At 35.3% G+C, this 125552-nt stretch overlaps 2 protein-coding genes across 3 annotated transcripts; one reads left to right on the top strand and one right to left on the bottom strand.

Moving 5' to 3' along the window:
* Positions 1-9509: 9509 nt before the first annotated feature.
* On the top strand, positions 9510-53189 carry LAMTOR3 (late endosomal/lysosomal adaptor, MAPK and MTOR activator 3). Of its 2 annotated transcripts, none has more exons than XM_051965242.1 (7): positions 9510-14499; positions 14646-14691; positions 16667-16701; positions 22850-22908; positions 24339-24472; positions 25300-25363; positions 52058-53189. In XM_051965242.1, the coding sequence occupies exons 2-7, from the start codon at positions 14683-14685 to the stop codon at positions 52153-52155; spliced, it is 399 nt and encodes a 132-aa protein (XP_051821202.1). In that variant the 5' UTR covers positions 9510-14499; positions 14646-14682; the 3' UTR covers positions 52156-53189. The 2 variants fall into 2 exon arrangements, with proteins under 2 accessions (XP_051821202.1, XP_051821203.1); XM_051965243.1 differs by lacking the exon at positions 52058-53189 and adding an exon at positions 27317-29602 and having other exon boundaries at positions 10354-14499.
* DAPP1 (dual adaptor of phosphotyrosine and 3-phosphoinositides 1) lies at positions 30046-88842 on the bottom strand. The gene is made up of 9 exons (XM_051965241.1): positions 88212-88842; positions 61004-61117; positions 58373-58506; positions 40469-40599; positions 38066-38113; positions 36121-36183; positions 34601-34686; positions 33144-33231; positions 30046-31913 (listed from the first exon to the last, which is right to left on the bottom strand). Exons 1-9 carry the CDS (start codon positions 88292-88294, stop codon positions 31830-31832), a joined length of 831 nt encoding a protein of 276 aa, XP_051821201.1. The 5' UTR covers positions 88295-88842; the 3' UTR covers positions 30046-31829.
* Between the last annotated feature and the right edge of the window lie 36710 nt (positions 88843-125552).

Raw genomic sequence — 125552 nt, 5'->3', positions numbered from 1 at the left:
AAATCAGACCAAAAGGAAAAATTGAACTCCCTCCTTATCATTAGCTTTTAGTATCATTATTCTTGAAGCCTTAGCTTATGGATTACTTCTTTCAGGAACTATTTCCTGATCCTCTTCAATTCTCATGTTCTAGTTATCTGGTATTAATTGTTTGGACAGCAAGCTCCTTGAGAACAGATGTTTTTGTTTTTTTACTTATATCCCCAGTAGTCCAGGGTTTAGCACTTAAATGCTTGTTGACTTGGCTTGTTTATGTATTTTGTCCACCAGTATGGATAAGTCTATAAGCATTTATTCAGTGCCTGCTGTTTGCTTGTCATTGGTCATAGAATAGGAAAGCTGTCCCGACCTCCTGGACATTCTTTTGTAAAAGCATCATTTGCATATATATGTGTATCATGTACCTGGAGGAAAGGGGAGAGGAGGTAGCACTTGAGCTTTAAAGAAAACTAGAGTAAGGAAGGAATGCATCCCAGACAGACAAGGCATCCTATGCAGAGGCATAGAGATTGGGGATAGTCTGTCATGGGAAAAGGGCAACAAAACCCATTTGGCTCCATCTCTGATTGCATGAAGGGGAAGACTATACCACAAAGTAGATTAAGAACACAATGCAGGGATGCCAGCAGCGTCAGTAACAGCCACTGGAGCTTCCTTGGCATAGGTTGACATATCTTTCCTATGATGTAGGAATGTTTGGGCAAATGTATGGAAGCTAGCTTGGAAAAGGGAGAAATTGAAACAAGGAGATCAATATTGCTGTTAAAACATTCAAATGAGAGGTGGTAAGGTTCCAAACTAAAGGGGTAAGTCATGAGAAAAGGACTGATGTGACTGATGGGGACTTGGAACTAACAACGCTTGAAAACTGATGGGGTGAAGGAGAAAGAAGAGGCATTGATGACTCACATGTTGTGGACCTGAGGGACTAGAAAAGATACTGGTGGGCCCTGAAAGAAGTAGATTTGGTATACTTGATGGAATGGAAACCACCATATTTCAAGTTTAAACAGATCAGAGCCTGCTTGAGAACCTCATTTCTCAAACGGTCAAAAGAAATGACTCTCTCCTAAATATAATGGATTGTCAAGGAGAGCTCAGCTATTTTCTTTCTCCAATTACATACCTTTCATAAAGGTCTATTGCAGGGGTCCTCAAACTATGGCCTATGGACCAGATTCGGCAGCTGATGACGTTTAACCCCATCACCCAGGGCTATGAAGTTTATTTAAAGGTCCACAAAACAAAGTTTTTGTTTTTACTATAGTCCAGCCCTCCAACAGTCTTGAGGGACAGTGAACTGGCCCCCTATTTAAAAAGTTTGAGGACCCCTGGTATTGTATACAATACCTTTACATGTCAATGATGGGATGCTTGAAAAAACTTGATCAAGAGTGACAATGAAACAATTTCTATGATCTCACTTCTCTATTACTATATGAGATGATCTCAGGACTTCTCTATATGACTAATAGAAAAACATTCATTTGTACCCATGAATTATTGAATAAAAATATTTCCCATAAACAGTAGTAATGGTCTTGCTGAAAAAAGAAAGATTTGAGGTTTCAGAAGCTCCCACTCCTCCCTTATAATCATTGCTTTTGCCTCAAGAGAGGCAAAAGCAATCATCAGCAAGAATATCCCAGCCCACAACATGAAAAAGATAAATTCATCAGATTTCAGGGAGCTTCTGACAGCTTGACAATTTGAATATCATTAGTACTTTGGCTCATTCTTTAAAAACATCAAAACTTTTATTTGCTACAGATTTTCTTTTGTTTGATCCAGTATGAGTGCTATTTGTTTCATGTTTTGTTCTACAAAAGTATTTACTGAGCAAAATTTAGGAAAGCTGGCCTCTTGGAGCTTACAATTTAATTGAGACACATATATGTGTGTGTATATATTCATAGCACACGTAAGTGCTATGCGAATGGTTTAAATGTAATAAGAGTTCAAATTATATAGCCATTTTAATTCAGCTAATATTTAAGAATCCATATGTGGAGCATTATATTAGAAACTGTGGAAATTAAAAGTTTAACAGAGAATCCCTGCTGTCTTTGAGTTTCCAGTTCAGTAGAGGGATATCATAAAAACAGTTATATTGGAAAATAGTGCAAGAAAAATGTCCTAAGTGTGGAACAAACTATAAAATCCATTGGAAGAATGATGGGAATGTCAGCAAGACTTCTCTATAGAAAGCAGTCTTTGAGTTGGGCTTTAAAGAATAAGGAAGAGAGGACTGCAGCAGGCAATCATAGGAATAGATCTCGGCATGAGCAGAAATAGCAAATCTTATTTTAGCTGCAGTGTAAAGTAATGCAATAGATAAATCATACTGTATTTAATGGGGACTATAATGATTCAACATATACTAAGTTCTAGATAATGTTGGGGCATCAGTATAGTCATTACTTAGAGAATGTGGGTCAGCAACTTATGAGACGCCAGGACTGGAGCTGTACATTTTGGTGTCTTCTATAAAAGTGGTAGCTACATTAAGAAACTGAATGAGATTGCCTAGGGAGACAGTATAGAGAAGAGGTCCAAGATGAAACACTTGGGAAACAGTCCCACTAGTGATCAAAGAAGGTTTTATAAAGCAGCTAAGATGTGTACTGGACCTTGACAAATAGCCAGGGGACCTTCATTTCAGAACCATTCAAAATAGATGTGTTGTGATGATATATTGACTGGAAACAGAAAAGATTCAAAATTGGACCAGTTAACAACCTATAATGAAATGCTAGTGACTCTCATGTTCATTTCATTTCTTTCCATAGCCTTTCATCAAACTTGTTAAGCCTATTAGATTTGCTTATTGGACGTAAGTATACAAAGAGAATACCAGATTGTTCCTATACCCTAGGATTCAGATTCCACTATAAGGAATATTTAAATGCAATAGGAATTTATTAAACATCCACTACATGCTAGGTACTGTCAAGCATGTGGAGTTTAGTTGGTTTCATTGGTAAGGAATTACTTACCTCTGGTAAGGAAGCTAACTCCCATTCATCAGCAACTGTTCCTTCAACTTTATAGCCTTTCAAGAGTTGTTCAGACAAATATTTGAAAGGTGAGACAAGATCATGTGGCTCTGTATCCTAAGCAGGACTTGAACCTAGGTCTTCCTGATTCTTGATGCCTATTAGTAGCTAGAGATAAAAAGGGAAAAAAAAGTTTCTGCCTTCAAGTATAACTCATACCCTAAAAGGAATTTCCATTCTCATATACTCAATAAATAGTCATTCAGCTTCTTTTTGAAGATTTCCAATGATAAGAACCTTCATTCAGCCCTGTGCTTCTAGTTCCACCCTTTGGAGTGGAATAGAAAAAATTTATTAGTGAATAATAAAAATGTTACAGGTAAATACAAAGCCAATGACCTTCAGCCAGTAAACGGGACAAATGGGCAGTCAAGGCCTCTGTAGAAGGTAACATTTGAGCTCAGCAGTGAAACAGACTGCATAATTAGCCACTGCATAATTTGCCTTTGTATTTAAAGATATTATATATAATTGTCTTAGGAATCAGGAAAGTTGCACAGTGGATAGAATATCAGGCCAGGAGTCAAGAAGACTCATCTTCTGAGCACGGCTCTGGCCTCACACATTGATTAGCTGTGTGATTTTGAACAAGTTACTTAACTGTAGTTGCTTCAGTTTCCTTCATCAGTAAAATGAACTAGAGAGAAATGCACTCCAGCATCTTTGCCAAGAAAACCCCTCATGGGATTACAAAAAGCTGGACGCTAAGATTGAAGGGGAGGGAACTGTTCCCTTTATTGAAACTGTGTTCCCTTTAAGATTATCACTCTGAAACTGTTCTTTTTTGATCTGCTATCCTTTTTGGAGTCTTCCCCCATCCCCCTCCCCAGATAAGTTATCTTTCGAGGCATGCCAGACCCTTTGATTCAATTAGAAATTTTGGTCAAAAAGCACCCCTTTGAAGTGTTCATTCCAATAGATCTGGGCTGGATACCTACCAATAAGCATCTAGGCCTGGGAACTTTGGCTTTCTGAAATCTGAAGTTTCAAGACTCCTTTTAAAGGAGAGTTTCTGAACTCACTTTTTACAGAAGATCCAGAGCAGCTATCTAGCATCCTGCCTGCTGAGAAGGCATTTTCTTCTCAGTGTCAGCCTCTATTTCCCTAATAAAACTTTCCTACTAAGGAAGCCAGTCTCTTAGCAAAACTGACTTCCTATCCAACAATAAACTTTCATTTTTGCCAATTAATATTTCAGGTTTCATGAATTCTTTCATGAAGAACCTACACTAACCATAAGGAAATTTTAACAACTGTCATTGCCACGAACCTCATCAAAGTGACTGCACAACATAGCTATTATAGCAAAAATAAATCCAGAAAAGGCCATGGACACCTAAACCATGGAAAAAGTCTTTGTCTAAAAAAATAGAAGTTAGGAGTTTCTGCTTTATGCTGTGTAACACTAGTTGGTGTTATTATGGAGAAGATCTGGTATTTATGTGAAAGTGGAGCTGGAGGAGAATGGACACAGAGAAATTAGGAAGCTGAAAGATCTGGAAAGTCAAAACCTAAATTATGTTCTATAACATGGTACTAACTGAGGAATTAACTGAGTGAAGATATTCTCATGGGAATATAGCCTTAAACTCTAATTGTGAGAAGACTATAACAAAAAATAGAGCTATAGCTCTATTTTAAAAGTTGCAGGTGTTGTCCTCTCCTATTTCCCACCACTTCTTAATTAGCATTAGAGTACTTTTAAAGGTGAGGATGGCTTTGAATTCTCTGTCTGCTTATATGTCAATTCTTTAGGGAAACTTAAATTAAGAGTTTATCATTATTGACTTGCACTCTTTTGTTTTGGGGGGGGGATGATTAGGAGGATTAGGATGGAGGCAAGTAGGGCAAGGACTCTGCCTAGTTTATTGGGAATTGAGCTGAGGATGGCATATGCGAATAGGAAATATTCTGGTTTGATGTGGGGGAGATTTCCAAGATTAGAATGTAAGCCTGGACTCCCTCAAACAATGGTAGAAAGGCCAGCCAGGAAGGTCTGGAGGGGAAGCTTCTTCATTTAGGGTATTTAATTTTGTGTTTCATAGTTATGCTCTGCACTCTTCTTTTACTGACAAACACTTTGTCCGATAAACCACTTTTGCTTTTTCTTACTCTGAGTCTCTATTTTTGTAATTGATACTGTCCCACACGTAACCTCTAAAAAGGGCTGTTACTGATCCTTTTCCTTGAGGAAATGATAAATCATGGTTCTCAGTTCCACAGGTTCCACTGTGCTATTTTTCTGATTCTTAAAACAATTATATATAATATCTTTAAATGCAAAGGCAAATTATGCGGTGGCTAATTTTGACTTTACTATTCTCAAATTTGTTTCACTGATGAGCTCAAAGTGCTACCTCCTCCAGAGGCCTTAAATTGCCCACTTGTCAAGTTGTGTGGGACAGTAGCATCCACAAAAAACAGACTTTCAGAGTAAGAAAAAGCAAAAAGATCTCATAAAGACATTTCCCATCTGACAAGGTGTTTGTCAGGAGTGCAAAGCATAACTTCAAAACACAAGATTAAATAGCCTAAATCCATAAGTCCTTTACCCCTTCTCCCAGCCACTGGCCTTTTCTCCCATCATTTGGAGGAGTCTAAACTTACATTCTAATCACGGAAATCTAATCTGAAGAGCTGTTCTTTTTATTTATCCTTTGAAGACTTTTCACACTATTCTTGATACATTTCCTCCACCAGCTTGTTTTCAGTCTCCAATCCCTCTGGACTTGGCTTGTCCTTTTTCTGTACTGGACATCCTGTACCCCCAACATCTATTGGGGCCATCTAACACCCCAACCATTTGTGCTCCCAATAATTAAGAGTAAAAATGTCTGTCACTAAAACTAGCAACAGAAATGCTAAAAGAAACAGACATCACAAACTTCCTTCACATATTCTCAAGGCTCATGTATGCATTTAGAGGAGGTCCCTGGGATGGTTTGAATCCACAGTCCACTCCGGGGCAATAGTAATTGGTCCCTTAGTCTGAGTGTGGTGAGTCCAGCCTTTCTCCTTGGTTCTTCCAGTGATGTCTGGCATCAACAAAACTTGGAAAGGTCCCTTTGTAATGCCGGAGAAATTGAGGCAGGATAGAGATTAGAGTTACATTTTATTTGAAAGGGAGAGATTTACTGGCACTAAATGGATCCATGGTTTGGTCCCAGGGCTGAATGAGACTTATCATATCCAAAAATCCAGCAAACAATGTGAGTTTTTAATGACTTATATACACATGCTCAGATACAGGGGGTAGACCAAAGCAGGGCAAAATCAGGGAGCTAAGAGTAGGAACAGGACTCTAACAGGGTCGGGGGAAGGCACCAGAGATGACATAATGGGAGGAGGTACTAGAGAGGCATCTTGATAAGATGGTATCTGATATTCTGAGGCACTGATACTCTAAAATATAAGATCTTTTATCCTTATCAAATTATTCTGATGATTAAGAGGAAGGGGTGCTTTTGCAGGACTGAGGCAGAACAATTCAGGGACAATTTGGGGAAACTGAGCCAGGACAAGAAAGGAGAACTGTGGCACAACACCTCCCAGGAGAGATTGATTTTTTTCCTTTTTCCATGTCGCTCAAAACCCAGTCTTCAGGCTGAAATTTGTGTACAAGAAACCCTAGTGGTGGAATTTGAGCAATCAGCCCTTTATTCTGCAACAGAGTCAAATATTTTATCAGACAATCCACATAATTCCTGAGGAATTTGTTTCTACTGTCAAGTATGGGGTTCCAGTTTCCTTCTCCTCTTCCCAGATAAGGATGTCCAAAGAGGAGTTCATAAAGAGATGATCCAATATCCCTCCACGATTTGGTCTTAATTCTGAAGAGGGCCAGAGGGAGGCATTCTAATACTAATTTAGTGAGCTGCCTCTTGATCTGGTTCATTCTTTCCACCTTACCCAAGGAAGGAGGGTTAAGGAGTATGAACCTCCTAGGTAATATCCTTTGCCAGGGACTGGAGAATCTTAGAGGTAAAATAAATCCCCTGGTCTGAGTCTGTCCTCTCCATTATCCCATATTTGGGAATGATGTGTTCCAACAAGATCTAACAGCCCGCTCAGTAATTTGGGTCATTGGGAAGATCTCTACTCCTGAAGTCAGATGGTCTATTATGACAAGCAGGTATCTGGGGCAACCTACCAAAGGCAGCTCAATAAAGTCTACCTGCATCCTCCGAAAAGATCTAATTCCCAGAAGGCCTTCCTCCTGAAGGGGCCTGGATCTTAGACAAATAAGACAACCATCCACTAGGTAGTATGCAAGATATACAGACCAGGAGATATGAACTGGGTTAAGACAGCTTTGCACAGGTTTTGGACATCCCAATGGCTGCCTTGGTCTGCCTCATATTTGCCTTATTCAGTACTTCTTGGCCATCAGGTAAGTACCATTTACCATTACAGTCCTCCTGGGCTCCCAATTCTTGGGGGCTCATCGGTTCTCCTCTTCTGTCAAAAGCTAGCTAGCTAGAGGGGCTAGACTTATGGGAAAGGAGGCAGTGGGGTTCAGCCCATTGCGGTTCTTCATTCCCTGACCATCTTACTTGCTTATCTGCAAGATGGTTTTCTCTAGCTTCAAAGGACTGATCAGGTTGATGCCCATTCACATGTACAATGGCATTGGTCTGGATACTTGGGGGAGCTCTAAATTCCCCCAAATAGTTTCTAGTACTTGCCCAAATAGATGAGAAGATTCTGTATATCCATGGTGTAGAACACACCATCTATACTACTGTTTTCTTCCAGGATCCGCATCTTGTCATTCAAAGGCAAAGATCTTGTGGACATGCCCCAGAGGGCATCTTTTAAATCTAAAGCTTAAATCACTTAGTGGTTTCAAAAGTCTGTATCTGGACTATTACTGTATGAGAAGGGAGGACTATTTTATTAATTTCCCTCAAATCCTGCACCAACCTATCTAGTAATCCGTTACTAATCCTTGGATTACTGTTGTTCCTTTCCCCCCCCCAAAGGAATGGGGTATTGTCTGACCCTAACCACTGTATTTGGGTCCATCACTCTAATTCTTATGGAGGTTATATTTACTTGGCCTCTTATAGGGCTGAGCCCAAACCTCAGGATTGATTCCATTTTCTTCCTCCTTTCTCAATAACATTTTTCTGATTGGTATAATCTGAGTTGTCCCCTGTAGTATCAATTGGATAAACAATTTGGTTACACCCATCTCTATGATTAGCAGGAATTACCCCCAAATCAGCACCCGACCATATTCTTATTCCAAAACTTACATAAGTGGTACAATAAAATTCTCTCCTTTTACAATCAAAATTAAGAGTTTCTCTGGACAATTTGACCCTCAAAGCAAGTGAGTTACAGAGGATCTGGTAGCCCCAGTACCTATTAAGAAAACCAATTTCTCTTTGTCTGGGCCCACCCTTAAAATTTATCAAGGGCTCTGGGTGAGTTCTTTCAATGAGCCCCTGACACTCCTTTTTTTGTGAGGAAGTAGATCTTTTGTTCTCTTTTCTTCTGTGGGCATTCTTTCTTCATATGCCTCTCTAGTCCACAATTGAAACTAGTGGAGTCCTACTGGGCAGCCATCTCCCTTTCCTTTTTCTGATCTACTGTTGGCTGAGATTCAGGGCAAAAATTCTTCCTTCCTCTACCTCTACTAGATTGCCCTTGATTTTTCATTATTGACTTAGCAACTGTTTCACTATCTGAAATATAACTTTAGTTTGCTCTTCCTGTTGTGAGGGACTGTGACATGATTTTTCTTTCTTCTCCTCAGTCTCTTTGGCTACATATACCTTCTGAGCCATTTCTAATAATTCATCCAAGGGCCTGGTCTGCTACCCATCTTGTTTCTGTCACTTTTTGTTTATATCTGGGCTTGAATTGGTGACAAAGTATGCCTGAAGCAGTCTTTTCTCCATGATATCATTTTCCCCTAATCCTGAATACTTTCCTCATATGTTCCTTGAGTTTATTTAAAAAGAATGAGGGGGTGTCTTCCTTTTCTTGCTTAATTTCTGTTACTTTATTTATATTTTGATTTCAAGGGACTGCATTACCAATACCCTGAACAATCATCTGTCTTAAGTCCTTCATATTTTTTCTAAGAGCTGGATTGTTATGATCCCAATTGGATCCTTGAAGGGAGAATTTTGGTTCTCTCCTCCTTATGCAACCAGACAGGCATTATTCTGGGTCCTCATTGCAGCTCTCCTAATTTGTCCCGGCTCTGATCTTCAGTGAAGAGGATTCCTAAAATTGACATCAATTGGTCAAACTGTTCCACTAATCCAGATGCATCTTCTGAACAGGCTTTCATTTCTTTTTTTAAAGTTTCTCACCTCCATACTACTCAGGGGAGTATTTACAAACCCCATTCCTCCCTGGGAGAGTGGGACCTCTCTAAGTTGGAACAAGTTAGTCTTTGTAGGGGGGTGGAAATTTTTCTTAATCCTTTAATATCTGCTTAAGTTTCCTCTGAAGAGGGCCAAGAGAGAAAATAGTTAAAGGTTTTAAATCAATTGAATTCCCTTCCTCAACTCCTCTCTGGGGTGGAATGCAGGAGGGGAGCTCTGGAGCCAAAGCCTTAGGACAATGGCTGGCTCGGGGCATAATGAGAAGGCAGTGCTGAGAGGGGTCCCAAGGAGAGAATTTCTCCAGCTCTTCTCCTTCCTTTCTCAAAATAAGATTGACCCACAGTCAGCAAATACAAGGCTGCTTTACTCTTCTTAGAATTAACAGGCTCCTTTGAATTTACATACTGATTCAATTTTTGGCACACCCAGATCTCAAAATACTGTATCTTGGCCAGAAGACATTTCTTCTGAGTGGGGTGCTTGTCCAAACAAAACAATGATATTTAATAATTTTCTTTTTGTCTTTCCCTGTACATTTTGGTATTTTCTCCCAGTTTTTAAGCCTGTCTTCTAGAGGACTGCCTTCTAGTATACTATACAGGTTTTTAGAAGCAACTACTTTAGATTGTTCCTTTCCTGTAGAAATGGAGAACTTACCTGATCTTACCAAAGGAAATCCTTTATGGAACCGCCTAGGATTTCCTCAATATCAAAGAGAAATGGGAGCTTTCTAACTGCCTAGATTCTCTGAAATCCAAATCCAATCACCCAGATACCTCATCAGTTCTTGACAAAGTCTTCTCCTTGCACCACTTTTTGGTTTTCTCTGGGTTATATTACTGATTGTAAACTTTTCTTGGCTAGTTTATCTCCTGGACCAAATTAATCCTTTGCTAGTCCACTTCCCCACTTCTGTTTTTATTTTCTTTGAGTGTCCCTCTTTAGGAGTTCCTGATTGGATGGGGAGTTCCTCAGCTGAGTCCAAGGACCACCAGAGAACTCTCTGGAGGATGCCTGCCCAGGGATTCTGTACTGGAGAGATTCCTCAAGAACAGGAAATATCCTGGACAAGCTCTCAAACTAAGGGACAGCAGTACCCACAAAAACAATCAGAGACTCTCAGAGTAAGAAAAAGGAAAAAAAGGTTTATTTTGCTTTTACAAGAAAGGGCATCTCCCATCTGACAAAGTGTCAGTAAGGAGTGCAAAGCATAACTTTGAAACACAAAATTAAATAACCTATATGCAGAAGACCCCCCCAAACCCTCAGACTGGCTTTTTCTCCCATTGTTTGGGGGAGTCCAGGCTTACATTCCAATCATGGAAATCTAACCCCAAAACAAAAGAATACAAGTCAATAATAATACTTTTAATTTGTTTACCTAGAGAACTGAGATTCAAGCAATAGAGAATTCAAAGCCATCATCATCTTTAAAGGTATTTAAATGCTAATTAAGAAGTGATGGAAAATAGGAGGACAAACACCTGCAACTTTTTAGCTCCAGTTCTATTTGTTATTATAAAGTCTCAAGTCACAATTAAAATACAGTTTTTAAGTTTATATTCCCTTGACAGCATCTTCACTCAGTTAATTCCACACAAAGTGATTTCCTTGCTGAAGGTCATTGCTTTCTATTTACCTGTAATATTTTTGTTATTACTTTTTGCAACTATTTATCTGTTCGCTTTGATTCCAGAGGGTGGAACCAGAAGCACTGGGTTAAATGAAAGTTCTTCCCTTTCTTTAAAAAACAAAAACAAAAACAAAATTTGTGAACCAATAAAAGCCAATTCAATTTACTTTAATAATTGAGGAGTAGAAGTACATAATGTACGAATCAGAAAGGATATAAGTGATAACTCCTCTTCTAAATCAGAAGGTGAAGAAAGTCACCTACAAGCAGCAAAACCTCTAGAAAAGCAGTGTGTGAAACATTGGAAAGGTGGAGCAGGGAAGAGGATCAGCTATGGCCACAATAGGAACCCACCCAAGTTCTTCCTCCATACGTTCAAAATTAACTTTAAAAAAATAATTTTTTACCCAAAGACCCTAACTTCTGGGATAAGAATTCATTATTTGATAAAAACTGCTGGGATAATTGGAAATTCGTATGGCAGAAATTAGGCATGGACCCACACTTAACACCATATACCAAGATAAGATCAAAATAGGTCCATGACCTAGGCATAAAGAACGAGATTATAAATAAATTAGAGGAACATAGGATAGTTTATCTCTCAGACTTGTGGAGGAGAAAGAAATTTGTGACCAAAGATGAACTAGAGATCATTACTGATCACAAAATTGGAAATTTTGATTACATCAAATTAAAAAGCCTTTGTACAAACAAAACTAATGCAAACAAGATTAGAAGGGAAGCAACAAACTGGGAAAACATCTTCACAGTTAAAGGTTCTGATAAAGGCCTTATTTCCAAAATATATAGAGAACTGACTCAAATTTATAAGAAATCAAGCCATTCTCCAATTGATAAATGGTCAAAGGATATGAACAGACAATTTTCAGAGGATGAAATTGAAACTATTACCACTCATATGAAAGAGTGTTCCAAATCATTATTGATCAGAGAAATGCAAATGAAGACAACTCTGAGATACCACTACACACCTGTCAGATTGGCTAAGATGACAGGAAAAAATAATGATGAATGTTGGAGGGGATGCGGGAAAACTGGTTCACTGATGGTGAACCACTGGTTGGTGGAGTTGTGAACGAATCCAACCATTCTGGAGAGCAATCTGGAATTATGTCCAAAATGTTATCAAATTGTGCATACCCTTTGATCCAGCAGTGTTTCTATTGGGCTTATACCCCAAAGAAATACTAAAGAAGGGAAAGGGACCTGTATGTGCCAAAATGTTTGTGGCAGCCCTGTTTGTAGTGGCTAGAAACTGGAAAATGAATGGATGCCCATCAGGGAGAATAGTTGGGTAAATTGTGGTATATGAATGTTATGGAATATTATTGTTCTGTAAGAAATGACCAACAGGATGAATACAGAGAGGACTGGCGAGACTTACATGAACTGATGCTAAGTGAAATGAGCAGAACCAGGAGATCATTATACACTTCGACAACGATATTATATGAGGACATATTTTGATGGAAGTGGATTTCTTTGACAAAGAGACCTAACGGAGTTTCAATTGATAAATGACGGACAGAAGCAGCTACACCCAAAGAAAGAACACTGGGAAACGAATGTGAACTATCTGCATTTTTGTTTTTCTTCCCGGGTTATTTATACCTTCTGAATCCAATTCTCCCTGTGCAACAAGAGAACTGTTCGGTTCTGCAAACATATATTGTATCTAGGATATTTAACATATATAGGACTGCTTGCCATCTAGGGGAGGGGGTAGAGGGAGGGAGGGGAAAAATCGGAACAGAAACGAGTGCAAGGGATAATGTTGTAAAAAAATTACCCTGGCATGGGTTCTGTCAATATAAAGTAATTATTAAATAAAATTTTTTTTTTTAAAAAAGGGAAAAATAATACTAATTTTTTTTTAATTAACTTTAATTTTATTTTCATGTGTACCTTTTGTCACCTCCATAGAACAAAAAGTCCTTGAGGTCAGGCAGTTCCTTTTAAACATGTGAAGTCCAAACATCTACTTAAAAGTACCAAAAAGAAAGTCAATATATTGGCTGATTGCTTATACCAAGCGGTGTGGTGTTGGACAACTACTGAAATCTTTCCAGGCCGTCTATAAAATAAGAAATCTGGGTTCCATGGCCCTATGGGTTCCTTTCTAGTCTATCATTCCTTACCTGAAGTCCCAGAATTTTTTAAAAAAAGTTTTGATAACTGACTTTTTAAAATAGCTTTTTATTTACAAAACATATGCATGAGTAATTTTTTCAACATTGACCCTTGCAAAACCTTGTTCCAAATTTTCCCCTCCTTCCCCCCACCTCCTCCCCTAGATGGCAGGTAAAGTAAGGGTTTAGTGTGAGGAAGACTCAACTTCCCTGAGTTCATGTCTGCCCTCAGACTTTCCATCTATATGACTCTGGCCAAGTTACTTAATCCTGTTTACTTCAGTATGAGGCTGTGAGCTGGAAAAAGATATGGCAAGCCAATTCAGTACCTTTGTCAAGAAAACCCAAATGAGGTCATGAATACATGTTAAATGTTAAAAATATATGTTAAATCTAATATGATAACTGACTTTCAACATATAATTAAACAAACATTTATCAAGCACTTACTATGTACCAAGCACTGGAGAAACAAAAGGAAGCCAAAGGTAGTCCTTACCCTCCATTACAAACTAATGGGGGAGCCAGCATGCAAACAAATATAAAGCAACCTATATAATTCAAGAAACATTATTCAATCACCTGTTTTTTAAGCACTGGGGATAAAAAAAGGGGGAGGCAAAAGACAGCTGTCCTCAAGAAATTTACATCAAATGGAGATGACACCAAGAAAACATACATGTTAAACTCTCTAAAGGATAGGAAATTATGAAGAGGAAATACACTCCCTGGTTATCTCATGAATATTTTATGTATTAAAAACGGGTCCAAGGCTTCCCTAGGTGATCCATGACGCAAAAAAAAAAAAAAAAAAAAAAAGTGAAGAATGCAGATTTTTCCATTTCTACATTGAAGGCATGGTTTTCCTCACGTGTCCAGCAGCCCAGAGATTCGACCATCCTCGCAAATCCCTCTGTCATAACGTCTGGATGAGTAGAGCGAGGCAGGCGCATGCGTAGCATCCTGCGCAGAGGTCGGAAAGTGGGGAAAAGATTAGTCTTGACACATGCGCAGGAGGAGTGAAAGGGGCCAGTCTGGTACATGCGCATGCAGAGGGGTGGTAGAGTGAAGTGGAAGGAGAAGGGGTCTGGTCTTTTTTCGAAGTCAGTTCTTGGAGAGTCAGGCCAAGGAAGCCGCTTCCGTTGTCTTTAAATTTTTCCCGGAAGTAGTGTGTCACGGGACAGGGTTCCATCGGGGCTTCCTGAGAGAGCGGGAGGGATCAGCAATCATGTGACCGCGGGTTCTAGAGGAAGCGGCAGTAGCAGTCGGAGCTACCTGCGCCCGAGGACTGCTGCGGTCTCGGTAGCCTGAGCTAGGTAGTTTTCGTGGCTTTTTTGGTGCGGGGAGTGGGGAGGGGGGCGTCCGAGGCACCAGCTCTGAGGTGAGGGCAGGAGGTGACCCTGTCTCTCCCACCCCAGTCCTCATCTCGGGATCCGGGCTTCACCGGGTGTTTCTCTTACAGGTGTGGGGACCGTCCCCGCGGGAGGAAGGGGTTCATCATGGCGGATGTGAGTGAGATACCACCCCACCCCCACCCCCAACTGGGAGAGGGCCACGAAGGGGACGGGGAGGAGGAGGGAAGAGGGCGAGAGGGCTGTGAGGCCGGAATGGAGTTAGGGGTCGGGGGGAGGGGAATCTTCCAGTCACCTGAGGTGGTCACAGCTGGTAAGGAGCAGAGTCAGTATTAGACGCCGCCTCCTTCCAAAATTTCCCTTTTATTTGCACACTTTGAGCGGATTTGACAGAACAGTTCTGACCCGTTGGAGACCAGATCCAGTTTCCCTTGATATCCCAAAACTTTGTCGTGCTCACCGCCTCCCTCCCCAATTCAGTGACATAACAGCATGCTGTGGTGGGCTTCTAAAGTCCCTCATAATCAGGTCCCTTCCAGTCTTAGGTTTTCCCCACTTCCCCAACTTTCTGATGCATCCCACTCCGACCTAGGGCATTTTCAGTGACTGGCATCTCCCCCCCTCCCCCAGCTCTTTCCCGGAATGATCTCTTGTTTTCCCCCACCCCCTGGCTTCCTTCCTCAAAATCCTATTTTCTACAAGACTTTCCCAATGCCCTTAATATCATCCTTCTTAAATCATTTTCTTAGTTTGTCCCATCTGTAACTTGTTTGTATGGAGCTGTTTGCATATTGTCTCCCTCTTTAGAGTGTACTTAGTTGAGGGCCTAGTACTGATTAATAAATCTTAGTTAATGTGTTTTGGTATTTTTGTATCCCATCTGTCTAGCACAATACTTTGTGCATAGTGAGTGCTTTAAAAGTGTATGTTGGTTGATTAACTGCAGAAAGCTCTACCTCTAAATCCAGTGGTCTTTACATTGCAACACTGTTCTTTCTTCCATTCTTTGTTATTCTTCAGTGTCCACCACTTCACTAAGGAACTTAGCATATGTTGGTTATTAGAACTATTGTTAGGAAACAGGTCTCCAAAAAGCCATACCTTTTCCTCTTAAAAGAAAAAAATCAGTGGACATTTATTTATTTACCATCTAGTTATTTGCCAGAAAGGAATTGGGGATAGAAAAGCAAACAGAGCTTTGTGCTCTGGCACCACAGAGATTATTCTGTTGGAATTAGAATTTGAGTTTTTGCCATATGATTCATACCTTTGAGCTAGGTCAAATTCAAAGTAATTATTGTAAAAGTGTGCTGGACTTAGAGTCAAGATACCTTAGACCTAGGGCAGCCAGTGGCAAAGTAAGTGGAGTGCTGGGCTTAGAGTCAGGAATTCTCAACTTCCCTGAGTTCATATCTGCCTTCAGACTTTCCATCTATATGACCCTGGGCAAGTCACTTGATCCTGTTTACTTCAGGATGAGGCCATGAGCTGGAAAAAGATATGGCAAGCCATTTCAGTACCTTTGTCAGGAAAAATTGAGGTCATAAAGAATTGGATACTACTGGAACAACTAAATATCAGCATACCTTAGGGCCTGGCTTTGACTGGCTGTCTGACTCAGCAAGTTCTTAACTTCTATGTAGTTTAGTTTTATTTTTTTAAAAAATGGCAATAATAATTTCCAGCACATAGGTTGGTTGTAAGGAGAGCTTTCTTGATATTTGACCTGAAAATTCCCTTCAGCCCCAAATCCATGATTCTATGAATGGTGTATAAATGTAAGCTATTGGAGTCTTTAGTTCTTAATTCTAGGGGGATGTGATTGTAAACTGAAGGTAGGGATTTTGTATTTTCCCACAGTACTCTGCATTTATGAGGTATTTTATGATGGTGTATAGTAGAGTTTCACTTAAGATGTGTTGTATTAGCATAAAGTTCCTATGAACTGAGTTCAGGACTTGTTCAGTCCTGTGGGAGGCATAAGAATGGGGTTTGAATTGGAACTAGCTTTGGGAGATTCTTTAAGGACTGGTGAGGGAAGCCTATGAGATGCTATTCAACTCAGATTTGAGGAACTTCCTGTTTGAAACTTTATTTCCCCCTTGTGACATCTTTATATTTCCTTTTCTAGGATTTGAAGAGATTCCTCTACAAAAAGTTACCAAGGTAAAGGATCAGTAATAATGTCACCCAGAATTCTGAATCATAAAGTCTCCCTTTATTGCTACTTTAAAAATAACACATTTGTTTCACTTTTAAACTCACCTATACCAGGTTATTTTCCTTGTGGTATTATATACACTATTAACCCAGCCTTTCTGCTTTTACAGTACACTACATTTGAGTTTTTCTATTAATGAAAAGAATTTGAATGTCTAGCTTTTGAGAAATATACTTTCTTTTCAAATACATTTTATCTATGCACACGTTTTTAAAAACAGAATATAGAGAACATATCTGGGAATTCTGAGGCAAGGAAGCTTCTTTTATCAGTGTATATTGGTACCTCCTCTGTAACCTAAAGCCTTAAAGCATTGCCTGAGAGGTTTAAATAACTTATTCAGTGTCATATAGCTAGTACGTGTGACAGATGGGACTTGAAGCCAGGTCTTCTGAGCTCTGAAACCAGCTCCCTATATAAAGCCACCATCCCTTTATTAAAAATAATTTCAGAAAGTTTTTGAGAATTAAAACAACTATGTGGTAGCTAGATCTGTCTGGCTATCTGTAATATCTACTGGTTCTTGGGAGGTAGGGAGAAAATGTTAAAAGACAACATCTCGTTGGGGAGAGGGGGAAGAATATATATGTATGTAGTACATACATATATAAATACATACAATATAATCTATAATAAATGTATAGCGATGACAGAATGTATAATGATAATTCTGATTTCATTCTCATACCAGATCAAAAAAGTAGTTTCTATCTGGTTTTAATTTGTTAATATACATATACACGTGTGTGTGTGTGTGTGTGTGTGTGTGTGTGTATTTTTTTTTTTCTAAGTCACTTTAGGCGTTTGGGGATCTTGATCTTGGTGGTTTCTGTTTCTATTTGAGTTTGACACCACCATTTTTTCTGTGTCCCTTAACATTGCATAGAAGGGTGTCCAAGTTGTCAACTTTCATCACTTAATCTTCATCTGGCTCATTTTTTTCCCAGATGTGTGTGTGTATCTGGCATTCTTCAATGAGTTTTATTTGTCCAAATCTTCCTTGGTAATGGATTACAGTTTACTCAGTCCACCATGCACTTTTACAGTGCTTTTTGGATGATTCTAATGGTCTGTAACTTGTAGGTTTAATATTTATATTAGGGTAAAAGGACGTCTAGATGGTATCATGGATTAAACTTGGAGTCAGGAGATGTGAATTCAAGTCCTGTTTCTTACACTAGCAATATGTAACCTTTGTTCAGTTTTCTCATGTAAGAATAAGGACATTAAAGGTGCCTTTCTCTCAGAGTTTGTAAAAGGATCAAATGAGGTAGGTAATATTTGTAAAGTGCTTTATGAACCTTAAAATGCTATATGAATGCTAGCTATTATTACTACATTAAATTGAGTTCTTTGGCAGGGATAAAGCCTCCCTTTATTCTTTATTCAAAGCCATCTCTGGTATATTACTAAAAGTCAAGAAAAATGTATCCTTTTCTTGCCTCATGGCTCAGCTACAATTTGGAATCTTGGACAGTCATTCATGTATTAATTTGATTTTTTTTTTTTAAAGAATCTGCTTCCAGTGATATAGAAACTTAAAAACTTGGCATTTTTAAAAAAATAATTTTAAAAATAAATCTAGACAGATCATTCTTCCATTTGATTAGCTAACCACTAACCTCTTCATAAGGGAATATTAGAGGACAGCTAGTTGGTGCAGTGGCCTGGGGTCAGGAAGACCCATCTTCCTGAGTTCAAATTCAGCTTCAGATACTTATTAGTTGTATGACCTTGAGCAAGTAACTTAACCCTGTTTGCTTCAGTTTTCTTATCTGTAATATGAACTGAAGAAGGAATTGGCAAACCATTCCTTTAACTCTGCCAAGAAATTAGGCAGTGACATATCTGTAACAACTGAACAAAAAAAACGAGTATTTTTGTATGGTTCTAGGAAACTGAGTCATCATTAAGGAGACTGAGTTTTTGTTCAGTCAGCCCTGCGTGATTTTGTCTAGGCCTCTTTCTCATGGAGAAAACTAAATAGAGTTTGATCATTGGAATGTTTTTGGACCCGAAAACCCCATAGGCTGGTCTGGGTCCTAAAGGGAGGTTAAAAAAAACTTTGAAGCAAAATAGGAGAAATAATGTGTGTTTTTAATAGAAAAATAGCCACATGCATGTTTTTCTACATAGTTTTAATGCTATTCCTTTCATATTTAATATGATTTTTGAACCAAATTTTGCGAGGAAATAATGTCTTAACTTTTTTTCTCATGGAGTGGATATTTTGGCATTTTGTGCAACATTAGGGTTGCATGGAATATGCTCAAGCAAAGTTCTAAACGACATCTTATGTCTCTTAACATTCACTGATCTCTTATCTCAGCCAGTGGTGCCCATTGTGTGTGTCCTTTAAGGCCATAGAGTTACAGCAAAGTTCACAAATTCATGGTATCTATTATTTATGGCTATAAAAGAATAAGCTAACTCCTTCCTGATTTTTGCTGGACTTCTTAAGGTTTTTCTGTTGGGACATCTTTAATTAAAATTCATAAATAAATTTTTTCTAAAAACCTGATCTTTCCCTTAGCTCCTACCCCCCAGTCCCATATATATTTTGAAAGGCAGCTAAGGAATACTAGAGTTCTGGGTCTGAGATCAGGAAGAAATGAATTCAGAAGTGGCCTCAGACACCTATGACCCTGGGAAAATCATCAAACCTATCTCAGCTTCAGTTTCTTCAGCTGTTAAAAAAAAAAGGTCAGGGAGAGGGATAATAATAGCACTCAACATTCTTCTAGTACCAACCTAGAAGGTACTTCTCTCTACCTCCCCTCCCCTCAAGATAATTGCAAAGCACTTAGCACAATACCTGGCACATAGTAGATCAGTTAAATAAAGAAAATGTTTGGTGCCATATGTTTTGAATTGTACCAGTAATACTGATGAGTTTATGCTATCCAATCAGTGTGCTTCTCGCCTTCTCTTCCTTATGAGTGGTCTAATTTAAGACAATTTTAATGCAACAGAACATAGTTGAAAGCTAAACTCTAGGACATGATGATATTGAGTTAGATATCAGAAAAATTGCTGGGATAATGAATTTTGAATTCTTTATACAATTTGAAAATAAAAAACTGGTAGTGTCTATATTTTAAAATTCTCTTATCACCAACTCAGGCTTAATTATAACTGTCAAATGTTCCCCTTCTCTAGTTTGGGGATGGGTAGGGATGGATACCTTCACTGCTTAAAATGTAATAAATGAGTAAAAAAAAATAGACTTGAGCTCCAGTTTTATCTTTTAAAAAACATTTAGGAAATGGAGAACAAGGGCTTCTTAGGACACTTTAAATATCCACATAAAGCACATCTAACTGGAATATATCAACCATTTCTAAAAATCTTATACTCCTATATTCAGGTCTTAGTGAAATCTATTTCATTTTCCTGTGACAGTCCCCAGTGAGGTTCATTTATCTTGAAAGTCAATACAAGGCCTATTATATTTGTAAACTGATTTCCTTCAGATTCTACTTAAAATATTCTAAGTTTTTGTTTCCATTCTCTAAGACTTTGTTCTGTTTGATATCCTTTAAGAAGGAAAAAGTTTTTATTCTTACTTCCTCTTTGTAATATTAGTTGGCCTTTTAATTTGAATATCTGAGAAGTTGAAAAGAAACTTATAACTGAACTTTTTTTCTAATAATTTTAAAATACTTTTATTTCAAATTTCTGGCAAAAAATTATATATTTTTAAGTTATTGATTTTAGGGTTAAAAGATATTCAATGGGAAGTAGCATCACATTTACTATACAAAATGATTTCATGTGTTTTGTAAGAGAAATGGAAGAGATTTCTAATATGATATAGATTGTAATTTTTCCTGAAAGTGAGGATCACTCTTAAATGACTTAGCAAGGGCAATTCTAAAGACATAATTTCTTTTCTCCCTCATTTTCAACAGATAAAATAGTTAAAATTTAGGCTACTAATATCTAAATTAATAAGTACATATCAGTGGGAGTGAAAATTCTGATTTCTGATATAATGAATTCTAATAGGTTTTGGTATAGTGATCTTATATAATTAGCAGTTATAGATTATATATGTAAATATTGAATTTTAACAATCTTATTCTTTATAATGTGTAATGCCACATAAGTTTTTAAAGGTTGTTTCTTCCTTGATGATTTTTCAAGGATTCTTTCTGCCTAAAGTATAGGTCATTGTTATCCCTTATGTTCCTACATGACATGACTGATGGTTTTGATAAACCCAAACATAGGTACAAAATTTCCTGTTTGACCAGTGTCTTTCTTCCACAAATAGCCTTTTGCTTATGATCACTTCCAATATTTTAAAACTGGCAGTATTATGAAATATATGATGAAGACTTTTTGAATTTTCTTTGGACTGTAATTGTGATTTTGTTGATTTAGGGAACTTGCACTCTAGAAGAAATAGAGGTGCCCCATCTTCCCTTCCCTTTCTCCTGTTCCCCTGTCTTAGCTCCCAGTGTATCTTGGGGTTCCAGATTCTGCTTTCTGCTGCATTATTATTATTTCCATATCTTTCCATCACCCCTACAATTGAACTCATGTTATCTCCCCAGTTAGAGTTTAAGCTTCTTGAGAACAGATTGTCTCTGTTTATATCTCCAGCACATAGCAAAGTGCTTGACATACATTGAGCACTTAATAAATGCTTTTGCATTCAGTAAATCAGTGACATTCATCTCTAATTTATAATGTGCCTGGGGGCACTGAGAGGAAATTTGATCTCAGGGATTCAGACATTGCTTTCAACCATGTAGATGCTGGCCCAGACTTTCCTATACCATACCTATCCTGAGCCTCCCTCAAGTTCACATTAGTATGGTTACTTTCTACAACTGACCAGGTTATCTTCACTTTTGAGCATGTATTTTTCTGACAAACTTCACTCTCTCTCATACTTCCCTATTATGTGTTGCTGCCTTTCAACACCCATCTTGCAGCCACCCAGTACCTGATATTATAGCCTGTGGTCATATAGTTTGAATCAGAGGCAGGACTTGACTCCAGAGCTTTGATCTAGCCCACCATGCTGCCTCTCCCATTATATAGTGTTACTTTATTTTTTTAAATGGTCCTTATACTGGCAATTAGGAGTCTTTGGAGGAGTGAAACAATTATATCTAAGGCATCTTTTAGATGACATCCTTGGTTCTGTCTGAATTTGGTTGAGACTTTGGGTTCCTAGAGAAGGAGATAGTACTAAAACAAGTCAAAGAGGAAGAGGCTTGAAAATATAATGCATGTCTGCGTAATGTTTTGTTTTGTTTTGGTCCATAGTTAGCTCTACTGACCCAGAGTGAAGAATTCTTAAGCAAGGGGCCATAAAAAGAGTGATAGCTTTGGATTTTGAGAATTTGGGTATGATTCCAGCTCCACACCTTTATACCCATGTTGTCCATCTCTGCCTTTATATTATTTTGTTAATATAGTTTTTAGTTATCTACACAAGCATATCTGTTCATCTCTTACCTCCTATAACTGTAACGGAGAATTGAATATGTAATAGGAGTTTTATGACTTCACTGATTGACCTATTTAATCATTTAAAATTAAATATTAGCTTATAGCCAACACTTGGATTTGGCCAATTTTAAGAATCTAATTGTATTTGCCATAATTGTTAGATTTAGGTGCCCAGAGTTTTGTTAAATATTTTGAGAACAGAATATACTGGTAGTGTGTGATTTTAATTTATGGAATGCTACAATATCTGATACTGGGTGGCTGCAAGATGGGTGTTGAAAGGCAGCAACACATAACAGGGAAATATGTGAGAGAGTGAGAGTGAAGTTTGTCAGAAAAATGCATGCTCAGAAGTGAAGGTAACCTGGTCAGTTGTAGAAAGTAACCATACCTAATGTGAACTTGGGGGAGGCTCAGGATAGGTATGGTATAGGCAAGTCTGGGCCAGCATCTACATGGTTGAAAGCAATATCTGAATCCGTGAGATCTTAAGTTTAATGTATAAGGATGGGGGGGGAGGGGAGAGGTTGAAAAGGGAAGAAGGGGGAGGGGTGTGTGTGTGTGTGTGTTGACTGTAACCTCACATTTTGAGAAAATTTAATATAATGTGTTATTTTATCTCTCTAGTGTTGAAGGTCTGCATGCCATTGTAGTCTCAGACAGGGATGGAGTACCTGTTATCAAAGGTAACAATGAATTATGGAAGTGGACATTTTATTTTCAACTTTGTCCAAAAAATTAACAGGTTTTATCCATTGTGGGTGATGAAGGGAAAATCAAGAAGCTATTTCAGTAAATGAAAGAACTTTGCTCTTGGACTTTAAGAAGACATTTGTTTTTGAGATATTGTCAAGGCAATCTGTTTAAAACAGCTGTTCAGGCCTGTAGTTTATCATGTGAGGTATTTCATGTAACCAGATTTTTTCCCCTAAAGGTCAGGTTCCTCATTAAAGGCAGTTATTGATGTATAATATGATGTCAGTAAATCTAAATTATAAGAGCCATGTATATAATTCACTATTTAAACTTTTAATAAGATGGAAAAAAGACAGCCTTCAAAGACAAAGTACTTGCTTTTGTTTCACAGTTCCCTTTAATATAGACATTTAATAAATGTTGCATCAAAATCTAGTGGGTTTATATTCCCAATTCATGCCCAAAAAGAAAAGTTAATTTTAAAAATTCTTTTCTTCCTCCTTTCTGAAAATTACATATACTTAGAATTTTTTAAATATAGTGAAACTTGAGTTAACCAGAACCCAAGCAACAATAATTCTTAATGAAAATTTTATTTTTGTATTCCACTTTCAGGAGAAAAGGCAAATTACAGGAAAACAAGCTTATAATAGAGATTTATATAAAAAGAAACTTTTAAGATCACTATTCAGCCCAATTACCTAGTTACTTATGCTGTTTATATCTTGTAATATTGTGTGATGAAAAGATAAAAATTGATAGTAATTGATGATTCAGGGGGCACTTAGATGGCACAGTGGATATAGCACCAGTCCTGAAATCAGGAGGACCTGAGTTCAAATGTGGCCTCGGATAATTAACACTTCTTAGCTGTGTGGCTTTAGGCAAGTCGCTTAACCCCAATTGCCGGGATGGGGGGAGTGATGACCCAGAGACACTACACAATCCTTAGTCATCAGGGTCAACTTAATTTGTTTTCATTATATTTCTACATAGATCTTTTATACAAGTGGAAATAAAGCCTTTTTATTCTTAACTACAACATATTCCTTGAGCATTTTAATTTATTTAAATCTTATTGTGTATACTTAGAATATGCAGATATTCTTTATAAATGTTTTGCTGTGAAATCCCAGGAAAGATTTCAGCAGTTTTTTTCAGTTATTTATGGGCTCTGAGCATGTGATTAACTAGGACTCTCTTTCCTCTCTACCTGATAAAACCACTGAAATTCTTTTAAATATATGCAAAATTCTCTTTGCACTTAAAACATGCATACCCCAATGCATTTGAGAGAGCGATTATTATTTATGGGCATATGAGGTAGAAGGTGTTGTTTGTTTTGCTCCATTTGCTATTAACCTGATTTCTCCTATCGGCTCTTCACAGCCTTTATTAAAAGCATGCTGTCTTTTTCCAGTGGCAAATGATAATGCTCCAGAGCATGCTTTGAGACCTGGTTTCCTATCTACATTTGCACTTGCAACAGATCAGGGCAGCAAACTTGGACTTTCAAAAAACAAAAGTATCATTTGCTACTACAACACATACCAAGTAAGTACCTAAATATTGAAACTTATTTGTTTGGAACTATCATTACAAATCTTTTTTCTTAATTAATTAGAGTCACTTTATTATAGTGAGTAATAATTCTTTACATAGCCTTTAACTCAATTACAGATAAATCATTTTATAGTGAAAATTGATTGGTAAGGAAAACCATTTAAAAAGATTTGATAGTCTACCTAATAAGAAATGTAAGGTCAATTCAGGTTACTTACTTCCAACAGATGGTCCCCATAGTTAATCAGCTGTGAGTCACTGAAATGATCTTTTCATTCAATGTCTTTATTTTTTACAGTTAAAAACTTTATCTTGAAAATCTAATGGTAACTGTTATACAAATTTGAATTGGCAGTTTTTGCATTATTTTAATTTTGTTAATAAAATAACATGCTAAAAAAATAAAATAATATGCTATTTCAGTTACAGAAGCAATACTTTTTGGGTTTTTTTTAAAGTCGGACATGAACACATATTTGTAAAGAAATAAAGCATAGTATCATCAGAGTTAGAAAATCTCCATCAAATAGTACATTGAAAAGGGAGGTGTTTCCCCAGAAGTGGGTAAATACTCGAAAATATACATATTTTTGTGGTTACAAAGAGTAACCCATTGCAAATTGTTTAATTAGGGAAACAAATTTACAGTTACGGTTATTCATAGAATCATATCATGTTAGACATGTTGCTCATTTTAAAATTAAAGGGTAAGTAAAACATATGTAAAGGCATTTCATTTTCATTTTGGAATATAAGATGCTATACTCTTTATTTCTCTAAAACAATAACTTCTCTCCCTCTTCCCCCCCTTTTTTAAGGTAGTCCAATTCAATCGGTTACCATTGGTGGTGAGTTTCATAGCAAGCAGCAGTGCTAATACTGGTATGTTTTCATTATTTTAAATATATTTTTATATTATTGAAAGATTGTACTTGTACTTGACATTCCATTTCTATCCAGAATTTGACGTAGTCTTTATGTACTAGGTATGCTACATCCTTGTCTTTATGTTTTGTTTGCCTTTCATTTGTTAAAAAATAATTTATTGAATTTTACAAAATTTATTTTGTTTAAATAAATTTTGTACAGAGCACTTTGATGTGTGTGTGTGTGTGTGTGTGTGTGTGTGTGTGTGTGTACACATATACATACATATTTCTAGAGAGAGGATTTTTTTTTTTCCCAGTTTTACATGTGGTTCAAAACATGTTACATCTTCCAACTTTTACTCTGGTGTTTTTACCACTTTTTTTTTTTTTTTTTAATCAATCAACAGTTATTAAGTATATTCTAAAAATTTTTACAATTTATTTACAGTTATGGGCTACTATTATCCAAGATCAGCCTAACTAAGTTTGAAGAAGATTATTTATTACCAAGATGGCCACATGAATTTTTCAGCCACAACAATTCTTAAAGCCATCTATTGAAATTATAGGGGAGTTGTGTTTATAATAATTATAGATATCATATTTAGTCAACATTTTTATAGTGCTTTAAAGTTTATAGAGCACTTTGATTCCCACAATTATTCAGTAACTCGACGTTTCTCAGATGAGGAAATGAAGACTGATGGAGGTTAAATGGCTTGCCTAACTTCACACAGCAATAAGGGTGTGAAGCAGGATTTAAACTTGGCTCTGACTGATTTTCTAAGTGCATGCGTAGCATGTGCAGGATGTCCCTGTCTACCTTGATGAAAGTTACAGGTTTTTTAATTTGCTTCTATTACTAATCCAACTTGATTGAAGCTTCTTTTAGGAGGTCTTGGACAATCTGAAATGTTTCTTTTCCTTGGCTTATCACCCCTAAGCATTCCATGTTTTTTGATGAATGTAAAAGAATCTGGAGGAAAATTTTATGGATACCAGGGAGATATAGTTAATATAGGGAAGTCATTAGATACTTATTGTAAAAACAAAACAGCTAACAGCCTTCAGATTCTGAATCCATCCAACACTGGTGGTGGTTTTAGTTATTCTTAGGAAAATTTAGAATCCTTATATATACATATATTCTCTAAAATAGGAAAACTTTTAACCTATCCTTGGGTAACATAATGTGACCTAGTTAATTTAGAGTAATGACAAAAGTGTGCCAACTATTTTTTCATATAATTAAAAAATTAAATCTTTATCTTCAAACTTTTTTTAAATATATAAATATAATATGAAGTAGATATTAGCAAAAAGGTAACTTAATGAGAAAACTTAAAATTAAGAGACTTCATTGGTGGTAGGTATTCTCTCTGACTAAATTTTAATCCTCCTACATCATAGGTAATTATCCTGAATTTCTCTTATCTCTCTCTTCCTCCCTTCCCCCAACAAAATTGACTTGACAACTAGCTTTTCCAGACTCTTCTGAATTGAGCTCAGCACAATCTGTCAAATTCTTAACGGTTTCATTTTAACTTATAAGAGCTGTGACTCACTGGTATAAATTTAGGGAATCCAAGTTCATCCAGGTACAATGACTACAATGGTGCATTGGAAATTTAGATCCTTAAATGGAAGTATCTTTAAATTTGATGTTTTTTATTTGGGAAAAAAAAAAAAAAGCTTTTGATTTGATCTTTAAACTGTAACAATATAAAATAGAAATGTATTTCAGAAGGGGTAGGATTATTTCATGCTGTTATTAATTAAGAGAAATATTTGTTCCTCTCAACAGTGACAGTCTAAAGTCTAAAACATTTAAATTCGTATCTTGGAACATACTCTTAAGTAATTCAAGTTTTTTCTTTGTTTTCATACAAATTGCCTTATAGCTTTTTGAAAATCATCTTTTTTTTCTTTTCTTTTCTTTTTTTTTTTTTTTTTTTTTTTGATGTAGGACTGATTGTCAGCCTAGAAAAGGAACTTGCCCCATTATTTGAAGAGTTGAGACAGGTCGTGGAAGGTTCTTAATCTGACTGTGGCTGACCCTGGCCATGTTGTTGTGATCCCAGTGAGTTCAGTCCAGCAACCTTGACTTCATCAAGTAATGTGACTCCACACACTCAGAAAAGACAACTTCCCCCAAGTTAGACTGAAGAAGAAGATCATATTTATTATTTCTAAATTGATGGACTGTTGTGTTGGGTTTTAGGCTCAATTCTTCCATAGTATGATTTCTGGGGAGACCACTAAAATGGTTCAGTTTCTATCACAGCTCCCATGGAGTTTAGCTCAGCTACCATTAAGGGATGAGATTCTTATCCAGTGGATCAGAATCAAAATGTTCCCGTGATTCACATGAGCCACCTAAAGCTCCCATTGTGTATAATACATACAGGCCTGCAGTAGGTAGGCCCTATTCTGTATATGCTATTGCTTTATTGTGAATAATAGAGAACTTATTTTTGTGTGCCATGTTGTATGTCTGCACTGAGAGGAAAATAGCCTCTAACAGCAGTAATAAACCGGTACAATCACTAACTATCCCTGTTTATATTATTGTGAGGTAGAAATTCAAGAAAGCATTACTAATTGGTATTTCTCTTTAAAGTGTATCTCTAAAAAGAAATCTGTTGCTTTGGATTTACTTTTATATTCAGTTATCAATAACCAATCAGTATTTTGATGTTTTTCTCTTTGTGCAATTTAAGTGTGAAAATCAATATCAAAGCTTTGGTTTGTGACATATGAATACCATAATACAACAGTTCATTTTACTTTTCCTAAATAAGGGTCTAAATAAAGTAGTATTTTGTAAAAGTATAGCTTGACTACTTAGTCATGTAGTATTGGGGGGGAGGGGCGGGAAGGAGCTGAATGAGGCCCACACATAAGAATAAGAAGATCCTCCAAAGGATAAGGAGTTTATGAAATAGTGGCAGAACCATGAGTCCAATCGGTCTAGCAAGAGGTGATGAGGACTTGAACTAGGGTGGTTGTGGTGTGCCTAGAGAAAAGGGAGTTCCTGATAGCTAGATCCATGGGATCTGATAAGATTACAAGTGGCTCTGGAGTACATCCAGCTATAGAGGATCAGACCAGAATAAGGAGACTTGAGAGGGATTGTTCATATGTAGGAAAAGAGCAGTGTCCAAAAAAAAAAACAAACCTGAGGTAGGCCAAGTATCTAAAAGATACTTAGACTAAGGGGCATCTCAGAGGCTGAGAGAGGTGGTTCATTACTCATTCTACCTTCAGAGATGGAGAGGAGGGTTGATCCTTACTGGCCAGCACATTAATTCACAAGACTCCCCACATATGAGGCTACGATGCAAAAAAGTCAGTGAAGAATAAGGAACCAAACAATACATTCTTAAGTTTGGGAAGGCTTCACATAAACTTAGTTGAAGAAAGGGAAGGTTATCAAAATAGAAACTAGGGGTGGAAAGAAGGGAAGTTCATTCTAAATGTGAGGGGAGAGTATGAGAGGCATGGAGACAGGAAAAGAACAAAAATGGGAGACAGAAGAGTGCGCCTCTTGTTCTCACTTTAAAGAGCTGGGGTCACTATGCTACCATGAGATGTTGGAACTGGACTTTATAAACTACTTAAGAGTTAACAGTGTTCATTTAGGGGAGTTGGTTTGCACTATCTGAATTACTATAACAGTCTGCGGTGATACACCTGTTTTTTGGATACTTTAAGAAAAGTATATAGAATGTTTTATCTTTGCTATCTTTGATTCTATATAATGGGAAAATATTCTCTTTCATGTTTTTAAATAAGATGCATGTAATAGTATACCTATATATGTGTGTATATATACATATATATGCATAATTTATATATACATATAGTCAAAGTAATTTAAGCTTTAGTAAGTTTAAATTGCTCTTAAGATTTTTGAGGTGTCCTGTAAATAGACCTTAGATATTTACAAATAACAAGTACTACATTTAATGAATGCCACTTATTTTGTAGGGGCTTTGATGGTATATTGTAACTCTTAGAGTTAAAATCAGGAAGACCTAGGTTCAAATCCTGCCTCTGACACTTAAGTTTATCTTCCTGGGCAAATCATTTAACTTCTGTAAGACTCAGTTTCCAATAAAATGAGGGTAGTATTTAATATAAATGCCAATAGTGTTTCCCAGGTTGTGACAATCAAATTGGACAATGTATATGAAGTGCTTTGCAAACTTTCAAGCGCAAAATAAATACCAGTTATTGTTATTTTATGGCATAGTTTGAGTATTTATGCATATTAATATCTGGGAATTGCTATCCATATATAAATTTGTAGATTTAAAAAAAAATTAATATCTTCATTAAAAGGTGTTATAAGAAATGCCATGAAAAGCAAAATATAATATACACCTATATACACACACACTCTCTCATTCTGGTTCTATTTTTCTTGGTTGTTGATAATAAGAAGTGTTCTGGATTTTGGCGTCAGGAGACTTGGGTTCAGACCTTACTTAGCCTTATAACATAAGCAAGTCACTCACCCTTTGAGACGTGTTTCCCCATTTTGAATGGGGAGAGTAGCTTTTAGGTTCCCTACTTCATGAGGTTAATGTTAGAAAAGTGATTTATGACTTTTGTGACTATGAAGACCCATAGGATGTAAATTGTTATCAGTTGTATTTTTAATCACTAAATATTAAAAAATCAACACACATGTTGGAAAATTATGCAATTTTTAATAAAGCTGAGCAAAAGTACATTAAATAAATACATAATATCTTATAAAAATAGCAAACAGCAGTCCAATACCTTTGCTTTACACAGAAAGACAAGGAGGACCCTCATTTTACAAAGGGTGAGGTGAATGCCACGGACTAGAAATCCAGCATTTCTTCTATATTCCCTCCCTCCCCAGTTCATCCTGCCTTTTTTTTCTTAACTATGAAGCATTTTGTATGCCTTTATTATTATTATTATTATTATTATTATAAATCTCTTGATAATTGAATGTACCTTAAATGGTACAGCAAGTCTGGCTTAAGTTCCTTGTAGGCGGATGCTTTGGAGACGTTTTTGTGCTACAGGATTGTAAGTGCTTAGGAATCCTATTCTATAGTCTTTGGGTAAATAACAAAACTAAAGTTATAGGAAACAAGCCCAGAGAATACCCAAGATTATTTAGACAACAAGCAGAATTTGAATCCAGGTCTTCTGAACCAATGCACTTTTTGTCATGCTACACTGAGGGAGAGAGCTATAAATAATAAGTCTTTGATATTTCTGTTGATCTGAATCAAGGAGTATCTGTCATGATTTATTTAATTCTTGCAATGGACCTTTTGTTTTTGACAGTCAAGTTCCTGCAATATGCTACTTAATTTGTTGGTTTCTTGACATGATACTTTCCCACTATATAGACAACCACCCATAGAAAAACAAAAAATTTTTCTATTGCTTTGTTTTGTTTTATCATACTTAAAAAAACAAACAATGCAGTAGATTTCAAAACTTTCAAAGAAAGTTATCTTTCAGGTTTTAATTTTTGAAAAAAAATTTTTTATCAAAATATTTGTAATCTATTAGTTCTAATTCCCATTACTGTTCTCACAACATAATGGATACTCAATAAATGCTTACTGAAAGGAAATGGCAAATCAATCCAGTCCAAGTAGCTTTGCCAAGAAAACCCTAAATAGGGCCACAAGGAGTCGGACAAAATGAACGTCATTTTAAAAAAGGGGGGGGGGGGCGGGGGAATGGGGCAGCTAGGTGGTGCGGTAATTAAAGCACCAGCCCTGAAGTCAGGAGGATCTAAGTTCAAATGTGGTCTTGACACTAAATTCTTCCTAGCTATGTGACCATGGGCAAGTCATTTAACCCCAATTGCCTCAGCCAAAAAAAAAAAAAAAAGAGTTATACTATTCCCAGATAGGTAAAATAGAGGAACTGCCTGCAAAACACGTTGACTCTAATTCATCTAAGTTTGGCAGTCACAACCAGAAAGAAGAACATTGAACTCTGGAGAAGTGTTTTCCAAAGTTTTAAGGTGATATTATGCAGCAGAAAAGGTATAGTCTAGAAGTTCAAATTCTACTTTGGAGAATTTACTAATTGCATGAATCTGGGCAGGTCATATGACTTCTCAGAGCTTCAGTTTTCTCATCTGAAAATTGGGAAATAGTAGCACCTCCTCCATGGGAATATTACAAGAATGAAAGAAGAGAACATGTTCAGTGCTTTGCAAAACTTAAAGCACTGTGTAAAAGTGAGTTATTTTTATTGTCAAATGCCTGTTTCCACCAAATCAATAATTGAGTGTGCCAATTCCAGGAGATAGCAGTATCTGGACAAGGCAGCCATTTCCATGCCTCAGCCAGTGTGTTGTATTCTCAGAGAATCTAACCAGGCATCCATTCTTTGTTCCTGGAGTTAGATTTCCTTGTAAGTCCACCAGCATTTACAACATTGTGGAGCAGCTTGCCTCTGGGGAAGAACAATCATCACTTGCCAGAAAGGGATTGTTTTAAAAAGGACTGAGACCTCATGGTGCTACCATCCTGTGCGAGCTGCTTCCTTATTTGTGACTGAAAAACAAAACCAGAAACAAAAAAACTTGTGCACAGTTGTAAAATTTGTTTTTCCTTGCATAACTCTATATAATATTGATACATAACATAGTTTGGAGGTTTTCCAAATGTGAAATAATAGATGATAAATACTAAAGTCATCTGGGCAATTATAGATTTATATATACATACACACCAATCCTATTTATCTAGTTACTTGTATATCTAAGAAAATTTTTAGCTATTCCTACCCCATACACAGACACACACGCTCATACCTTTCCAAACATATTCCCTGTTATTCCTGTGTATATTCCTTCAGAGAAATGGGATATCTTTCCCAAACATGGCCTGAAATTCATCTTTAGGAAAAGCATTTTCAATGACAAGGTATCTATTTGGCCACTAAATCTCAAATGTATTGAAGAAACAAGCATGAATGCTATAGGCATTTAGGTCATGTATTAAAGAAAAAAAAATTCTTGTTTATAATAATATTGAATAAGGCTGAGGGTAATGTTCTTTTGCAGGTATTAGGATTCTTGATGAGGATGATAGATATTTGAACTGAATAATAATAGACAATCCATTAAAAGTAAATGTATCTACATATATACATATGTGATATTTACAGGAATTGGATCTAGAAGTTGACTAACAACTTGGAAAAAATGCAAATAAAATGTAAAAACAGCACAGACTTGCAAAAGTTGCTAGAAATCACTCTATCTTCCTTCTGGGAAACATCTACAAAGTACAATATTTGAAAAAAGGCTTTTTTCCTTAACCAGCACAACAGGTTGTTAGTCGTGAGCAACTAGTCATTTTTCAATGTCCCTACAAGTATATATCATTAAAAAATTGCATCCTTACAGGGAGAAATATGCCAAATTCCCATCATTGGATTGCCCAATTCCCACTGTTTTCTTCCTGCAGACTGGGATTGACCACCTTTATAAATCAGGCTGGTCTGGTTTTGAGACAGGAGATCAGCATTATCCAGTCTTCTCTCAGAAGAGTGGATAAATTACAAAGTTTTTCCACAAACCTACCTATATCAGAAGGACTGTCATTGCCCCTGAGTTCCCTGAAATGAATTAAATCACATGCCCAAATTTCTATCCCTTATCCCATAGGCCACACTGCAGATGATCCATTTCCTTCTTAGTTTGAAAAAAACGCAGATGGAATTTCAAAGAATAAAACATAAAAGATCTTATCACAATAGTATAGATCTTGATAAATTACCATTTTCCATCGGAGTATCTTAATCCACTCATCTGCTTCTACTCCTGTTTTTGCACATAAATAAAAAGTCCTGTATGGAAATACTAAGCTGTGGGGAAAAGGAAAAAAAGGAACAATTTAGATAATAGCATTTTTCCTCTCCTGTCTCCATTTCCTCCATTTTTCTTGAGAAAAAAACTTGGTAAAAGATTCAGTTAAGGTTTTAAAAAGACTGGCATCTGAAAAATTCTTTGAGGTATATTTGAAGTTTCCTTTAATTGTGACAGGCCATGTTCTTGTCTAATAAGAATTCAAAGATAAGAAAGACAAGGTCTAGGCTGCTTTCAAAAACCTTTTCATGAATGCTCTCACAACTTCCATGGGATGAGATTAGGTCATAATGTCCTGTTCATCCATCTTCTCTATCAGAAGATCTCTAACCTGAACTGATTTGAATTGAAGACTAAACCAAAACGGAAAGACATTGTCTGTTGCTTGCCAAGACCAGTAAGGTCAATGTTTCCCCACAGAAGCCTTTAGACTCTTATTTGTGTTCATCTGGTATGATAAAATGTTGTCCTTCATATATGAAGGCTGCAAATCCCCTTTCAACATTTCATTTCAGCTCGGGGAGAAAATCAACCAGCTCACTTGATCTATTTAAAGAACAGGCAATTCACTTGTCTATCTCCTTGGTTACAAAGTCAAAGTAATTTGATTTTACAAACCTGGCTCTGCCTTTTATCTCCTCCCTTGCTACTGTCTCAGTAACTGTTGTGAAGCAAGGAAGCAATCAACAAACGGTTATTAAAAGCCTACTCTTTGCCACACACATGGGATTGCAAAGATAAAAATGAGTTTTTGATTTCTCTTGGGGGCAGGGATAACATCCATGTATAAATAAATGTATAATATATAGAAAGTTAATACAAAATAATTGGGTGGAGATTTTTTCTGGAAAGTAGAAAAGACTTCATAGTTGAACTAAACTTTGAAGATCCTAAAGGTGAAGGTGAGGAAATCATATATCAAATGCCCAGAGAGATAGAGTTGGGATTGCTGTGTATCAGAAAGAGCAAGAAGGTCAATTTCACTGTATAGGTGAATGAATGTGTAATAAGTCTGGAAAAGCAGACTGGAGCCTGAATGGGAAAGGTTTTGAATGTTCAACACAAGAGATTAAATGTGTTTAGCAGCAAGTATGTTTAGCATACTTGCTATGTTTAGTGTTAGGAGGGAAAATGATAGGTGTGTAGTTAAAAATGAGAAAACCAGGATTCCCTTCTTGGATATTTTCATAGGTCTTCTGGTTTTCTAAACATTACAGATTAGGAGCTTTTCATAAGGCCACTGAGTTTAAGACCCTCAGGTCATAAAATCTTTTAACACATTGAGATGGCAATGCATATTGTGTGGTCTTTTATTCTTTTTCAGGAAAAAGGAATGGGCAAGGATTTTCTCTTTTTATCACAACTTACCAGAAACAGTTGACTTTTTCCTGTGTGTAATCAAACTGCACAGCTGAACATTCTGTTAGATCTAGTGTTCGAATTGGCTCTGGTGTCTGGAAAATGAGATACAATATCATGTTTGGATGTGAAGACTCTTGGAGCCTATCCATTACTCGTATTCCTCAGTAAGCCCTTCCCAAGATGACCATGACAGCTTTTACTTCCACCAATGAGGACTGAAATAAGGAAGTACATTTTATTTGGAGGAATTCCATGCTAAAGGTTTTTAAATCCTCAAGATTCTGAGCATCAAAGAAAGATGAATTTGTATTTCCCACTTCAATTTCATATGGAAGGGATTTTTGTTTTTTGTTTTTTACATGTTAGAGACAGCCACATTTTCCCCACAGCTTTTGACTCAGACATTGTATGTCTCATGGAAGAAGAATGAGAATCATGAGAGGGTTCTACCTACTAACTGTAACCTAGAGTGTTTGAATGTTTATGGGTCTCAGTTTCCTCATCCAACCTGTCCCAACCCAAACCTGTGAACCTAGGCACTAAGCATACAAAGACAAAAGGACGAAAAACAGTCCCTGCCTTCAAAGAAACTTCTAAATATCTTTTAAAAATATAAATATATGGAAGTGGTAAGAATACAACATATAATCAGATTAATATATACATGATAATTGAGGAGGGAGACAAAACTGTTAGGGGTATCAGAAAAGATTTGCTATAGAAAATGTCTTATCAGTAAAATGAACAGGATGGACTCTGCTATTTCTTTCAGCTGTAATCTTTTAGGGTTCTATCTCCTGGGGGAAGAGAGGAGACATGAAATAGCTGTAGATGTATGAGCTGGACAAATGATAACACAAATCTTTGATGCTTTGTAATGTAGCATCTTAGTTTCCGTCTCTGTTGGTTTTCATTTGCTCTTCCCAACAATCCTGTGGAGTAAATATAGGAGCTTTTATCCTTAAGTTATGATGAAGAAATGGGAGTGTAGACATTATAAGATCTAGGACATGAGGGCCATCTAGCCCAACTCCTTCATTTTACAGATGAAGAAATTGAAAACCAGAGATGTGAAACTTCTTGTCCCCCAAAACCCTACAACTATTTAGTGACAGGACTGGAGAGTGCACCCAGGTCTTTGGACACTCAGAAAACAATAACAAAAAGGAGGAAGAAAATGAGAAGAATGTATATATTAAGTACCTACTATGTTTCGGGCACTCATCTAAGTGCTTTACAATATTATCTCACAATATCATACTTGTTACCTGTAAAATGAGGGAGTTAGATTTAATGTCAGATTAGACCAAGCTGTTCTGTATAATTCCCATATTGCTTCATTCTGTGTAATCCCCAAACAATAGGCTAAAAAAAACCTGACCAGCTCTGCTCAGTAGAATCATAGTATCAGTTATGCCTTGGGCATTTCAGGTAGAATAATAAAAATTTAAGGGATTTCAGAGGTCTTGTTTTCTTCTGGGCTCTGTTTTTTTTCAAATGATACTACATTGCAATCTACTACTCACCATTTGGTCTTTGAAGTATTTCAGTTCATTCCTTTGCAAAGTGAACCACCTGGTTTTCCAAGTCTAGAATGAGGGAGAAGATGGAGGAACAAGAAAGAAAATATGTAGATTTTTGAATAAAAAATATTTGAACTAAAGTATTTTCTTTGTTTAAAAAAATCTAGCAGAGGACTAAAAAAGAATTGCTTCAGAGAAAAATTATTGAGAGGGTTTTCAAATGGGAACTAGTTCATAGAACTGAGGGTCCTGTCTCATGTGCATACCGGATTTTCATATACAAGGTCACCCTGAGTTCAAAGAACTCAAAACCATAGCTCATGAGCTCTCAGTTATATACTTGCTTTTAGGAGGACACACTATATATCAAAGGCATTTCATGAAATACCATATTAAAAAAAAAAAAAAAAGAGGAGGAAGAAGAAAAGGAAAAGGAAAAGGAGATTTCCTTTCATAAACTCTGGATATATCCCACAATATACATGCCATCAGTGGGATGAGTAGATACTACATAATGAATGTTTTTCAGCCTTAGTAACCTATGGTAGAAACTATTAGTTACTTATAGATAGAAAACCCACACAACTGAATTACTAATTCTCTCAGTATGTAATTAACATCCAACCATATAATAAATCTATAATGGTCAACATGCCAAAAAAAAACCTATCTGCAAATTTATACATATCTTTTCCAGATCAAATGCAGTGTTGAATAAACATTGAAATTACTTTTCAAAAATAAATTGTTGAACTTAAAAGCACAAACTAAAAATACACTTTTAAAATGTTATTGTCAATAGTTTAAAGTATATCAAGCTACCTTGACTCTCAAAGTAGCTTAAGTCATGGTGGCATTTTTCTGCTGTATTAAGTAGAAAGTGGTATTGAAATGTATAAAAATTAGATACATTATTCCCACCCATCTCTTTTCTAAGAAAAATCACAGAAAGAAGAGCAAATTGTGTGAGGTGGGATAAAATCTAGGCCTGATTCTACCTTCTACTTTGTACTGATTCCTTATTGTGTGAGATATTCTTGGCTACAAAGCCCCATAGAAGAAAAATTTTTTTTCAATTTCACACAGAACAATTCCCAGACAATAATTCATGTCTCAACTTAAAATCGGACAAAATGAGTTAATTACTTGTCCATAGACATTTTCTTGGAACATGAAGGTGAAAACTGAAAAGGACAAGCCCATTAAATGAGGACAGTCAATCTAATCCAATATTATATTCCATTTTCCAGTATTTCTTAGACAAGCTGTCATTGCTAAATAAACCTACTAGAATTTTAAACCTCTTTTTAAAAAAACTGAATTTGTACAAGCTGAAATTTTATAACAAGATGTTGAAAATTAGGCAAAGGGAACTTTCTAGAAATTTTTCTAGAATAAATTTGCTACCCTCCCTCTCAATGAGCCTGTTATAAAGCACCTTGGTAGCAAATCATAAACTTCTTTGTAGGTATTTCCCTTGAAACTCTAAAGTTATTTTCCTACTTTTGAATAATTAGCTGTCAAAAGGCACTGATGCGATGGCTTTGTTAATTAATCAATTAATTAATTTTAGGCCTGACCTGTGATTTCTCTGATATAGGGAACTTCTAATTGAGAAACTCACTCTAGCAATACTATTCCCCACCTGATCTGAAACATTAAGTGACATACATCTATGGGTGTTTAAATATAAATAACTATATATAACATTATATCATGCACATAATGTGATATGATATATAACAATGTGATGTTAGCTGTTATGATGTAATATAATATATAATGTAGTGTATTATATGTAACATGTATGCATAATAATGAAAGCAGAATGGTCCATTGAATATACAGGAACAGAGTCACAAATGTCAAATTTAGAAATCTTGTTGAACTCTATGTCATCTGCTTAATTACTGTCTCTTTGGGTATCACTTATAAAACCAGCTCTTACCTTCACTAGACCTCCTTGTTTCGTTAGGTATCCTTCTTTAGTGCCCAGCTAGGAAAGAAGCAAGAAGTTATTGAAACCAGAGGCATAAAATCTACCCTTATATCTCCTTTCTATTCTAGAGGAGTATTGGATTTTTCGTTTAAGTCTTGAAACTCATCTCTTCTCAAGGCCTCAGAAGTTACCTGTGCATCATGAAGTGCCATAATTGCTTTGGATCACAGTCTCTTGGTCTTAAAATGTGCCTCAGGCACATTTTTAAAAAATCTTTTTGAATCTTGCTTTTTCCTTTAGGGGATTCTAAGACTAAGCTCTGTATTACCTCTTAGGCACTCCACATTTTTTTTTTTAAGAGAACCCAGTGCTTCAGCAATCACATGTACCAGTTGTTTCTTTTCTTTCTTTTTCTTTTTTGATTAAAGCTTTTTCTTTTTAAAATAGATAATTTTCAACATTCACTTTTATAAAACCTTGTGTTCCAAATTTTTTTTTCTTTCTCTTCCCTCCACTCCCTCTCCTAGATGGCAAGTAATCTAATATGTTAAACATGTACAGTTCTTCTATACATAGTTCCACAATTATCATGCTGCACAAGAAAAATCAGATCAAAAAGGAAAATGAAAGAGAAAACAAAAAGTAAGCAAACAATTTAAAAAAGTAAAAATGCTATGTTGAGATCCACACTCAGTTCCCACAGTCCTCTCTCTAGGTGCAAATGGCTCTTTTTATCACAAGATGATTGGAACTAGCATCAATCATCTCACTGTTGGAAAGAGCCATGTCTATCAAAATTGATCATCGTATGCTCTTCTTGTTGCCGTGTATAATGATCTTCTGGTTCTGCTCATTTCACTCAGCATCAGTCCATGTACATCTCCCCAGGCCTCTCTGTATTCATCCTGCTGGTCATTTCTTACAGAACAATAATATTCCATAACATTCATATACCATAAATTATTCAGTCATTCTCCAACTGATGGGCATCCACTCAGTTTCCAGTTTCTAGCCACTACAAAAAGGACTGCCACAAACAAACATTTTTGCACATGTGGGTCTCTTTCTCTCCTTTATGATCTCTTTGGGATATAAGTCCAGTAGAGACACTGGCACCAGTTGTTTCAATATTCTTCACAGTAAGACTGGAATCCTCGAGTGAGTAAGAGAGTGGGGGATTGCCAGTGTGGATGGGACAGAAGGCCAGGCATCCTGGTGGTCACTAGCTCCTGTTTCACACTGAATAGAAATTTAAAGGATATTCCCTGGATGGGCTAGAAGTACAATAAATCCTGTTAAGCAGAACGATTATTCAGGGTTTTGTTTTTCCCTATATGTACAAAATTTTTGTTTGGATAATTTATTTCATAATTCAGTAAAACAGGAGAATAAAAGTAATATCACATGGTTTTCTATCTATCACCTACAACAGACTTACAGGGCATGCATCCCACCAACTAGCTTCCTTTTACCAACAGCACCATAAAGATGACAGCCTGCTCACATTTAAAAGTTCTTCATAAGAAGTTGAAAGGATGCCTGTAAGCAATCTATATTTGTTCCCGTACTTTCTTTGGCTCAAATGAAATGGAACAGTGGATCAGATTGGATCCTTGTTTCTCATCTACTATAGCTTTGTAGCCATGAGTGGGAATTTCATCCATGTGTAAAAGACTCTTTACCAACAAGTTTGCTTCTTTAGACCTTGAACTCCTTGACAATGAGGATTGTCTTTTGGTTTGTCTCCCTAATACTTAGCACAGAACCTAACACTGCATAGAGTTAATAGACGGTAGTTATCTAATTGACTGGTCTGTATCTGTGAACCCATTAGGAGACAGAAACTTTTCTATCAAAACAAATTGGCATCTGCTTTGCAACTTAATCTTAGAAGCATCCCTGGGGCATTGAGAAATCAGGTGACTTGCCTAGGGTCAAACAATCAATTTGTATCAGAAGCAACTCTTGCTGATACAGAGACTAGTCTTCTATTCACTGTATCTCACAGCCTCTCAATTCAAGAAACACAGAAACTCATCCCAGAGTGCTTTTGGGTTGATGACCCCCTCCCCCGCCTCTCTTTTTCTGTCTGTCTCTCTTTTTCTTTCTGTCTGTTTCTCTTCTTTCTTTGTTTCTGTCTCTGTCTCTCTGTATCTCTGTCTGTCTGTCTGTCTCTGTCTCTCTCTCTGTCCGTGTGTGTGTCTGTCTCTCTCTCTGTGTCTTTTGTCTCTCTGTCTCTGTCTGTGTGTGTGTGTGTGTCTGTCTGTCTGTCTGTCTCTCTCTGTATCTCTGTCTGTCTCTTTCTTTGTGTGTGTGTGTGTGTCTGTGTCTGTGTCTATCTGTCTGTCTCTCCCTCCCTCCCTCCACTCTCCCCACCCTCCAAATTAGCTTCTGTTCAGCATAATTACTTACAGAAGGAGCTGTGGGTACCAGGTCACTTTCTGTCCTTCCCGTCTGCATTGCTGTGTGAACTCTGACTGATTCGTAGATGGATGGCTCTTCTACTTGGCACGGATAGGGATGTTTCAGGACAATCAAGGTGCCTAAATTGAAGGGAATATAGAGGATCGTGTAACTTTGCCAGAAGGACAGGCTTAAGAGCTAACTAGAAGGCTGTGCTTGGGGCTTTTAAAAAAATTTTTTTTTAGGATTTTGCTAAAACTAGGTAGAGTAACAATATGTATTTCAGAAATATTTATTGCAGTACTCTGAATTCATTTCAGTTTTATACTAAGAACTTTAATACATTATGCATTAATCTCTGATCAGTTAAATCATATATCAAATCTCTCTTCCCTTCATTCCCATTTCTTAACTATATACATTTGTTTTGATCAAGTGAACATGAAATGAGTAGGGACATTACACATATCCATTTTTTTCCTCCATTTTTACTTGCAGGAAAATTTCATATTTATAAGCAGCTAGATGGTGCAGTAACTAGAATCCTGAAGGTCATATCCTACATCAGACATTTGTTATATGTGTGATTCAAACAAGTTACTTAATCTGTACCTCATTTTCCTCATCTATAAAATGAGGCTAATAATCACTCCTGCCTTCCAGAGTGGTTATAGGGATAAAATGAGATATATTTGTAAAGCCTCTTGCAAATCTTCAAGAGTTGAATAAATGCTATTTATAATCATTATCATTTTCTATTGTTATCTGCCCCCCCTAAATACCACAAATTCTATTCAAGAGATATGGCTGCTTAGGATCCTTCACAGACATTTTGACACTTGAATTGAGCCTTGAAGGAAGACAAGGATTCTGAGCCACAGAAATGGGGAACTTGCATTCTAAGTTTGGGAGAATAGTGGGATAAGAAGTAGGGTAGAGTTCTGGTAAGTATAGTGTGTTTGAAATGTAGAGTAAATGAAGGGCAGAATACTATTAGAAATGTAGGGGAGAGTCAGATTGTGGGTGAGTGGGAGGGAATCTTAAATACTTAGCAAAGGGATTTGTATTCCTTCAGTCCTTCAAGCTTCTGTTCCGATGCTCTTTTTTCCCAGAATCTTTTTCAATTCTTACCCCCATTCCCCATTGCTAGTGTGCCTTCTCTCTGAGATCACTCTAGACTACGTGAACATATCTTCTATATGCGTATTTGTTTGCATTTCATCTTCCCATTAGAATATGAGTTCCTTGAAGAAACTATTTTTTGTCTATTTTTGTATATAGAGCACATTGCTTGGCACTTAGTAAATATTAATAAAACCTATTGAATGCTTGACTAGAGTAGACCAGGGGACTGTCCAGAAGGTTTTGAGCAGGGAAGTGACACGCTTGGACCTGTGCCATAGGAAGATTACTTTAGCGGCTGTGAAAAGTCTGGTTTGGATCAGGCAAAATCTGTTGGAGGTCAAAGGAATAATCCAAGTGAAGAAACTGTTACTAGTATGTTTCATTTGGAAAGAATAGAGAATGGTCTATAATACACATAACTAAGAAGAAACCTTCAGATGGGGATGACTTAATTCTGGCCCTTTTTTTTTAAACTTAAAAAAAAATATCTACGAGCTCAGGCGCAATCAATAAATGAGCTTCATTCTGAGGCATCCATAAGTTTCACCAGACTGCCCAAAAAGGTTAAGAATCTCCTGACAAACGTTTCATCAAAAGCAAATTAAAACAATTAATAATTCTAGGACATGCAATAATAATGATAAAAATATATAATAAATTTACAAAAATCATTATACTGTTTATTACCAATAAAATCCGAGAAGAGAGATTAAAAAGAAATTATATTACAAACAACTACTGATCTATAAAATATTGAGAAGTCAGATATTAGGCAAGTAGATAGTGTAGGACAGAGTCCTGAGAGAGAATCAGGAAGACGATTTCAAATTTGGCTTCAGAAACTTATTACCTGTGTGACATTGGGCATTAAATCACTTAAATTGTTTGTCTCAGTTTCCTCAACTGTAAAATGGAGATAATATAATCTAGTTCCCAGGGTTGTTGTAAAGATCAAATGTGATTATATTTGTAAAGCCCTTACCACAGAGCCTGCCATACACAAGCATTATATAAATTTTGTGGCTGCTAGCATTATTATTATTGTTGTTATGATGTTCACCAGCTAAGATATATACAGAAAAGGAACATGATGACAAAACACTCTTGCTTAAATATGCAAATAGTAGGAAAGCTATTGATTGATCAATATTTGGCCATGTCAATATAATAAAAATGAGAATATTGTCTAAATTAATTTATGGAACATCACACTAATTAATGTACCAAAGAGTTATTTTATAGAACTAGACAAAAATCAAAACAAAATTAATCTACAGGAACAATAAATCAAGAATCTCAAGGGTAGTAATAAAAAAAAATGAGATCTAATGTCTTAAACTATATAACTAAGCAGTATAAATCAAAATTATTTAGCACTAGCCAGAATTAAAAAGTTGGTCAGTGAAAACGATTATATAATTTAGACCCAGAAGCGATACATTGTAGTCACACAGTATTCAATAAATCCAAGGATACTAACCACCAGGGTAAGAACTCATGTGCAGCGAAAACTGATAGAAACCTAAAAAACAGTCTGACAAAAATTAGATTTAAACTCTTGTAACACATGCCCCTATAAAATCCAAATGGATACATAACCTAGATGTAAAATATCTCAGCATAAACTATTTGAAAAAGAAAAAAAGAAATATTGTTTACAATTATGGATAGGGGAAGAGTTCTAAGCCAAATGAGGTACTAGAGATAAATCATAAGAGACAAAAAAGAAAATTTTGATTATATAAAATTGAAAAGGTTTTGCCCAAACAAAATCAGTGCAGTTAGATTTTTAGAGGAGTTAGAACTCCCCCAGAAGTTAATTGGGGGAAAAGAAAACCTATTTCACAAATTTCTCTGATAAGCAATTTGAAGTACAAGATATTTGAAAATTGATGTAAATGAAGAAGAGAGAGTGATCCCTCAATAGATCAAACCACTTAAAAAAAAGAAGTGCAAGCTATCAACAATATGAAAAAATGCTTCAGATTAATATTAAAAGAAATTAAAATTAAAATAATTTAGAAGTTCTGCCTTATACTCCTCAAATTAATAAAGATCACAGAAAAAGAAAATAACAATTGTTGGAGGGCCTAAGGGAAAATAGATATATTAATCCACTGTGATGAAACTATGAATTTCTCCTACCAGTCTGGAGAGCAGTTTGGAACTATATCTCCAAATACACTAAATTATGTATAGGCTTTGACCAAATATTACCATAACTAGGCCTATGCTCCAAAAGAGGTCAAAGAAAAAGAGAAACACCTATATATGCAAAAAAAAAAAAAAAAAAAAAAAAGTAGTATTTTTAAAAATTGTAATAAAGACCTAAAACTAAAGGACTACTCATCAGTTGAGGAATGGTTAAATAAATTATAAGAATGTAATGGAGGGCAGCTAGGTAGCGCAGTGAATAGAGCACCAGTCCTGAAGGTAGGAGGACCTGAGTTCAAATATGGCCTCAGACACTTAACACTTCCTAGCTTTGTGACCCTGGGTATGTCACTTAACTCTAATTGTCTCATAAAGAAAGAAAAAAGAAAAATGGAATGTTGTTGAATCAGAAGAAACAATGAAAGGGATTTTAGAGACACTTGGAAAGACTTTTATTTAAAATGATTCAAATTTAAAGTGATTGGAGTGAGCAGTGAAAAGAGTGACTACAATATGGTATTTTAACATTGTGAAGCAATGTCAAAAAGACTTAAGAATCTTGATTAAAATAGTGACTTATCATGGCTTCAAAAAACTAATGATGAAGCATGTCTCTATAGAAATATATTGGAGGCCACCTATTTTCTTTAGGTTACACTTATGTTATTACAGTGATTATTAGTTTAAATTGGTTACTCTTGGATGAAAAATCCCAATTCTGAAACAATATATTAGATGATTAGGCTTTTGGTAGGGGAAGAAAATAATTACTTTCTTTCCATAAGCTTAATGCATATGCATTCAGGGAGAAACCCTGTTTTCCCTTTTGATAGAATACTTCATATTGGTTTAGGGTAATGATGTGATTAAGGAAAGAATGACGTCTTTGATTACTTCAGATTAATGGAAATATCTCTTGAGTTTATCTTTTTTAAACTAGAAAGGAGCATCCTTGAAGAGAGAGATTGAAAAAGGATTGAAAGGTTTTAGGAATATAATGCTTCATGGGTGTGCCAAAAGTAATTTTCCTTGTTCTATTTGATGAAACAAACTTAGTTAAACTTTGGAATTCTGTTTAATTTTGATGGAAATTTTGTGAGTTTTTGGAATGCTATAAATTTTTTACTCCAGAATGGGCTTGTGTTCAATTTTTAGCAGTAGAGGTAGCTGCTCTTTTTTGAACCTCTTCTCTTTAAAGCAGAGATGGTTAGAATTAATTTAATCAAAATTTATATATATTGTTTCTGGCAAACGTGTGCCTAAAATACAGAATATAGGATCTTATTCTATATTTTTAGAGAGGAAAAGAGTTTCAGATTGAGATGAACATATCAATAAATGTGATCAATAAACATTTATTAAATGCCTACTATGTACTAGGCATTGTACTAAGTATAAAAAGAAAGGCAAATGATAATTGCTATCCTCAAGGAATGCGCAATCTGATGGGAGAAGATGATATGTAAAAATATGAAAAGAGGGTTGATCAGGGTTAAGGAAAGGGTAGCAGGTATAAGGGCCTTAAGGTATTGTTCATAATATAGAAAATTCAATTTAAGAATTAAATGACAAATTGAGGAAGTTCTATTTTATTCTGGTATCAGTGGGATATAATAGTAGAAGATTAGCATATCTACTCATGCTTTAAGAAGATGAATTTGGAGGATGGATTGGAGAAGTAATATTGAATTAGGATGTTAGAGCATAGTCCAGACAAGAAGTAGAGAAGGCCTAAATAAGGATGGTAGCCATATAAGTAAGGAAAAGGAAACAGATTGCATGTTTAGGCTTAGAGACCTGGGGAGAATGTGAAAAAGAATAAACAGCAGGAGTTTTTCCAAGATTATGAACCTGAGTGACTGGCATAGTGCCAATGGTTTAAAAAAAGAAACCTCCTTAAAGGTACAAGCTAGGAATTTCTGGGCCAGACTGAAAAATATGGCCATAGTGATGGCACTATTTGGCATTATAAAACAATGAGCCATACTTGATGAGCTCTGTATCCCCAAAACACTGAAATTTTTAGAGATTTTATGTAAATGGGATTATTTCCTTTTAGATTACAAAGGACCAGGATAGTATTTTATTCACTATGTATCCTACATAGTAGGTGCTGAAAAAAAATGTTCTGTTTTGGTAAATAAATGAATGCCTTTGGAAGATGAGGTTTAAATTTGGGAAAGCTTTGCCTGACCTCCCAGTGTCCATGGTCCTGAAGACCTAGGACCAGGATAGCCCAGATGTTCCAAATTCCTCCAGGACCTCAATTTTGGTTTTCCTTATCTTTAAAATGGATTCCAAAACTTTATTCTTAAAACATTTTTAATTTAACTCAGTAAAGGAAGTATGAATGAACTCCTTGCTTCTAGGAAGAAGATTGTAAATTGAGAGCAAAGTAGTGGGGCTGATCTGCTTCTAATTTATGCGGCTGGGGTTAGATTTAGACTGAAATGAAAAATAGGCAAAATGCCAATTCATAATACAACTTCTCATTTCTGTAACCCCAGAGGAGAGGTTTTCTTAATCTGATTGTTGAAACACTATTAACTCAGTGAGGTCTCATGTTTTAGAAAGAGGAGTTAGTACACCAGACCAATGGAAAAGGAAACTTCAACACACAAGACAGTCAAACCAAGTCAACTTTAGGCTTGGCTGCAACCCTGAGATAAGGGGTAAGAGTTGACAGGGGATAGAAGAAGGGGTGAAAAGACTAAAAGGGAAATTAGGGACCAGAAGCTTAGGAAATATAGCTACAAGTTTTACTTCATTTTCTGCTCTGCTTCTAGAAGCTGATTTGCCTCTGAAGTTAAATTTGGTTTCAGAATTATTCAACAGAGGTACTTTACCGTGTGTGTGTGTGTGTGTGTGTGTGTGTGTGTGTGTGTGTGAGAGAGAGAGAGAGAGAGAGAGAGAGAGAGAGAGAGAGAGATGGATCCTTTTGATAATCCATAACGACTATAGATTCCTTCTCAGAATAATGTTGTTGCCTATATCTAGGTGTGTTCTAGAATCAATTTGTATTATGAGAGACAATTGTTAAATTTTCAGTGTGTGTATTTCATCTTGAAAATAAGCAAAGACTACAAAATAATTTATTAAGTTTTTAAAAAATTATCTAGACCCAAGAAAATGTGAAGAAAACATTAATAATGAAGATTAAACTTAAAAATGTATTAGTAATTTTTTTTTAGAGAAATCAGTTAAATATTTACCACTACACCCCTTACCTACATCATTCATAATGGATGGGGATGCTCAATTTCAATTAGAAGTTAGTTCCCATTTAAGTTTCCCAATTCCTTGAAATCTATCTAAATACTCCTTGAGGATCTACAGACCAGAGATCATATACTTAGATAATTACTGAACTGAATGACTGTGTTGCCTGGTGGAATACTTGGCGTGAGAGTTAAGTCTCCTTGAATGCAGTAGGGAGCTATATAGCAGAAGTATAAACCACATGGTCTGCGTTATTGTTGCATCATTGCCTGGTATTGCTAAACCAGATTAAAACTGAAATGGAAAATATTCAACAATATAAGAAAAAATACAATAAAGCATAGATATAAGCTTTCCAGGTCAATATATAACTCACAAGGATCCTCATATATAGTTTAATGTCCTTCTTTCTTTTTGAGTTTGACACCACTGTTACAAACTACAGATATGTACAAACTATTACTTTTTTTTTTTTTATTGAAGCAAGTAGTTAAATAATCAGGATCACCAGCTATTAAGTTCCATCTAAAGCAGGATTTGTACTCAGGTTCTCCTGACTCCAGAGCCAGTACCCTCTCTACTGCCTCACCTAGCTTTTACCCCTTGACTATTAAAAATAAAATCAACCCTCATATCGCTATCTTTGGATTCAAATACTAAGTCCCAATAATGCAATGATGGCCATGTTATCAGTTATTCCATTAGGTTCTTCTGTTAGTATTTCTGCAATTCCATATGAATGGAAATGCAATATGATGCAAAATGAAAGGGCAGTGAATTGGAAGTCAAGAGATCTGGATTCAGTGGCTGGTTTTGTCACTAATTTGTTCTGGGATCTTGGGCAAGTCATTTGTAAATGAATAAAAGGATTGGACTAGAAGATCTCTAAGTTTATTTCCAGGGCTAATATTCAACGACTCCATGAATATAGAGTCTCATCCCCCTCAATATCGTGAGGTACAAGGAAGATGAAGAGGACGTAGTGAACTGACCAACACCGAGTCTGGAAGTCTACCCACAGTGCCACCTAGCTGCTTAAAAAGTAGTGACTACACATGCATTTACCAGCATCTGATTGAATTTTATTTCTGCCCTAAACTTAGGCTGGCTGTGTGCCTCTGGGCAAATCACTTATCAGTGCCCTAAATTGGGCACGGCCTCAGTCAGACTGAGATCTGTGGAAGACCTTAGTTTAAAAAGTCCCAGATTTCCCATTATATCCAGGACCATCTCCGGTCATATTGAGCTATATCTCGCCACCAGACCCTGATGGCTCTGGAGGGGAAATTGAGGCAGGTGACCCTCCCTTAAATCCAACTCACTTGCATATCATGGCATTACCTCCCTGATGTCATGGTCCTCTTCGAGTACAAAAGATAAACTACAACAAGAGTGTAAGTAGCAGAAAAAGTGCCTAACTACACTCATTCCTCTAGAAACTCTACTCATTGAGGTACAAGTGAATGTTAAAAGAAATTCCTGTTCCATCATAAGGAAGATTCAATGTCCCAAACCAAGTTTATGTGAATAATCATTTCATCTGTGTTTTATGTTGTTCCCATATGCTCCAATACAGCAAGCAAGCAATCAAGAACATTTATTGTAGATTTGTGATGGAGAGAGTCATCTGCATCTAGAGAGAGGACAATGGGGACTGAATGTGGATCACAACAATTTTCATTTTTTTGCTGTTGTTTAGTTGCTTGTTTTTTTCTTCTCTTTTTCCCTCCTTTTGATCTTATTTTTCTTGTGCAGCATCATAAATGTGGAAATATGGTTAGAAGAATTGCTCATGTTTAACTTATATTGGATTACTTGTGTAGGGGAGGAGGTGGTGGGAAGGGAGGGAGGAAAATTTTCAACACAAGGTTTTGCAAGGATGAATGTTGAAAAATTATCTTTTCATGTATTTTGAAAAATAAAAAGAAGCATTATTGGGTATTATATGCCAGGCATTATGTGAGGCACTGAGGCAAAAAAGACAAAAAGAGCTGACCTCAGTCAGGATATATTGTAACCATCCTTATTAACCTCTCTTCTTACAAGTAAGTAGAAAGTACCTTCATTTTCATAATGAGAAAAATAGGAATCCAGAGGAGTAAGCAGTTCAGATCACCTAGAAAGTCTGATCAAGTAGGATTATTTGGAATTCTATTGTGAAACCCAACTCATGCCTCAAATAATTTAAATAATGGTGGCAAGTGGTATTAAACACCACAAAGGGAAAAGCCATTTATTGTCTTTGGTTAGGTTGTCTTCTTCTCCTTCTTCTCCTTCTTTTCCTTGTCCTTCTTCTTCTCCGTTTTCTTCTCCTCCTCCTCCTCCTTCTTTCTTCTTCTTCTCCTCCTCCTTTTTCTTTCTTCTCCTCCTCCTCCTTCTTCTTCTTCCTTCTCCTCCTTCCTTCTTCCTTCTTCCCTCTTCCTTCTTCTTCTTCTTCTTCTTCTTCTTCTTCTTCTTCTTCTTCTTCTTCTTCTTCTGCTTCTGCTTCTTCTTCTTCTTCTTCCTTTTTCCACTGAACTATTTAACTGTCCCATACTCATTTTGAAAAGGGATTTTTATGTAACTGAGGGATAAGGATCCTATGTGATAATTCATAGACTGGGCAGATTTCCAATATGGAGAGCTGGTGAAAGTCAGTTCACAGAATCTAGATTAGTGCATTTATCACCTATTGTTCTGTTGTATTCTGTTGTATAAAATTCAGATGATTCTTTAGTGATACCAAGTCTTTTCTCTCTGTTCATTATTCAAGCCCTTGACTGGGATCTTTTAGGCCTTCTCTCTGCTCTTGAAGCCTGTAGTCTTTCTCTTTTCCAATATATATCTTTGATTAAGCTATAAGAATAATTTCGAATTGTGAAGATTCAATGCCTCTGATGAAAAAAAATCTTCATTTCTCCCTATTGCCTCTAAAACAAAATCTAAATTCCTTTGAAAAAACTTCTTCAGTTTTACTCAAACCCATCTTTCCAGTCATATTTTGCCACAAGCTCTGTACAGTCCAACCAAACTGAATTATTCATTAGGTATTACTCAATCTCATCTTGCCCTATATTTCAGCATCAAGATACGCAAGGTAGCTATGCCCAGGAGGACCTCCCTCCACATCTCTTCCTGCTGAAATCTACTTTAATCAAAGCCAGTTCTAGGCAATTTCCTACATGTAGCATTACCCCAGTCCTACTCTTCCTTCACTTCTCTTCCATTGAAACATAAGCTCTTCTTCTTCATATTTGTCCCAGCAATTTTTTCTGAATCTCCTTTGTTTTTATCATATTGTACTTAATATTGTTTCACCTTTATTTGTATGCATGTCTTATCTTCCCTATTAGACTTTTTTCTTTTTCAACTTTGTTTCCCTCCCTCCTACATCCTAGAAAAGTGGCCTGGAAAGTAACAAGAAGTCCAAATTGCATCAGGATCAGGCTTCACTGTGTGAGTTACACAGTGGCAGTACATATGTAAGTTATATTGCATGTCCTCATTTTCTGATGAGAAATTGAAACTTAGGGAGATTAAAAGAAGTGACCACTTGGTTTTATAGCTACTAGATGGTGGAGTCAGACTCAGTTTTGTTGGCTTCAAACCAATCCCTCCTTGCATTATTCCCATGGCATATGGCATATGAGAACACATAGTAAATTATGTAGAGCAGTACCAAGAAAGCCTGAACTGTGTCACCCTGGATAAGTTGCTTAATCTAAACATCAAGTTTTATCTATAAAATGGGAATAATAACTCCCTCAGAATTGTGAGAATTAAATAAAATTTAGGAAGTTTTATTTAGAAATAATTAGAAATAAAACTTTAAAAGTCAATAAACATTTAATAAGCACCTACTGTGTGCCAAGCACGGTATTAAATATAGGGAATATAAAGAGAGGCAAAACCAACCCCCCCAAAAAAAAAAAACCCTCTCATCTCCACAGAGCTCGAAGTCTAACAGCATATAAACAAGATATATACAAAGTAAATTGTTGATAATCTCTGAGGGAAAGCACCAGGATTAAGGAGGACTGGGATTCTTGCAGAAGATAGGACTTTAACTGAAGCTTGAAGGAAGTCAGGAAAATCAGAAATTGTAGACATTGTAGACATGGGGGACAGCTAAGGAAAATACCCAACAAGAATGAGGAATAACTAAGAAGCAAGTCACTGAATCAACAAATGAAAGGAGAAGATTAAGATCTAAGAAGGAAAAGTAGGAAGGGTCCAAGGGATAACGGTTTTCAAAAGCCAAACAACAGTTTTTCATATTTGATCATAGAGGTAATATGGTGCTACTATTGTTGATTATTACTTAGTGCTATATTAATGTTAGCTATTCCTCTTAAATAGGCTGGTAGGTGACACAGTGGATAGAGCCCTGTACAGTAGGAAGACTCATCTTCTTGAGCTCAGATCTGGCCAGAGTGTGATCCTAGGAAAGTCACTTAAATTTGTTTGCCTCAGTTTCCTCATCTGTAAAATGAGCTGGAGAAGGAAATGGTAAACTACTACAATATCTATACAAGAAAACCCTAAGTTGGGTTAGGAAGAATTGGACCTGTCTGAAAGGACTAAACAGATGTATTATGAGAATGAAAGGATTCAGAGATTATTTAAGCCCAATAATAATAGTTCACTTGGTCTAAAAAAGCATTTTGCTTACAATTTAGCACCTTCCACTGGCATCTTTTTGCCACTCGATGCAAATAGAGCATGCCCAAAAATCTTGGTGCAATCTTACTAGTTTGAAGAATTGGAAACAAGTCAAATTTTTCTTGTTGTACCCATTCATTTTGCTCTTCTCTTTTCATGCATTGCTTAAAGCTTTAGTATCTTTAAATCTTCATAAAGACTTTTAGGACACCCTGTATAAATTCCTTTATTTAAAGCTTCAAAAATTCTCCCTATACTCTATCTATGTCTCCTTCTATGATTTATGAGATCTGCTTTTCAAGTAGCACTTCACTTTTTATATAAAGCATGTTACAATATTTTCTGAATGTGCACAAAAGAATAATAACTCAATGCATTTTATTATGTGCCCCTTGGGAAGAATTAGAGACAATTAATTATTTAAGTGGCTTTTAAAATTGTTTTTCTTCTATTTTTTAGATATGGAGGAGGGGAAAAATACAAGACCAACTATTTTTTACTGTGGAAAATTTCAGTCTCCAATCACTTCCAGAGGTACTATAATAGTCTTAAAGTAAAATTAATTTTGAATCATACTACCTTTAAAGTAAGTATGTGTCACAGAGAAGGCAGAGTTTAACTTTATAAGAGAATTATGATAGAACCCTGTACAGTAATTATGATAGTAACTTCCTTCAATCAAGGATCAGAATCTCAAGATTGGAAAATGTTCATCATTAAAGAAAAATCCAATTTAAATTTTCTTAGCTTAGAAGTTTTAGTGAAAAGAGGGAAATCCAAAGCTATGCAATAGTTGATTTGAATTCTTATTTTGTAATGCTGACTGGGTGATTAAAGAGCAAGAGCCTGACTTTAGATCTTTTGTATGAATATTTTCAAATATACTCCCATATTTCTCATCATTGCCCTTTGGTTCACCTTCATTTGATTTTTTGAGTATTTGAGTGCTTTGTATAAATAGGGAAGAGCTTAAATTACAGATCAGTTAATAAATTAAAAACTGTACTGCAGTATATACAAAATAATAAAGCATTAATAGTGAGAAAGCCCCTATTGATTTTATGTGTTTAAATTATTGCTGAAAATTTGTTTTGTAATTATTCCTTACTTTAAAATGAAGTTTCAAGAATTTGAAGAATTCTACTATGTGTAAATTTTGTTAACAGCCACTTCTTTTGGAAATTTGGAATGATTTAATATAGTCCATAGTTAAGAAAAAAAGGATTAGAATACAGATTGTCAGAACTGGGAGAGATCCTACAGATCATTTAATCCTCTCCTTCCCTAATTTGCAGATTTTTTTCTTTTCTGTTTTTCATTCCTATCCCCCACCATCCCATTCCCCCAACCTGGTATAAGGAACTACCAATGAGGAAACTTCCTCAATCAATGCAGAGCTGTACTTGTTCTACAATTTCTAGTCAGAAGCAGTTGCTGGGGCCCAAAGGGTCTAAGTGATTTACTCAGATTCAGAGGCAACATAATTCAGAGATTGTACTGACGTCAGCACCCTTATTTCTGAACACTGTTTGCCTTTTTCAAACTTTCATTTTAAAGATAAAAACAAATATAGAGTGAAAATATAAAGCAACTTGAACTGTGTTCTGAATTAATTTGTCTTCATCAAAAATTTCAGTTAGAATATTTTCTAAAGGCCCAGAATCAGATCTAATGGTTTTTGCCTTCTTTAAAGCTGTAAGTTTCATAGGTGTGTGTGTGTGTGTGTGTGTGTGTGTGTGTGTGTGTGTGAGAGAGAGAGAGAGAGAGAGAGAGAGACAGAGACAGACAGACAGACAGACAGAGAGACAGAGACAGAGACAAAGAAAGACAGAGAAACAGAGAAAGACAAGAAAGATTACTCAAGCAGTAGATTAGGTAGTTCACGAAAATTTTAGAATTTTTTTTCCATTAAAGACTGCCTTAACTGCATTCCAGAAATTTTGGCATGTTGTTTCATTATTATTAATCTTTCACACAGCTATTGATAGTTTCTGTGATTTCTGCTTTTTATTTCATTATTTGGGATGCCATTATCACTTCTATTTTCATCTGTTTCTTTTGCTTGTGCTTCCAATATTAATTTCATTTTATTGTTATATTTTATAAAGAAAGTGCATGGTATTGGTGCTTTTTAACATTTATTTATGACTTCTTTATGTCTCAGCACATAGACTATTTTTGCAAATATAATATTGAGAAATATGTATATTCTTTAATGTTTCCATTTAGAGAATGCCATAAGTCTTTTAGAAATAACTTTTTCAGCAGTTTATTCGATTCCATATTTTCCTTTTTTTTTTGTCTATCTTTCTAGATTAATCCAACTTTAAGAAAGGAAAGTTAAAGTCTGCTATAATAGTTATAGTTATGTTAACTTCAATATCCTTTTATGGTTGTTAGCTTTTCCTCTATTAAGTTAGACACTATGCTATTTCATGGATGTACCTTTAGTACTGATATTATTTCATTATCTATGGTCCATTTAAGTATAATATAGTTTGTCTCCCTTGACATTGAGAAATTTTCTTTTTACTTTGTCTGATAACATGATGCAACTCCTGCTCTTTTGGAATAACCTGATATATAATATATTTTAATTTGTTCTCCTCATTTCATTCTAAGTGTATCTTTGTTTTTAGATTGTTTTTGTTGAAATTGTTGAATGTCATTTCATTGTATTTCTTTAGTCTATTCACTTTAAAAATTGTTATTAGGCTTGTGTTTATTCTCACTTATTTCTTTGGTATCAATTTTTATTCCTTCATCTTCAAAGTTGATACTTTAGCCCATATAACTGGTTTTCCTTTTACTACTTTGATGATAACCCCCATAGGCTCTTCCCTGTTCCCTTTCCCATTATCAGTCCTATCCCAAGTTTGTTAAATTTACTTAAATTTCTTCCTTCCTTTCTTCCTTCCTTCCTTCCTTCCTTCCTTCCTTCCTTCTTTCTTTCTTACCTTCTTTTCTTCCTTTCTTCCTTTCCCACTCATGGAAATGTTATTTTGGAGTAATCTTTCTTCTCTTCTTTTAGAGAGAAACTCTCTTTCTACTATTGATATCCCAGATCCTTCCTTGCATTGCTTTTTCCCATATCTTTTAGTCTTATTAAGAGACTAGAGACTTACTATCTAGTGGAGTATTTCAGTGGAAGCTCTTTCTCTTATTTCTAAATTTTCCATTCATGTCCATATTTTATTAAGGGTCTATTTGTTTCCATCAAGATTAGGCTCAGATTTATACAATATGTTTTGGATTGCAATTTTAGCTCTTTTGCTTTATGGAGCATCTTATTACATTCCTCCTCTGAATCTCATAGTTGAAGATTAATCTTGGGTTATTCTAATTTCCTTTGTTTTTTAATTTCCTTTGTATCTGAAAGTATCCTAGTTTCTTGCAAAAACTGTTGTCTATTATTTTATTATTAAAACTGTGAAATCCAATCATTAATACCTTGCTGTTTCAATTTTTTTTTCCCAAGCAGAGATCCGTTGATTTGATCAAATGGTATTTTACTATATAGACTAAAAAGTTTGAAATGGTTTTCTTGTATTTTTTTTTTGCAAGACAGTATTCAGGTTTTTATTTTTTTTTTATTTGTCATGTTGTTATTAGAGATCCATGAGCTTTATGTTATATCTTCACATACTATCTTCAAGCTTGCATAGAATTTATATGTTCTTCTATCATTTTGCTTTTGCCAAGTTTTCATTCCCTTCTCTATTTTTATGTTTCAAATCTTCGATTATCTCTCTGGGTTTTCAGTTTTCCATGTTTTTAATATTCTTTGTATATGTGCTTGCAAGTCAAGTTTTTATCCAGCCTTTCTCCCTTGAACTTGTCGTCTTGTATCCTTTCTCTTATATTTCTTATGGCTTTTCTCTAACTACACCCCTCACTGGTTCCACCATCTTTCTACTGCTGCTTGGATTCCTTATTTATGGCATTTCTTCAGTCTCCTAGAGTTGGGGTAGTGCTCTAGCCCAGAGATCTTTAACTTTATCTATGTCATGGACCCCTTTGGGAGTCTAGTTAAGCCTTGCTTATGATTAATTTTTTCAAATCAATAAGATAAAACAAACAGAAATGCAAAGAAAAAATAATTATATTGAAATACAGTTATTGAAATACTTTTAAAAAGGAAAGTTCACAATCTCTAAGTTAAGAATATTTCCTTTAGAGGGAATCTAATATTGCATAGAGTAGGGTGACTTCTGTTCCCTATCTCAAACTTCCTCCATTCCAGAAAATGATTCTGAATACTCTAGCAGAACTCCATGTCTCATGTTCCTTACATTTTAATTGCAAAGGAGGAGAGTCTAAGACTAGATGATTTTGTATTTTACACTGAATAGGAGCTTATTTAACATGATGAATACTGAATACTGAATGTCACCAAAAATGTATCTTAAAGGAGGCATTGCCTGTTCCATTAATCACCACTCGTAATACCCAGTGCTTACTCCATCACTTGTGATGATGACCTATACAGTTCACCACAGAATCCTGCTTCTTTGAAGTAATTGCTAAGAGTGGGAGGAAAACGGGACATTCTTTTGGCATGACTTTGACAACTTGTTCCCAGTTTTAGCTGTACTGGCAGAGGAAAGGGGGATTATAGTTGGCTGAATTCCGCCTAATTGGCTTCAGGCTTTTAAATCAGGCACTCATGGATTTTCAGCAGGGACCTGGGCCATGAATATTAAATTTCACCAGATACCAATTGTAATGAACAGGACACAAGGGAAGAAGAGAAAAGAAATAGCTTAGTGTCATAAGGCGTCCTTGTGAAGGCCTGGAGCTGGAGTGAGCAAGAATAAGTTCAAATTTGGCTTCATTCACTTCTAAGATGTGTGATCCCAGCTAAGTCACTTTGTATGCCTCATTTTCTTCATCTGTAATATAGGGATAATAATAGCACCTACCTCCCAAGATTCTTATTAAGATAAAATTAGGGAAAAAATAGGGATAAAATTAGGGTAAAGTGTTTTGCAAACCTTAAAGTACATGACTGGTATACAATGTTATTATTATTATTATTATTATACCTCAAATGTTGAATTTGCTGACAAAATGAATTTATTATAAACATTTTAAGGGCCTTTATTAGAAAACATAGCATATACATTAAACCTACTCTGAGAAATCTGTTATAAATGATGTTCTTGGATATTAGTTAGAAAGGAGACGCTCAGAAGTTTACATTTAATTTTGAACTAAAAAATCCCTGAAACTTACTGATGGAAAGAGTTTTTTTTAATCTTCCCCAAAAAGATTCAGGAGGAAGCAATGTAAATTATGAAGGGATCAAAAAATAGCATCAAGGAGGAAAGATTAAGGCAATGGGGATGATTTTCCCCATAGAATGAAAAACAAACAAAAGACCCACAAATCCAAAAACTGCATTGTATCTCAAGACTACAAAGAATTATTAAATGAATGTTAGCTCTCCGCCCCTCCCCCCATTTAATAGCTCTTTAATGGTCAGTGAAGATAGAGAATTATAAAGAACCCCCAAAACTATCTTGTCACTGTTTTTTCTTTATTTCCTGTGGATATTCCCTTATCAATAAAAAAGAATATACCTTCACTAACAAGAGGTTTTTCTGTGCTACTGAGTCATCAAATCCACAAATATTTGTTGAATGTATTCTCTGTGCAGAATTCTGAGGTGGGGTCTCTAACATAGATATCTCAGATTGCCTTTATCTTATAATTTTTCTTCTTTTATAGTTCAATTGTTCTTCAGATATGACTTCATGACCTATCTGGGGTTTTCTTGGTAAAGCTATTGGAGTGGTTTGCCATTTCTTTCTCCAGTTCATTTTACAGATGAAGAGACGGAGGAAGACAGGATTCCATGACTTGCCCAGGGTCATATAGCTAGAAAATGTCTGAGGCCAGATTTGAACTCAGGTCATCTTGACTCCAGATGTGGTACTATATCCACTGTTCCTTATCTTATTATGATAAATAGAGTCAAATGAATGCTATTTCAGGTTTTTATTGGCCTATGTTACAGAGAGCTGGTCTTGGGGTCAGGTCCGAGTTCCAGTCCTATCTTTGACACATGCAAGCTCTGTGATCACAAAGGTCAATCACTTAACCTTCCAGACAACTCCTAGAGACTTTGAGATACTGTATTCTCTATTTCTAGAGGGAATTCCCACACTTTATTCCCTAATACTGGGTATCTTTTACTCACTTAATCCTACCTAAAGAAAAAAACTTTTGATAATAACCCTTTCTATTATAAAATTCTAAACTTGACTTTTTTTCTTTTAATAGACCTATAATTTTTGTGCTACAAAGCGCTTCTTGATGAGGAATCATTTCATTGATACAAATCTGAACTTGCTCTTCAGTTTAGTCTTGGAGTTACCTGAAGTGGGGGATGGGAAGAAAATAAGTATCTACATAATTTCTGTTATTATTGTGTCAAATCTTATGGCTATTTTTTTCTTATAAATAATATCTCATTTGATTCTCACAATAACCCTAGGAGCTAAGTTCTAGGTTCTATTATTATTCCCATTTTATGGTTGAGGAAAATAAGACAGAGATGTCAGAACTGAAATCAAGTTTTTCTGATTTAAAGCTAGTAACAAAATAATAATTGCCCGTTGAGACCAAAGAAGATGAATTCAAATTTCACATATTCAAAGACCAATGTAGGTGACAAATCATTAGTTATGAAATTTTGGGTTCCTATATACCCACTTCTTTCTTTATCTCTCAAACAATATCTTACAAGCCTCCCATTTACACAGAGCTTACCTGTTTCACTTCCAATCAAAGGCTGGTTTGCAAAATGATTGACAAATTCCTTCAAACTTGAGAACTCATTAAAACCAAACTTGAATGAATAGCCTGTGTATATTACTTGGAAATGTTTGACAGACTCTTTGGCTCTGAAAGAGAAAAACACTCATTATCTATATCTTTATCTATCTCTGTATCTATTTATATCTATATCTATTTGTTATTTATGTGAAATTTATCATTTTGAAAAGAAATTTATAATCCTGACACAAATCCAATCATCACTAACCAAGATCTAAGACATTTGTGACAATGGTTGAATTTTTTCAGGGCAGGCCCCATCCTCCAAAGGAAGAGACAAATTCTATTTTTCAGAGTATATGCAAAACCCAATTTTTCTCTTGGATGAATTCAGTGGGGATAATCTCCCTTGTGCCTTCATTCATAACCCAATTTCTCTGAAGGGTCCTCACAGGTGGGCGATGAGACAGAAAATGAAATGGGCATGTCTACTCCCCCCACCTATATGATGGGTGACTGTCTTCACTGACATACATTGAGAATATTAATGATGATTTATATATTCATTCAGATTGTAAACTCCTTGAAGGGAAGAAGTGCCTTTTGCCTCTTTTTGTATCCCCAATACTTACACAGTGCCTGGAACATTATAGGTGCTTCAGAAATTTTATTGATTAATTGATTGCAAGAGGCAGAGTGATTTGTTGCAAAAGGCACTGGACTTGGAGACAAGAGATGGAATATAATTTTAATTCTGACACTTCAAGATTATCTATGAAATGAGAATAATGACACTTGAAATGTTTTCCTTAAAAGATTGTTATGAGGAAAGTTGTTTGGAAACCTTAGTATTTTTTTAAAAAGTTGATCTTGTTCAAGTTTGTTCTCTCACCAACTTATTGCTAATTGTGGTTCTAAAGATTTTAAAAGTGGACTCCTAACCTTCTCCTCTTTGAACTCTACAAAGGGATAAGATTGTGATACTGCAAATTTTCACTCCTTGGCCCTCACGGAACTGAAAAGGATTATACATTAAGGGCATCAACTAGTCCAAATGCTTCATTTTACAGGTGAAGAAACCTGAAGCCAAAGGTATTTGGGTAAGTGCCTTACCCAAGCTTTTAAAGGAAATGATAGAGGCAGATTTGAATACTAGTCCTCTGCCTCTAGAGAGTTTTTGTTCTACTGTACCACATTACCTTCAAGAAAAAGATCAGTCTTCCAACTCTCATCATCAAAGACAATAAAACACTTTTATCCTAATGCAGCTCCCATCATGTTTGGTTAGAATGTTCATACTACATATAGAATAAAGCAAAGGCTGACAACATTTGGAGACTATCATCATGTACTATCATTCAGATTAAATATGCATTTCCACATCTCATTTTCAATCTAATAAATAAATCTCTGAGTAGAAAGAATTCTAAACTGCTTAATTCTCTGAAAAGTATTGAGCAGACATAACTCTTTAAAAATGTAGCTTTTGTCACTGGTATCATTTTTATAAAGAGTGAACAAGCATAGTTTGGCTGTTTTACCAGTCAGGTTTGAGAACTCCTTGACTAGGCTGTCCAAAAATAGCAATGCAGATTTGGTATAAGAATGAGAATAAAGAAGATCTAAATGTAAGGTGCAGGAGAATGTCAATTGAATCAATCATTCCATCCCACTTAAAGTAACTACATTAACCAGGTAAGACCATACTTAGTGAATCAATCAATCCAGGGAATTAGATTAGGCTTGAGAAGTTTTTGATCAGTTTGGAAGTAGTAAAAGTTATTAGAGGAAAGGAAGTAACAATGCAAAGAAGGCATATTGGGATGAGCTGAAAAGTCTCAGTTATATTCTATGGTTCATATATTAAAAAGCCTAGTTTTCCAATGAATGAAAAAACATTTCTAACCAAATTCCTGGGAGAGAATCACTTTTGGGGGAGAGGAGAGAAAAACATTTAGCTTTCCTAGTTAACCAGAAGATAACCTCCTGGACTTCAAAAAGTTACAGGATTTGGACTTTTCATCAGTGTTCTAACAGTATCCTTAGAAGAGATGATAGGAATATATAAATCATATGCTGAGCATCAGCTAGACACAATTTTAAAAAAGACAGCTTCAGGACTACAAAATGTTCAGTAGAAAGATACACCACACCTAAGAGAACTTCGTGGAGGAGTCAAGGTATGAGGGATAGAAAAATAATTCTAATAGAAGGACTTCTATCATCAATAATTTATTCCTTTTGCTTGGTATTCTCTAAACTTGAGTCTAATTTTCCCTAGATTCTGCATATAATTGTTGAGAGTGGGTTCCAAGTTTGGAGGGGAATTTGTACCAACTGTTTTTATTACATTATCTTAGCAAACAGTTTCTAAAATCTATTTAAGTCTGGGGAATTAATTTATATAAAATGATAATAAATAAGAGCCACAAGCTGATGGAGCTCATGAGTCCCTACTACTTGGGAAATTATTCTCCACCCTAGAATCCTGAGAGTAAAAAGTAAGAGCTGAGCTCTCACTGGGTTTGTGATAGAGAGCTCTGGAAGAGTGAGCCCAGAGCTTGTTTTACATTAATATAATTGCTAAGTTCTCTAATGTGCTCATTTTTTGGTTATATGACATACCTTACTGACAGAGAGTACAGACCATTACTTTTCCTTAGGAGGTAACTTCCATCACTTCCATTTGAGAGAAGAAGTGCTTCTGCTGCGTGGCGAGTGAGATTACCATGATACCATCTAAAAAGGAAAAAATATAAAAATTACATTCAAGGAAGAAGATATAGCAATCTCTTGTTTGCTAAATTTGTGACCACAGATGAGTTTAATAATTTCCCCTCCAGTATGAGATGTTTAGAGAACAAATGTATTAAACTGCTTTAAACATATTAAACTGCTAAACACACACACACACACACACACACACACACACGTATATATTCCATATGTTCCATTTGACCATCTGTGCTTCAGGTCCAACTAACTCATTGAGCCAAAAACTAGAGAATAACCAGCATTCCAGAGAGCCTGTGACATACTTCTTAGTTCTGGTCACAGGAATTAAGAGTTAAAGTTTTTAAGGCCAGAGATTCCAGTTTGGGAAGGCAACAGATTTACCAGGACCTTCCTTTGATTCCATGCTCCATGAATGAGCCATGAGCTTGAGACTTCAAAAGCAGGTGAAGGTCCCTGGCAGTAACAGGATGTTGAATGAAATAAGAACAGCTATAGGAGCTTCAGTCTGCACTAGGGGTGGATATGGGGTCTCTTGAGTCCATGTGCTGGGCTATGAGGAGCTGAGATCCATATCCAAAATTCCTGGGTGTTCAAACTAGTATTCAACTGCCTGTTTTTCTTAGTTGGACTAATCAAGGGGAAAGCCATGAAGAGCAAAAACAGCTTAGTTATTGTGTAAGAGAAATAGGCTTCTGTACCAATAGGACCTTACCCACATTCCATCTCTGTCCTGCTTATCTGACTGGTCTTTCTAAATCTCTTTTTTCTGGATCAAGATCTGTATTCTGCCCCCTTTGCCTGGGTGTGTCCCAGGGCGCAGTAGAGGGCTTCTTTTTTTATTCTCCAAAGATTCTCTCTCTCTCTCTCTCTCATGAATCTCTTTAACTTCTATGGGTCCAGTTACTGTCTTTATGTAGAAGATTCCCAAGTTGACATAATCAATCTCATTGATCTGTAGGACTTCATCATCAATTTCCTTTTGGATATCGCCACATGGTGATCCAAATTCAACTCTATGAAGGAATTCATTTTCTTTTTTTTCAAACTTCTTTCTGCTTCTCTGTTTCTGTTGAGTATGACACTATTCTTCCAGTCGTTGAGGCTCTTAATCCATTCTTCTTCCTCCCCCAATTAATTTTCCCCACACTAGGTGAACATTAGTTGTATCAGAGATTCATCAGGTAAAGAATGGACTAGACACAGAAAGTCTCTTCTGAGATTTTATATTATTCAAAGGAAATGTTGGGTAAGGATGGGAGAGGAATCAGAACTGGTCAACAGAGATATTTTGTAGTTGTGAGACCTAAAATAAGATTTAACCAATCTCACTAATATCAATCTTTGCTCTTCCTGGTTTCCTCATTTCTATTTCTCCCTTAGCTCTACCTTTCGTCAAGAGGAAAATCATTTTGTGGAAGAACTGCTATTACCTTAGCTTAATTACCAGTAAAACAGGAACAAAAAGAAACTGGGGTATGATAAGAGAAGAAATCCCTGGGTTTAGTCTACTTAAATGATAATATCAGCAATATGGTTAGTATCACAATCATACCTCAAGAGTAGAAGAAAGGGGGGGCTAAATTAATCTATTCGTGTGAAAGAAGTTTTGTCATAATTTTCTAATCCATAAAGAAAATAGAGGTTTTATTCATGATCTACTCTTTGGGTCATCGTGCCTACATAGTCTAAATAATAACAAAAAATAGGAACCTTCATTGCAGAAGGTTGTTTAACCTAAATGACTTTTTAAAGGAAAATTTTTGAACATTAGTGGAAGGAAGTTTCTTCATAAGTCTCAAAGTTATCTGTTTTCTAAAACTGTGTTTCCTGGTATCTATTTCTTGAGTTCATTTCCTCTTTTAGGCAAAGATGTCATCATCCTGTATTTTTCATGTTGCTGTAAACGTGTAACTTTAAAAAAAAAAAAAAAAAAGGAAGTATCTTTGAAAGTAAACATACCTGCTCATCAACCTTACTCTTTCATTAACTTAGCTTAGTCCTAACCATGGAACAGATCCTAAGAGAAGTTCACAGCTCTATTTTGCTAAAAGCACTCAAAGGACCATGGGAGAATTGAATAATGGATCTGTCAACTCCTTCACACTTTTCTAAGGTGAAAGTTCTCTTTCTCTTCAGACAATAAATCCTCAAAAGGCTTTTTATGTATTTCTTTTAACCTACTTTTAAGAGAAAAATATTGGTATGACAAAGACCCAAGCCAGTTATTTGAACTTCACTTTTTATAACAATCGCCAATTCCACAAAATTCTAATCCAATAAAATAACATGGATATTTCTCTGATTTTTTGGAGCATGATTTGATCTGTATTGCTTGAAATACTTTTAGAAGTCATTTTATTTGTTAATAATAATAACAGCAACATAAAATAGAACAAAAAAAAAAGCCAAAGGCTCTCTTTTGGTTCTTTAGATTGAAGGCAAATTGTAATTTGTCACTAGATCTGTAGTCCACAGACGTTACAAATATGGGCATGTTGTTTGAATGCTAAATGTTTGTTTGCCTAAAAGACTATTTTACAGAAAATTCATTCAAGGCAGTTGCTCATATGGAAGTTAGAAGATGCAATTCAAGGGTGCCCTCAAAATCTCCGAAGACCTTTGGAATCAATTGTGAGACATGGTAGACTATGGCATAAGACCATTCAACGTGGTATGCTTGAATCCAGAGAAGGCATTGTGCTCTATGAGCAAAACAGAATTTCAGTAACTCAAAAGAAATGTGAGATATACAGATTTAGGGACTTCACTGCAAATGTTCATATGGACTCTTTGTGTCTGACCTGTGGTAGAGCCTTCTGAGCTTATACTGATTAATCAGTCATAACTAGACACCTTGTACCTTGACTTCAATACCATGATGCTATTTTGGCCTTTTTCAAAAACAAAGGACATTAGCCAACCAAGTACTAGAGACTGGACTTGAAGTGTGATTGATATAAGAACCCCCAATGATGAACATCAGTTAGATATTTGCTTTGCTATTTAAAATTTTGGCATTTTCTTCCCGAGTTCACTTTACAGATGAGGAAACTGAGGCAGAATTAAATTATTTCCTAGAGTCACACAGTAAGTGTCTGAGTCTAGATTTGAACTCAGGAACATGAATCTCCCTGACTTCAGACTCAGTACTCTATCCACTGTGTCACCTAGCTGCCCTTTAAAAAATCTTTATGTGATATTCTCTCTCTCTCTCTCTCTCTCCTTCCCTCCTTCCCTCCCCCCTCTCTATATACATATATACATATATGCACACACACACTTGCATATACATGTATATTTACTATATGTGTATATATGTGTGAGAATGTGTATGTTAAACTTGCTCATTGGCCTTGCTAGTTTACTCTGCATTTTCCCAATTTTAGTCTGTGCTACTGAAGTGATCACTGCCATTTTTGTAGCCCATATAGTCTTAGAGAGTTGCCTGTTGGGCACTGTGAGATTATATAACTTGTCATGGGTCAGAAAGTATTATCAAAAATTAAACTTGATCTCTGGTGTTTGTGGCTCTGAGGTGTAGTGTTTATTTGTCAGATGATGCTGTCTCTCATAAAAGCATCATAGGATCCTGTTATTTATAAAAAATGCTAATAGATACCTAATCTTTATAGGAAAAATCTAACCCCAAATATCTGTCTCTCTGAAGGCTGAATTTCTATCTAAACCCTCATTTTTTTTGTGATAAGCTCTTGTCTTCCCCTAACTAGAATGTGAACATTACAAAAGCTGGGACCGCATGTTAAAACAGTTTTCAAGCTTAGGTCAGGCATCCAGCACAATTCTATTTTTACACATGGTAATACCAATAAATGTTCACTGATAATGATTGAAAATTTTCAATCATTGTCTATTCCCTGCATGATGCAATCCACACTGCAAAATCTCTAATTCAAGATGCTCCACAATATGATTCCTCTTCAAGGAAATATATTATCTTCAGTGTGAATGCTTTTATTGATATAAATTGTATTCCTTTTCCAATTTAATGGATGATCTTCCAGAACTTCTGTGACTAAAACTTTTTCACTCTGTAGACCTGGAGGGGACAGCAGAGCCTATTTATGATGGACTTAGAAAACAGAAATGCAGTTTGCATTCAAGAAGAGATTCATAACTTCAAGAACCCCCACATCATGACAAAAGAGAGAAGAATCAACTTCCTAGTAGCAATTATTTTAAGAATGATTTCAGAGCCCTCTCTACTATGAAAACCTGGAATTTCCTTTTGAGTTTGGGATTATAGTTAAGAGAGGAAGAAAGAATTTAGTAGCTATTGCCTGAGATAGGATAGATCAAAACTTCTCAGTGTGGAAATTCTCTCTTAATGCAGATACTTTTTTGACAGTCTAGTTTTACTGTTGCTCAGTGCTTAAATGCTTTGCCCAGGATCACACATTCAGTATGCATCAGAATTGGGTTTTGGTCGACAGCTTGGCTTTCCATATGATATAGCACACTGTCTCTATTGACTGATATAATAGTAATTTATAGAAGAATGTTTTCCCTTAATTTTAATAACAGAATCACACTACTACCAGTTGGAAGAAAGCTCAGCAACCAGCTAGTTCAACCTATACCCCAAAAAAGAATCATCACTACAAAATGTTCAATATGTGGTCCTCAAGCTTTGAAGACCATTGAAGTGGAGCCTTCTATCTTCTAGAAAAAACCAATAGTTCTGGTTATTAAGAAGTTTTTCTTGCCATTAACCTAAATTTTGCTCCTCACTCCTATTCTTTAGAGCCAAACAGAATTAACATTTTTTCCCTGTATGATTGTCTTTTAAACAATTATCATATTTCTATTGAACCTTTTCTTCTCTAGGGAAAAAACCTCTAGTTTTTAGGATCAGAAAATCAGAATTTTTTTTTAGGATTGGAAGGGACTTCACTGACCATCTCTTCTAAATCGTAACTAAAGCATTGTCCCTTGTATAACATGACTGGCAAGTGGTCATTCGACTTTGTTTGAAGCTCTCTTATATGGAGGAACTTCCTCTTTCTCAGAACAGCCCATTCCATCTGATTATTAGATAGTTTCTCATGATACAAAGCTTCTATATTTCTATTTTCAGCTTCTAAACAATGAGATAATAGTTTCTGCTTCTTCAAATGAGAGAATAATCGTAAAGCCCTTTGTGCTTCTTCAAAGGAGAGAATGGTTGTCAAGCATCTTGTGTAGGCTCCTTCACATAATAGATACTTGATAAATAGTGATTCCCTTTGCCCTTTCCCTTTTGCACTTCTCCTAAGACTCCAAACCAAGTCTAATCCTTGTTTTACAGGTGGATATTAGATGCTGCCATATCCCACTCAATTATAAAATTCTATAATTCTAAGACTAAGATATTGGGCTTGCTTTTTGAGCTTGGGGCTCTAGTAAAAAAAAAAAAGACAAAAACACATACTAGTTACACTTATTTATTAACTGAGATAGTCTAGGGGCTGAATCTCATTTACTACAGCCTAAGATTACATTAGGATTCTTGAGGGGAGGGCACTGTCCATTGCTGTTAAGCTTGAAGTTCATTAAATCCCCACCTCATTTTATTATTGTCATTCTGTCCTTTTTAATCCAAAAATCATGTCCTCTGTAGAGAAAATAGAAGTGAAATAACAACTTAGCAGCTCTATCTTCACTCTGTTGTATACCACCCTATCTACTTTCAAGTCCTTCATCCAGTCTCATTTTTCTTTTAAAATGCCTAGTAAAAAGCTGCAACTCCTTGATGTTACTAGCTTTTCCCCTAATTCCTCTTTCAGCTCATTCTGAACTCTAACCCTCCAGACATTGTTTTTACAAGATTGAACCATCCTTTTAATACATCTGTTCTTGCTTCATCTTTTGTACATACCTTTCTAAAAACCAAGCTGGCTGATGAATTCTCCATCCATTGACATTAGTCTTCTCAGATGACTCCTATTCCTTTTCAACAGAATTGTTTTCCTTTGTGTTCTTAGAAATTAATTTTTTGAAAATTTCCCATCCATTCTTAGCTGACTTGTCTTATAGAATTTTAGTTCATTGGCAGCTATTATACTTTGAACCTTTTGAAAACCTTTTTCCCGAAAACTAAGGTGCATTTCAGACTATCTTGATTTCCTGTCCTTTTATTACAAACTTTTAGAGGAAGTAGTCACTTCCCCAAGGTTCTCATCATTTCTCACCCCAGCAATGAGTTCATTCTTGCTAGTAAGAATCACAAATTCCCTTTGTTGATTTCTCTATCTTTTGAAGAAACAAATTATTAAGTCAAGAAATTTATTAGCAGTTCTACCAGAGAGAGACAGAAAAAGACATAGAAAAAAAGATTAAGGGACAGATAAATAAGAGATAGAGCAAAACCAAAGAATCTTCCTTTGCCTTCAGCTAGACAACAATGACTCCCCGATGATGATGATGATGATGATGATGATGACCATGACAACAATTAAAATTTATGCAAGTGTGTTAGGAGATACAGTGAATCAATCAAAACTCTTGCAGATAATTGAAACCCTGACCACGATAGAATTATTCCTCCATGTTAGATTTATTGTGTCATAAATTCTTCATCAATTGCCTCTTTTTTGATCAGGTGATCTGTAATATACTCCAATGACAAAATTGCTTCTTTTCCTTTTTCCTTTGAACTTCACCCAAATGCTATCTATCATGCTTCCCCATTCTGAGTCCTAGATTTATTTATATGAGAATAATTTCTTAATACAATTTGCTATCCCACTCCCAATCCCTTTTATTTATCTTGTTTCTTCATGCACCTCCTATCTACTTCAAGTCCTTCACCCAGTTTCATCTTTCTTTTGAATAAGGCATACCCATAAGAATCTAATTGCTGTAATAGTTTATTTATTTTTTTTTGCTAAGGGAATTGGGGTTAAGGGACTTGCCCAAGGTCACACAGCTAGGAAGTATTAAATATCTGAGGCTAAATTTGAACTCAGATCCTCCTGACTTCAGGGTTACTGCACTACTTAGCTGCCCCAGTAATGAGTTTTTTATCTTAGCATATCTCTAAAATAGCTATAAGGTCAAAACTGTTTTCTTGCATTATGATTTCTAGTTCACTTTATATATTTCATAAATATTGGGCATTTGTGTATAAACAGTTAAGGCCATGGCTTTTGCTACTGGCTTTTCTTTTAGACTTTGTTTTCTATGAACTTTTGGATGTCCCTATTATTCTCTTTCTTAAATAATCCTCTTGAGGCATTGTCTTAAAGTCCTTGAACATTATAGTCATTCTATCTCTGGATACTTTCCAACTTACCAATATCCTTCCTAAACTCTGTTTTATAGAAATGAACTGGCTCCTCAAATGTTGACATCAGGGCAGAATACAGTGGAACTACCAACTCTCTAGTCCTAGATAACTTGTATCCTCTTAATACAGCTCAAAGAGTTCAATAGCTTTTTTGACTGCCATATAACATTAGTGAATACTGAGTGAATAATAATAAAATCCCAAGGTCTTTTTCTGAGAGATTGCTGTTCAATTATGTCTGCTACATCTCGTACCCACAAAAATGATTTCTTAAATCCAAGACTTTAGATTCAGATGACACTTTAGATTTTTTTCCTATTAAATTTCATTTGATTAGAATCAGGTCAGTGTTTTAGCTTATCAGCATGTTGGGGGGGATCCTGACTCTTGTCACCCTTTGTGTCCATTATTCCTCTGCATTTTGTATTATCCACAGATTTGATAGCCATGCCTTTTATGCTTTTATCTAAATTATTGAGGGAAATGTTGAACAGCACAAGACAAAGAATAGATTTCAAAAGTGCTACACTGCAGTCCTTTTTCCAAGATGACATCAAACCAATAAATGAAGTTAACCAGTTCTGAATCTTTTTAATTATACTACCTTCTAGCTCACATTTATTTTTCACATAAAAATAATATAAATTGTTTTATCCAATACTTTGCTAAAATTGAAGCAAAATATAATTACTGAATTTCCCTATCTATCAATATATTAATCCAATTTAGTAGTTTGGTATGGCCATGATGTTTCTTTGGGATTACTACATTTAGATGGTCTATAACTATCTCTTCAATAATGAGATCTAGAATTTTCCCAGAAATTCAAGGTTAATCTTTTCTCTCTTGAAAACTGGAATAACATATGCCCTTCTTCAATTCTCTACCTCCACCGTCCACAATCTTTAAATTCACATCACATTTGACAATACTTTCAGGATCTGAGACTATTAATTTTCCAAGAGCCTGTGGGGTTCTTATATTGTGTCCTTGTTATTCTTGTATACATGCTGTCTAGTATGTACCATTTTCTAGTCCAACTCTTCCTTCTTGAGGCAGCTAGGTGGTGTAGTGGATAGAATGCCAAGCAGAGTCAAGAAGACCCAAGCTCAAATCTAGTCTCAAAGGAAGTCAGATCAAAAGACCCATCAGTGTCAAGAATGTAATTCTGAAGGCAGAAAGGAAAACAATTTCACTGAAAAGGAAAAACTGATTTCTACAGAGATCAATGTTGTAGCACAAATTCATCAGTCAGAATGAGAATGAGAAAAAAAAAAACAGCAGAACATAAGAGAAGATTCAATATGAAACAATAAATTTCTGTTTCAAGAAAACCTACATAATAAATACTACACTGTACTTTCTTGTAGATTTTCTTTTGTTCTCTCCTCTTCTTCTTTTCCTCAGCCCTTCATTCACCCTAAAGAAGCTTATGGTTATATATACATACATATATATTTGTGTGTATGTATATGTACATACATATGTGTATATATACATATAAATATCTATAAATATACTCATGCACATATGTGTAAGAATGTATTATGCTGATTTCCACTTGTCATCTGTTTCTTTGAAGGTGGATAGTATCTTCATAAGTCCAAGTCTTCCCATTAAAAGAAAAATAAAACAGCTCATCATTTTCTACAGGATAGTAATATTCCAGTGCAATCACATCCTATCTTAGAGATTGTCAATGAAAGTTTTCTCCCAATTTTCTGCATTTCTTCTATTCTTGGCTGCATAGGTTTTATTTATACAAGAACATTTTAATTCAGAATAATCAAAATTATATATTTTATATTTCAACATTCTCACTTTATAATATAGTTTAAGATCTAATACTGCTGAATCTGCTTCCTTTACATCCTTTTCTCCTGATTCTTTTGAAGTCCCTGACCTTTTGTTCTTCCTTATGAACTTTGTTATTATTTTTCTAACTCAGTAAGATAATTTTTTTAATAATTTAATTGGGATGGCATTGAAGAAATAGATTATATAGGTAATATTGTCATTTTAACAAGTATATTGGCTTTAACTACCTCCAAATAATAAATATTATTTCAATTATTTAGATCTGACTTTATTTGTTTAAAAAGTGTTTTATGTTTATGTTCATATAGTTCCTGTACCTGTTTTGACAGATATATCATGCTATCTAGTTATTTTAAATGTTCTAAAACAGTATTAATATTGTTGACAAATAGTGTAGTTTTCTTATTTTTCTCTTTTGATTAATTCACTTAGTTGTTCCTAGATCAGCAAAAATAGCCGAGATATGTTAATTCTCTTCTATTTTTTTTATTTTTTAAAATTTTGTTTCATCCTTTTGCCCAATTCTAGTTTTTAAGGAATTATTTTCTTCCTAAAGTTTTTGATTCTCTATTTCAAGTTGGTTGAGTCTCTTTTCATAATTTTCTTGATTTTCTTGGATTGCTCTTTTTTTCCCCTAATTTTTTCTCAATCTTTCCTATTTGATTTTTAAAGTTTTTTTTTTTTTTTTTAAGTTCTTGCAAGAGCTCTTTTTTGTGTGTGCTTGGGACCATTTGACATTTCTCATTGAAAAAATGAGTGGTAGGGCAACTAGGTGGCGCAGTGGGTTGAGCACCACCTCTATAGTCAGTAGGACCTGAGTTCAAATTTGACCTTAAACACTTAGCACTTCCTAGTTATGTGACCCTGGGCAAGTCACTTAACTCCAATTGCCTCAGCAAGAAAGTCCCAATTGCCTCAGCAAGAAAAAAAATGAGTGGTGCTTTTTTTTGTTCTGTTATATTCCTCTGAATGTGAACCCAGATCCTCTCTATTTCCATAGTAACTGTGGTTAGGTCCTTTCTCCTTACTGATTTTTTGGGTTTTATTTTGTTTTTAGCAGCTATTAGTGTAATCAAGTTATAGTCCCAAGGTAGGGGGAAATGATGCCTCAAGTTTCTTATTTCTATTTTCTATTTCTATTTCTAATTTCTTATTTCTAAGGTTTGTCTCAGAGCTCTACGTTGGGCTCTCCACTCCACTCCTAAGCCAAGCTGCCCTGCAAATGCCCTATGGGCTCTCAGATGGCTGCAAACTGCAGATATTCTCTCTTCCCTGGAACTGAAACCAGGGACATTTTCTAACACTGAGGCTGCCTCCCAACCCTGCTGTCCCCTGGGTTTGTTATTTGTTGATTCTGTAGTCAGACTTGAGGTGTGTGCATTTCAATCAGATCTAACCTTCCCCTCCTAGATGACAAGTTTTCCCTGGGGTCTTCTCAAGTTGTTTTAGGAAAATAACTGCTTAATCTACCTTTTGTTTATTTCCACTGCTCTGCATCTCACATGTACCCTTTCATGCATGTATTCAGAGTGTGCATACTCTTTACTGTTGATGGGATAACTGATAAAAGAATATATTTCATATGAATGGGAATTTCCTTTTGGTCAGTTATGTGCTAACATCTTTGGTTTGCTCTTTTGCTTTGAACAAATGTGTTTTCTTATTAACATATTAAAATAAAACATCAATGAGACCTCATAAGCCATTTCTTAAAAACTAGATGCTGCTCTATAAAGTATCTTGATCCTAGGATAGCTTTCTGGGGACCCTCTTGTAACAGTTAAACATAAATATCAATCCAGAGTCTTCACCCTATCTAGTTCCTTCTATTATACAATGTTATATCAGTCCAGAACACCAATGGCTTTTCGGGGACCAACCCTCATTTTTTAGAATTAGCTATTATAGATGGATGAACATTTTTCTCCAACTAATCCTCTCTGAATGGCTGGCTAGCTCACACACTAATATCTAATCAGACTTTATACTCATCCTAGTCAGCCTCAGTTTTAAATTAATAATGACAGTAAATAATATCTAGCAATTTATATAGAACTGTTTATATAAAATTAAGATTTATTATCTCATTTGAGCAATTAGAAATTGTGATTATATCATAGAACTCCTTTGTAATTCAGATGTAGAGGAGACTATTCACACTGACCATTTATTTTATGTGCTCATTTCAAGGGAACATAACAAAGTTTAGCTAAGACAGAGTGGACTAGGAGTGGACCACAGTGGGAAATTTACTGAATGGGGATTTGGACTCTGGACTTAGAGTCCAGGAACCTGAGTTCATGTTCTACCACAAGCTGGCTATGTGACTTGAGTAAGTGAGTAAGGGACTTGTACAATCCAAAGTGACATGTATTGTCCTGAAATGGGGGAAAGTCTTGCCTACAGGGAAACAAGAAAGGTGTTTTTGGAGGAGGTGGCTTTTGACTTGAGCTTTAAAGGATATGTAGGAGGAGTTCAGTTGGTGTTAAGAATGAGGAAAAGGTTGATGTTATTCTTCACATAAGGAATAATATAAACAAAGTCATGGAAAGCTAAAGGAGTAGACAAAGAACAGTAGTTGGTGAGAGTATATTAATTATTAAATATTAATATTAATTAAATTATTAAATTAAATTTTATTATTATTATATAGAGGGAAGGTTGGGAATGTGGGGTAGTTTCAAATTGTGGGAGTCCCTAAAAGGCTAAGTTAAGAAGTTTTAACTTTTTTTGGCAAGCAAAAGGAATAGTATAAATATCATATAAAAGAGTATAGTATAATAAAGGTTTATTTTGGAGTTTCTTAGATTAGCTTGGTCATAGTTGATAGAGTTGAGCCTCATTTTCCTGAGTTAAATCTGGCCTCCAACAATATTTGGAGATGTCTCTAAATTTATAAATCTCAAGTTTCTTGTGATCTACTGTAATTTTGTTTTGCTCAAAGAGCACAGCTCTTTTTTTGATGCTGGATGGTTCTTTGCCAGTGCCTCCCATGTCTCCCAATCAGTTCCATAGTTCTTCAGAGAGAGTTTGAGTGTCATTATGTCACTTTTTTTCCTTAATATTTTATTTTTCATCAATTATATTTAAAGGCAATTTTAATGTTTTTTTCCTTCAAATTTTGAGTTTCAAATTCTCTCCCCTCATTGAGAAGGCAATAAATCAATTTGACATAAGTTATACATTTGTAATCATGCAAAATACATTTACATGGTGGATCATTTAACATAGATCATTTTGAAAGAAAACACAGACAAAAAACCCCAAAGAAAAATAAAGTTTATTGTGTACAATTATTATACAATTATCTCCTGTTTCTGCTAATTTTACTTTTTATCAGTCCATGTAAGTTGCTCCATGATTTTCTGAGAGCATTCTGCTCATCATTTCTTAAAGCACATTAGTATTCTATCACAATCATATACAATACCTTAGTTCAGCCATTCTCCAATTGCTGGAAATCTCCTCAATTTCCAATTCTTTGTCACCACAAAAAGAGCTGCTATAAATATTCTTGTACACAAATTATCTTTGGGATAAAGATCTAGTAGTGGTATTGCTTGATAAAAGGAGATGCATGATTTTTATAGCCCTTTGGGCATAGTTCCAAATTGCTCTCCAGAATGGTTGAATCAGTATAAAACTTAATTTGGGTTTTAATTTTTTCACATACTCTCTAACATTTGTCATTTCCTTTTGTCATGTTAGTCAATGTGACAAGTATGAAATAGTAGTTTGGAGTTGTTTTAATTTGTATTTCCCTAATCAACAATGATTTAGAACATTTTTATATGACTCTGAGAGCTCTGATCATTTTGTCTGAGAACTGCCTGTTCATATCCTTTGACCATTTATCATTTGAGGAATGACTCATTTCTATAAATTTGACTCAATTTTTTTGGTTTGAAAAATGAAGTCTTTATCAGAGAAATTCATTTAAAATTTTTTTTCACACTAATAAGGACCAACTACACATTTACCCCCATTCTATTTTTCCTATTCATCTTATTCTCTCTCTCTCTCTCTCTCTTTTTTTTTTTACCCTGTCCTGACTCAGCTTTTTCATTCCTCCTCTTATCCTCTTCCCTTCCTATTTTCCTGTATGGTAAGATAGATTTCTGCACCTAACTTAGTGCATATAGTATTCCCTCTTTAAGTAAATTCCAATGATTCCCCTTCCTGCTTCTTCAAATTCCCCCTCCACTATAAAATCTCTTTCAGGTCTTTTTTATGTCAGATAATTTATCCCATTCTAGCTCTCCTTTTCCTCTTTTTCACAGTGCATTTTTCTTTCTTATCCCTTAATCTTAATATTTTAGATAAAAATAACATCATATTCAACTCACACTTTTCTATGTATACTCTTTCTAGCTGCCCTAATAATGAGAAAGTTTTTAGGAGTTATAAATATCATTTCCCTATGTAGGAGTATAATCAGTTTAACTTTATTGAATCTCTTATGATTTCTCTTTTCTATCTTTTTATGCTTCTTTTGCATCTTGCATTTGAAAGGCAATTTTTCTATTTAGCTATGGTCCTTTCATCAGAAATATTTGAAAGTTTTCTATTTCAATAAGTGTCTACTTTTTCTGCTTAAGAATTATACTCAATTTTGCTGGATGGGTAATTCTTAGTGTAATGTTAATTTCTTTGCCCTCCAGAATATCATCTTCCAAGCCTTCTGAGACTTTAATGTAGAAGCAGCTAAATCTTGTGTTATCTGACTGTGGCTCCACAATATTTAAATTGTTTCTTTTTGTCTGCTTGCAGTATTTTCTCCTTCATTTGGGAAGTCCAGAATTTGGCTATAACAATTCCATATGTTATGTAGAAGTAGTCTCTATCACTTTTGCACTCCCAATTTCCATAATCCTTGTGGGTAGGTCAGTATCCTTGGGCCCACAGGCCTGCAGTCTTAATTCTGTCTATGATACCCAAGGCCAAATGATGTCATCTCTCTACATTAGGTAGCCTCAGTTCCCCTGAGGCCTCCAGGTAAAATATCAGGAAGGAAAGAGAGATTCTGGATTTGATCCCTCAGATCTGTACAACTTGACAAAATTACATCAATGAGGGGAGAGAAATAACATTTTAGTTCCTTTTCAGACATTTTGTTCCTGGGAGTTTTTATTTTGGAACCTTATTCAAGACATTGTTGGTAGATTCTTCCAATAACTATTTTACCCTCTGGTTCTAGACTATAAGACAGTTTTTCTTGATCATTTCTTGAAAGATGATTCTAGACTCTTTTTTTTTTTTTTTTTTGATCAGGACTTTCAGGTAGCCCAGTAATTCTTAAATCATCCCCTCTTGGATCTATTTTCTCAGTCAGTTTTTTTAAAAAATAAAATACTTCAAATTGTCTTATATTTTTCATTCTTTTGATTTTGTTTCATTGTTTCATGATTTCTCATAAAGTCATTAGCTTCCACTTGTCAGTTCTAGCTTTTAAGGAATTCTTTTCTTCAGTGAACCTTTTTTATACCTTCTTTCCATTTGGCCAATTCTACTTTTTAAGAAATTCTTCTCTTCATTGGTTTTTTTAATGCCCTTTTACCATTTGTCCTATTCTTTATCTATCCTTTGTTTATCTATCTATCTATTTGTTTGTTTGTTTGTTTATTTATTTTTAGACTGACAAAAAAGAAGTTTATTATTGGCATTGGGAAGTCAGCCTTTGCTACACATGAATAGAAAGACTGAATTCCTTGGTGGCAGATCCCAACACAGGGATATAAAGTTTCTAATGGAGGAGTCCTGACAGAGAGAGAATTTCTAACAGAGAAATCCTCTAGCAGAGAAATCCTGATAGAGAGGTGAAGAAGGTCTTGTTAGAGAAATAGAGAGATAAAGATAAAGAGAGAGTAACGCTGAAAGAGAATATCATTTCAGCAGGTAGAGGGCTGCAGCTTATGCCAAGGAGAGAAAGAGGTTCCTTGGCTTGGCATGGCATGTTAGGTCCTCTGCCCCTATTCTGTTTTTTTAAGGTACTATTTTCTTCAGTATTTTTTTTTTACCTTCTTTATGAGCCGCTGACTTATTTTTCATGATTTGCTTATGTCACTCTCATTTCTCTTCCCATTTTTCTTCTACTTCTCTTACTTGATTTAAAAAATCCTTTTTAAATGTCCTGAGACCAATTCATATTATTCTTTGAAATTTTGGATGCTGAAATTTTGATTTCATTGTCTTCCTCTGAGTGTGTGTTTTGATCTTCCTTGTCACCATAGTAACTCTCTATGATCAGGAATTTTTTTCTGTTGTTTGCTCATTTTCCGGGCTATTTCTTGACTTTAAATTCTAAGCTATAATAAGGTTCTGCTTCTGGACTGGAGGCAGCACTGTTCCAAGCTTCAGTTTTTTTGTGCAGCTACTTTCAGAGGTAATTCTGGGGATCTGAAAGTTTTTGATTCTTCCAAAGTGCTATGATCTAGAGAGAGGTGTGTTTACTACTCTTCAGTAGTGTACACTTGTTTGTGAGTTACCAAAATGACTCTTTTCAACCCTGGCACTGTGACCAGGGTACCTGCTCTCGTGGCAGCAAGCTTTACAATGCTTGTACTCCTCCTCACACTGGGACTAAGACACAGAATTTCAACCCAGATCCAAATATAGGCAATGTCTCTGTAGAGTCCTGCCAAGTAGAATCTGTCCCTGGTGCCAGCAAAGGGACCTTTGTAAATCTCCTTCTGATCCATTGTCCAATCCCCCTTACTATCTGTGGATTGAGAGGTCTGGAAACTGCCCCTGCTGCCACTTCAGTCGCCTTAAAACCTACTCCTAGTGTGCTGGGGCCCAGTCTGCACTGGCTCAACTTGTGCTGGACTGAACTCCTTTCTCACCTTGGTGCAACAGACCTTTTCAGCTAACCTTCTAGATTGTCTTGGGCTGAAAATTATTTCACTCTGGTTTTTTATAGATCCTGACACTCTAGAATTTGTTTAGAATCATTATTTAAAGGTATTTGGAGGAGTCTGAGAGAGCTCAGAAGCGTCCCTGCCTTTACTGGGCCATCTAGGTTCCAATTCCCTTCATATTACTTTTTTTTGACTTTAGGTGAGTGCTTGCCTTGTTTGAGTTCTTTATTTAAAAAGTTTGTTTTATTCAAACATACACCTGGCATTGGAACAACATGACCAGCCCAGTGAAGTCATGCTCTATGCAGTAGAGTCAGAAAGTTTGGCAGTTCAGCTGGAGGAAGGACCTCAGTGTCTGGGACTTTATCATGCCAAATGATCTTCAGAATCTTCCTAAGACAATTCAGGTAGAAGCAGTTCTGTTTCATGGCATGGTGCTCAGGTTTCACAGGCAGTAGACACTATCACAGAAGGTTTCACATCAATGTTGAAATCTAAATTTCCCTATGTGGCCCTTTATAACCTGGCCTTTTTTTTTTTTTTTTTAAACCTTCTCAGTGTTTTTATGCCTAACTTCCCTCCAGGTCCTCTGTGAGCTAGTTACAATGGCCTCCTTCCTGTTCCATGGAGAAGATGTTCCATCTTCCAGTTGCTTGTATTCTTAGTGGCTGTGCTGGTCCTTCTCTTCATTACTTACTCCAAGCTTCCTTCAGAGTCTCAGCTCAATTCCCCTCCTCCCCCCCACCTTTTTTAAAAAATTAAAGCTTTTTATTTTCAAAACATATATATGGATAATTTTCAATACTCACCCTTTCAAAATCTTGTGTCCCAAGTTTTTTTCTCTCCCTATCCCCACATCCCTTCCCCTAGATGGCAAGTAATCCAATATATATTAAACATGTACAATCTTCTATATATATTTCCACAAATATATGCTACACAAGAAAAGTTAGATCAAAAAGGGAAAAAATGAGAAAGAAAACAAAATACAAACAAAAAATAACAAAAAGAGTGAAAATCCTGTTGTAATCCACTCAGTTCCCACAGTCCTCTCTCTGGGTGTAGATGGCTCTCTTCACAAGACCATTAGAACTGGCCCGAATCATCTCATTGTTTTTTTTTTAATATTAAAAACATATACATAAACATATGCATGGGTAAATTTTTAACAATGACCCTTGCAAAATCTTGTGTTCCAAATTTTCCCCTCCTTCCCCTCACCCCCTCCCCTAGATGGTAGGTAATCCAATACATGTCAAATATGTTAAAATATAAATCATCTCATTGTTGAAAAGAGCCATGTCCATCAGAATTGACTGTCATATTATTTTGTTGTTGCCAGTACAATGATCTCCTAGTTCGGCTCACTTTACTTAATATCAGTTCATGTAAGTCTCTCTACGCCTCTCTGAAATCATCCTGCTGATCATTTCTTATAGAACAATAATATTCCATAACATTCATATACCACAATTTACCCAACCATTCTCCAGTTGATGGGCATCCACTCAGTTTCCAGTTTCTGGCCACTGCCACAAACATTTTTGCACATACAGGTCCCTTTCCTTCCTTTAAGATCACTTTGAGATATAGACCCAATAGAAACACTGCTGGATCAAAGGGTATACACAGTTTGATAGCCCTTTGGACATAATTCCAAATTGCTCTTCAAAATGGTTGAATCAGTTCACAACTCCACCAACAATGTATTAGTGTCCCAATTTTCCCACATCCCCTCCACCACTCATCATTATCTTTTCCTATAATTTTAGCCAATCTGAGAAGTATATAGTGATAGCTCAGAGTTGTCTTAATTTGCATTTCTCTGGTCAACAGTAATTTAGAGCACCTTTTCATCTGACTAGAAATAGTTTCAATTTCTTTATCTGAAAATTGCCTGTTTATTTCTTTTGACCATTTATCAATAGGAGAATGGCTTGAATTCTTATAATTTTGAGTCAATTATATATTTTTGAAATGAGGCCTTTATCAAAAGAATCCTTGAATATAATTTTTTTCCAGTTTATTGCTTCCCTTCTAATCTTGTCTGCATTGGTTTTGTTTGAACAAAAACTTTTTAACTTAATATAATCAAAATTATTCATTTTGTATCCAATAATTTACTCCAGTTCTTCTTTGGCCACAAATTCGTTCCTTTTCCACAGATCTGAGAGGTAAATTATCCTTTATTCTAATTTGCTTATGATATCACTCTTTATGTCTAAATCATCAACCCATTTTGATCTGCAGGAAGTCTCTCCTAGTCCTCTATAATCTTAGTGACTTCTTTCTGATTCTACATTTATCCTGATTCTATCTTGTTTGAAATATTCACTTGCATTTTACCTCCCTCATTATACTAAGAGTTTCTTAAAAGCAGGGACTGTCTCATCCCTTTCTTGTGTCTCTAGTGCTTAGCATAGTGATTGGCTATGCTATACTTAATAAATGCTTATTAACTGTCTGATTCGTAGTTAAAGCAGAGCTATTTACCCACAGTTTTATAGACACTTGTCACTCAATATGTAATAAAAATCGGTTTAATTTTATATGAAGATAAAACCAATTTTAAAAAAACAAAGAGCAAATAAATAAAATTTTAAAGAGAACAGTAAATACCCGAGAATAGCCAGGCAGTGATGAAGCAAGGAAAAGGAGGAAGTAGAAAGGGGATAAATTTACCAGATTCTAATACTAGCAACAGTCAGGAAAACCACATCATTCTGTTCAGGCAGATCATTCCTCAAGAGGTCAGTGAGCTACACAAAGATCCAGCTGCTCATAATGATATTCAGTTTGTTGTAGCAGTTCTTTCACACTTATAATGTTGTCCCTATGGACTCCCAGACTTTCTATATCCCTTGACTTCTACCTCCCATAGTCCAAGATCCATTTGGGAAAACTACACTTCCCATTAGCCCCTTTAAGGGGCTATACAAGCAGAAACAAAACCTTTCTTGGCTCACAACAAAGCAATTACATTGTACTGCAAAAGAGCTACCAGTCTGTTCTTGAAACAATGGCTCTCTTCCTCCCTTTTCACAATTATGAGTAGCACTTGAATAGACAGTCCTGATGTACTTCAGAGGCCTTTGGGGAATTAGCTGTCTGAGTGATTTAGCCCTTGAACTTTTGTGGTAGTAGCACATAGATGTTTTCTCTCTGACCCCCTTCGTGTTTTTGTTTCCCAGATGCCTCAATTTTATAAAAGGTTGTGGTTAGCTACCTTCCTAAGCATTCAGAAAGCCACCAGAGGAGTCTAAGGGGAGGCTTTGGCAACTTGATAGATTTTCCAGATTGTTAGCAAGACAATTTTCCTGATGCCTTGTCTGGGACACATACACGCAAACCAAATTGCTACTGGAAAGGTTGTGTCAGTCTAATTCCCTATGGCTTCATTTACTATCCCTAAATCTTTACAAACCAAAATATTCTGTCATGGCCTTCTCTCTCCTAAATTGCCTATTTATGCCATCTTTCTTCCTCCTTTGTCCACTGAGAATGCAAGCTTTTTGAGGTAGGAATTATCTTTGGTTTTGTTTTGTTTTAACACAAAGCAATCACTTACTAAGACTCCTATGTCCTAGATAGAGCACTGGGCCTAGGATCAGGGAGACTCATCTCCCTGAGTTCAAATCTGACTTCAAATACTTATTATCTGGGTAAGTCACTTAACCTTCTTTGCCTTAGTTTCCTCATGTGTCAAATGAGCCAGAGAAGGAAACAGCAAAAAGCGTTCTAAAATCTTAGCCAAGACCCCTAAACGGGGTCATGGAAAAATCAGATGTGATTGAAATGACTGAATAGCAATAAAGTATTTACTAAATGCTATTTAACTCAGCACAAACACTGAGACCTTTTCTGATCCTTCCAGTAGTTAATGCTTCTCCCAGATTACTTTGCATTTATGCGTTTATTTTATATTCACATATGTGAACATGTTTCCTCCTGAGAGAAATGATTATTTTTCTCTTATGTTAATAAGTAATTGTTGAATTAGAACCATGGTTTTTCCCTTTTCTACTTCCTCATCCAAAAATCATCTAGTGTGGGAAATTTTTCTCAAAAACTTACAGACTAAGATCTAATCAGATAATAAAAGAAATTCGAATTTTTAGCTATTGATTCCTCTCATTGCATTTACTCAGTCAGGTCTAAGAAAATGTAGATTCTCTTTTTTGTCAGACAGGTGATATAGAAATTGTTAAGTCTTTTTCTAAGACTTGTGTGATTCAAGTTATGTACTTCCAAGATCCTCATTAAAATGAGCCTGCATCTCATTATAATATTCATTTCTCATTAATTGTTAACCAATCAGAGGCTAACCCACTCTTCCAAAGACATATAAACTGTGAGCCCACCACAATGAGGGGTCTTTGACATTTGAGAGTTCCTTTTTTATTGATAACATCATGATAACAACATGATAACATAACATATTTATTAATTTATTTACAATCTCTTTTTATTAATGGCATGCTAGCCCTATTAGTAAAAAATATTAAATTTCCCAGAGACATTATCTCTGGAATTTTTTTAAATTATCACACTCCATAGAATGTGAATTTCTTTTTGTCAGAGACTTCCTTTCCAGTTTTTGAAACTACAATGTCCAGCAAGGTGCCTGGTAGGTGGTAGGCACTTAATTAGGGAGCAATTCATTGGCTCAGTGATTGATTTGAAACACACACAAAAGCAGCAGAACTAGTTCCCATGTAGTTAGTTGTTTGGTGAGTATAATGGTCTGCCTTGGATACAATTCCATTTATATGTTTTCCTGCTTAGGCTTCTGCCTCCCCTCTCTTCTAACTATATAATCCATACAACATACTGTGCACTACAGAAAAATAAATCCTTTTAAAGTACTGCTTTGAAGGGCTTTAAAAAACACCTCTCCCCTTTCACTAAAGCCTGTTTCCCATTGCCTACTCAAGGCTATACATTATTCTGACATCTAAAGAGGCTCCCAATCTCTCCTTTCCAGGCTTGTCTTCCATACTTCTCCAAAATAGCCCCAGGTTTGCAGCTAATTTGAATTTAAATTGGCTAAACATCTATTGTACTTCCTAATATAGAGAATTATTTTTGCAACTCTCTCCATTCTTCCAAATGGAATGATTTCTCTCTTTTTCACCTATTAAATTCAAAGTCATCCTTAACCACTCTCATCCTTAACCACTGAACTACTGACCATACAGTTCTTTGGTCTGTAGTCAGCTGTGTTCAGTTTTGCTAGATATTTGCTAAATTTGCTAGATATTTGTTAGATATAAGTAGAGTATACTAGAGTATAAGTTTCATTTTTTTCTTTTTGGAGGCAACTTGGGGTTAAGTGACTTACCTAAAGTCACATAGATAACAAGTATCTGAGGCTGGATTTGAACTCTTGAGTCTAGGGCTTGTGCTCTATCCATTGTGCCATCCAGCTACTCCAGTTCATGTTTTCTAAGGCAGGGATCATGTTCTATACATTTCTGTACTCTGTTTAGACATTGCTCTGACCTTAATTATTATTTAGTATCTTTGTTTCCAGCTGTTTGCATTCCCATTTAGTGTTTTTTTTTTTTTTTTTTTGGAAAATATAAGAGTGATTTATCATTTCCTTTTCTAGTTCATTTACAGATGAGGAGGTGCTCAGAGTCACATAGCTAGTAAGTGTCTGAAGCCATATTTGAACTCAGGAAGGTGATTTTTCTGACCTAAATAGGTTCTCAATAAGTATTGAATAAATTAATGACAGGAGGCATCTTGATGGAGTGCTTCTTTTCATTACTTTGTTAATAAAATGATTTATTCTGAATAGATGCTGGACAATAATATTGACTCGGAAATATTTTCCCATATTTGTATAATACTAGTTGGACAGATTTTCATTTTGGGCTATATATATGGAGGAGAAATTAGTTATTCATCTAAGGAGGAAAGGCACTAGAAATATAAGATGGAAAGACTCCGAACTGATGAGGTGGTTCAATGATGATGTAGTGGAAGAGTACAGAATTTGGGAAGACCTGGATTTATATCTTGCTTCTGACGTTTACTATTTTGTGACGTGTACATTTCTCCTTCTCCTCTTCATTATTGTCCTCTTCTTCTTCCTTTTTATCTACCTACCTACCTATCTATCTATCCATCCATTGGGTCATCTTATGTCACCAGAGCTCACTCACACAGTGGCGTGCTCATAAATGTTTAACAATCAGCTCTCCAAAACAAAATGTACACAACATACTTTTCAACAAATGTAACAACACACTTTTCTCCATCACTTTCAACAATCAACAAAACCATAAAACAAGTTCTGATTTGTAACTTCTGCTGATTTCTGAGGTGTGAATAGTCACACTGAAATTTACCAAAAGGCTTTGTGAAAAATTCCTTTGACCTGATTTTAGTACAAACTCATGGGCCTATCATACTGCTGATTGACAAACAAAATTTAACCTGTTCTATTTCTGGAGACCTGGGCCATTTCCCCCTTCCTTGGCATTTTAATCTCTTTTATAATATTATTATTGAATTTAGTATGAACCCCCACTGCAGAAATCCTGAGCTCAAGAGATCCACTAGTCTCAGCTTCTCAACAACAAGAATTATAGGTATATAGCACCATGCTTGGTCAATTCATCTTTTTAAGCCTAAGTTCCCTAAAATGTATAATAAGATTATAAAATATTACATATCTCACAGTGCATTTTTAAGGCTTAAAACAATAAATGTCAGCTATTTTTAAGTGCCTTTATGTTATAGATAAGTAGTCTGAGAGGTTAACTGTTACCCAATCATAAAAGTACTAAGAAAATACAAAAAAAAAGAATAAAAATAAATGTTGAATCAGTGAATTAATGAATAAAAAAATCAATTTATGTTCTAATAATACACTGTCTCAGGATGCTATATTGCCATGTTAGGCATATAAAACTGCATACATAGGAAAAGTCAAATTTTTCTAACGATTATAGTTCTCTTCCCACAATTTCTTTATTAACTTGGAAGTGTTAGATTTCAGGAGGATCCATGAACTTGGATTAGAAAAAAATGCATCTTTACTTCAATATAATTTGTTTTTTTGGTAGACCTGTGAATTTTAATTTATACAAGGAATCCATAGGCTTCCTAGACAGTGCTAAAATTCCCACAGCATAAGAAAGATGAAGAGGCATTACTGCATCTCTATCCCAAGGAAATCATAAAGGAAGAAAAGTATCCACATGTGCAAAAATGTTTGTAGTAGCTCTTTTTGTAGTGGCAAAGAATTGGAAAATTAGTAGATGCCTATCAATTGGGAAATGGCTGAACAATTGTGGTATATGAAAGGTAATGGAATATTATTGTTCTATAAAAAATGATGAACAAGCTGATTTTGGAAAGTCCTAGAAAGATTTACACAAACTGATACCGAGTGAAACAAGCAGAAACAGGAATACCTTGTACATGGTAACAGCAAAAATGTGTGATTATCGATTATGAAAGACTTCATTCTTCTTAGTGGCTCAGTGATCCACGGCAGTCCCAATAGACTTTTTTTTTTTTTTGCTTTTTTGCTGAGGCATTTGGAGTTAAGTGACTTGCCTTGAGTCACACAGCTAGGAAGTATTAAGTGTCTGAGATCACATTTGAACTCAGATCCTTCTGACTTCAGAGGTGGTGCTCTATCCACTTCACCACCTAGCTGCCCCTCCCAATAGACTTTTGATAGAAAATGCCATCTGCATCCAGAAAAGAAATTATGGAGATTGAATGTAAGTCAACACATGTTCACTTCTTTTTGCTGCAGTTTTTTTTTTCTCTCCCATGTTTTTCCCCTTTCATTCTGATTTTTCTCTCCCAACATGACTCATAAAGCAATATATTAAAAATAAATATATTTTTTTAAAAAGAAAACAAATAAAGATAAAGAATCTCAGAGATTATCCCTCAAAGACTTAACTCTTTTAGCTCTGGAACTCCTACCTCTCCCCTCCTAGATCCAACCTCCCTCAGAATTTCACCTCTGAAAAGTCAAATCATCCAATATTGAATGAACACAATGGTCTCAATCAAGGCCAGTTTAACCAGAATATCATTTTGTCCCTCTTTACGAGGGCTGTAGTATTTTTCCTTCCCCCACACTCATATCCAGGAGGGCTTTTGAACTGAACATTTAAGTTACATTCAGGCAAGGAGGGATCTAATACTGAGAACTCTGTACCATTTTTTTCTTCCTCCTTCCCCTTCAAAGAAAAAGTCATACTAAAAGAAAAACTTCATTTATGATATTGTGAAAAATATTACATTGAGTTTAAAAATTCTAATACTTTTCATCTAAGATTTGTTTGAGGAGACCTTCTTCTAAAGATATATTCATTTTTTCTAGAAGTTGAAGAAAAATTGATTCAAGTGCCTATTTCCTGAGCAACTCACCCTTTTTGCACAGTTTCTTTAAAATGCTAGTCTTGGAACAACATAAAAATGAGAATTTTATCTATTTCTTTCTAAGAGAATCAGACTATAATCCAGTTATTTACTTTGCAACATTCTAAAATAACTTCTGAATGGAAGTATTTTTTGGCACCTCCACTGATGAAATTTTTAAGTGTATATGTAGGAATTCTTGGGGCTTTTGCAATTTCCAGAAAACCAGTTTTATTTTCTATCAAGTCATCAGTTCCTGCTGCTGCATTACCAAGGTGATGCCTGTAGTTTTTCTTCCTTATTTTGTTTCCCATATCTCCTCTCTTTTTTCTAAATCAACAACTAAAACAGAAAAATACTTTCTCCTGCTTCACTACTAGCATGTTCCATCAAAAAAAAATCCTTCACTTTTAATTTGCCTTCTGAAATTTTAATTGTATATGTATGGATACATAGGCATATAGATTAAAATGTGTGTGTGTGTGTGTGTGTGTGTGTGTGTGTGTGTGTGTGAGAGAGAGAGAGAGAGAGAGAGAGAGAGAGAGAGGAGAGAGAGAGAGAGAAAGAGAGAGAGAGAGAGAATCAGAGACAGACAGAAAACAGAGAGACAGAGACAAAGACAGACAAGACAGAGATGGAGAAACACACACAAAGACATAGAGAATGGGGACATTTGACCTATTTAACATAATTCCTTAGATCTTCCCCAAACTGTGAAGCTAAAGAGATATTTACAAAGCATTTAGTGCAGTCTGGAACATAGTAAGTGCTTAATAAATGCTTGTTAATTTAATGGCTTAAAAAAAAAAGTCCTCTCAGTCCCTTCTATGACGTTACCAAGTAAATTGCATTTCATTGTTCCAATCCAATTTTACAACACAGAATTGTCAAAAGGCATAAAATCCTAAGATCATCACATATCATCATTAGTCTACAAAAAAGTTACTAGGTCTTTTAGAGGGGAATACCAAAATAATGAGACAATATTCCAGGTTTCCAGGTTGATTTGCTTTTTTAAAGTTTCTTTTGCCTGATACAGGCTTTACACAAATCTCACATTTCTCCTCAAAATACTACAATGTGTCATTTTAGTATTAAAATAATATTCTAGACACAATCATTCTCCCAAAAGGTGTCCCAAATCCAGAATGAGGTGTTGTAGTACATTAGTTAAAAATTTCAGATAACCCATTTCAGATAACACTGAAGTTCAAAATTTTGCTTCCTTTAAATATTTTGGCATGAAAACTTTCTAAAATATATTTAATACAGTTTCTTAAAATAGAGAATGCTAAGTACATCTTATATGACTCAGGGTCATCATGGTGAAATCCACTCCTTATTCCATTCTGTCCATTACAGCCATTTTTACACCTGCTTTAGAATTGCGTTTCTCCCTTTTCTGTCAAGCTGTCAAATATCATGTCTTACTGACATGATACCTTTCTCTACCAGCTTTCTTTCTATTTTGTTTTACTTGATTTACTATGACTTTGGAAATTAAATAATCAGGTGGAAAAAGTGTAGAATAAAAGTCACTAAATTTTGAGGAAAGGATTTTTGAGAAGTGGCCTAAAGGTCTAGGTTTTAGTGTAGAGTTATTTTGGGGATCAAAAGACCTTTTTTCACTCATTTCTGGCTTGAAGCTGTGTTCCAGCAGGGGTGAATTTCCTGAAGGTGTGTCCTTAAATTTCTAGTTGTGAAAAAACAAGTGTTCCAGAAAAAGAATTATCTCCTCCAAAACCGTACCTCTAAAAAGCTGGGAGGGGGGGGGGCGGGGAGGGAGAAGGAGAAGAAAGAGGAAGATTGAGGTCTGTTACAGTAAAGCTCTCTGAAATATTATAATAGCTATATTTTCAGACAGCTGTATTCAACCTGACTTCAACTCCTCTCCTCATCTCATAATTCATGATGCTACTAAGAGAAGACATCCATTATTTTTCCTCTCCTAGTTAATAAAGTGCCCAGTCTAGATTAACAAGGACAATCCAGGATCTCTGAGTCATAGGCTCAAGTCACTCAGGAAATCACCCTTTTGAAGGTGCCATTCATTGTCCTAAACAAGGTGTCACATTTTCAAAATTTTTTTTAATCAAGACACAGCTGACGCCTCTAGCCTAATTTACTTAATTTTAAAGGAGTTTATTAGTTTCTTCTCTTATTAGCATTTGTAGGAATAAGACGTGCACATTACCACTGTTCCACAAATGCAGACCAGGAGAATGAAAAACAAAACAAAAACTAAGCACATATAAGATTATTGTAAATACTTCCTCATTCCTGTTTTTAATTTTTTTTTTTTAAACAAAAGCCAACAACCAACATACTCAAACTCCAATCCACTTACTTATGGAATCCGCAGTTTTGCTTACCGTATCGACAATCTATCCCTCTTATTTCCAAGAGTTCAGGAATCCCCTTTAACATCACCTACTTGACTTTGACCATGAGGTTTTTACATATACGAAGTCTTACTGTACCCTTGGTCCCCTGAGATTGCATTTTATAGCATCATGCCTTCCTCTTGGGTTTTACAACAGGAAACAAAAAAAGAGTTTGTTCTACGTTTTGTTTCAAAAGCTCGAATGGATGAAACTACACATTAACTGGAAGATGCCTGACCTCTTCCAAAGGGGAAAGATAAAGCGAGAGAGAGGAAGGGAATGGGGAATAAGATCATTAACTGAAGCAAGCCGGGAGGTTTGAGTCAAGTGTGACACTGCTTGCTGAAAAGCCCTCTTACCCCAACTCCTGGAGTTTCTCAGCTTCTCCCTCGGAGTCGTCCAGGTGGCTCATATTTCTTTCTCTAGCTTCGACTCTGCCCATTCGAGCTGCCTCTCCACTACCAGGTGGGTTGGAGATGAAGGGAGTGAGCAGGACAAGATCTCCCTGCTGCTCCCTTGGTCATTTGCCACCAGGAGAAAAACAGCCCCGGCTGGCAGTGCTCGCTCCTGCTGTGGGTGTGAGCCCCGACAAGGGAGGAAGTGAAACTCCCAGCAGGGCTAAGCAGCCATCCTCCCAGCCCAGGCAGACCCTGAGGCAAGACCGAGGCAGAGAGAGCCGGGGAAGAAGCAGGCTAAGATTCCTATAAGGCAGCAGCTCCGAGGACACCTAGGTCCGGAGGTCCTTTTGTCCAAGGAATCAAGGAAAGGTTGCGGACACTCAGGGAAGCCTCCGGGCTTCCGATAGGAATAAGCTGCCTCTCCATATGCAGGCCGTAATTCAAATGCAGTGAGTAAAGGACCCCTCCTCCTCCATGACTCACACAGAACTATTTCTTCTATCTCTGAATGATTCTGTGGCAATTACAATTTCAGGGAGAGCTGGGAAAGAGTACTTTGTGTCTCTCTTGCTTTCACTAGTCTAAGTTTGAGTGTTCCCGCAAAAAAGGGACTTCACAAGTCATTTAGCCCAACCCTCTCATTTGACTAATGGAGAAACTAAGACCCAGGGATGTGACTTGTCCATGGTTACACAAGTCACTAGTGTCAAAGGTGGACCTGGTAGGTTCTCTGATTCCAGAGCTGTTGTCCTTCCCACTATATACCTCACTCTTCTACATTAATGGCATCAATGAATTCTATGTGAGGAAAGAGAAGTAAGCAAATATTGATTATTAGAGCCCAAATCTGCAGATTTGATGCTAACTTAAGTGTTAGGAGTGTCCCAGCATTTGGCTTACTTCATCTTATATGGCATGTGGCAGGCTGTAAAGAACCCTAGGCTTTAAGGAGAAAATATTTTTTAAATCATGACCTGTGGAACCTGGGGCGAGCCATTTCAATTTTCTGGGTGTCAGCTTTCTCATCTACAAAAAGGTAATACCTACATGATTTGGCTCACAAGATTGAACAAAAGAGATACAGTCTGCAAAATTATATTTATGCATAAACACACACATGTACATATATACCCTCTATTCACTGTATTCTGTGGAATCAAAACTGGATTAGCCATTCTGTTACTGCCTTATAGAACTTACCCTTTATATTCCTCTTTTCCCTTCTATCTTATTCTTACAACAATGATAATTACTCTACAAGACAGTGAGGTCATTGCCTTAAGGTAGGTGCCCTCCACCACATTCTTAATTATGCAGTCCACCACTGATAGATAACTTTTCCTTGGTTACTCTCTCCATTTGCTTCAAACATCCTCTTTGGTACATGCCCTCCTATTCCCCTCCCCACTCTATACAGTTAGATGCCCCTAGGGATTGAAATGAACTCATTCCCCTTCCTTGCCTGTTGAGAGGGATATATGATTTTTTTTTCATGCATCAAATCCCCTTATAATACTAAGCACACAGTTCCTGAATCAATTCACAGAACATTTCTTTTCACACATAGGCAGTATTCAACAGGGGAACTCCTTCCCATCATCTCTCTCTCATCTCTTTTCATTCCTTCCCTCCTCCTCGCCCCCTTCACTCTAGGTTTTCTTCTTCCAGAAAAGCACAAGGATCATCTTCCCCTTATAATAAGCCCTTGTATTAACTAAAATACATCGCAGACTTCTCTTTATCCTCTATTCTCTCCCCTTTCGTGCACCTTCCCATTTTATAATGTGAAAACAAAAACATTATTTCACCTATAGGCATAGTTGTACATTAGACAACTAAATGTTGCATAGTACTGGGACTGCAGACAGAAAGATGGAGTTCAACTCTAGCCTCAGACATACCCTAGCTATATGATTCTTTACCCTGTTTGCCTCAGTTTCCTCATCTGTAAAATGATCTGGAAAAGGACATAGCAAACCACTCCATTATCTTTTGCCAAGAAAACCCCCAATAAGATTATGAAGAATCAAATGTGAGTGGAAAATGATTGAACAATAACAGTAATACAAAGTTCCAACCCAAATATCCCAGTCACATTGTTTTATTGTTACCACTACCTGACTTCTACCTTCATCCCTTTCTCCTTGTGTACATTTTTTAAAAGTTTTTTTTTTTTTTTTTTTTAACTGGTCTCTATGTTGTTTCACATCTGGCTAGATTTGCAAGATAGATCACCCTGGCCTATCAAATGAGTTCCATTACTTTTTAGAACACATTATTCCATTTCGATGTGCATTTTCTTGTAGATCCAGAATAGTTTTGTGTTATTCAATTTTTCTGTATTTGAAATTTTTTCCCTGGTTGCTTGCAGAATTTGTTGTTTCTGAATTGAATTCTTAAATTTAACCATTATGTGTTTTGCTGTCTTGAACTCTTTTTTTTTTTTTCTGGAGATGGTCTATGATTTCTTTCAATTAGCATTTCATTTTCTGTCTTTAGAAGTTCTGGGCAATTTTCTTTTATTAATTTTTAGCATTATAAGATTGGAGGGTTTTTTTCTTTTTTTTACTTCTTCTATTCTTCTAAGAGATCTGTGATCATTAGGTTGTTTTTACATATCCTGTCTTCAAGATCAGTATACTTTTCTTGAATAAAGAACATTTTCTTTTAGTGTTATTGTTTTGTTTTGCTTTTCTTCTACTAGATTGTCCTTTTCTTCTATGTATATGCATTCCCAATCAATTTTTTTCCTTTTTACTTCTTTGGTGATATTTGCCATTACATATTTCAGTTTTCTATTATGCTTATTATTTGTGTTTCACAAACCATAACTTTTGCTTTCATATTTCTTATTTCTCTTTTAAACCACTCTGGAACTCTGTGGTGGTTCTATGTTCTACAAGGTCTTCTGTCTCATCAAATGCTATTTTCCTTTGTTTTATTCATAGAGGCCTGCTCTCATTTACAAGTTTTGAAGGCCATATTTCCTTGTGATGTTGATTTATCTGCTTATGTTCAAAATCTTTGAGTTTTTTCTTTCTGAAATCTTTGGTAATTTCAGTCTTGTCTCCTATATTTTCTCCCAGTGTTCACATCTGACTCCCTGAGGCCTAGATCTCAAAGTATCTCACCCTCATCCCACACTGAGCAATTTATAATTCACAAGACTAGGTCTCCAATTCATATGATTTTGGGATAGAAAGAATTGGCCCCAGCTGGATGCTGAGTTCTTTCTCCTAGATTTTACATAGTCCCCTTGTATACAGTGTCCTTCTTCCTGTCCAGTTCCCTCTCTTCCTCTCTTCTCTGCTCCAAGTTCAGAGCCCTCCTACATAACCAGGGGTGTGATTTCCTTCACTTGGAGTTTGGGTCTCAGAGGCTATAGATGGAGTGAGATGGGTGGTGGGTGGATTTTTTCCACTTTATTTCAATCCCAGATATGTCTCCTACCCCTTTCCTATAATTTTTCAACTCTTCTACGGATCTTCATTCTATTCTATTCATTTAAAAAATGTATATTTTAGTGAGTCTTTTTCCCCCTCTTTAACAACCCCTTCTCTCAGAAAAAAGGAAAGACAGCAACAGAGAAGGAAAGAAAAACAAAACTCTTAGAACAAATATTCATAGTCAAGCAAAATAAATTCCCACAGTTCTCATGTTGTGGGAGCATGCTTTATTCTTGGTCTTCAGAAATTATGAAATCAGCTTCTTTTTTGTAAAAATTTAATGAATGTGATGATCAACTGTGATAGATGTAGCTCTTTACGACAATGAGGTGATTCAAGCCAATTACAATAGACTTGTGATGGAGAGAGCCATCTGCATCCAGAGAGGAGACTACGGGGACGGAATGTGGATTACAACATAGCATTATCAATTTTTTTAAATTGTTTGCTTTTTTATTGTTTTATTGTTTCTCATTTTTCCCCTTTTAATCTGATTTTTCTTATGCAGCATGATAAATGTGGAAATATATTTAGAACTGCATGTATCTAACCTATATTGGATTATTTGCTGTCTAGGAGGGATGGGGGGAAGAGAGGGAGAAAAATTTGGAACACAAAGTTTTGTAAAGATTAATGTTGAAAATTATCTTTGTATGTATTTTGAAAATAGAAAGGTATTTTTAAATTTTTAAAAATTTAATGAAAAATTAAATATGATGAAAACCCCAAATGAGAACAATTTCATGGATAAAGAAGAATAAAAAAAAAAGAGGTTTACATATGAAATCATAAATTTCTGTTGCTCTAAAAAATTACGTGATAAATTCAGTAAATTATTTACAAAGCTGTGTTTTCTTTCAAATTTCCTTCTATTCTTTTCTATTTTTAAAAAAACATAAAAATACTTCACTGGCTATCTTTTCTTTCCTTTTTTGTTCCTTGTGGCAACAATATCATCATTTCTCCCTTCTCCACCAAATCTCACCCCCCTCCAAAAAAGAAAAAAAAATATAGTCAAGCAAAATAAATCCATATATTTGCTATGATCTATCTATCTATCTATCTATCTATCTATCTATCTATCTATCTATCTATCTATATATGTTCGCACCTTGAAGTTGTCCTGGGAATTATGATTGAGAATAGTTCTTGAGTTTTTCCAATTTGTTTTTCTTTACTATGGTGGGATTACTGTATAAATTGTTTTCTTGGTTCTGCTCACTTTACTCAGCATTAGTTTGTACAAATTTTCTAAATTTCTCTAAAATCATTGCTTTTATTATTTTTCTTAGTAAAATCCTATTTCAAATTCATACATCATAATTTGTTATATCATTACTTGATTAATGAGAACCTACTTAGTTTCTAATTCCTTGCCACCATAAAAAGAACTTTTATAAATATTTTATTTATATGTCTTTTTCTTCTGTCTTTGCTCTCTTTAGGTATAGGTGTAGTAGAGCTATTGCTAGGTCAAATGGTATACACGGTATACCATTTTTTAAACTTTTTAAACACGTCTTCTTGTCTCTGAAGCTTAAATCCTTTTCATTTGCAAGTCAAGGCATTAGTCCTCTTCAAGAATGAAGGAGAAACAATTGTGTATACTATATAACAGTTATATTATAAACACCTTGGTGTAGGCTATCTTGATTCAAATCTATCTCTTGATAAATTAATTGTATTATTCAATCTAAATGAGACATTCTTAGGTCATTCAAAGTCACCCTAAGGCTAATTTTTTGATAACATCCAAGGATAAATCTTTAGCTGAGATGGATCCTCCTCTCATTCCTCACTCCACATAACCATACTGAAACCCCACTATTCAGTAGGGAGGCATGACAAACTAGTTGGGGGAAATATACCAAATAGGAAGGACTTCTCTTTCTGAGTGAATCTTTTAATTCTCTTAGGTGAAACAATTGCAATTTAAGCACTGGGAAATCCTATCATCTTAATCAATCTGATGTATGTGAAGTGGTACCTCAGAGTTTTAAAAATTTGCATTTCCCTAACCAGTAATCATTTAGAGCATTTTTTCTTATAACTATGAATAACTTGGACTTCTTGCCCCCAAAACTGCCTTTGACCATTTACCAATTGGAAAATTAATATTTAAAAAATTAATTTTTCATATGTGTGTGTATAATTTGAGAAAATGGGATCTTTTACAAAGTAGCATGCTATTACTCCTCTCCCCCCCACCCCCCGTCTCCTGTTTTCCTTCTGATTTTGACTATATTAATTATGCTTGTGCAAAAACATTTAAATTTCATGTAATCAAAATTATCCATTTTATTTGCTGTGATCCTCTATCTCTTGTTTGGTCACAAAATCTTCCCTTATCCATAGATCAAACAGGTACATTTTCCCATCCTCCACTAATTTATTTATGATATCATCTTTTATGTCTAAATCATGTGTCCATTTTTACCTTATCTTGGTATATAGTGTGAATGTTAATCTAAACCTACTTTTTTTCCAAAATACTTTCCAGTTTTTCCATCATTTTTTGTCAAATGATGAATTCTTACCCCCAAAACTTGAATCTTTGGGTTGTACAACAAACTTAATCTATTGCACCGATTTACCACTTTATTTTTTTTTAGCCAGTACCAGTTGTTTTACACTCTTATTTATATAGTGAGGCATTTGGAATAAAGTAACTTGCCCAGGTTCACACAGCTAGGAAGTGTTAAGTGTCTGAAGCTAGATCTCTAGCCACTGAACCATCTAGCTGCAACCCCACAAGTTGCAACCCCATCAGGTTGTTTTAGTGATTGTACTTTGTAATAAAGTTTGACATCTAGTGCTACTACTCCTTTTTCTTCACTGTTTTTTTTTTTAAATTGATTCCCTTGAGATTCTTGATCCTTTATTATTTTTCCCCATAAATTTTTTAATCTACAAAATTATGCTGTGATAATTAGATTGGTATAACGCTGGATAAATTTACGTATGTAGAATTATCATTTTTATTATATTGATTCAGCCTACCCATGAACAATTAATATTTTTTCAATTTAAAAAAAATCTGTTTTATATGAAGAATATTTTGTAATCATGATTATATAGTTCCTAAATTTGTCTTGGCAGGTATCAAGCATTTTATATTGACTGCAGTTATTTTTAAATGGAATTTCTCTATCTTTTTTTGCTTGTTTTGTTGATAGTTTGTAAAAATTAAATGAAATAAATAGTCTTATTTTAGATCTTGCAACTTGACTAAAGTTGTTCAGTGGGTTTCAGTCAGTAGGATTGTCTAAGTATATTATCATATCATCTGCAAAGAGGGACAATTTTGTTTTCTCATTGACTTTTTAGTTGTTCAATTTCTGTTCTTGTTTTTTTCTTACAGCTAGCATTTTAAATGTAATATTGAGCAATAATGATGATGATGGGAATCCTAGCTTCATCTCTGATCTTATGGGGAAGACTTCTAGTCATAGATAATACTGGTTCTTGGGTTTAGATAGATATTTCTTATTATTTAAGAAAGGCTCCATAGATGCCTGTCTTCTAATGTTTTCATAATATTGTATTATTGTAGTTGGTAAAAAAAATTTTTTTCTGTTATCTGCTGATATGATCATATGATTTTTTTTGTTTTTTATATTGATATGGTCAATTATGCTTATAATTTTCTATTATTGGATCAACTCTGTATTCCTTCTCATGGTATTTGATATTTGTGATATATCACTTTAATCTCCTTGCTAGAATTTTATCTAAAATTTTTGCACTAATTTTCATTAAGGAAATTGATCTATAATTTTCTTTTTCTCTTTTGCTCCCTGATTGAAATATCAAAATCATATTTATGTCACAAAAGGAATTTGATAAAAAAAAAAAACCTCTTTACCTAATTTTTTCCAAGTAGCATATATGGTACTAGAATTTATTGGTAAATTCATCTGACTTAGGGAGTTCATTTATGGTTTATTTATTTATTTTTCTAAATAAGGCTATTTAAATATTCTATTTTTCCTTCTGTTAAGTTGGACACTTTGTGTTTTTGTAAAAATTCACCCATTTCACTTAGATAATTAAATTTATTCGTGTATCATTGGCAAAATAATTCCTAATAATTGCTTTAATTTCATCTTTATTAATGGTGCACTTATCCTTTTTATTTTCAATACTAATAATTTGGTTTTCTTCTTCCCTTTAAAAATAAAGTTAATCAATGGTTTATCTTTTTTTTTTTTCATAAAACCAGCTACTTGTTTAATTAGTTCAATGGGTTCTTGGTTTCACTTTTATTAATCTCTCTTTTGATTTTCAAGATTTCCATTTTGGTATTTAATTGGGGATTTTAAATTTGTTCTTTTTCTAGTTTTTTTTTTTAGGGGCATACTGAATACAATGGTCTGTTCTTCTTTCTCTCTTATTAATATTCTCACTTAGCAATATAAAACTTCCCCTAAGTAATTCTTTGATTGCATCCCAGAAATTTTGGTATATTATGTCATTGTTGTCAATGGTTTGTTCTTTGACTCATTCATTCTTTAAGATTCGATTATTTAATTTCCAGTTCATTTTTAAACTATGCTTCCACAACCCTTATTGAATGTAATTTTTGTTGCATTATGGTCTAAAAAGGACATATTTAATATTTCTGTTTTTCTGCATTTAATTGTGGGTGTGTTTTTTTAATCTAATAGATGGGAAAATGCCATGTACAGCTGAGAAAAATACACCTTTTTATTCTTATTAAATTTTCTTCAGAGGTCTACCATATCTGATTTTTCTAAGATTCTACTGATATCTTTGTTTTCCTTTTTATTTATTTTGTTGCTAAATTTACCTAGCACTGAGAGGGGAAAGTTGAGGTCCACCATTAGTTTAGTTTTGCTATTTCCTTCTGAAATTCATTATTTTTTCCTTTAAGAACTTTAATGCTTTGCCATTTGATGCATATGTGTTTATTATGTATGGTGCTTTTTAGCAAGATAGACTTTTTGGGCTTATTTTCTTTAATTAGGTCTTTTTTTCTTTTTTCTGAGATCATGATTACTATCCCTATCTATTTTACTTCTACTGAAGCATAATAGATTATGTTCCCCTACCCCATCTGTGTTTGTCTTTGTTTCAAATGTATTTCTTTTAAACTACATATTGTTGGATTCTAATTTCTAATCCATTCTGTTATCTGCTTCTATTTTATATGCTTCTATTTTCTATTCACATTCAGTTATGACTACTAACTGTATTTTTTCCTTCCCTCTGTTTCCTTATATTTAACTGTCTTTCTCTGTTTTTATCCCGTCCATCCTCTAAATTCTGCTTTTCTTCTGACTACTGCCTTTTAAAATTTAACCTCTCTTTTATCACCTCACCTTTGTTTTATCCCCTTCTCTTATTTTCTTGTTGGGTAATATAGACTTGTATATTGAATTGAGGGCATGTATGTGTGTGTGAGTGTGTGTGTGTGTGTGTGTGTGTGTGTGTACATATTTATGTTCTCTTTGAACCAGTTTAAATAAGAATGAGGTTTAAGTACTGCTCACTGCCCCTTCCCCCCATCATTTACCTCTCCATTATAAAAGCTCTTCCTTGGATATCTCCTTTATGTGAAATCATTTCCCCAATTCTGTCTCTCCTTTCTCCCTTCCCCTAGTGCATTTCCCTTTCTTAGCCATGCATTTTTTTTTTACTTCATTCCGACATAATTTGTTGTTTTCAGAGCTACTTCTGGGAGGTCTGGTGCTTAGATGACCACAAAGCTACATCAGAAAAATAGAAGCTAATCAGACCCTGGTAGTACTTTGTCTCCTTTTAGGGAAAACTCATTCCTGTCATAGGAGAGGTAGAGGAAAGGTGGGCAAAATCCATGTCATGGGGAAATATTCATAGATAAAATAATCCTATCAAATTAGGGCAAAAGCTCTAATAATGAATCTCAGCAGCACAGTCTTGGAGATCACCATTGCTTTTAAAAGCTGTTTAGTGACTCAAACTCTGAGTGCTTAAAATGGCAGTCTGTCTTCCCAGGGGAGATTTTTTATTAAGGTTTTTGAAGTGGGAAGTGAAGGGAAAGAGAAGGAAAGATCCAGAATATAACCCAGAGAAAATTTAGCAGAAAAGTTATATGGAAAAGAGTATCACTAGAATAGAGTGTGAGTTGTTAGTATTATTGGCCCCATCCTACTGCTATTTGATCCATAACTTATTTAACATTTTAATTACAGAGCCAGCCTCTTGGCTAATATGAAAATGTGGAAATTTCCCATAAATACTAAAGGATAAATAATTGTCAGTGTTTTTGAGAACCTGAGAGAGACCTAGGGAGCTTGGGAGTCCCCCAACATGGTGCTATGTGATGACCATATTAGATGGAGAACTAAGCTCTTCGATGACAGCCACATGCCTAGGGTCCTGGTTGATGAATAGCATCAGCCTATTCTACCTTTTTCTTCTAAGTCACAATAGTTACTTATATTCAAGACAGGCATGAATCAATTTTTTGGTTCTTGTAACTAATCACTCCTGGATCTTCAAAGTATAACCACTCATTTTTTGCTTTGCAGTTTTAACTGTCTTTTATGAAACCCTCTTCCCCAAAGCTATACTTTTCAGACTCTTGGCTCATGGATCTTTAACTAATTGGAAGACCTGGATAATCTGGATTTTTAAACTCACCAATCATTGTTATTCTCGCTTCTCAGTAAATGGTAAAATGATATATTTGGATTAGGGGTTTTGATTTTCTTGCTTTCTCAAGTACTTTTTACTGTGTTCCTTCATTCTTTTACCTCCAAACTCAAAATTTGACAAAAAGGAAGGTTGGAAAAAAAAGAAGAACGTTTTAATTGATTTAAAAAATTTAATTAAAAATAAAAAGCTGTGGTAATATGATAGAACAATTTCTACAATGCTCACAGATTTTAAGTAGATGTTTCTATTATTGCCATAAACTCTTCTTAGATGCTCAAGAGATTTGAGGTCCTTAGTAACAACCATAGTTTCTAAGTTAACTTTTAGATTTCTGGTACTGAATGTAGCAAACACTTTTGAATCAAAAATTTAATTATTTGGGTCACAAAAAGAGATCTGTATTTTATAGGTTCATAGTAAAACATGTACCAATTGAAGAATGATGAAAGGATAGGCAGTTATAGTCAGATTGAGAAAAGAATTTAAGAGGTCATTTTACAGATGAAGAAATTAGGGTTCAAAGAAGTTAAATAATCTTCCCAATATTCCATAGGAAGTAAGCATTAGAGACAGGATTCAATTGTGCATCCAGAATCTGTGTTCTTTCTACTTTATCACTATGTTCATTCAAACATTTAAAAATGTAACCAGTAGAAAATAATATGTAACCTTGAAACATAGATGTCTGTGATGAGGACACTATCTATCTATCTGTATATCTATATCTATATCTATCTATCTATCTATCTATCTATATATATATATATTTAATTTTCCTAATAAATCAAATCTAAAAGGAGCATAGTAATTCAAATGGAGTCCAGAGAATATAGAGAGGAAATGGACCTAGCTAGTCAATTGCCCCTGAATGCCTCTGGATGGTGAAGAGTCTCCAAATCATGTCATATGAAGAAGACTTGAAGGATTTTGGAATTTTGAACTTGGAAGGAAAAGAATGAAGGAGCACAGTAAAAAGTACTCAAATTGACAAGGCTTTGAGTAAGACTTCAGAGAGTGTTTTCCTCAACAGGATGCTTCTTGGAGAAAAGGGGCTCACCAACTTAAGTTTTGTCTTGTAGCTGAAGACCATACCATGAATGGACAGAAGACATGGATCTTTCCAGTTTTCCATAATAATTGCTATGGGTTATCTGGACAGTGCAAGTCTAAGACCATGTTTGGGAGTAGTTAAGCTATTGAGTTCTTCAAGTCCAGGGACTATGCAACCTCATCTTTACCCTAGTCATTTCCCACCATTTTATATGTGTCTTGCACCACCTCCAACTCCCATTCCTTTTTCTCTGAGTACTGCATTCAAATCACCTCTAGTATTACTTCTGTAAAGGTGTATTAATGGATCTTTCTAGGGTTCCACTCATCTTCACTGTGACTTTCTAAACGACCCTAATTCCCTTCCTTGACTATTACCCTCTTATAGTTGTTATCTTCATTAGAGTATAAGCCTCTAAGGAAAGATATTTTTTTTTCTTTTAAATTTTATCCTCAATATTTTTAGCACAGTGTTAAGCCCATTCTAATGGGCAACTAAGTAATAACTGATAACATCTAGCTTTTTTGTTTGTTTGATAAAGATATTATAGTAATTTTCTACATCCTTCTCCAAAGCATTTTACAAATGAGGGAACTGAGGCAAACAGAGTTAAATGACTTGCCCACAGCCACATAGCTAGTTTATGGCTGGACTTGAATTCAGATCTTCCTGATTCTAAGCTGGGTGCTCTATCCACTGCACTACCTAACTGCCTCAGTTTATTCTCTATCACATTTCTTGCAGATCCTGTTCCAAGTTTCCTCTTCTCTTATCAAGCCTCCTACACCACCTCTCCCTTGCCATGTCCTTATAGTAACATTCATCACGTCCTCATGGTCCATTATGAAAGCCACATAGCCAAATTGGTCACAAAGTCTAGATGATTCTATCTCAATAATATCTCTTAACAGCCATCCCTCTCTCTTTCCCCCACATTTATTTATTTTATCTCAATTAATAGAATAAAATAGGCATTCCCATAATATAGTATAATAAAAACTTTTATTATATTCATTCACACATGAAAATGCAAATATATTATGTACATCTTGCTATTCCTTTTAAATATAGAATAAAATTATCATGTATATTTTTCTTTTTTTCTCCCCTTCATCTCCCCTGCTCTAGAGATGATTACCATATGAAATAAAACTTATAAATATACACATAGATACACACACACACACGTAAGATTATTCTATACATATTTCTATTTATCAATTCTTTTTCTGGATGCAGATAACTTCTATAGAAGTTCTATAGAAATTTCTATAGATATTATTATCTATTATTCACTCTAATACTGTTTACTGTTTATTTCATTAGCATTTGTCATATCTTTATTATTTATTTATTATTTTTAATATTTATTTTATATATTTATTATGTTATTTATGATATTATAAATTACTTATGTATTTATTTTGTATACAGATACACATAATTTGCAAATATTTATTTATGTATATATTATTTCCTCTAATAATAATAATAACAACAAGAACAACAACAGTAACAACTAACATTCAAATAACACTTAACTATGTGCCAGGCCCTGTACAAAGTATTTTACCATTATTATTTCATTTGATCCTCACAACAATTATTGGAAATAGGTGCTATTATTATCCCCATTTTACTGATTAAAGAAACTGAAGCTCTAACCCCTGCCTGGGGTACACAATCTGTAAGTGTCTGAGTCTAAATTTGCACTCAGGTCTTCCTGACTCCAGCACTAGTATCCTATCTACTGTGCCACACAGATGCCCCCAGATAGATCCAGGAGGACAGAGGCTCTTTCATTTTTGCTTCTGTATCTCCAGTAATTTACACATTGCTTGGCACATAGAAAGTGTTTAATTAATACTTTTTAACTGATGTTAAAAAAGAGAAGATTTGAGAGAGTCCTAGCACACTTAAAGAGCCGTCATAAGCAAGGATGCAAGATTTTCTACTTCAATTTAGAGGACAGAATCAGGTTCAAAGAAGCTATAAGCAGGGATTTAATTAGCCAACAAGTATTTATTAAGTGCGTATAATATGTCAGGCACTATAGTCTAGTTCGATATAAGGAAAAGGGTTTGTTCAGTTAATTATTTGTTTTTTAACAGAGCTATCGCAAAGTTGGATGATCTTTCCTATGATGTAGGGAGTTTCTAATCACTGTGTTCAAGCAGGAGCAGAAAGATTACCAGTAAGAAAGTTCAAGAGATAAATTCCTGAGTGAATCAAGAAGTTAGATTTTATTAACTCTAAGGACTCTTCAATCCCAAAGATTCTCAATAATTTTGTTCTTATATACAGGGGAGATATATGACACTATGGAAAGAACACAGGTTTGCCATTCAGAGGACCTGGCTTCAAATCCTAACAAAGTGATCCTGGGGAAGTCATTCAATCTCTCTCAACTTCAATTTTCTTATCTGTAAAATGGGCAAATAATAGTACCTTCCTTACAGTTCTGTTATGAGCACCAAATGACATATATAAAGTCCTTTGCAATCCTTATTATATTGCTAATGTCAGTTATTATTATGGTTGTTATTAATTAACCTCAGTGGACCTTGATTTTCTCATCTATAAAGTGAAGAGGTTGGATTAGATGGAATTGAGGTCTTTAGAAGCTCTAAATCCTCATTTCCATGATGATGAAATTTATTCTCTTCCTTTTATTCAAATTATCTGAGTGATTTTATTCAGATTTAGATTATCTGAGTGATAAGGGATTTTACTTTACATGAACTTTACATGACTTTCCAGTTCAGTAATCATTCCTATGTACCATAGAGTACTTCAGTGGACTCACAAGCAAAACGGTGTCTGCAAAGCACTACTTCAGTTAGCTTATTAAACACATGCGTATGTCATTCAGTAAGAACTCTTCATTTGGGGTGACCTGGGATTTCCTAGAATTGCAGAAGTTTATCTTATCAGATAAAGCAAATAGATTAAATGATATTGGGTTCCTTTCTGCAAAACTATTGCTTCAGCACTTACTCTACCCTATTAAGGCAGTATGCATTCAAAATATGCAAACATCTGCCTATGAATGTTAATGTAACAGGTGTCATGTGTGCGTGTGAAGTGAGACACCATCTGTATGGAAAGGTCATGCTTAATCGCCTTGGCACTGATTTCTGAATAATGAAAGCACGTATTAAAATGAAACTTACACTGAACTGGCTTTTGTTTTCAAGTTTGCAAAAGTAGTTTCTGGCTCACAAATGAACCCAGATTGTGTTACATACTTTTGTGTCTTGAAGGTCTAGTCTAAATCTTTATTTTTCTTGGACCAACTTTACTTGAAAAGTATCCACTCCGGCCAGTAGATGTCAATGTAAGCAAAAATTATTTTAAACAACCAGGCAGCCACCCTGGTGTTTCTGGAAATGGTCTTTCCAGAAGGCACTGGGATAGAGGAGTTATGAAAAAAGATATCAATTTGATATGCTGATTGGTTTTCCCAAACTAATTTCTCATTTTAATTCTTTTTTTTTTATTTTTTGTTGCAAGGAATGGGCAGGGACTGTATATTTGAAATGAAGATAATGCAAAGGGGAGAAAGAAGAGAAGGAAATAAGCATTTATTTACCACCTACTATGTGCCAGGCACTGCACTAAACACTTTTTTACAAATTTTATTTCCTATGATGTCACAGGAAGGTAGGCGCTGTTACTATCTCCATTGTACAGCTCAGGAAACTGAAGCAAACAGTAATTAAGTGATTTGCCCAGGGTCATACAGCTAGTAAGCATATGAGTTCACATTTGAATGCAGGTCTTCCCAGGGTTCTGTCTAGTTTTGCATTTAGCTGCCACAATGTAAAAACTAGAAATATCAAGTATCACCCTTAAAATTACTTTTTGTAATGAGGGACTTCCAAAACCAGAGTAGATGAAATTTTAAAAAAATTAACATACAAAATAATCTTTGGGGCCTAACTGATATGTTGGGCCAAAATTGGGAAAATAAAGACATTTTAGAGCATAGCTTTAGTTAAGAATCTTGTGGAGTCTTTAATACAGGTGGAGAGTTTTTCTTGGAAAATTGCTATTTTCAATAGTGCTCATCCTCTAGCCATAATGAATATATACAGAATTCATCCTCAAATGTTGTATAGGTGGGAATGTAAATAAGTTTAAGGAAGCTTTACATGAAGTTAAGGAAGAAAACTCTAAAATGAGTTGCTAAAGGGGAGTCCAGGTTGTTGGAGACATACCTAAAATTTGAGTATCATATTTTGGAAGAAAATTACATACCTTCCACAAAGTACCATTTTATGTCAATGTCAGAGACAGAACCGATAGTTTGAGTCTATGTGAAATTTTTAAATTTTTGTATTCTCAGAATTTTAGAGATTTCAGAATATCCACAAAAAGTTCCAGGAAGAACTTTCTGGCAATAACAAAACTCCAACACACACACATACACAAAAAAAAAAAAACTTTTATTTTAAAAATTAACAAGCATTTGTTTTCTTTCCTTTCCTTTATCCCTATTTGGAGAGAAAGAAAAAAATGAAAGAAAAGAAAAAAGAAAAAGGAGGGAGGAGAGAGAGAGAAAGAGGAGAGACAGAAACAGAGAGAAGGGGGAGGAAGAAAGAAAAAGAAAAGAAAAACAAAACTCTTGTTACAAATATTCAGTCAAACAAAATAGTTTTCTACATTGGGCATTTTCAAAGATATATGTCTCATTTTGTATTTTAAATATATTGTCTTTCTGTTTAGGGTGAGTAACCTCATCAGTCCTCTATAATTGTGGCTCGTCATTGTATGATCAGAGTTCTTGAATCTTTCAAAATCATTTGCCTTTATGTCAGTGTCACTGTATGCATAGTATATACATTGTTTTCTAGGTTCTGCTCAGTTTATACAAATCCTCCCGTGTTTCTTTGAAACCATCTCATTCATTAAAAAAAAGAAAGAAAAGAACATTTTTGAATGATATTTAAAATAGAAAAGTTAAGCTAACCCAAATAAACATAGCTTCTAAAATAATATCATTTCTATATACTGTTCTCATTGATTAAAAGAAACATTAGAATCTGTGAGATTCAGATTATCTGAGTGATAAAGGATAACAAAATTAGGAGAATACAGAACTTCTTTCTAGTAAAAATATTGTATATGACTAAAATTTAAGTAATTAACAAATCAAAACTAGAGGTGAGACTATTATAATTTTATTTCCATTGGTAGACTTGCTCCCAAAGTAAGGATTGGGAATTTAGGATTTCCAAGGGATAGTTTAACATTGATTCATTTAATGATCATTCATTAATTGCCTACTTAATGCTTAAAAATAGTCAGACACTACACTCAGAACTTCAACTGAAAACAACAAAACAAACAGTCCAAACTCTCAAGGAACTTACATTCCATTTTGGAAAAATCACACATGTATACAATAAATCAAATATAGGTAGGATGGAAAGCTGATCTTAGAGCAACAAGTTCTCACCTTGGCGTACATTGTATGAGCCTACACAAATGACAACTTTTCTGTTCCACAAGCATTTATCTCCTTAAGACATTAAGTTCTAATATATAACCATTTGGGAATGAGGTCTGTATATTTGTTCATTATGGCTGATGGGTGGACATTTTTCAAGATTGCATATTTCTATCTTAGGTCTCTCCCAGCAATGAAAATGTTGGGATTTTTTTCTAGTCAAAAGACTTTACATTTATCTCCTACATTTATCATTTCCCTTATCTATCATAACAGTAGATCTGATAGGTGGGCAGTGGTACCTCAGAATTGTTTTAATTTGCATTTCTCTAATGAATTATGTTTCAGTGCATTTTTTATATGACTTAGATATAAGATAACTTAGATAATTTTGAAAACTGCCTGTTCATGTCCCTTGAGTGTTAACAACTGGGGAATTGTAGTATTCTGGTTGGTTTTCTGGAGGTCTCTGAACCATCCTTTGTTTCAGCAGAGTAATCACCATGAGAATAGCCAGATATAAAGTCCAATAATCTTTATAATCTCCTTCACAGTCTTGTCTCCTTGCTTGGGACCTGGGCTAGCTTTCTGGAGGCCCTCAGGAATGTGTCTTGGTTTTTGTGGGGGACACAGGAAGACCACCACTACAGTCTCTGTCTTGAAGTCTCCCTGAGTCCAGGAGCTTGTGCTCCAAGCTCCAGTCCTCTGTCTTCCCCGAGTCTGTTCCCATTTCCCATGGTGGTGGGAGATGGAATGAATATCTGAGTCCGAGGGCTTGTGCTCCAGCCTCCAGCCACCACAAAGGTGGGAGATGGAATGAATGTCTCTGACTGAGTTTGTCCCAGTTTATATATTCTATAATAATTACATCATTGTAGGTGTGAATCTTGTAGAACTGTATTAAGTACTAAATACACGTACTGAACTAGAGAACGATTAATCACCATGCTAAACTACATAATTATTGTCTTATCAATTCTACTGAATTAACAGCTTGTAAGAATCCTTGTTTCAGAGTTCTAGCTCATTACAGGGAATTGCTCTTATTTTTTATAAATTTGATTCAGTTCCCTATATATTTGAAAATGAGACACCCCCCCCTTTTTCTCTCTCTCTGCTGAGACAATTGAGGTTAAGTGACTTGCCCAAAGTCACACAGCTAGGAAGTATTAAGTGTCTGAGACAACATTTGAACTCAGGTGCTCCTGATTTCAGGGCTGGTGTTCTATCCACTGTGCCATCTACCTGTCTCTTATTTGTCTCTTTTAATTAGATCTAGCTTGTCCTTTGTTTTATCTGGGATCATAATTGTTATCCCTGCCTTTTTTACTTTATCTGAAGCATAAGAGATTCTGATCCAGCCTTTTATTTTAACTGTGTGTGTATGTTTGTGTCTTTCTGTTTCAGAGTGCTTTTATTTTCTGGAGAGTATAAGTATGGCTTAGGATAGATGCTCACTAGTATGAGAGTATAAGCTAAGTATGTACACTTGGTTTAGCCAAACATATAGGTTTAGTTCATAAGGAGCTTGGATAAATATTTTTGGAATCTGTTCCACTTTTCTCCAAGGATAACAGTTATTTCCATTTTGACAAAGGGGACATGGCTGGGCACTTATTCCTTCCCTTACCCATCTCCAAGAGAGGTATCAGACTGGAATTATATCTATCTGCTCCCCTCAAATATCTCTTGCCTAAGGGTATATTTTGGGAGGAGGATTCAAAATGAAAGTCACTTCCCCATCTTTTTGAAAGAGATTAGCTCTTAGTTTACATTCATCAGTTTAGGGTCTTCCCAATAAACACTGGCTACACAAAAAATAATTATAAATCACAAAAGGCAAGTGTTATAGGAGTTTCCATAGCTCGGCTTTCGGGAGAGTTCAGAAGAATCTCAGCTACTAGGTGAGTAGCCAAACTGAAAATAAAAGGATCTATTAAGATGATTTGCTTAGGCTCTTAGCTAAGACTTCTTATAGATTAGGTTTTTATTCTGCAGCAGAAAGGAAATGAGGATGGGAGACAAATAAGAAAATCTTGAAGTGACAGGAATCATTAAAGATGGGGAGAGTTCTTCTTTTAGGAAAAGACATTTCTCTGTAGTTAGTAATGTTTAGGATAGTGGAGGCCTCCTTTAAAATATGTCTCCCAATGAGGTGATTCAGACAAATTCCAATAGATTTGTGATGGAGAGAGCCATCAGCATCCAGAAAAAGGACTTTGGGGACTTAATGTGGATCACAACATCATATTTTCACCTTTTTGTTGTTGTTGTTATTTTTTTCTTTCTCATTTTTCCTCTTTTTGGTCTGTTTTTTTCTTGTGCAACATGATAAATGTGCAAATGTGTTTAGAAGAATTGCACATATTTAACCTATATTGGATTACTTGCTGTCTAGAGGAGGGAGTGGGAGGGAGAGAGAAAATTTTGGAACATAAGGTTTTGCAAGGATGAATGTTGAAAACTATCTTTGCATGTATTTTGAAAATAAAAAGCTCTTATTAAAAAAAAGATATGTTGTCAACAAGGAGAGGAATAAAGTGCAGTCTGAGGGTCTTTATTGACATAACCTCATGGCTGAGTTTCTTTGGCTTCAGCAATTTATCTGAGGAAGAACTTTCCCCAAAACTCACACTGCTCATTTTCATACTCCTTCTCCACATAAGCAAATCTATCCAAGTAAAGTAAGTGATGTCCAATTATGTTTATGTACTACAATATTTTAAAGCATTCTCCTATTGATGAACATCTACTTTGTTTCCAGTTTTTTGCTCCACAGTTAAAGCTGCTATTAAAATTTTAGTGTAAATGGAAAATTGTGTCTGTTCTTACCGGTTTCCGTCTAATGGTAGAACCCTAATGGGTCAATAGGGTCATTAGATTTTAAACAATGCAGTATATTTTATGCTTCTTGAAACTATCCCTTTGGCAGAGATTGTGGGACATATGAGATAGGACAGAGTTTGTTAAAAGGGTGAATTGACTTAAATAATATAAATTTAAATGAAAGGTTAAATTGCAAGCCAGGAAAGCAATTTGTCAATTGTCTTTTATTATTATTATTAGCATTTTAGGAATACATAACTACATCATTATTGTTTGACATATCCTTTAAAACTCAGAAATATCCCAATAAACTTTGGATAGAAAACATTATCTGCATCCAGAAAAAGAACTATAGAGATTGAATGTAAATCAACACCATGCTATGTTCACATCTTTTTTCTGTTGTTTTTTTCCTCTCCCATTGGTTTTTCCCTTTTGTTCTGATTTTTTTCTCTGAGTCATAAAACAATGTGTATTTTTAAAAATAAATTGATTAATCAAATTTAAAAAACTCAGAGATAAATGTGGATTTCATTTTTAGAAGATATGACATATATATATTCAAGTACTGTTTTATTTTAACATCTCTACATCAGACAGCTAAAAGCTAATTTTATTATATTATTTATCAGATACTTGTGAAAGTATGGAGAACTAAAACATCTCTAGTCATAAATGTTTGAGCTCATTTGTATTGTGATTTATTCGAATAATTATAATAGAAATAGATATTGTAATTTTTTCCAGTTTGTATTTAGTGTGTGTGTGTGTGTGTGTGTGTGTGTGTGTGTTGTGTGATCTCTTTCATTAGACTATTTTTGCCTTTTACTTGTATCTCCAACACATAGCATAGTGTCTGGTCCTTAATAATTGATTAATAAATACTTTTGGAGTTAGAGAGTGAATGGGAGTGGGGAGATAACAAGAACTAATTAAATGCATACTATATGTTGAGCACTTTACAAATATTATCCTATTTGATCCTAGAAAATATGTGATAATTACTATTATGAAACATTTTACAATTGAGGGAACTGAGGCAAATAGGGAATAAATGATTTGCCTCTGGTTGCACAGCTAATATGTGTCTAAGACAGAATTTGAACTCAGGTCTCCAACTCTATCCACTGAACTTTCTAGATGGAATAATGTAGTTTAGCCTTTAACTATGCATAAATGCATTTGGCAATATCTAAACCTCTTCTACACTCTGATTCAAAGGATTTAACTTCACAAAGCTTTTAATACTGTTAGCAAACATCCTTTCATCCAAGAATTCTCCCTCATATTCCTTCATGAAAGCATGGTTCCTTCCAGTCAGTCAACAAACATGTATTAAAAACTTTACACATTCCAAGCACTGTGTTAAGAACTAGAAATGTGAAAAGAAAAAAAATCTAATATTTTCCATTTTTTCTTTATATTTTGCCAATTGTCCTTCTAGTTTTACTCTTAAATGTCCTGAAGAAAACTTGGCTTAACTGGGTCTCACATAAAGCTTTCTTTCCAATTATTCTATCACCACCCCACCCCATCCAATGCTTCTCAATGCCTAATAATGAAAAACTATTTCTCTTTTTCATGTTGCATAGTTGAAAATGAGTTTAAATTCTAAATTTAATGTCATATTACTTTTCAAGGAGATCATGGTTCCTTGAATCTCACTATTCTCCTTAGGATAGTTGTTATACATTTATATTGCTAATTATATTATCTTAATTCTATTAAATGCTACATTTGTATTATTAACTTGTAGAGGAAATGTGAACATTCCTACTGATATCCATTCCTTTTCCCACTTCTTACTTTTTTAATCAATAACATTTTAAAAGATCAGGTTGGAGCTGTTTTAATTGCTCACCATGATATTCTTATTTATATTTTTCTTCTTTGATTTTGACCCTTGATTAACAAGTAAATGATAAGACTGTGTACAAATAATTGATTTTAAAATGACCTCCATGTAGTCAATCAATTATTTCCTATTTATTAAAGTGTAGCTAAGCAACTACTATAAACAATCTTTTATGATCTCTCTCTTTCCTCCCATTTATTGTCACTCTCCAATTCTTGAAATTGTTGTTCGGTTTTTTCAGTCATGTCTGACTCTTTGTGACCCCATTTAGGGTTTTCTTAGATAAGATACTGGAATTGTTCACCATTTTCTTCTCCAATTCATTTTAGAATAGAAAATTGAGGCAAGAAGGGTTAAGTGACTCCTCTGGGGTCTGAGACTAGATTTGAACTTAGAAAGATACATCTTCTTGACTTCAGATCCAGCAGTTTATCAACTATGTCACCTACTGCCTTGCTGTGACTTAGAGAATTATAAATGTAAAGTGTCTGACAGTGCAGCTTTATATGATTATGGGCATATTATCTTTATGTGCTATACATTTGCATATATGTCTTGTTTTATTTGTTGCATGACTAGCACTAAATATAGCATTATTGGTCAGTTGAAATCAATTTTACTACTTTTAAAAAATGGAAGTTGACATTTGAAATAAATTGTTGAATAATGAGTATTGAGATATCTAGACGTTTCTTGATCTTAGGAGTAATTATGAATGTAAAAACATAGACATTAGAAATTATTTAAAATAGTTGAAAAAGAGTTATGGAAAAGTAAAGTGATTGCTAACAGAATAATATATGGAGAAAGTAATCAATCATCATTTTAAAAATTACCAGACTCAGTTGATTAAGTAAAATTTCTCTGATAGTTTAGGATAATTCTAGAAAATTGATCTTCTGGAAAGGAATTTATTATAAAATTGAAAGTCTATGTTTGACAAGTGGACTTGCAAGAGAACCTCATTGGCCCAAACTAAAAATCTTAGAACAGAATCCATGTACTTGAAGAAACCAGAATATCAATATATGTCTGTCTGAAATCCTAAATATATTTGCTAGGTTTAGCGTTATTATTTAGCATGAAGATGGTTTTCCCTCCAAATCTGTGATATTAATAGATAAATTGGGTAGAAAAAAAGGCTTTTGAAAAAGGGTTATATCTGAGATTTAAAAAAAAAACCCAGTTGCCCCAAGTGGTCAAAGATGCGTTCTATACTGGTGGCCAGCATTAAAGTACATCTAATAGCAAATTCCATAACAAAAGAATAATCACTTGAGTAATATGTACTTGGTACTGTGTGGGAAAAGGTGAAGAACTTACAAATTAAGAACATATTGATCAGAGACTGTTAGCTAAAGTAGATCAAGCCCATAGGCATCAGTTTCGGCTTCTCTAGAGTCACGTGATTTTAGATAAGGCCTGGACTACATTCTATTGTCCAAAGAAAGGATTACATGGCCAAAGAAGCTGTATATCACCTTGTCTACTATATTCCACTGACCTACTAGGGGAACAGTAGACTTATGTGACCAATCATAACATATAGAGGGCGGGATTTTGGAGGTTCTTTGTCTGAAATGTATAAAATCTGTAAGCACAGGGCAAGACTCTGGCCCTATCCTGCTATAAATTTGGCTCACAGACCAGGATGGGATTCGCTTTTTGAGATTCTAATAAATAATTCTGCTTTCTATGAGTGATCTCTGTAGTAGTCAATTTGGGTAGGTCTTTTTGTCCCAAGCAGTACAAAACGCCAAAAGTATTTAAACAATGGATTGAGGATGTTTACTAGGTAACCCAAATCAGGACAACTCAACTGTGATTAGCAAAAGAATATGTTCTTTTATATGGAATACAAAATATAACAAGAGAATTATATTAATAATAGAGAACCTTTTGAAAAATGAAACTGTGAACAAAACTATTCTCCTTGGGAAGGCAAAATACCAAAAAGAATAGTTTGACAAAAGAACATCATCCAAAAAGGCAGGGCAGTTTTCTATTATAAATGAGAAGTTTTGTTGTTACTCAGCTGTTCAATAGTGTTTTACTTATTGTAACTCCATGGGCCAACTATCTATCAGTTTTCATGGCAAAGATATTGGAGTGGTATGGCATTTCTTTCTCCACTTTTAGGTAGGAGGTAAGTAACTTGCCTAAGATCACACAGCTAATTTGTGAGGTCAGATTTGACTCCAAGCCCAGTACTCTTATCTCTTGCTCAAATAACCATCACTGAGAAATAAATGACAACTTGATGCCCATGTTTGTTATCAAGAAATAAAGCAAGATGAAAATTTTGCTGAGAAATTTGGGGTTCTGAAGAAGACTGGAGAGAACTGAAATAGAAACAAGATCACAGATAGAAGAGCTTAAAAATGAGCTAAGCTAAAGAAGAAACTTTAAGTAGTGCAAAGCTACATACAAGAAATCAAGATAATCATCTTTTTGATATAGAGACAGAGACTCAACCAGATTTCTATCTTTAAAAAAATTCATTAGAAATATTCAGGAAGAAACATATGATCAATAATGTTGAAGCTCAGTTTGATTCCTTAGTAGCAGAAAGAACTTCTGGAAAGGGTATTGTTTTGAGTTGGTTTCATGTATAAGAATCCAATACCTTTGTCTAAGACTAAAATCCCATAGTCTACAAGAAGCCTTTCTCAACTCCTCTTAATTCTAGTGCCTTCCCTCTGTTAATGATTTCCTATTTATCTTGCATATAGTTTGCTTTGTATATATTTATTTGCATATTTTCCTCAATTAAATTGTAAGGTCCTCGAGGGTAGATACTGTCCTTTGTCTCTTTTTGTACTCTAAGCATTTAGCACAGTACCTGGATTATTATTGATAAATGCTTATTAATTGAGTGACTAAGTGAGAAAAACTGAACCCAGAGGTTGTGACTTTTCTGCTTTAAATTTTAATTGTAGAGATCCATAGGGTACAGAAACACTCAATAGAAGTGGAAAATGTTACTAGTCAAACTATAGCAGCAATATATTCAGGTTTAGTAAAACAGAGCTATAGATAAGAGGATATTGATTATCAGCTGATGTCATTACAGATATAAAAAGATCAGTAGTTCATATAACAATTAGAATAGCCTAATCCATACTAGGCTAACATTATTTTACTAAAGCAACAAGAGAGTATTCAAGTAAGCAATTTATTAGTAAATTATATATAATATTGATCTGTAATTTCAACCTATGTTATTGTGTATTTTATATAAGTTGTTTCTCTGTGCAATGGACCATTACTATTGTGCTGTGTCTCATTGATATATTTGTCCCTTTGATATGTAAATTAGCACACAGTCCTTTGGCTACATGTTGCTATTATGTAGACAGATTGCTGTTACTATTCTTGTGCTTCATTTTCTTTTTTCTTTCTTTTTTTTAAAGAATGATTTGGAATGTTTGATTCCAAATCATGGATATGCACATATTATTGGGATTTGTACACATATTAAGTCCTATATGTAATTTAGACTTTCAGAAATTGAAGTAGTAGTAATAGTGTACTTTGTATAGTAGTACTTTGTGTAGTAGTACTTTGTATTTTGATTTGATGCATATTAGTAATCAGTTGGTAAACATTTAATAAGCTCCTACTATGTGCCAGGAAATGGAGAGAGAATTGTGCATGATTTTTTTGTTGGCAGAGGATTGTGCGTTCAATGTAGCCTCTGAGTCTGAAATGCAACAAAATAGATCAATTCTTATAGACATATGAAAATATGCTCCAAATCATTATTAATCAGAGAAATGCAAATTAAGACAACTCTGAGATACCACTACACACCTGTCAAATTGGCTAGAATGACAGGGAAAGATAATGTGGAATGTTGGAGGGGATGTGGGAAAACAGGGACACTGATACATTGTTGGTGGAATTGTGAACACATCCAGCCATTCTGGAGAGCAATTTGGAACTATGCTCAAAAAGTTATCAAACTGTACATACCCTTTGATCCAGCAGTGTTTCTACTGGGCTTATACCCCAAAGAGATACTAAAGAAAGGAAAGGGACCTGTATGTGCCAAAATGTTTGTGGCAGCCCTCTTTGTAGTGGCTAGACTGGAAAATGAAAGGATGCCCATCAATTGGAGAAGGGTTGAGTAAATTGTGGTATATGAATGTTATGGAATATTATTGTTCTGTAAGGAATGACCAGCAGGATGAATACAGAGAAGACTGGCGAGACTTACATGAACTGATGCTGAGTGAAATGAGCAGAACCAGGAGATCATTATATACCTCAACAACGATACTGTTTGAGGATGTATTCTGACGGAAGTGGATCTCTTCGATAAAGAGAGCTTTAATTGATCAAAGATGGACAGAAGCAGCTACACCCAAAGAAAGAACACTGGGAAATGAATATAAACTGCTTGCATTTTTGTTTTTCTTCCTGGGTTATTTATACCTTCTGAATTCAATTCTCCCTGTGCAACAAGAAAACTGTTCGGTTCTGCACACATATATTGTATCTAGGATATACTGTAACCTATTCAACATGTAAAGGACTGCTTGCCATCTGGGGGAGGGGGTGGAGAGAGGGAGGGGAAAAATCGGAACAGAAGTGAATGCAAGGGATGATGCTGTAAAAAATTACCCTGGCATGCGTTCTATCAATAAAAAGTTATTTAAAAAAAATATATATATATATATATATATATATATATAGATCAATTCTCTGTTGCTTGTTAAATCAAAATTTTGTTCTATTGCTTTGGACCACCCAACATGGTATGTCTGAATAAAAGAAAGTGCTATATACTCTATGGCAAAGCCGAATTGCAACTGCTTAAAAGGAATATAAAATGGGCAAATTTAGAGACATCTCTACTCCAGATGCTCATGTAGACTATTTGTGCCTGACTTGTGATATAGCCTTCTGAGCTCATATTGGAGTGACCAGCCATGGTTATTCACATTGTATCTTGACCCCAACAAAGTTGCCATTTTAGTCTTCTTTGAGAACAAAGGACAACAACCAACTAACTATATGTTAGGTACTGTGCTAAGTGCTAAGGATACAAAGAAAGCTAAAAGACAGTTCCTGCTCTCAAAAAACTCATAATCTAAAAGGAGAGACAACATGAAAAAAACCTATATATAAATTAACTATAACTAGGGTATATTGAATAGAATGTTGAATATAATTATGATACATTGAAAAAAATAAACTGAGAGGGTGGGTCAGGAAAGACTTCCTATAGAAAGTAGGGTTTTAATAGGAACATGAAGAAAGCTAGGAAATCCAGGAGGTAGAGGTGATAAGTAAGAACAATCTAGATATGGAGGAAAAAATGCAAAGAAAATGATTAAGTCAAGAAATGGAATGCTTTGTTTATGGAACAGAAAGAAGGCAAATGTTATTAGAACAAAGAACGTGTGGAGAAGGGGGCAGTTCAATGTATAAGAGGAATCCAGGTTGTGAAGAACTTTGAACACCAAATGGAACATTATATATTTGATGCTGGAGATTATAAAGAGCCAGTGGAGTTTACTAAATGTGAGGAGAGGGCCAATGACATGTTTTAACTTGAACTTTTGAAAAATAACTTTGGAGGATGGATAGGAATAGGGGAAAGTTGTGGAAGGAATATCAGCCAGCAGATGCATAGTCCAGATATGAGGTTATGAATACTTACACCAGTATGGTAACAGGGTAGAATGAGGTGTATGCAAGAGAGATTACAAAAGTAAAATTGAGAAATTTTGGCAACAGATTGGGTATAGGAGGTGAGAGAGAAAATGAAGAATTGAGGATGATATGTAGGATGTAATTCCAGGGGACTGGGAAGATGATGGTCCCACATATAGCAAAAAAGAATTTGGGGAGAAGTAAAGATTTGGGGAGAAAGACAATTTATTCAGCTTTGACTTGTTGAGTTTAAAATGTCTATAGGCCATCCACTTCAATATGTCTAAGAAACAGCTAGAAATGAGAGAATAGAAGTAAGTTGAGAGGTTAGGTCAGGTTAAGTCAATTTGAGAATTATCAGCATAGAGAGATAATTTAATCAATTATGATTATGAGATAGTATAGAAGTGGGGAGAGAAGAGGACCCAGGTCAGAACTTGTGGCACATTCACCCTTACTGAGCATGACTTGGATGAAGATCTAGCAAAAGAGATGTCAAACAGGTAGGAAGAGAACCAGGAAGAGAGTTGTATCAGGAAACCCCAGGGAGAATAGAATATGAAAGAGAAAAGAAAGGTTCAGAAGTCAAGAAGGATGAGTATTAAGAAAAGTTCATTAGATTTAGAAACTGAGAAACAGTTAGTTTTGGGGAGAGAAGTATTTCTTTGTTGTCAGCAGGGAAGGAGCTAGTAGACGGGGCAGATGAGACTAGTGAGAGAGTAGGGATGAAAAGGGACAATCTTTTGGAGATGTGGTGAAATGTGATCACTTGTGATCACTTGTTTGTATAGAGAGTTTGCCTTGGAAGGAGAAGGACCATGTCTTCATGAAAGTCAGGACAAGGGAGGAGATAGGGCAAAAGGCATCTGAGTGATTTGAGAAGAGGAGGAGAGAAAAAAAGGGAGTTCCAAGAAAATATCCTCAATTTTTTTTTCAGTATGAGAATATGAAGCAGTAGGGGAGGGGAAGGGGGAATAGGGATGAGTAAGTCACTATAATGACTAGTGGCTAGTGAGTTAATTAAGGATACATAAAAAGGATTTCCTTTGTAGAAGTAAAGTGCTAGTTTAGATCAGGTGATACATTTGTAGTGGACCCACTATAGAGCTCCAATTTTGTTTAGTTTTGTTTGGCAGTAGGAGTATAGAAATATAGGCAGGGGTAGTAAGAATGATCCAATGCAAGGAAGTGGCAAGAATCAGTTTCTCAAGATAAGAGGATATTGGGCTTGATGTATCCCAACTGATTTTTCAGGGACTGAAATATTTTTGTTAATAGGGAAAAACATAACTGTCTCTTAAAAATCCCCACCCACAGGCTTGGATTTCATTCTTTTTAAAAATTTTATTCAAGTCTCTTTATCATTGTATCTTAGAGAGAGAGAGAGAGAGAGAGAGAGGAAGAGAAAGAGGGAGAGAGGGAGAGACACTAGAATCTTGAGGACTGACAGTACTTGACCTTTTGTGAAGACTATAAGGGATTGAAGGAGTGCTCAGAGGCCTTTTGAAGAGATCTGAAGACTTAACTGTCATCAAGAAAAAATCTGTAAGGGAGCTGAACAATTAAGCATTATTTTTGAGAGTCAGAATATTGAGAGAACTGAGTTTAATTCCCATTCAGGTTTGGAACTGAATGACTAGAACTGTATTTTTTTTTCCTGATGAGAACTGAACCGAATGAACTCTTATGCTGTGGAGAAGAACATTCCGAAGAGGATTCCTGAGAGACTTTAATTGCAGTACTGAGAGAACTAAATTGTTGGATTGTGGAGTCAGTAATTGAAACTGTTTAGAAGAGAATTCTGATTACAAATCTCTTTTTCTTGCCCTCCTTGTAAGCCAAAAGGATTTGATTGTTATTGTTCAGTTTTTTTCAATTGTATTCTATTCTTCATGAGCCCATTTGAGATTTTCTTGGCAAAGATGTTGGAGTGGTTTGCCATTTTCTTTTCCAGCTCATTTAACAGATGAGGAAACTGAGGCACACAGCGTGAAGTGACTTGTCCAGAGTCATACAGATAATAAGTATCAGAAACCAGATCTGAACTCAGAAAGATGAGTTTTAATAATTCCAGGCCTGACTCTCTATCCATTGTGTCTCCTAGCTGCTATCTTGGAGCTGACACATTATGTAAATTTATTTGTATTGTTTGCTACTTTTAACAAATTATACACATAGGTAAACCCATGTTTGAACTTATACTATTCAAAATTATAATTATGTAAATATGTTCATTAGAAATTTTTCCTAATTCAACCATATGACCAACTTCAGAGGATTTGCTATTCACATTAATTTATAACCTGGCTATATTTCCCACATTGTTGTCATTATTGTATCCTACTCTTTGTGATCTCATTTGTGATTTTCCTGACAAAGATACCGGAATGGGTTGCCCTTTTTTTCCAGCTCATTTTATAGTTGAGGAAATTGAGGTAAACAGGATTAAGTGACTTGCCCACATACTACTAAATATCTGAAGTTGGATTTGTACTCAGGATCTTCAAACTCCAGTTTTAGTACTTTATTCACTGTACCATTTAGTTGCTCATCTGACACATAGTAGGTAGTTAATAAATGTTAGTTGAATTGGGTATAGTTAGTTTCATCCTATGGTATGTTATTCAGGTTACATTCAGAATGTCCCAATTCTCATGCATACTTTTTTTGGGGGGGAGGGGTGGGTAGCAATTGGGATTAAGTGACTTGCCCAGGGTCACACAGCTAGTACATGTCAAGTGTCTGAGAGCAGATTCGAACTCAGATCCTCCTCACTCCAGGACTGTTGCTCTATCCAGTATACTATTTAGCTGCCCCCCAATTCTCTTCTTGAAGAAAGTGTTTTTGACATCCAGGCCTGAGATTTCTGTGTCTCTGGTCCCCCAGCAGTTTTCTTCTCCTTAAGCTAGACTGTCTGATTTGGTTCCTTTCTGGTACCTATAAATAATTTTAAAAAAAAATTTTTGTGTTTTTTTGTTTGTTTTTTGCACTCACTCACTGGATGAAGTTACTTACAGTCATTTTTCTTAGATTTCTTGATTTTTATTTAGGTAATATAAGAGGTGACTTCCAGGGTGGCAACTAATAAAAAGTCAAAGGTAGAAAATCTGGAATACCCAAAAGAAAGGGACATGTCCTTCTAGACCAAATATGGTGACAAAAGTAATTGCTCAACCTGAATCTGCAGGGTCAAAGCAGGGCAGATGGGTACATAAACCTATAAAACCAAGATCCAGCAGGGCCTACAGGAAGGACTGCCAGAGTGAAGGGTGAGTGATGACAGGGAGTACCTCCAAGGGATTGTTTGGTGCTTTAAACCTGAGCCAACAGATTGAGTAACATGAGATAGGACATGTATTTACCTTAACTGTATATATAGTTTATTTAAATTCTCTCATGCTGTAGTAACATTAATAGTACATTGGAATTGGCTAGGTATATTAAGCAAGTATATATAAACAGAATGAGAAAAGGGAGTATGGAGAAGAAATGCAGTACCTATTGAGAGTAATCCTTTATAGAGAACTCTATTGCCCTTATTTTACTCTTTGGGGATGCACCAAGGGACCAAGCAGGCCCATTGCCTAATTTGGGGATGGCAATCTTTGCACATCTACTTACTTCCCATAGATCCTAGGCCACACTTCTTTAAGTCAAAAAGGGAAACAAATTATTATAATAATTCATATTAAATATTAAATGATTTAAAACATTACATGCTTCAGGGAGAGTTGAATTTTTAAAGAAGATCATTGAGACAATACAGTGATTTACTCTCAAAAAATTAATTTCAAGAGTTAATGTATGGCAAAGGATTTTTTTGGTCAGATAATTTCAAATAAACAAATATCAAATAAATATAAAATAAATAAAATAAAACCACATGGACACATGCCCACTGCTCCAGCAATAATACTAACCCTGGCCAGTGTGATTGAGTCACTCTCTAAAAGGGTCTTAACAATTAGTCATCAGTTATTTTTAAGTACTTCCTATGTGCTAGTAATGTGACTATCAAGGCAAAAAGGAATACAGCCTACCCTCAAGGAGATTAGCCTCCATTGATGGAGACAACACTCACTCTCTCTCTCTCTCTCTCTCTCTCTCTCTCTCTCTCTCTCTCTCTCTCTCTCTCTCTGTCTCTCTTCCCACATAACCACAGTCTGTATTGTATGCACATACATACTATGTATAGCTGTATTTTAAGGATAGAGGGTAGACTTGTGATTTCTCTGGAATAGTGAACTCCTAAGAGGAAATTTCCTCCTTTAACATACATTTGTACCTTCTTTGTAACTTAAGAGTCTAATAAAGTGGCTTGGGGGCTCATTTATGCCCACCCACGTCTCTCAGGCAAGAGATTACAGAGGTAAGACTTGAATTTAGAGTTCCTGGTTTTAAGACTAGCTCTCTATCCACTATACTATGCTGTCTCTCTATGGATGGAACATATTTAAAATAAAGACAATGAAATTGTGAAGCTGGGCAATGTGGAGAAGGAATGGAGGAGGCACTAGCAGTTGAAAAAGAGAGAACAGGCTTCACATAAAACTGTGATATCAATCTCAAATAGAAATGGAGGCTACTAAATCACACCTTGCCTGTGTCCTATTGGTCACGTATTGACTTAGAAAATCACAGATTAATATTGTCTGTGTTCTATTGTTGGAGAAGGAAATGGCAAACAACTCCAGTATCTTTGCCAAGAAAATCCTAAATGGTGTCAGGAGGAGTTGGACAATACTGACAAGTTGACCATAACACTGTTCTATTATATTTTTATTTATGTAACTTGAGTCCCAAAACACATTGGTATGGGACTTGCTCCTCATGAGTGATCTGGAAGCTGGGAAATATTCAGAAGAAGGCTAGAAGAGAAGAAAGGAGAGCCCTAATCCTTTCATTCTTTTCAGATTTCAGATGCCTTCAGGTCCTTTGAGTCTCTTCGGATTCTGCATACATTTTGGATGCTTGTGGCTTCCAGTTTTAAGAAGGAATTAAGAAGGAACACCCCACTGAATGTTCTTGAGGAGAGAAGTCTTGAGAAAGAAGCCAAAATGAAAGGCATTAATAGTCTCTATCATGTCTCTATTCCAAACTTATTAGGGAATTTCCTCTTGACCTGGATTGTAGACTCTCTCTTGGTTGAGAGAGTATATCTTACTTCCAATGGGAGAGCTCCTTCCCTCTGTATTGTCTTTGATTTCTATTTTGTTATTGATTTAGGTAAATTGGTTTCTTTACTATTTGCTAATGTTAATTTTAGAATTGCATTTGGTGGGACCCTTCCTGAGATGGGATGAGTGATTTTTTTTTCAAGCACCCAATTCCCTCAGATAACAATAAGCACCAAATCCCCATTTCTCTTCACTCATACGGAATATTCATTAGTAGAACTTCTCACCACCAAATCATGATCCCTTCTCCCTTTTTCAATAGTTCCTTCCTCTTTCTCACCCTTTCCTGTAAGTTGTCTTTCAGAGAAACCAAAGAGGTCACTTTTCCCTCATTATTAGCTCTAGATTTAACTCAAACGCAACATGTACTACCTTTTATCCCCTTGCTCTTCTCTCTCCTTTCATGCACCTTCCATTTTGAAATGTATAAACAAAAGCAAAAGCATTCATTCACCTGTAGGCAGAGTGATACATTAGATAGCTAGATACATAGTATATTGAATGCCAATTTTGGAGTCAGGAAGATCTGAGTTCAAATTCAGCCTCAGACACTTATTAGCTATGCGACCCTCTGCAAATCACTTAATCTTGTTTGCCTCAGTTTCCTTATCTATAAAATGAATGGAAAAGGAAATGACAAAGTACTCCAGTATCTTTACAAAAGATGGGAACATGACATGATAAACAAATTAACTTGATGGAAAGGGAGTCAAGCCTTGGATATAAAGCTTGAATCCTTTCTCTCATTAAATAGCATGATCCTGAAAATATATCACTTAGACTAATAATATTCAAGGGAGCAGATAGATATAATTCTCTTCAGGTGCCCTACACTCTGAGAAGAACTGAGTGGACAACCTGTAATCTCTTGCTTCTCTTCCCAGCAGGAATTAAAATCTCCCTTGGAGACTTGGAGAGTTAGGGAGAGAAGAAGCTAGAGACGTCTATTCTCTCTCCCTTCAAGCCATCCAACAACACCCCCATGCTAAATGTGGGGGACAGCTTTATTACATTTATTGTGTTAAATATTTTCCAATTACATCTTAATCTAGTTCTGGCCACACTTAGAATATTGTGGGTGTGCTGTGGGCTGTGTATATGACACTTCTGATATAGTATAGTATATGATGTTCATCAGAATTTTGAAGAAGCTATTCTAAAAGGCAAAGATGAAGAATAAATATATTACAGGTATAAGTGGCAGCCAATACAAAGATGTGAAGATGGAGGTCTGGGGAGAGGGGTGGAACTGACTTTTACAATATACACATAGATATTTTGGGGGAGGGTGCTGAAAGAGGACTTGAAGCTATTCTGATCATCTCCCCAGTTTATTGTGCTTAATGGGGAAAGAACATACCTCGTCTTTGATTTTTACAGAGAAAAATTTGAGGCCCCAGAGGAGGGAATTCTTCTTGGTTATAAGCTGCTAAGATCAGTTATTTATTTACATTTGGCATCTAGAAGTTTGAGGGTCGGGTAAAGGAGGAAGAGTTGTGATAGAGGTTGAGGGGTGTGGATAAATGGTAATATTTATAGTAATATTGAGGGGAAAAAGCTGAAAGACCCTCCTTCCTACAATTTTCAAAAAGAATAGCATGTTAGAGCTGGACGAAACCATAGGGAGTCATCAAATGCAATGTGTTTATTTTGGGAGGTTATAAATAGTGTTTTTCACCCACTTACATGACAAGACAATTTATACCATTAATTTTTTACAACCAAATTTTTCTTTTTTTTTTGTCTTGGATCACTGTACAGCTTGCTGAGAAGACCTGAATCATTTGTAGCTGTTCATCACACAATGCTGCTACATACTCTACAATGTTTTTCTGGTTCTACTCCTTTCACTTTGTATTAGTTTGTACAATCTTTCCAGGATTTGCTGAAATCTATTCATCCTTTCTTATTGCATAATTGTATTCCCTTAAATTCATATATCCTAACTTATTCAGCCATGCTCTACCTGATGGGCATCTGCCTAATTTCCCATATTTTGTTACTATGAAAAGGGCTGCTATAAATATATTTGCACATATAGGTCCTTTTCCTGTTTTAAAATTTTCTCTTTGGGGATACAAATCTAATAGTGATATTGTTGGATCAAAATTTATGTATAATGAACTGATGCTAAGTGAAATGAGCAGAACCAGGAGATCATTATATACCTCAACAATGATACTGTTTGAGGATGTATTCTGATGGAAGTGGATCTCTTCAATAAAGAGAGCCTTAATTGATCAAAGATGGACAGAAGCAGCTACACCCAAAGAAAGAACACTGGGAGATGAATATAAACTGCTTGCATTTTTGTTTTTCTTCCCAGATTATTTATACCTTCTGAATTCAATTCTCCCTGTGCAACAAAAAAACTGTTTGGTTCTGCACACATATATTGTATCTAGGATATAGTGTAACCCATTCAACATGTAAAGGACTGCTTGCCATCTGGGGGAAGGGGTGGAGGGAGGGAGGGGAAAAAATCGGAACAGAAGTGAATGCAAGGGATAATGCTGTAAAAATTACCCTAGCATGCGTTCTATCAATAAAAATTTATTTAAAAAAAAGTTATGTATAGTTTTATAGCCCTTTAGGAATAGTTCCACATTGCTCTCCAGAATGGTTGGATCAGTCCACAAGCAGTATATTAGTATCCCAATTTTCCCAGATCCACTCCAACAATTATCATTTTCTTTTTTTTTTTTTTTTTGTCTTATTACCCAATCTGGTAAGTGTGAGGTGGCACTTCAGAGTTGTTTTTATTTGTATTTCAATAATTAAAAGTGATTTAAAGCACTTCTTTATATACCTATAGATAGTTTTGATTTCTTCATTTGAAAATTGCCTGTTCATATCTTTTAACCATTTATCAGTTGGGTGATAATTTGTATTCTTAAAGATATTTGACTCACTTCTCTATATATTTGAAAAATGAGGACTTTATCAGAGATATTTGCTTTAAAGATTGTTTTCCAGCTTTCCACTTTCCTTTGAATCTTGGTTGCATTGATTTTGTTTTTTAAGCTTTTTAATTTAATATAGTCAAAACTATCTATTATATATTTTATAGTGCCTCCTATCTCTTCTTTGGTCATAAATTCTTCCCCTTCCCCATAAATCTTATAGGAAGACTATTCTTTGCTTTTCTAATTTGCTTATGGTATCTCCCTTTATGTTGAAACCATGCACCCATTTTGACCTTATGTTAAAATATGGTGTGAGCTGTTGGTCTATACCTAGCTTATATCAATGTATTCATTTTATAGAAGGAGAACCAGAGACCTCAAAAATATAGAAAATAAATGCCTAAGGTCACAAAAAAAGGTATATTCTACTCTTACTGAAATTGAGGCTGATCTAAAGTAGAGATCAATTGAATAACTTCATAGACTGTTAAATCTTGAAGATATCTTAGAGATCATGTTGTCTACTCCTTCATTTCACATGGGAGGAAATTGAGACCAAATTAGTATCAGGGCAAAGAGTATACTAGGTCTCTTGATTTCCAATCCAAGTAGCTGGACTCTCCCCAAGACACTAGTCTTTCCAGAGCAGTAGCCTCTTGTCTTATGACTCAGCATAAGCAACATATCAGTCTGGCCCCAAGCCCAGGTGCTCTCTTACTATCCTCCCTTACCCCCTTACTATCATAAGCAGCCAAGTCTGATGAACCATGGAAAGTAAAACTTAGAAGGAAAATAAAAGATCTTATTCAATTATTGAGGCTAAACTAAGATGGTATGAACTATAGCCCATATCTCAAAGAGCCAAAAGGGGCCTGAGAGACTACAGTATTCAACTTCTTCATTTTTACTGAAATGGAAACTGAGGTCCAGAGTTAGTATCTGAGCAAGAAGTGTGACCCAGGAGGCCTCTTCTAAATCAGTGCACTTTTTAGTAAGGTTGTTGAATTTGGCCTCCTTTAGGGCACAGGAGTACCATTTCTTAATCCCATGATTCAGGGCAAGTAGCAAAAAGGAGAGCCCTATTCTTCCAGGCACACCTTGCTTCACTAACTTATTTTCCATTCTCTTCTCATTGAGAAAACATAAGCAAGATAACAAGCATTCATTAAGTACCTACTATGTGCCAGATCCTTTGCTAAGTATTTTACAAATATTTCATTTTAGCCTCACAACAACCCTGTGAATTAGATGCTTTTATTAACATTGTTTTACAGTTAGGGAAACTAAAGAAAAGACAAGTTGAATTACTTGCCCACTGTCACATAACTAAGAAGTGTCTCAGGCCAGCTTTGAATTTAGCTCTTTCTGATTTCAGATATATCAGGCTCTCCACTGAGATACATAGCTACCCATTGCCTAGCTTGAGAGAGCAAATCTTTGATGAAAAGAAAAGTAGAATAGGAGAGATAGAAGCATTTCCAGAAAAGAAATTCCACTTCCAGTAAGAGTTTAGGCTATTCTTCTGTTTTATCCCTTTTCAAATGCTCCCAGTATTATCTGTCCCTTCTCTTCCCAACAGATGGTGCAGATAGACTGTGGAGATCTTGATTCTGCATTTTCTCCATGGGGGTATCCCAGCCTCTCTGCAGGACCTAGCCCAATTATGGCTTTGCTGTCAGGCAGATTTTACTTACCCTCACCTAATACAGTTCCCTAGGGGCAATATGGCCTTACATTAATATCATTTAACAGTTTTAAATTGTGGTAAGAGGAAGGGAGAGAACAATAAAAGCTATGGATTGACAATCTCGCTACTGCCTTGCAATACTCATAAATCATTGTGTCCTACTTCACAAGCCCCCAGGAAGACAGCAATGTACCATTCATGGCAAACCCCTTTACAATGGTTATTTATTGTGTTATCAACTACAGCAGCTGCACAGTGTCCAAAGGGGTTGCATGTTAAACCTCGGCCAATATGTCAATCAGCCCTTGCAGCTCTTTATTCATATTGCCCTCTTCATGGAAGCTCATGGGAGATTTCTTACAAAGTTATAATTAGGATTCAAAACCACATAAGCAAAGCTAAAAACACAATTGTACAAGAAAAAATATGATCCAGATTCATTAAAGATCTCAACTAGAATTCTCTCTAAGTTTGTAGAAGGAAAAAGCCAGTATGATAAACTTATAATAAAAACAACAAAACAAAAAAGAAACAAAAAAAACCCCTCAAAGACAAAAAAAAATTATGTCTATAAATCTATT

The sequence above is a fragment of the Antechinus flavipes genome, chromosome 6 (assembly GCF_016432865.1).
Source record: "Antechinus flavipes isolate AdamAnt ecotype Samford, QLD, Australia chromosome 6, AdamAnt_v2, whole genome shotgun sequence".
Lineage (NCBI taxonomy): Eukaryota > Metazoa > Chordata > Mammalia > Dasyuromorphia > Dasyuridae > Antechinus > Antechinus flavipes.
The sequence above is the reverse complement of the archived record's forward strand: the minus strand, read 5'-3'. Positions and strand labels throughout refer to the sequence as shown.

What these genes read in the sequence shown, in the direction of transcription:
- LAMTOR3 (XM_051965242.1), top strand. An exon ending in TGGAGTACCTGTTATCAAAG is followed by an intron (nt 22,909 to 24,338) that starts GTAACAATGAAT and finishes GTCTTTTTCCAG; the next exon opens with TGGCAAATGATAATGCTCCA. An exon ending in GCTACTACAACACATACCAA is followed by an intron (nt 24,473 to 25,299) that starts GTAAGTACCTAA and finishes CCCTTTTTTAAG; the next exon opens with GTAGTCCAATTCAATCGGTT.
- DAPP1 (XM_051965241.1), bottom strand. Translation starts at nt 88,294, where the DNA reads ATGGGCAGAGTCGAAGCTAGAGAAAGAAATATGAGCCACCTGGACGAC. An exon ending in CTGTACTCTCTGTCAGTAAG is followed by an intron (nt 58,507 to 61,003) that starts GTATGTCATATA and finishes TTTCTCTTTCAG; the next exon opens with AGCCAAAGAGTCTGTCAAAC. An exon ending in AACAAGGAGGTCTAGTGAAG is followed by an intron (nt 36,184 to 38,065) that starts GTAAGAGCTGGT and finishes CCCTCATTCTAG; the next exon opens with ACTTGGAAAACCAGGTGGTT.